A 143813-nucleotide genomic window follows, 5' to 3' on the forward strand; every position below is an offset into this window, starting at 1 on the left:
AAGATTTGTCAATGGTGGCTCCTTTTTGCTATGTAGCATTCGACTTAGAAGAGTTTAATCTGAGACGTGGTGATTTGGTTTTACCATTATGCCTTACTTCATTGTATAATGATGATGAGGTCCCTGTTTTCCAAGTGTTTGTTCCAAGTTGTTGTGATGGCACTGTAGTTCCATCTATCCCTCTGAGTGATATGGTTCCAATTGATCTATTGGCACTTCTTGAAGAGCGATTAACTGGTTTTTCTCTCGCGGTGTCTAAGGGTAATAAATATGTAAGCGTCAAATCAGGTCACGGATTGCAAATCGGTGACTATCTTGTGATTCATGGTCACAATTACAAAATCACAGATGTTCACCCTGATGATGGTTGTGCGGCCGGTGCAGAAAACTCACGAAACATGATTTATGCTGACAAGCCGTTCAAAAATAACGTCAATAATCAGGCTTTTCGGTACCGTAAGATGGTGTATGTTAATGGTAGGATTGAGTCAGTTGGTATGACAGCCTTGCATACATATCGTGGCATGTCTATCCGCTTCAATGAAAACAAAAATGTGAATCTACATGGTAATATGGAGGTAATTTTCAGTTGTGCGGTGTTCAATTCGTCAGGTTTCTTTACAAAAATCTAGCCATTGCAGAAGAAGACATGTAGTTTTTTGTTAAAGTTATTTTTTGTTTCAGTCTTTTAATAGCTGTTTACTTGTAGTTTTATTCATATTCAATGTATACAGTTTAGTATTTCTTCGTAGATTTGAAAACGGAATACCAACTATGGATACAAGTTTGAACGTGATAATATTGATAGTACTTGAACAAAATGTAAACAAACTGTAAGGTTTTAAATATAAGTTTAAAACCATAGCAAATGTTTATTTACATTCATTCAACATTTTTTCACGTGCAAACTATACATGCATTGTTGGTATATTTTAGAGATATAAACAATACAATATCTTCATATCTTAGTGGCTCAATTTACGCTGAAACCTCCAGCAGATTTTAGTTTCATTTCTGTCATAGCAGGCAGATGAGCTTCTCCTTATCACAGAAACTGATTACGTTGTATATTTTTACACTTATAAATTTGAATAGCTAGACAATCACATTATTCTGTTATTGTTAGGTTATTGATTTAGGAAGAATATCATATTAGTATAGTTTTAACATAGTTATTTTCTTTTGAAGAATTGTGAAGCAATAGTATTTTAACAATACAAGAGTTAAAATTTGGAGTGTATTTAATTTAGCGATTGTCCTTAAGCTAAGATATATGGTCAGGATGCCAGATACTTATTGAAAATCAAAGTGACAAAGGGGACTTTTTTATATGACGTAATAATTTCTTCAGGCAAAACAGTTAAGAAAAATCTTTCGCGCGCTTCGCACAAAAGTGGACACCGGCCTTAAGGATCTTAATTGTAATGTTTTTATATTTTGCAATCAACTGAATGTATCTTCAAGAAATTCTTGAAGATTGGTGCGTCCATTCAAAACACAGGTTCGACCTATAGCATCACACTGCACCATTAAGTTCCATTAAGGAAGTGGAACGATCGCAAAAAAATTAATTTCTTAAATCCTGTTTTCTCCTTGTATGCTTTTAGTGTGAAAATCTATCTTTATGAAAAAAGAAATAATTCAAATTACCTTATAGTAGTTGATTTGTAGTCCGTTCCTGTAATTAAGGAACTCTCAAGGAACCTCTATTCAAACAACAGTTTGGTCCCTGAGGAACATTTAGTTTCTTTCATTTCGTAACACTGAATAAATTGTACACAAGAGAACGCATTATTCTTTTGAATATCAAATTATGTACAAAGTGTTCTTTGTTCCCTCTTCAAGTGGGAACATTGCGTTAACAGATTTTTATCAATCAATATTTTCCCTCTCAAAGGAACTGACGGTTCTTTGAGTAAAAAAAGCTGATGCATCAAATTGGTCCCTATAGACATAATTTTAAGAGTAGCCAAATTGTTCACTGTTTTATGTAAGAATTGGTCCTTCCTTGAGAAAATCATAAGGTATTAAATTGTTCTTATATAAACGAAAATATGCGTCATTCCCATCCATGCGATATTTGTGACGTCTCAGGAGGAGTTTCAAAATAATCAAAAATACCAAGCTAAGCTCTTCAACTAAGCCTTTATATACACCTTTGAATCCAATACTGGAAATAGAAATTCTAACTAACAGAATAGATTGTTTCCTATTGGCTAAACCTTTTGGGCGCGCTTGTATTTCATTTGTCATTTTTGATATTTGATATTTTTGATGACTGTACTATATTGGCCTTTGTTTTTCATTGTTACGGTGAAATTTAGACCCCCTGCCAAAGCTTTTCATCGAATAAGAGTATAAAAACTGCAGATTCTTTCTATTCATTCAACATGCCTCGGCAAAGGAGGCTGCAAGTCAATTGGAAGGCTTTGCTTGGCGCCGCTCATGGAAAAAGAACATTGAAACTTCGTCCAAATGTAAGAAATCTTGACACTTGTCCAATAAAGTTGTGTTTACATACAGATTTTAAAGGTTGCCGTGGTTTGAGAAAACATATAAATACTAAGCATCCATGGTATTACTATTTTGACGAGCAACCTGTAGTTAAGCAAGAAAACATGGTTGACATACCTCCGATTCCGAAGAGAGCCTCGACTGCTGGTAAGCCCTCATTTTCATTAGATGAAGGAATTGGATATGATTTTTTAACATGGCTTGGAACATCATGTGGTGGCGGTAAAAGTAACAAAGAATCTAAACAGATTGGCAAACGAGCTATGAAATATTTTATGCATGCCATGGGTAATAATGAGAATGACGTAGATCTTTCAAACGATTTTGTTGATTGTTGTCTCTCATCTGCAGCAATTTTCATTTCATTTTTAAAAACAATAGAGGTTGATTGGAAGGTAGGCCCTTCAGGTGCTGTGAACTATGTAAAAGCAATCACGGATTTTATAGATTTTAGAAAGGCAAGTGGTGTTTCTGATAACACTTTATGCTGTTTCGCCGAAAGCGATGGGACGAAACATCTTCTTGCCCCAATTGCCTCCTTGACTACCATTCGGTCTGTGGCGAGAGGTTTTCCGACTGTGGTTGTGTACAAGAAGGAAAAGAATTAAAAACCCGGTAAGTCTAAGCGGTCGAGTTCACCATATTTCTCTACTATTTGATAAAAGTTTCCAGTAGTCATTGCTAGGAGCTTGAGATAAAGATTCTGTGTAAAAGAAAGACATAACACTAATGTTTTACTTTGATTTCCCTTCAGAGTAAGAACTGCCATAAAAGAAAAGGCGCTCCAAATAACGTGGAAAAATTTTTTACCAGACGTAAAGGTATACTGACAAAGTTTTTGAATTTTAGTTTGTATGCATTTTGGGCTATGTGTGGCTCTGATAATCTTAATCTTCTTTGATTTTAACCTATTAACTTTGCCAAATAGTGAGAGAGAGAAAGTAAACTGTTTATTACAGTGTATATTCTTTGCTCGAATTTTGTAACAAAAAAATCGATCACTCAATACATTTTTTAAGCCTTTTTAACATTCTGATCCGTAAGATATCAACCAAACAGTTGGCCGACCTGAAAATTAGCAAATCATCTTCATTTGTCAGTGTTTATCACTGACCATAATTTCAAGTTCATAGCACCACTTAATCATGAGATACGAAGGAGTCAATTAGATGCTTTGCATATTAAAAATGGGAAGATGCTCGAAATGTTAAATAACTTGTCCATCGAGGCAAGTAACAAAAGATTCTTTTACAGCAAAATAATTATATTCTTTCTGATCATTTTATTCAGATTTTGAAAGACTCTATTACCGTCGGCTGAAGTCTTTGCCAAATTGCCTGATCATTGTGTAAGTAAAGCATATTAAAGACCCCTCGAATGTTTTTATATACTGCATATTTCTTATTTATTGGAATTTGAGTATTTCTTGCTTGAAAAAACAGCTTTTTTTCAGTTAGACCATGACTTTTACATGAAACTCGGATTGACCGAACTAAAACATTGATGATACTTGATATTAATGTATGGTCATTTCTCTTTTTATCATTTTAGAAAAACATGGTCATTCGAAATTTACTACAATTAAAAAAGGATGATGAAAGAGTAAGGGAGCTCATCAAAGATGGTCAGGAAGAGCTTGTGTTACCCGAGGTAATATATGCTTGGTATTGATTGTGTTGGAGTGAAATACTCTTTTCTGCTTGATTGTAGAGGGAAGGTTTTCCATAACCCTCGATCTAAGGACGAACATCAACAATGTTTATTTATATTTTTGCTTCTTTTATTGAACTTTTATCAAAGTTAATTAAAAAAGGCAATTTAATTGACATTGGAGGCGTTATATTAGGCTTCACTCTGTATTTATTGAAAAGTTTTGTTTTTCAAAATGTTTTAGATGTCTTAAAACCTTTTTCCTCTAAAGGGATGATCAGATACAATCAAAGTCATAATAATAATTTTCAGTTTTAGCTGCAAACGATAACAATTCAACCTACTCTCTGGTTCAAAATAAAATCCTTGACGTAGGTAAATGATTTTACATTTAGAAATTAATCTTTCTTTTAGATAATACTGCTACTGGTCAAGAAGACTTTATTCAAAGCCTACAAGATAGACGTTTCGAAACTAATGCTTCAACGGGTCCTGTTCAAATACTTTTATTTTGCTCTAGTAATTTAACCGTATTTTTACTAAATTTACACTTCTAGAACAGCCTTATTCCTATCCACAGGTAGATTTTGTAGTATTCTTGATCCCCAGCTATTGTCCATCCGAGCGTATTATCACTTGCTTCTGTTTTATTTATATTTCTATTAAGAAAGATAAAAATATAATAAAGATACGTTTTCCCGTTAATTCTGTTTGAATGTAGTTTATTCTGATTAAATTTCACCTGGATTTTATTTAGCTAGCTAGTCTGAACCATTTTTGTCCAAGGGTCCTAATTAGCTTTTCTGTCAAAAATTCAATTTTAAATATTTGGCAGGGATTAAATTTTGGATGAATTAAAGTCTATTTCAAATTGGCTGTCAGTAAAAAATATTGCACAAAATTTATCACTGATTGACTCTGAAAAACACTAACAAACCACGAACAACAGCCGTTTTTACACTCAACTAGCTGAAGACTTTTTGTCACATTTTTTGATTGAATAAACATTGTTTAATTTGTTTTTCACCGCAATGATGTTCTTAGATTCAAGAATCACCCCTGTAAAAACGGTGATTATATCACAATTCTAACAGAACTTTTTGTTTTTCTTTTTCATTTTTCATTTTTCATCTTTTTCAAAAATTATTTTTATTGATCATATCCCACTCACGATTATCTTTTCAATGTGCATAGAATTGCTATCTAGCTCAAAGTATATCTAAAGTTACAAGACTTTCAAAGTTTACTGACAGCTAAATTTGAAATGATTTTTAATTTAATTGCCAGTCTGAATATACCGTATCATCAAAATTCATTCACATCTATCTTATTTTATTAATCGGTTTTAAAAAGCCATTATTGAAAGAAAGTTAGAGCTGCAAATTTGCCATGGGCTTAGTATGAAATTCTAAAATGTCAGGCCACGGAGGTCCTCTTCGACTTCAAGACAATAATAATAATCCTTATGCTGATTGTCTTTGATCAAAGACTTATAACCAAAACAAGACGTCTAAGCGCATAATTATGCAAAATTATCTCATTGTTCGAACAATAAAAATAAATTTCCTTTGATCCGTACGTTAGTTGCCGATAAGAAGCAAACATGGCTGCCAAAAAATATCGAAGGCTGACTGCGAGATTTGCTCATCTTGGTCTGAAATGAAGTAATTATGATATAATTATCATGAATTATGTAATCAAATTGGATTGGTTGAATTTGAAATAGTATAATTTACTCTAGGGGCTGAGTTAGGTCTCGTATGCACATCGGCGTATAGTCATTGTTTCTTTTGATCATGAAAGTATAGTCCTTGAAGAGTCAGAAAACGTGTGTGGCGTTATTTGGATCAGGCACAAATTTCCATAATGGCGGATTTTAGATTTTCAACCCTTTTTAGCCCTCTTGTTTGACTATAATATATCTATGTTTAACTTTAAACATAGACATATTATATGCCAATCGATCACAAATTTTATGCTGATTGAGAAAAATGTCAGAACCATGGTCTGAAAATTTCGTTATCTGGAGATATGAAGCACTTTCGATTTCGATTTTTTGAAATGACTACTTTCGGTTCCAAATTTGCGTGGCTGTAACATTTGATTGGCTTACTTGATTTACTTGAAATCTTCGGAGGGTCTTGCCTACCGTTCAAATAATAAAATTCAGGAAAATTTATTTTTCTACATGAATTTCGAAATCCATAACGGTGGATTCAAAACTTTCTACTTGCGGCTAAATCCTATAATGTCTCCCAATTCTGATTGGTCGAAAATTTAGATTATTGCGGACGCGCCTATTGCTTTCAGCAAAGTAGATATTATGGGCGGTTTGTTAACGCGCGATCGGAAAAAAGGCGGATTGACTTCACGCCTGCCTTGTACCTCTATAAAAATCTGTGCGCATGATGACTTGCTAGTTTCAACGCTATTACTCCCAAAAATACAGCCCTATGAAATGCTATAAAGTCTTTCTGATGAGAAAATCACAATCACGTTGCTCTTAAAAGGCTATAAAGTCTCCCTGGTGTCAAATCGAAATCGTAGAATGCTGTAAAGTCTCCCGGATGAGAAAATCACAATCACGTTGCTCTTAAAAGGCTATAAAGTGTCCCTGGTGTCAAATCGAAATCGTAGAATGCTGTAAAGTCTCCCTGATGAGAAAATCACAATCACGTTGCTCTTAAAATGCTATAAAGTCTCCCTGGTGTCAAATCGGAATCGTAGAATGCTATAAAGTCTCCCTGATGAGAAAATCGCAATCACGTTGCTCTTAAAATGCTACAGTATATGGCCCCCAAAACGGAGACGGCCCCCAAAACGGAGACGGCCCCCAAAACGGAGGTTTTCATTAAAATGAAGATTCTGACTTGTAGATTTATCAGAATTAGACGATTTTTGTTTATTTTGAAAGAATGATGGTTATACTTAAAAATGAGCATGTTTTTGCTGGTTTGAGACGGATTCAAAATAACATATTTGCGTCTAAAGGAAATATTTTAACACGAAAATTAGATAAAAATTACATATAACTCACTCTAGCTCCTTGGATATTGAAAATAAGTTATTAAAACGGGGTATAGGAAACTTTCTACACCTAATGCCGTTCAGAAAATGCAAATACATCTGTGACTTTAGAGGCTGGGTAAAAGATATAGCATCTTGAAGGTCAACCAGTATTTTGGAGCCCTAGAATCAGCATTGACAAAACCGAAAATTCTAAATATGAGAAAAAGCAAAAAATCTTGGAATTCTATTCCTATCACCTTGAGTCAATAGTTTATAACAAAAAATAACTCTAACAAGTTATCAAATGTTTAACATTTTGTACATTATTCTACATTTTTAGTCTACTCTGTTTCAGTCTCTTACATCATAGACTCGTTCAATCTCTTACATCTGTTAACCCACTTATTAAAGCTATCTAGCTAAGCTCTATTGGCTGACCTTCCAGCCTCGGCTGGTTTATTTTACAGTGAAATCTTTGTTTGCTGAATTGAATTGAGTGAAATTTTATGCTTAAAAAAAAATATGTAATCTTTCTCAGGTGAATAGATCCTATACAAAAAGGTTGCTATTTTATTGTTCAAATTTTTATTTTTCTTGTTATCAATAGTTATTTGGGATCAGATCTATGTTTATTTTGTCCATAATTATGACAAAAATCACAACAGAGAAAAATCGGGGCCACAACAAAAGAGACGAGTACGACAAAACATAAAGACCAAAGTGATGGTATGCATTGTGTGAAGCTTACAATTATTATTTTAAAATTATTGTCTGTGTAAACTATTTAATTGAATTATCTTGTAAAGACATATATATCATACTATGGAAGATATCACTAATTTATTCTAGTTAATGTACTGTAAGTAAACTATATATTTTGTTTCCAAGTATTTTTCTAAGTAAATTTCTTCACTCATAGAAAATATGTAAAGGAATTGAGAGAGGTGAAAGTGTGGAGGAAATCCTGAAGAAAGTTGCTGACTACGTCTCAACAATATTTAAAGTAATTTATTTTATTGTGTATGCTTTCAACAGAAAAGTTAAAGAGCCAAAAATAAAAATGATTTGAACCAGTTAAAACAATTGCTGCACAGTTCTTCATGCAATCTCCAGGCAATAGATTATTTTATTATCGCATAACTACCAAAAAGTAAAGTTCTTTTGCCAAAAATTGAAAACAAGTTCAAATATGCTAAATGTGACATGTTTTGTGAAAATTGAACAAATAGTTTTTCCTTTAAAATTATCTAGGTAGCTGTAGAGATAAAAAAGTTGTGATAATGAGGTAATTCTTTGTCTAAAACTTTTGTTATTTTAAAGAAGTATGACCTTTTGATTTATGTGAATAAAACTACTGACTTCAAAATAATTTCTCAAAATTGATTAAAGGCTTTTTAAAAGTGTTTTACTGAAATTTTGATAATTTTTCCAACTATTTAGTTATTTTTTTTTCTTCAAAATAAAGGTTGATAATTACATAAGTGGTGGTAAAGGAGAAGAAAATGATGATAACAAAACTGATGAAATTAACAATGATAATAATAAAACTAATGAAAATAATGATTACTGGTCTACTGAAAGTGATTTCAGCAAATGTGAAGATTATGAAAGTGAAGAACAGGAAAAGGTTTCAGTTTTGATTTTTAAAACAGATTTGATCAATGTATTGTTTTTAATAAAATTTTGTTTGTTTTACTTGATAGTAAGCTATGGTTCTAACCTCTTTGCCCCTTTATCTTAGGTACATCCCCAAGCGCTTTAAAAGATGGAAAGTAGTAGAGTCAGAGGTGGATATAAACAAAAGGCGCCTAGAGAATGCTAATACACAAATCAAACGACTTGAGAACCTTAATAAAACTCAATCAGACACAATTAGTGTCCTCAAAGAAAAGAATGCTTCTCTCTCCCTCCGCAATGCGGAATATACAAAATTGAAGATCATACAGCAGCTTGGAGAGAGACGTTCTACTTTAATGGTTGACGCTTCATTATTTAGCAAAACTTTTCACTGTGGGGATCAACTAATGCAAGAGCAAGACTCCACAATAATCGACCCAGAGAGTTTTAAAGTGGCAATGAAAGTATCTTTGGCTAGTGGTACTTTCTCTAATTCTGAGAAAGCTATCTTTCCTGATGGTGACTCAGTAGTGATTAAGTCTTCAAATGGCAGTATTGGCATGCAATCTCTTGCAGTTGCATCACATGAGCATCGAATTCTGACCTTTTTAGGAGTTCATCCAAACATTGTTCAAACTATTGGTCTAGTGCAGTTCAGCAATAACTTTGCACATATTTTAAACTTTGAAACTGGGGGGACAACACGAGATTGATAAGAAATATGCAATGTCCTTGGATAAATTAAAGCAGCCTTTACTTGGTATTTCAAGTGCCCTTCAACATCTGTTTTCAAGAGGTGTTCTTCACAATAATTTGGTTGCCAGTAACATTATTTTGACCGATCGCACTAAACCAATACTGATGGGATTCACGTTCGCGTGTCGTGAGAGTTGTGGTAAGGCAAAAGTTGAAGATGTTTTAAAGCTTTTCAATGATCAAAGTCACTTTGCCCCTGAACTCTTCAGAGGGTCATAGGTCAGCTATTCGTCTGATATTTATTCGTTTGGCATCCTCCTCCAGCGAATATTGAAGAGACCTTCATCGTTATCATTGGAAGATGTAGTCAATCATTGAAAATTCCTGATTTTATGGTTGTTAAAACTTAAAACATTAGTGGCAGACATGATGTATACAAAAACTTTCTTTCCTCTAGAAAACAGTTGTTGATTGCAAACAAACTCTCTTATGTAAAGTAATCAAATACAAGAATCAAATAAACTAGACCTGCCAACCTTTTCTTATAAGCATGAGTTGTTTGCTTTATTCTTTAAATATTGGAACCTTTTTATGCATACACTTTCCCTTTTTTTGCCCATCCAAAAAATACTTGTAAATTTGCTGCTAAGAAAAATCCCTATAGTAGGGGTCATAATAATGTTGATTAATGTTAAAAATTTCAAAAATTACGAAGCCCCGTCTCTCATTTAGACACAGAAGAGTGTAAACTTAACAAAACGAAAAATTACTTTCCTGGAATTGAAAAAGTTGGTGTTTTTATAGGATCTTCTTGGATGTGAAAAGATATGTTTGAAAGAACTTTTTATGGTATTCTTTCCACAAATAAAGGCAGAAAATAATATTCACTCGAGTTTGTTTGCAGCCAAGCTCTTTAATATCAGAAAAGCTTTATGGAAAAAACTGTTTGAAATTCTCAAAATATTGGCACCGGCCTAAAGATTGCAATTGAAGGTTAAGTCATTTATATTTATCAAGCCTGCTTGCTTTTTATTTTGAGCGCCCTGTTTCTGCGGGATAAAATTTAGACAAATGGACTATTTGCAAAATCGTCTTACTTTTTTTCCATTCATGTTGTCTTTAAATAATGGTAACTTCTTAAAATAGAAATTTAAGTAGATCCACATACTGATTGATCTCTTGGCATTTATCCTGAAACACTTTTGTTTTAAGTGAATTTTATCTACATACTAGCATAAACTTGATCTCTCCCAAGCAAGTTTGAAGATTTCTAGAATTATTGCCTTCTTTCGATTTTATTTGTTAAAGAGAAATATCAAAGACTCGCCATATTATGTATTTTATTTATTCAGTTGTTTAAAATATTGCAGTCGATATTCCTGAATATTCTTGTAATATTTTTTCACGGGGCATTTAACTAATCAAAGAATTATGTCATCATCTCTGAATACCAGACTGAAAAATTTAATTCTTACATAGATCTCCTCCCTTTTAAAGGTCTTATACAGTAATTACTTCAAGTTTTTGAAATTTATGGACAGGATGCTTTGTTAGCGAATGAGTCCAAGATATGAAATTTCAGTCTAGTCTCACATAAGTATTCCTATTGATTTTTTGATGATCTTAAATTTTTGGGTGAACGCTTTTACAAAATATTAAATGATGCTGTTGTTTCACATCAAATATGTTGCTATTCTTGTTGTTTTTTCTTATTATTTTAGTTTCTGTAAATAACATCGAAAAAATTCATTGAAATAACAACGTCATGTCTACCAAAGTAAAGATTGTCAAAACTGCTCAACAGATTGAAACATTGGAGAGCTTTTTTCAAAAAGGGATGACATCATACGGCAGGGACAATGTCAACGGGCTAAAGCTGTTGGATTAGGCTGTCAAGGAAACTGGCCTTACTGAAACAATAGTTAAGGTAAACACCCTGACTAAACTTTATCTTATATATAAAACTTTTCTACCCTGTTAGCTTCGTAGCGGTATAATATTGAAAGTAGTGAAGTGGCCTTCGTCTCGAAGTTTACCTTGAAAGTACAAATTTTTGCCCAATTTCCCATATAGGTCTCGAAATAGGTGAAATTGATTAACTATCAAAATTACGAGTAGTATGGATATGCTTGATAATTAATCTTTTTTGATCTTTGCAAATTGATAAAAATACTGACACTGCTACTGACAGTTTCGTGCGCAAACATTGATACGTTTAATACGCTCGATAAAACCTTTTCCGTCGTATACCAAAATTAATATTTGCTAAAATTAGCAACTTTAAGGTAATCTATTGGAAGATTTTATGTTCATGATTTTCTAAAAAAAAACAACAGGAAAATGAGAATTTGACAAAATAAAATGGGGCAGATTTGAGAAATCTTAAAAATCCTAATCACGAAAATTATTCTTCACGTGAAATTTACTGTATGAATGGATCAAGAATAAGAAGGCCCCCAGTAAAAAGAAAACCGAGAAGGTCAACGAGCGCAATCCAAGAGGATACGACCTATTCAAATCTAGATGGTTGACTGGTAAACTTAATTACAGATTTTATTTTACTTACCTGTTATTAAATATATACAATGATGATTTTTTTTTCATTTCTAGTTGTGTTTTAATTAAAACTATTACAATATTTATTCAATGACAAGCCAATAAATAGCTTTCTCTTATTCTAATATGATTTCAGATAACCCGAATAGCTCGCTACGAGAAGCTAATATTGCATGGAAAGAATTCGTAGATGAAGAAAAGCTTGAGTTCAATAAACGGGCGTCGGAAATCAAAGAGATCAATTTTCATGGCAAACCTGTTGAATGGCAAAAGAAGAAGATATCCCTTACTAGGAAGAAAATTTTAGACTTGGTAAACTTTTTAATATTCTATATTTCAATGTATGATGCATTCACGATTATTTTCACAAAATAGTAACCACCAAAACTATATACGACGTTTCTGCGATCTTTGACGCTAAATTTCTCGAGATACATTTTAGAAATCGACTAAATCCGTAATATCCGGTATATCTCTAATCTAATTTTTTGAGAGCTTTCGAATGGTATAACTGGTTAAATGTTTTGACAACTTTGATTTTTCGTCGAATTCTAAGGGTCAAGGGTTTTTGCCTAAGAAACAGGAAATTGTCCCCTATGACGTCACAAGGTTGAGTATAATTTTGGGACAGCTTCTAGTTTTGATCTACATACCTTTAGACTCTAGAAATTTGGATGTGTTACTAGAAATAGCCAATTCGATACGTTTTGTATGTATCATGCATGTTAAGTTTATTGTTAAGCTGTTAAAAGAGGCGTAGTTACGAATTTTCGTTCCGGGGGGGGGGGGATTGGAAAAATTTTGACCTTTTTTAGGGAAAATTTTCGGCGAAAGTTTTTCTCGTAACTTATGCGCCGTAGGCGTAAATTTTCGCTCTCAGCAAGCTCAAAGTTAACGAGAATAAGGTCACAAAAAATGGAAAAAACATAAAATTTCATGTCGCAGAGAGTTTTCTTTGCAATCTTTGCGCCGCAGGCCTTAAAAAGGTCAAAGGTAGCCGGAAAAAGGTCACAAAAACTACAAACCCCTTCACATTCTATTGGGAAAACTTTGACCTTTTTGGTCAATTTTTATTTGGGGGGCGACCCCCCCTGCCCCCCGGTGGCTACGCCACTCGATAATCTTTGAAATAAAAATATATGATAATTACTATGGATTTACTTGGTTGTGTTTTAGTGTAAAGAACAGGAGGGGTATGGCATGGAAACCTTGGTTATGGAAGTTGACACGGATAGAGCCAGAAAAGAGCCCAACTTTGTTCTTACATATGGTAGTGAAAGAGCTATTGACTTTTCCGACCAGCAATCCAATCTTGATTGGGAGTTTGCCTCGTTTATCAATGGTTAGTAGAGACAGTCGATGAATTATTAGTACAGTATTAAGTATATTGCACTATTTGATCGGATTTTTTTCTTTCTGATCGAGAAGTTTATGTTCCTCTTCGGGAAAACGAAATTCAACTAAATTTTGCGCGAAATTGTTCGATAATCGTCGAGATTTGAAACTTTCACAAGGTGTAATCGCATATAATTTCAAGACTTGCCACCGATATAAAAAAATTGTGTTCTCGTTTGATCTTCAACATCTTCCTAAATGGGAAAATTCCCCCTTCAGGCAAATTACCCAATCGGGGACAATCTTGCCGAGACTTCAATCCTGAAAGATTATAAAAACTTAATTATTGTCTATTTCAGGCTGCTCAGAAGATGAAAGAGCCCCTAAGTCAGAACGTAACGAAGTTGCCAATCTTTTGAACCAGATGTTTTGTAAGTTGTTTTCCTGATTTCTTAGCAAATTCTTTTTAAATATGGTAAAAATTAGCAAAGGGACGGATCATGAAAAGGTCCGGAAAAGATTTGGAGAACTAACAAGTACGTGAAGGAATGAATATTGATTATGGTCATATGGAGGCGGACTGGCTCTGTTAGGTGAGATTGGGTAAATTTTCGAACGTCACTTGATCTTTTGTTCGCTGTTTGATTCGTCAAACGTCAAAAAGTGTTGCAATGCATCGTCTTAACGTGTTTCATCTCAACTAACCAGACCATCCCACTTCCATATGAACAACCCTTAAGTAGCCTTTTCTTTATGTATTATATGCAAATGGCATGTAACTAACTCGTTTACTGTCGGTACTTAACCTCGCTTATAATGATTTAAATATCTTAAATGTATAAGTGTACGTAAACTGGGTTTACTTTTCAAAGGAACTTACTATTCATAGGGGCGATACCTTTGTATTGATTGATTTGTATCTTTTCAGTATCATTGAAAACCGGCCGAACAAGAGTGCCATACAAAAGGCTCAAAGACGGCACTATTGATGTTCATGGTCTTCCTGATGTTTTTGAGTTGAGAAAGCAAGCAAGTTGTACTAAAAGGGAGCTGGCAATTATCAAGGAGCATATCAACAACATCTCATTCACTAGTAAGAAAGTTTTTCATCATGTTTTTCTGAAAAGAATACTAACGTGAATGAGTCATATATTTTGATCGATGCTTTATGGACTATATTTATTAGTAAAACGTACTTTCCAAAGACCTAAAAAATCACAACTATATGTATGTCAGTTATAAAAGAGGGGTTAATAAGATGGTGTGCTATATCACCTATTTTACAACTGAATTGTTCGACAACTCACTTGTTCGACAAATTTGCAAAAATGTCGGACAAATGAGTCGTCGAACAATTGAGCGCCCAGATGATAGACAGACCAGTTGTTCGACATCAAGTTGTTCAACAATCACAGTATTGTCGGACAAGTCGATGTCGCACAGTTGATCATTAACATGTGCGACTTCCATTTGTTCGACAGTCAAACAAGTAGTTGTCGAACAGTTCAACGTTTACATGTTCGACATTCATTAATTCGACAATAGCGAGGTTAAGTACCGTTATAAGATAAAACATTCCAATATTCGGCCAAACATTCAAATGCAAAAATTTCGAAAATGCTGCCGTACTATGGTTGGTTTTTGGTTTCAATATTCATCAACAAAATTTTATTTATCAGAAAAAAAACTCATTCATCAGAAATCTTTTTCATTTATCAAAGAAAACAATTCATTAACATATATGAAGGTTAGGTTCATGCTATTAGGTAGCCTTGTCTACATGTGATATAACAAATTGATGACATTATTTTGCATATTACATAAAAGTATAACATGATGTTATAGCAGTATTACATAATAAGAATAAATATTTCCTTTACAAATGTTAAAATAATAATTGATGTCCTCAAAAGATTTCAAAGTGCTTTAATTCTCAGAAAACATCAAGCAACACAAGTCCCTAAAAATTTCAAAATTCCATTTATGTAATTGCCAGTATTTACAGGATTATTCATAAGATGACTGTAGGTTCAAAGCTACGGATCACGAAATATATCCAAGTTGAACCCGACTGAGAACAACAATGCAGTAATCAAATTGGCTGGAACTTTAATTTTCGTTAGGTGGACTTTAAATGGGTTTTAGTATTATACTAGCGGTCACCCGGCGTCGCACCGCCAAGTAGAGTGTTGTTGAACACATCAAAAGACCTGATTATATATCATTTATCATTTCAAGCGCTGATTTCCAGAAATATTATATAGCCAAAAAGGGCAAATATTTTAAAATGAAAGAAGGACAAACAGGAGAATATTTTACAGTAAGAAAACCAAAGAAAATTTTATACTTTTTCAAAATGAGTTGAATTATTTTGCATTATACTTTTATATATAAAATATTGTAAAAAGTGTAAAAATTCAAAGTAACTTTTGGAGTTTTTTGAAATAATGTACGTGCCAAAAAGTAAAAATCTTTCAAAACAGGGAAACAATTTCATAATTTCCGACAGAATGCAAAAAAAAAATTAAAAATCTCATTTTTATATACTGGGAAACGTTTCATAATCTGAAAGAATGTCGATAGGAAAAAATTCCCTTAACAGAAGCCATTTTATGATTTCCATAAGCATGCTGCAAAAGCAAAAAATGTCACATACTTGGAAACAATCATAATTTCCAAAAAAATGTCAGAAAATAAAATAAATTGTCATGCCAGGAGATCACTCGAGTTTTCTTCATTTTTTAAATGCATGTGAAAGAAAATGTCATGTTCACAATAAAAGTTTTCCACGTTTTGAATGCATGTGTAAGAAAATCTCGCTTCCACGTTTTAAATTTACATACCGCCAACTGCTTTAACTTGGGACGATTGGTCGAAACATGGGACTGTTTGATATCTGGCCTGTATTTTCACTTACTTGTTAAATCTCTTTGGCAACAAATTTGTTTTGATAACTTCACCAAGTTTATCAATCATACTTTCTTTCATAACATGTCACAATAACTTTCACTGATAGCGCTGATTGGAGAATTAGAGAACGCCCGCCACCTAACCGCCTATCGCCCAATCAAACGTCAAACGCTCCATCATTTTGCCACTAATTTGTTCATCTTCGATCTAGACACTCGCGTGTATTCCACTAGGGATTTTTTTCATATTTCAATTTAAAAGCCTACGCAGTGTGAAAGAGAAATCGTGTTTTCTTTTAATACGCCGTTCGTTAACTCAAATTAAATGACTTTGGAGGTTTGGTGAAATGGTGGCCAAATGTCCTGTTTTTCCAAGACCAATAGATTGTATCTCTCATTCCAGCTCATTCCATCCAAACCAACAGAATGTAAACGAAACATCAAATCCAGAAAGGAATACTAAGAAAAGTTCACTATCGACCATTCCTTGTGACAATCGTACAAAAATCATGATCAAATTCAACTCATTAAAGCATAAAAACCAAAGCAAAGAAAAGTAGCGAAAGAGCAAAAGTTGTTGTAATCTGTTGTAGTCTATTTTCTGCCATCTTTGTTTTGACAGTTAGAAACAAAGCAGTATGGTCCGATCAACAATACACTTCTGAAACGGCCGACAAGGAGAATAGAGTGCCGTACGGATATTTACCTCAGACGTTTCTCGAAAAAATGATGTCTTCCGCCTCGAAAAAAGAACATCCTACTGTTTTTACCGCCGGAGCTTGATTTAAAAAGAGACTCATGTACAAACTCACGAAATTAACCAAAACCGGCGTTAGACTTGGAGAAAGAGAAGGAGAAGAAAAATTACCGTTTTAACAAATATTTCCTATTTAGATAGGAAATATTTAAAAAGTATCTTGCCTGTTATCTTCATCCCCCATCATAGAAGCTCCCCAAGCGGTAACTCTGATCACGATATCAAGCGATTTTTGGTCTTCAATTTGGATCAGGCATCCCTTTGAAAAAAGTCCAAATCACGTCACGTATCACGATTTTTCTGACCTTGAACAAGTGAAAAGTGGACCCTGTCAGATATGATTGTCTGGTAAATTTGGGACCCTGTTGGTAGGAAAATCGATTTCCCATTTTCACCCTGAAAAGTGGCAAATATGACGAAATGTAGACAAAAGATTGAAAGTTTTTCTAATGTCAAAAAATAACCAAAAGACGACCCTATCATCAGGTACTAATGTTGACATTAGTAAATTTGGTACCCTGTCAGATATCTTCAGAGCCTAAAAAAGGGACCCCGTTCCCAATTTCGCCTGAGTGCCTCCACCGGGCTAGTACCCCCATCGGGTCATGGTGTGGGAACTTTGTAGTCTCGTTGTATAATAATACTTGTCTATAACATTCTATGTAATAACCACGTAACACTAGATTATAAGATAAATGTCGTTTATATGTGAATTTTAATACAGAATAGGCTGCTTAAAACATAGGCGATTTCTCTGATCAATGAAAAATATTTAATGAATAAAAAACTCTGATCAATGAAAAATTTTGCTTGATGAATGAAAAATAATTTTTAATGAATGAAAATTTTGTGACGATAAAATCTCCGCCAGATAAATACTGGAATATCCGCTATGACTGGCAAGAAATAAAAGTCATAACTCAAACCCACATCGACCTCAATTCGCTTTCTCGCAATCAAAACAAGATGTCGGAAGAAATGTAAGTTGTGGTTTTTATCTATTATCATCCCACTAATCACCTTGGATATTTTACAAAGTGCTGCATAATCCTTTCTTTCATTACTTGATTGAAGGATACCTGCATAGATTGTGTTTGCTCTTCCATCGCAGCGCGTTGGGGAAAAAACGGAACCAAGAAACCCTTGCAATCATTACGTGGTTGAGAGAGGGCAGTTTTGTTGTCTTTCAATCATTACTTGATTGGGGATTTCAATATGTTTTCTCGTATTTTTCGTAGAACTGCAACAAAATCTCACGAATCTACTGCTACTGAATCAACAAGTACTGGGGGTACTGAAGAGAATGCTGTTCATGTCGAGAATGTTACTACAAACCAACAAACTCTGACCTCTCCCACCCTTACTAGTACGGCTGCTTCTACAAATGTTCCTACTGGGACTGGGAAGAGATCTGCTTTGCCTTTGGATGGTCATCTGCAACCAGCCCCAAAATTAGCCAGATATGAACTTGACGAGAACGAAGATGGTAGAGTCTGGGAGTTGAGGGAAGCCCAGGCTGTTTATCTAAACAAATATCTCTCCAACCATGTCAATAATCGTCAGATTAAGGAAAAAATCTTAGACGAATCACCCACGCCAATAAACATAAAAAATGTTCCAATTTTGGACACACATATTAAGGAATTGTTACAAGAACATTCTAAATTAGACGTGCTTCATAGGGACAAAACACTCAAAGGCATACACGATGGTGTCCATGCGGTATTGGGTCCTATGTGCATCATTTGGGACATGGTTGAGTCAGAGCGCCAGGCGCTCTTGGACAATGATCAGGAGGACACCTTGGCAGAACCCGCAAGATTATTTGATCAGACTATAATTTTACTTGCTCTATGCTTCAATGATATTTCTTACCAGCGAAGACTGGGGGTACTGTCCAGCCTCATAACAAGTCAACCTACGGTCAAGGACATTCTGAAAACTCAATCAACTAAACTGGATAACCCAGGGAATCCAGAACTATTTGGGCCTTCCTTTGATGAGGAAAATTCATCGATTCGTTCGAAAGCTCGGACGGCTTATACCGCACTGAAGAAGCCTCAATCTGGTCTGCAGACTGTTCTTTGAGGAATTGAATCTGTTCCTCTGAGGGACCACTCACAGAAGTATGTCAGGTTTCATTGGCGAGGGAAGCTGTATCAATTTCTTTGCCTGTGCTTCGGACTAGCTCCTGCTCCCAGGTTTTCTCAAAACTTCTGAAGACTCCAATGACCTTACTCAGGAGACTGAACATTCGTTTAGTGATCTATTTGGGCCATATTTTGATAATGGGTCGATCAAAGGAAGAGATAGAGGTTGCCAGGGACTCATTGATTTTCGTGCTACAGTGTCTAGGTTTCACTATAAACATGAAGAAGTCTGTGCTGACACCAGCTTACTTAATGGAGTTTCTGGGGGTAGTGATAGACCAAAAAAGATGACGCTCTTCTTGCCAGAAAAGAAGAAATTAAACATAATTGCCATGTGTCAATCTATCATGGAGAAAAAGAAGGTTTCTCTAAGGACCCTTGCAAAGATTATAGGGAAACTGTCATCTTCAGCAGTAGCGGTTCTTCCTGCCCTGCTTCATCTCAGGATTCTTCAGCAGACCCAAATAAGGGCGTGGCTTGTCAACAACGATTTCGAGACAAAAGTGGAGGTATCAGAAGAGATGAAAGAGGAGCTCTCTTGGTGGGTGGAAAACCTACATCTGAGCAACGGGAAGAGATTGGACTCTCTATATCCGGATCTGGTGATAGCATCGGACGCCTCAAAGGAAGGTTGGGGTGCAGTCTGTCGTGGTCAGAGAACAGGGGGGCCTTGGTCTCCACTGGTGAGGGGCACTCATATCAACATACTAGAGCTCAAAGCAGCATTATTGGCCGCGAGGACCTTTCTAGGAATATTTCCCTCTACACAATTTCTTCATCTCCAGATGGACAATCTCACAGCTCTGTCATATGTTGCCAAGCAGGGAGGTACTCGGAATCAGGAGCTTTGTCTGTTGACCAGGGAGTTATGGAACCTTCTGTTGTCGAAAGGGATCACAGTTACAGTAGAGTATCTTCCAGGGGTTTTGAATGTTATAGCCGACTACGAGTCTCGCCATATCCAGGACTCAAGCGAGTGGATGCTCTGCCCAACAATGTTCAATCAAGTGTGTCAGGTTCTGGGGATACCAGAAGTAGATCCATTTACTTCCACAGTCTCTCATCAGGTTCCAAAGTATTTTGCTTGGAAGCTGGATCCGTTCAGCATAGGGAGGGACGCCTTTCAGACAAGATGGTCTCAGCTCAAAGGTTATGCCTCCCCCCTTTCTCTCTGATAGGAAGGGTTCTGAGGAAGGTAGAGGTAGATCAAGCGACACTGATTTTGGTAACTCCAGTGTGGCAGGGTCAACCATGGTTCCCCAAGCTCCTCCAACTATCAATAAGGAATCCAATACTTTTACCTTTTCAGAAGGATATGTTGAAAAATCCAAAGGACGAGAGTCATCCATTGCTGTTAAACAACAGTTTAAGATTAGCAGTCTGGTTAGTATCAGGGAAATTGGATTTGATTGTGAGCTATCAGAGGGGGCTTCCAACCTTATCAAATCCTCCCGTAGAAAGGGTACAAGGTCTCGTTATTAGTGCGCCTGGACTAAGTGGTCTGGCTTGATCCTGTTCGATGCCCTGTAGCCGAAATTTTAAACTTCTTGGCAGATCTTTTTGAACAAGGGTTACAGTATAATACGATTGCAGGTTACAGATCGGCGATTTCTGCTTACCATGACCCTATTGATGGGTCTAGAGTCTAGAGCAGTCATCCTAAAGTTACTACTTTAATGACCGGTGTGTTCAATGAAAGATGTCCGAAACCTAGATTTTGCTTTGTTTGGGATGTTGAGACTGTTCTTAGATACTTGAAGTCATTGGGTAATGATTTGTCAGATAAAATGCTTACTCTGAAAGTCACTATGCTCTTGGCCCTAACTTCGGTGTGCAGGGCACATGAAATCAAGTTTGTAGACAAAGATTATATGGTTACCACGAGTGAGAAGGTTGTGTTTCATTTTGGAGCAGTTACTAAGACCGCCAGACCGGGTAAAATGAAACCACCTGTTGAGTTTGTAGCCTTTCCTCAGGATCCTATTTTATGTGTCCTTACCAATCTAAAACTATACCTAGATAGATGCAAAGGCTGGGGAAGAGATCAAGGCCAATTATTGGTTAGTCATATTTCTCCCCATGATCCGGTGTCGAACGCTACAGTCTCGAGGTGGCTTCTGGAAATTCTTAGATTTTCAGGTATTGATGTTGAAAAATTCAAGGGGCACTCAACACGGTCAGCTTCTTCCTCAAAGGCTAAAAGTTTGGGTATTTCTACCAAGGAAATTCTGGAGCGAGGTCATTGGACTCGAGAGTCAACATTTAAAAGTTTTATTTCAGGCTACTGGGGAGAGTTCGGGCGATAGTTTTCAACGGAAACTTCTTAGCATCAGTCATAAAGGGCTTTGAAGAGAGGTCGGTGTGGGTTTGAGTTATGACTTTTATTTCTTGCCAGTCATAGCGGATATTCCAGTATTTATCTGGCGGAGATTTTATCGTCATAAAATTAAGGATTGTGCAAGGGCGCGAAGCGCTCGTAGTGCAATCCAGATTTTATAAGATAAAATCGAAGCCTAAAGATAAATACTGCCCACCCAATCCCTACCCGATTATAGCGACATTGATATTTATTTCCTTTTCTTCTATTTCTTCAGGTTATGGGAGTCGTGGTGGTTACAACAATTGATTTGTATCTATTTTGAGTTTTTTGAATCAAAAGAATATACGATATCAGTTCGAATTCGAAATCGAACTTATTCATGTTGTCTTTTACATTTTGTATTTCCTTAATGCTTGCTCGAAAGCTTTAACTTTAGTACCTTTTTCTTAGTTTGTGATGGGATCGAAGTCTTGTTGCCTTTTCTAAAAAAAAAAAAAATATTTGAAAAATTTCGACTAATTTATTTTTTCAAAAGATGCTTGGTTTGAGTTATTTCATTTATTTCTTGCGAGTCATAGTGGATATTCCAGTATTTATCTTTAGGCTTCGATTTTATCTTATGCGCCCTTGCACAATCCTCAATTCTTTTTGATGAACGAAAGTTTTGTTGATGAATATTGACACCAAAAACCAACCATACCGTACAGCCAAGATAAGCCAAGCTGGCTGATCAACTAAAATTCTGTCCCTGTGAAAAAAGCACCGAAAAATATTATTCTCATTTTTTATTACACAGTGCCATCCTGGTTCGTTTATCAACTTTGCATTTTCCGGGCCACTTTAACGTTTGAAACTTTGGCAAAGAATGGGAAAGTTTTGTCTAGCCTGAAGTTTCTCCTCTAGCCCCTATGGCGCTTTAAACTCATTGAGGCAGACATATTCCGAGCGAAAATATCGGATTTGCTCTAGAACGAGAAATTGAAATGTGTTCTAGAGCAAACCCGATATTTTTGCGCAGGGTACGTTTTTAATTCGTTTTGTCCTTCTTTCCGCAGTTTCGAAAAGTGTTTTTTCCTAACTTTTTTAACTTGATAAAAATAACGCGGTTATTTTCGAGCCACACTACGGTGATTCCCCACACGTATTGTTATGGATGATTCTGATGGACGCGTTGACGGGGATGTTAGATTTCTCTAATTTTACGGCACTGACCTCTTTGCGTCGCAGAATCGTTTATCGGCCCTGGCTTGCGAGGTTGAAACGCTCATTATTTGTCCAAATAACTTCAGTTTTGGTCAAATGAAGTAAACATTTCAACTTCTCAAATTTTGCTTATTATGAACAAATTCTTTACGAGCAAAGCGTGCGAAAAAAAATGCTAGATTTTTAAATTTATTTCACCAAAATTGATTCTTGCGCAATGGCTCATGATCTTTGATACCTTAATGTGGATGATTTCATACTCTTTGATAAGTTAGAAAGCTTAGTTACGTAGCATCTAACAATTGTTTAAACAAAGGATTATATCAAGTTATTCTCTATGGACACTATTCTTTTTTCGGTATCTAGGGATTACTCTATTTAGAACGATTCCCAAATTGATTCACTCACTATCGCGCCGCCAATTCGCCAAAATTATCCAATTCAAAAAATCTTCTGATAAACTCTCCCTCAGCAGTAAGGCAGGGTAAAGTTTTTATGAATTTTTTCAACCCAGAATTATTTACATTCTCTTAAGGAGGATAACACACAACGTTCACTGACCAAAAAGCAGCCTCATTAAAGCCCAAAGGTACTCATTTTTGCATTGTTTGCCGATTTTTGAAACTTTTTCCTGTGGCTATTTGAAATAAGAATGACATGGAAAACTTAAATTAGTAATGGTTTTTTTAGGAAGATCATGTGTATCTCTTCAATATATAATATTTAATTTTGATTTTACATCTTATTCAGCAATTTTTGAAACGAAACTTGCCATCAAAGAATGGTCAAACAAGTACGCCCACTGCACCAAAGAGTACATCAATAGATGATAGAAGGAATGTAAGTTTTCTATTAATAAATAAAGTGTGCATGTCTCTAACAATTACTCTTGTCTCCCAAATAGACGCCCCCGCTAATTGTTAAATGAAAAAAATCCATCCCTCCCGCTCTTATTAAGACCCCCCTGCTAATTAAATTCGAGTAATTTAATATACAGACATTCTTTCTTTTGGTAGTATTTTTGTTGATCAGAAGGTACTCTTTCAAATGAACCAAAACTTTTTTGATTTTGACATTTTTAATTGCCAATGGTGTCATTTCAAGACCTATTTTCTGATATACCTCTTCAATTATTGATTTTCAGACCTATGTTGTGAGACATAGTTCGTCCCCCTCCTTTCTTAAGGGGTTGACACCTTCCAAAAAAATGAAGAAGGGGCATCAGAAATTTTCATGAAAAAGGGGGGGGGGCTTAAATATATATTGTAGATTGTTTTCACGCACTGTTATGAAATTTGGTCTTCATGAAAGGAAATTTTTTGTTAGAAACAAACAGAAGGAAGAACACAAACATTTGAAGGCTATTTTTGTCCAAAATCCTTGGATAGGCATTTTTAAAGGTTGGGGGCGAAAGAAAAGTAGAATTTTTTTTTATTTTAACACCTTTCTATATCCTCTGTTTTCAATATACTTTTCAATAGGGCACTATGGTGTATTAAGAAGTCCTTGCCCAACAATTTAAAACGAATTAACTTCTGCAAGCCACTTTGGAAAAGGTATGGTTCGTAAAAGAAAAGTAGCCACCACTCAAGTGCCTTTCCATTGTCTTGATAAATTTTATTGCATTTTCGCCCCCTCCCCTTATTTGCTTTCACATCTGCGGCCTTAAACCCCCACCAGGTTCACACCTTCCCTTTTTTCACTCCCCCCCTCCTTATATGAAAAAAAATATTCTTCCCCCCTACTAGACAAAAGTTAATTCCATGGAATGGAGGACGATTGCATGCTTTTTTTCTGTTAACCTATAGCTCTACTGATGATGGTACTTCTTTTTTCGACAGAACCGTGAGGAACCTACATCAAACGCGACAAATGAACTACCTCCAGGAAATTATGTAAGGAGTTATATTATCTGAAAATTGTGTTTTTAAATCTAAGATCGTTGTACTGGAGTAGCTTTTACAGTAGATAAAGAATTCTAGTAATTTGCTGTTGAAACTATTCTGGAAAAAAAACCCAATTTTATCAGACTTAAAATTCTAGCTATCGTGTAGAACCAACCCACTTATAATAGAATCAGTGTAATCTTTTTTACCTGGCTCTTACAATAGCCATAATGAGTCCATGTAGTTTGAACTTTGTGTTCCACGACCTATTCTGACTTAAATTGCAGGTTTTGGAAAATGGGACGGACATCCGATACATGAAGCGACCTTACCAGCCAACTAAATATGCTATAACTTTAGCAAAGAAACTATGGACAAAGAGAGAGTTGCAGACAGGCATAGTTGAGCCCCTGAAGCCGAACAAGACTAAAAAAACGTTGAATCCAACAAGAGTGAAGCTAATCAAAAGTATGCCTCAATTTTTAAACTATTTCTTCATTCGTTTCTGGGATTTTGGTGCATAATCTGGTAGAGATCTTTAATTTTCTATTGATACATTATAGATAGTATCGTAAAAGCTTTGACGGATGATAAAAAAATTTTACTTCAGAAAGAATTTAATTTGTCATCGTGTTACTTTGCCTTATTCATGCATTTCTACAATATAAAGAATACGGACAAGGTATGGTCGAAATGCTGTGCTTCAATAAACCAAATGTGCACGGACCTGAAAAATAAAGACCCAGATGATGATGATAACGAAGACGATGACGATGACGATGACAATGGTGCAATGCGTCCGTGCTAGATAGCTATCCTCGTGAATACCATGAATAAGATATTGAAAGAATCTTACCTCGCCGACATGTGCTGTGGCTGATCAAAATTATCCTACATGTTTGAGTTTATGGTTTTATGAACGGGCATAGGAGTAAGCTTCCTTCAAGATCTTGAATCACTGTAAGGAACAAGAATCTTATTCAAAACTTACAAAATAATTTTATCAGATCGTTAAAGATCTTGAAAGATCGTACGTTCGTAGTAAGAAACTGAAAAAGAATAAGCAAAGTTTCTTGATAAGATCTTTTCAAGAACTTTTTAAGAATTTTTTACCAGGGATGCTCGACAGGGGGTGATGAAGTGTTGGGTGTTGATGCAGAGCGTATAATTGTTTCATTGGAGAAATTGGTCCATCTGCGTGGAGATGTTAGCCTGGGTATCCAGGCTGTAAACTATTTCACAGTCTAGTTTTTGATATTTTATGTTCTGGTTTACAGCCTGGTCTCCCTAGAGGAATTTGCATTCTCTTTCAGAGAATGCAGTCCGCTTGCTTGCGCTCACTTCGCTAAATCTGTAAGGGCCAATCTACACGGCGTTGAGCAATTCTAAAGCAAAAATAGGATAGTCCTCCAGCTGCTAGTTAAGATAGGGCTTTCTGATACATGAAAACATGAAAAAGAAGAAAACAGAGGCAAGTTCATTTTCCAAGAAAACATGGTTGGTCATGATAAGGCATGCAAACTTTTTTATTGACTTTGGTGTAATCTTTGGATGTTTTAAACGGTTTTAAATAGTTTTAGATCTTGTAAGACTGCTTTTTATTAATTTCTGTTTTGCTGCCCTGGGTTGGCTAGGAAACATGGGTTTTCACTTTCATTCTCTAGGGAGACCAAGCTCTATAATTTTAGAACTTTGTATGTTGAGGTAATTTTTGTTTTTTCTAAAATTTTGAGCTTGGATATCCAGGCTATGGAGATGTTTGACAAACACAGCTAGAGGATGGGGTTTGCAATGAGAAGGTCACTTTCCTTGAAAGAAAGAAATAAAGAAAGTAAAAAACAAAATGAATGCACAAGACACAAAAGGAAGTGATAAGCTGAAGACCAAAGTCTGAGATCAGGTGCGGTACCTTGAGTAAGCATCACCTGTCAGCTTAACAAGAAGAAAGACATTAAAACAAAGGCACAAAGTCTGACCATACAGTCAGTGGTTAGTTAAGTACAGCAGAAAAAGAAAGGTTGAAAAGTCGGCCTAGATCCCGGTTTGGCGTCCCGTGCCCGAGCGGCCGCCTCAAATCGATCGACCTAAACTGAAATCTAAACCATGTAATCATTCTACCTTCATGTCATTGTTGTATTTTAAAGTCTTTTCTCAATGAAACCTTGTTGCAGTGAAGTAAATTCTTATTTCCAATGGAAAGAATGACAGATGTTGGTGGCTTGAAAACTCAAAACTCACAATTCCTTCACTCCAAACATATACAAAAATGAAACTCAGAAATTTAATAATAATAAACGTGCAGAATGTGTAAAATTAAATATTAATCGGAAATCTCAGAAAATAAATCAAGAATCGCAGCTTTAATGATACATACAACGGATTATTATACACAAAATTCCAAATGATGTATGAAAGGCTCAAATAAAGACTGTTGGATAGATAGTGAGGGTGGATTCGGTGGATTTTTTATGATATATGTTAGCTTTTTTATCTTTTTACTGTATATAGATCTTATGAACATAGCGAAAAACTTGTTAATAATAATATAACTCATATTTCAACATTTAGAAGCTCGATTTTTTAAACTGTAGTCAAAAACTTCTCATAAGTGTGATTTTATGGTATGTTTCAGATAGTAATTGTCTCCTTTTAAAGCTTTTAAAAGCCTGTTAAAGATGACAAGAATACCAGGAAATTTGATGCTTCAAAGTTTTTGGAATACACCGTTTAACAGTGTCGACTGCGCACTCGTATGAACAGTTTTCCATTGTTTTGATTTTGACAACCACGGGAAACTTCACTCTCCCCCGTAAAAAATGATAGGTAAACATCCAGTTCTGATAAGAAAACCCAGCAGAAAAATGGTAGGTAAAGAACTCCTTTTAAGCATAAATTCTTTTCCTCTAGATGATTCTCTTTAAAGGAAAGAAAAAATGGCAATGTTTACATTTCTCTAACCTTCCACAGTACTAAAGTGAGCATTTTTACCTACTGCCTCTACGGTAGAGATGGCGAGACTGTTAAACGGTGTATTTAAAGAATGTAAGCGTTTCCAAATTTGGGAAATTTGATATTTTCAATATTCTCGAAAGTTCTAAAAAATATGACATTTGGAATTTAATAAAAATTCTGGAAATATGAAATTGCAAAACATGTGGAATTTCTAGTCATTTTTGGTCTTCTTTGGTATTTTCAATGTACTGGAAATTTCGCTATTCACCCAGTGAGTTATCTAAAGAATATATAGACTTTCTTTAACTCTGAGATCGGACGGTCTAAGTGGTCTTCTGTATAGAAACTCTCATAAAATCAACGGTCTTCTATATGGTTCAAGTCGTACCACTTCTATAGAAAGAAAGTTCTTGTGTGTTTCACTAAATTTCAATGTTTATTAAAGTTTCTCTCTGTGTCATACAGGGTGTCCGGAAAAAAAGTATCGAGGTCGAACATGATTCTGAGTAGAAGGTTGTTGCGTGTGTTTAACAAAATGTAAGAAACTACCGGGTGTCCCGAAAAAAGTATCGAGTCATACCACTGTTATAGAAAGAAAGTTCTTGTGTGTGTTTTACTAAGGGTGCTTTTTCACTGAGACTGTCTGGCGAAAATCGATTAGCTGAAACAAAGAAAATTGATAGGAAAACATTACTGACTCCCAAAACAGTTGTCAAGGCGTTTACGACCCTTTGAATTTGGAGTTAATTGCAGCATGGTTGACAAAATTTAATTGAAAGTAATTATAAGTCAGTCATTTTTATAAACAGTTCTCTAACAGTGGAGGCAGTTCTTTCATTTTATGCAAAAACCAAACCATTTCACTGCTGATAAAATGGATATTCAAAGAAGGCGACGTTTAGGAATCCTCCTTATGCAGAAGGCAAGGAAAAGAAGAAACTCGTTTGGTCGGCGATTCCATAAATTCATTTTGAATGAGCTATATCACGCACAAGTGATGAGAGGGGTCGCCATATCCCTTCACAATGGAAGTCGCATGTTGAGAAGTTACTAGATGACGAACTATACCAGCAGTTAGTGGAAGTACCTCAATTTTAAGCATGTTCAAAGTTCACAATAACGACTTTCTTTTTATTACGGAAAGCAAACGAGTGAAATATGTTGTTTCGTTCTTTGATAGTTAGGGTTAGGGTTAAATTAGTGTTAAATTGTCTGGAAAAGTTAGATAGTTAGGGTTTAGGGTTTGAAATATATCGTTCTTTGATAGTTAAGGTTAAGGTTTTTCGTTCTTCTTGTCGCCTTTTAATTGTTATTTGTCATTCTTTTTAGATTGTCTGGATAGTATTTATACCGTAACTACTAACATGGTAGATTTATGGATTTTTACATATCTACACATATGGTAGATTTACGGATTCTAATATCTACACATATGGTAGATTTACGGATTCTACATATCTACACATATGGTAGATTTACGGATTCTAATATCTACACATATGGTAGAAATAAGTGCGAGATTTGCCTGCATGAGAGGTAATGACATTGTGAAAGAGATTTTCCGCAAAGAATTTAGAATATATCCGGCAACATTTGATCTTGATGTAGACATCGTCAATAGGCCTTTGGAACGCCAAAACGCAAATCTAAGAGAACGTATTGCGATTCATAAAAGAGTTGCTGTTGCGCTTTGGCGGCTTGCAACAGGAAATCAATATCGTGTGGTGGCAAAAGTATTTGGTGTTGGCATAACGAGTGTATATCATATATTGATCGAATCTTGTGTTGTGTTGACTTTATTGGTTCCCCATTTCATAAAGTTTCCCTTCAGCACGGATGAATGTGCTGAAACTGTTACGAAATTTAGACACCACACAGATTGTAAACTACCACAAATCGTTGGGTGCATTGACTGCACTCATACTAGAATTACCAAATCTATCGGGGAGGGCAGTGTCGACTATGTCAACCTAAAGCATGTTTACTCTGGTAATACACAGGCTGTTGTTTGTGAAGGTACAAATTTATCGATGTTTGCACTGGCTTCCCAGGATGTATGCATGATGCACGACGAGTTCTACGCATAATACTTCGCTTTATCGGAGAGCACAAAACAGTGAAATATAGGTATCAAGGTCTCAAGGTCTCAAGAGGTATTGGTTTATTACATTCAACCAAGTTCTTAATTCCAAATTATCTCATTTATCAAAATTTCAGATAAAGCTATAAATCTCGTCCATAAATTAACTAAAGCCAATTTCCTGCACATTAACCAAATTTACCAGCTTGAATGTTGTAAATTAATTTTTAGCGAAAAACATAAACTTCTCCCACCTAATTTATCTAAATTCTTTGACCTTGCTAATCAAATGCATGAGCAGGGCACTCGCCAAGCTGCTCTTGATGGCATGCATATTCAACATCTTAATCGTTACTTTCCTATCAAAGCTCTCTCCTGCAGATTTTAGAACATACATTGCCTTGACACTTTTGACATCGAACAATCCAAATCAGTCTTCACTGATAATCTCAAAAAAACAACTCTTGGAGCCCATTGAGGGACCTTACATTTTTTAAATTCTCAGCTAGGTACTTATTCACGTTTTAATCTCTTTGTTGAATCATGTCTTTACATCTTTCTTACTCTCTTATTTGGAGTATTTGTGATGTTTGCTATCATTTTGACATAATTTGATTTTTTGTTTGTTTGTTTTCTTTTTTGTTTTTTGTTTTTTTCTTTTTTTCTATTATTTTATCATTTTCTGATATAAATTTTTTCCTTAGATTTTAACTCTTTTATTTCTGTTAACATTTACTGTTCCATATTTTGTATTTTCATTTTCTTGAAACCAATATTTTGATCTTTAATCATTTATTTTTCTTGCAAAGTGTACATAGCACGAGGGCCACTAATGGTTAAAAACTTATGTACATAGTTTCTTTCTTTATGTTATTCAATTTGAAATAAACCTAACCTAACCTAACCCATTACAAGAGCCGACATAGTTGTTATGTGGTAGTGTCGTAAAGAAGAACCAGTTCCAAATCCACAGCCAGGTTGGTGCATCATTTCTTTTACTGAGCTCATTTTTATTAAGTAAATTACTAGTTCAAGCGAGGGGTTAATCACTTTCAAAAAAAGTGTCCGAGATCGAAATAATTTTTGGAATTATTTTAGATTTTTCTTAGGTTACAGAATTTGGAGATTTTTTGGAAAAGTGTACGAGGTTTTTTCGAGTGATTTTACTCCGCTCGTTCAAGTGTGTCAATTTAATGATCTGTTTCCTGTGTTTCCCGGTTAACTTGAATTTTAACTCTCCAAATATTGTTTGATTTATTTTCTTATTCTCTAGATTTTGTTGACTTTGATTTCTTTGATCTTGTGGGAGTTCCCTTGATGTTTCTTGTATTATTATCTTATTTGATTGATTATCTTATTATTCATCCATACATGAGCTAATGAGACGAACCCTCTGTCACAAATACTTCTGGAAATTTCAGACATAGCAATTAAACCTTTGGGAAAATAAAATTCTTAAACAACTTCTCACAATAGGTGCTGAAAACACTTAGGTATGTTGACTCCCTGGAAAGTTTAAATAAATGATCCTCATGACCGTCTTTATTTTTGTATTTTTTCACTAATGCTGTATGATAATTTCTTCCTCTGGACTACAAAACTGAGGGTTATTTAAGGTTTTAAATCTACACAAGAAGACATATAATAAAAAATAGAACTTGGCTCAAAGATTCCTTCCACAGTTTTGATTTTGAGACTACCTATTTTTTTTGATGCCAAAGTATGATTTGAAATCTCAAATTTTCATGCCTCACATGTGCCTCTCGCTGCAATTCTATTGTTTTCAAACAGAAAGTAAAAATTATAAACACAAACCTAAATGTCTCTACTTTGAAAAACAAGTAGCCAGTTAAATTTGTAGGTTGAAGGACTACACGCTTTTTTATAAGAATACCGTCTATGAGAATACCAGGAAAAAAATTGCCCAATCTATATATTAATAGCGGTGGTTTGTGTGTCTGTGTGTCACCACTTTCGTTTTTCGCTTTGTTTGTGTTTTAGAATTATGACTTTTAGTCTCTTGCTCCACAAATTTGTTCTATTGGATTCGCGCCATTTGCAAACGATTTCACAAGCAATGTTTTGTTCTCGATAAGTTTGTTTTGATTGACAGATCGGATAAAGCCTGGTTTAGACTTTATTCAGCCTTTGTTTTGAAATTCAAGGCCCATCTACATTAGTAATATTAATTTCTGCCCAGCTTTGCCTGATCCTGTTTTTCACTTTTCTTTTGTTTGAAATGTTTTCGAATGTATTTAACGATCGTATTTATTAATGACATTCGAATTCTTGTCAAAACAAAACAAGTTTCTTTTATAGAAAAGAACATTTCAAATGTAAATCAAAACATAAATTTAAAAAGTTTGTCGAACAATAACAGCATTCAAAGGGCGATAACAAGTAAGAGAAGAAATTAGTCCATCTCTTTCTTCATATAAAGATATAAAAACATTTAAGTGGTTGATACTGCTCAAAACTGTGTACGTCATTTGACATATTTAAATTCGAAAAGTTATGACAAGGGTCTAAAAAAAGCAATTTAGAATTGACTTAATTTATCTTTTTAAATCTGATAAAAACAAAGTTGCACTATCCTTTGTGGCTTTCCCGTTTTTTCCTAAAGAATTGTCATTTCTACATTTCACTCCTCTTTACCATGACATCTTCTCAAATTGTCGAAAACTGGATGGCGTATTTAATGCGAGCGAAGCAAGAAAAAGATCTCCGTGGGAAGGTTAGAGTCAAACTTTGAAGATATCTTTTTATTCATTTGATCGTTTTTTTAAGCCAGCTTCAACATCCAAAGGACTTTTAGTGCGTTCAGCTACAGCTTAATCGGCGTGCGGGTACCGGCTAGTTCTTATAAATACCCTAAGAATACCTCAGGGTGAGTTTTAAAGATTTTGATAAAAATAATGTCATTTTCTATTTGGTAACAAAAATAGTGGCTTTTTTGTGTTATAAGGTAGAAATACAATTTTAGCTTCAAATGTGCGCTTAATCTGGTTAAATAACAAAGAGCTCAAAAAGGTATTTTTCATGTTTGTATAAAGGTCAAGTCTGAAAAAGTAAGAATACATTACGAATATTTCACCCTCAATTTCAGCAATTTCTTAAGAATACTTGACCCCCAGCCAAAGTACACTATCCTTTAAAAAAGCATGCATGAATGAAAGGGCTCTTTGGGATGAATCTCATTTTTAACCTGGTTATTACTTTATCAAAGATAACTTATGTTTTAGATTTACCAGGTGTCAAAATTGGCTACATACACGGAGTGAAGAACTTAACAGAAAGCAACACCCCTGACAAACGTAATTTCTTTACATGCATGCTTCAAACAGAAGACTCAATAGTTCACACAGTATGCCTCAGCCCAACAAAGAGAAAGCTATTTACAGAAGTTCAAAACTCTTGCGTACCAGTCAAAATCAACAAAACCACCAATGCATCAGGCTCAGGAGACATCTTTGTTCACTGTGACTCAAAGGTATCCTTCATGAAGTCTGTGCCATTTCCTTATAGAGGTGGTGATGTCAAAGGTGAAGAATTTGTATCGATCTCTGATCTCTCCCAGCTTGCACCCTTTAAATTTGTCAGTGTCAGAGGTCAAGCTTCAATTTTAGATGACCCAACTGAAACAACAATGAACCTCTGGCAAAGTAAGAATTAACGATTACCGACAGCACTGGTGCCTCTACTGTGTTTATGTATGGTGATTATGTTGGGGCTTTTAAATGTGGTAAAAGCTATGAAATTAAAAATCTACGACTTCGCAAAAATGCCAATCTAAAAGAGACCTTCAAAGAGATTGACAATTTACAAGATCTAGCTACTGTGATGAAAGATGGTGATGTCACTCTTCGAGATAAAATTATTGGTATTTCCAAAGGAAACGTTCAATTCTTTTGTATTTTGTGCAACAAAAAGGCAACACTTGTCATAATGATAGTACAGTTGAGTGTGTATCAAAATTGTGCCAACCGTCGTTTACATTGACTGTGCCATTTAAATCTTTCAATGACACTTACAAACTTTTCTTCAACAATGAAAAGCTTCAGAAACTATCAGAAACTTTTCTCAGACAATTTACCTGAAATCTTGGTTACATTCAACAAATTTTCCAGTTAAGAATGCTGTTATGCCGGAATGAAAATTCCAAATATCTGACTTTATTCTTTAGTCCACTGGACTTTTTTATTTATACGACAGTTAGTGCTTATTGTTTGCTATTTTTTACCCCTACCTTAGTCTTGTTTTCTTTTGTTTTGGTAATTTTAGTGTATATAATATCTAAAATATAATCTTGCATAGGTTGTAAGACATAAATGTATGGTTAAAGTTTCTGTTTTCAGTTAAAACTGTCAAAAATATAAAATTTTCTTTGACTGAGAGTGAATCGTGCATTCCTTTTTAAATAGTCTTTAGCTTAGGTTTTTGGCAAAGTAACCATTTCTAAACAATTTTAACTGGAATTACTCAATAATCACAAATACCTCAAAAGTCAATACACCGTTTAACAGTGTCGACTGCGCACATGTATGAACAATTTTCTATTGTTTTTATTTTGGCAACCACGGGGAAACTTCACTCTCCCCCGTAAAAAATGGTAGGTAAACATCCAGTTCTCATAAGAAAACCCAGCAGAGAAATGCTAGGTAAAGAACTCCTTTTAATCATAACTTCTTTTCCTCTAGATGAATTTTTGTGAAATTTTCAGGAGAGATACATAAAATTGCCATTAATAACATGTTCAATTGTTCATTCAAATGTTTCCTCTTTAAAGGAAAAATAAAATTGGCAATGTTTACATTCCTCTAACCTTCCACAGTACTTAAGTGAGCATTTTTACCTACCGCCTCTACGGTGGAGAAGGCGAGACTGTTAAACGGTGTATTCTTTTTTGTAGGCTTTTCTTGGCATCAGATTGCTGAGGTTAAGTATACCGGGATAATCACGACGACGGACGAAAATTGTAATAGGCTAGTGAAAATACGACATTTGATTGGTTGATACTCACTAGTCTCTTACATTTTTCACTGCATGAAAAATCTTCTTTCCGATTGTCCGATAGACGGTGAAAAGGATTTCTTTCTTCTTATTTACGTGCACCGTAAAGGATTTCTTAAGAATTTCGTAAGAACGAAAAGTATCCTTTAGAAGCTTTCCGAAAAGGTTATATTTCCATTCTTACCTGCAACCGAAAAGTACTGGAAAGAATACCTGTTTCTTTTTAATTTGCGAAAAGGATATCTTTTCGGTCTCAAAATTGCAGGGAAAGGATTGATTTTCTGATACACTTTAATGGAAAGACTATATTATTTTATAATTGTCCGAAAAGAACTGCTATCAGACGGTGAAAATTCACGGAAAAAAAAGATATTCTGCTAGTATATTTATATAAAAAGAAAAATTTAATCAAACCTTCCGAAAAGAAATACTATCAGAACAAGAAAGTGTACGAAAAGAACTAATTTTCGGATAAAATATTTGTTAAAGGAACAGGTTTTCATAGAAGCTCTTGTATAGGAAAGCTTTCTAAATTCGATATTGTATACAGGAAGGATAGATTTTTTGATCTTTTTTGATGGAATGACTAAACTATTTATTTGGTGGTCGAAAAGTACTTCTGTCAGTCGACGAAAATTCACGAAAATATTAAAAGGATTCAGCTTAATTTTCATAATAATAGAATGGGCAACTTTTCTTGAATTGAAGGCAACTTTGTAACCCGGAGTTGCTCAAATATTTTCCCATTTCCGAAGAGATATTCCAAGAATAAAAAAAGAGTAAAAATTTTACTCTATAAACTTAGGAAGTTGTTAGACAAAAAGAAAAAAGATTGACAAGATAATTTCAAATGTAACATGTCTCTTTTTATCAATAAAATATAAAGATTTTTAAATACAAAGGGTTTCTTCACTATTTACATATTTACAGGCTATTATTTTGAATGTTACTAAGTTTTAAAATATATAAAAGTTACTAAATGTTAGAACATATAAAAGTAAAGATTTATTCCTTTAAAATTCAGATCTAAAAAAGTTTATGCGAAATGTAATAAATGTTTGAAATTGATTTTAATGTACTGTGTTTAAAATTTTCACAGGGGATAAAATATGAGATAAATCATCAGTTTTGCTTTAAAAAATAGAAATGTTAGTCGCTTTGCTCGTTAAATGAAGAACCACAAAGATCAAGTAAACACGGTTAAGCTTAGGCTAGAGATATCCAAGAAATGTGGCCAAACAAAGTGAAAACAGCACCAATTTAGACAAAGTTCCGACAGAGGCTAAGACTTTTTTAGACATCAGATTTGTTTATAACTAGACTTATTTTTTTACGAAAGAGTAAAACGATGCTATAAATTTTTTTTAAACATTACATCTGAATGCAACTAAACTTTACTACTAGTTACATTCAAATGTGATATCTAAAGAAGTCATAGCATCCTTCTGCGCTTTGGTAAAAACGATTCTGTTTTCACTGGGTTCACCCACATTTCTTGGACAGGCACGGAACTGTGAACCCTTAGCCATGTTGCTGTGATCAACTTCGTCCAGTTTTTCAAAAAACTTTGTAATCTTTGCTGGTCGATTTAACTTTGGTCGAACCGTGAATGACTTTGTTCTTCCCTCTATCAATTCATCTTCAGATGAGACCAATTCAGCAGATATTAGTTTCTTCCAAGTTTCTTTAGAGTGTCTGTCCAAAGCTGCCTTTTCTACTGCCACTTTGCGCTTATTCGTTTTCTGATAAGAAAAGATAGGAGTATAATGATCATATTCTTGCAACAAGGAAATATCAAAACCATAATAAAAGAAGAATTCAAATTGAAAATCAATTGGTTTAAACTTAACGAACACAAACCGAGCGAAATGAGAAGATTTTGGATTACAAAAAATTGAGACTTTTTTATCAACGTGGATTGGAACAAAAACAAATACTGGAAACTCACATAATCTTTGCGCCCACGATGGCTCATCACCCTGTTGTAATTTTCAGCTCCTATCCTCTTTTTTTTCTTCTCTGTGTCCACTTTACCTTCAAAGCTGATGTGTATGGCACCTGATGATGACATAAAACAAACTCAACTGATTAGGAAATGTATCCAATACTACAAACACCCCAAAAGAAGCGATCAGTCGGTCGGAAAAATAATAAACGTTGGATTTTAAGGGCTAGAACAGAGCAAGACCCTAGATAAACTTATTGGATGTGCATAAAGAGAAAGTGTTTGTCTTACTTTTAATTTCCTCAACATTTGCCAGTGGGTTGAGTCCGCGTACAACATTGACCACTTCGTTAGATATAGCCAGGTTTTCGGCAGAAAATGGGCTAAAAATAAGAAAACTTATGCTGTAAATTATCCAGTTATCATTTACTTAGCGTAGTATTATAACTTTGTCAAGTAATGTTAAAGTTCAGCTTTATTAAACCATAGTATAAAAAAGCCGCGGCTGGAATATGTACCGCATTGTCTTCTCAATTAATTGCTGTTCTATGTCTGTCTCCGAGCTCTATAAGAACATCAAGTGCTCAGTTTATTGTTGGTAGATAGTTTTTGAAATCGTTCTCTTATTTTCCTTCACAAAATGTTTTTTTATTGCTAGATATCTTTGAATCTGTACCCAATAGAACACTTGAACTAATTTTTGACATATTTTAGGGGTATTTTGTTGAAATAATAGTTTTTCGCCAAAATTAAAATTATAAGAACTATATTCAAGATAACTACTTTCCTGTCAATTTGAATGATAAATTTTGAAGGTGCTGGCTTGAAATTTTCACAGTATTATCTTGATAAACTTTTTCATTGATTTCTAAAAAGATTTAACTGAAAAATTGTGAAGGCATTCGAAGGCACTTTATTAATTTTTGAGTTCTTTCAGCCCAGCCATTTTGTGCTTGTTTAAATTTCTTATTGTTGATCTTTCCTTTACGATGATTTTATAATGCAAGTGTATTATCAAGAGCATATCATTAATGTCTAAACGCACTGAGAAATAATTATTAACGACAAACCAATAAAATTTACCATTAAAGATGGTACATTACTGACTTCTTGATCGACAAAATATTCATCAAATACGACAGAGATAGAACAACAGAAATTCAGATGTTATCATTCCAGCCGCGGCTTTTTTATACTATGATTAAACTATATAAGCAGGCTCCCAAATAATGAAAAAAGAGGAGTATGAAAGACCAAGAATTATTGAAACTATGCCCAAACTATGTCATTGATTGAAATGATAAAACTGGGTAGAGTAAATTACCTTCTCTCATCACTATTCAGATTCCATTCGTCGAAATCTTCATCATAGTCGCACAGCTTTTTGTATTGCTTCCTTACAGCTCTCTGAAATGAAAACGAAAATTTGATTTTAATTGACCCAGTAAAACGTAAATCTAAAAGCTCAGTTGAGTGTTTGGTATACATCATTCATTTACATTTGGATCTCTAATTAAATACCTTTGATAAAGATCAGTCAAAGTGATTTTAACAGCCAAAATAATGGGATAATGTTGTGTCTGAAATCAGTATACAGTATAATATTAATATAATTCTAAGTTCCTTAATTATAAGGAACTAGAAAAGTAAATCAAATCACCTTTATTTCATTTGAAGCAGTCCATTTTTTCTTTCTTCTCTTTGTCCGACTGATTTCATCAATTTTACTTGTTAGTTCTGTATTTTTTTCGTCCAATTCTTTATTTCTGTCATCAAGAGACTGGCACTTGTTTTGTAGTGCAAGCACCATTTGATGGAGCTCTTGTAGTTGAGGTGTAATAGCTGGTGACAGAGAGAGAAAGAAATTTCAACATTCAATCAGTAGACCTTTTACCAGTTGTAATAACATGTTTTACCAGTCGATGACATACGCGGGAAAAGTTACACCATCGTTGTGCGCTTTCTCGGGACAATGCTTTGAGTGCTAATATGAACAAATCCTATTCAATATCGGCACACGCGCAAATGTTGGAGTGATAGTTGGATAAATCAAATTGCTCGGGAAAAATCAATTAATCACGCGACGTTAGCCTAAACGCTTATATAAACACCCCTGTGTCACAGACCCGGTGGACTCCCCACCCCGGTGGAAAAATAGGCCAAAAAATCGTCCCCGGTGGAAAAAATATCCTACAATTTCAACCCCACTGCGAAATTGCTCTATTATTTTATCACCATTGAAAACTGGATGTAAAAAATTGCACTCCAAAACCATCCCCACTGGAATTTTCGAGCTGGATACATGCGCCGCGGCTCGACATTTTAAGTGGTCGGGCCACATAATATAGTGTGTAAGGAGGCGCCACCTTTTGGCGCCGACGGGATAAAAAATTTTGCGAATTTCACTCCTCTAGATTGGCTAAAACAGCCCCTTTTCTTGAAGAAGATAAAGCTCATAAAGCGCTTGAAAATCATGCGCAAGGTAATGTTTTTATCTTGCAAGAAAGCAAAAAAATGGAAAAAAAGAAAATAGAAATACAAACAATTAGATTAGATTTAGGCGTGAACGTCGTAGTTCAATTTATTTCTCTAACTGACTTTTCAAAACATTTGAAAAAAAATCTTTACTCTGAAAAAAATGGTCGGGCCGGCCCTACCGCTTCCGCGGCGCCTGTGGAAACAATAGATTTTCTATCCCCATTAGCATTTTGATAGAAATTTTCATCCCCACTGACTGAAAAAGTTCTACCGGGGCACTGAGACAGGGGTGTATATAAAGATACAATACAATGTTGCAAGTTACTAAAGTTGAATTGAATGGAAAAAATTGCACTCCAAAACCATCCCCACTGGAATTTTTTAAGATTTATAATCAAATATTAAAAATTTTCTATCGTCATTGGGATTTCAATAGAAAGTTTCATCCCCATTGAGGGAAAAAAATTCCACCGGGGCACTGAGACAGGGGTGTATATAAAGATACAATACAATGTTGCAAGTTACTAAAGTTGAATTGAATGGAAAAAATTGCACTCCAAAACCATCCCCACTGGAATTTTTTAAGACCCCTGTCTCAGTGCCATAAAGAATTTCTTAGAATCTGCGTAAAAGTTGCATGAAAAATTTTTGTGATTTTATTCTTTGTTTAGACTCAATTTCCTATCAAGAGGTCCAAAATTTCTTGGAAAAGTTTGTAATCCTTTATGTAAAAATTGAATGACCCAATGCTCTCTGTTCCTTTCTTGTTCCTGGACCACTCTTCTCTACTGAGTCAAGCTTAATCACTCAAGAAGACACTGAAAACATTACAGTAGTCTAGAAAACCTTTTCACAGACCTGTAAATGTGTACAAAACATGGAAATTGAATACTTACTTATTCTCCGGTTCATGTGGACTTTTTGGTGCCAGTCGTTTGCCTTTTGACGATTTAGCAATACATTGAAGTGAATATTCCTCAAAATCTTCCATAGTTATTATTTATAAAAAAATATAATTTCTTCTGTCTTGTTCCTGTTGGTCCGTTATCTTCGGTGGTCAAAATTAAAATAAAAGCTCGTGGTTATTCCCGTTTGCCAGAAACTGTCCTAAACTTACGGTTGCGAGAAATATTTTAACAATTAAAAAACAATTGAAATTATTTTCGTATCTCGTAAGAAAGTACTTATCGCGAGTATTTTCTCTCTATTTGATTGATCAAAGAATTGTATGTTATTAACAAATTACTTATAAATTGATTATTTGACGTAATTGTCAAAAGAGAATTTCCTTTGTCATTTTTCGACAATTAGAGGGGAGCTTTGATGGTAATAGTGAGAAATCCCAAAGATACTCGACGGTTACTCCTTCTATACAAAATTTGATACTTTTATAGATACTTTTGAAAATGTGTTATAAGTAAATATATTTGTTTTCTGTATTGATAGCAGAACTGTGAAGTAAAATTCAAGAGCAAGCTTAAATATCTGATTTTTGAATATACCAAATTAGACCATAGATCATGAATCAGTAAGTATTTGCTACACTTTTTCTGTAATTTTTAGAAGCCGATTCGATCAAACTTTTTAAGTTTTGTCTAAAAAATAAAAACTTTTTGCAATGGTTTTCTATTAATACATCCCTTCTCATGGTTGGGACCATTGAGTTTCAACCCCGAAGGGCTAGAGGTCAATCTCTAACCTTTCTCAGGCAAGAAAAATTGAAGCCTTAAAATATGCGCCGTATTTTTTATGACGGATTGAATCTAGCAATTCCTTTATTTTCGAGTCATATATTTTTCGAAATTAAGCGGTAAATTTTAGTTTCAATCAGTCATTTGTGTAAAAACCAGGCGGGTCGCTCAAGGCCGCGCAACTTTGGTAGGATTTGTTGGCTTCAAATTCTACCAAAGAGATTGACTTCTAGCCCTTCGGGCTTATACTTCATTGGTTGGGACTCCACTGGGCCGTTCCAGTTATAGTCTGTTACCCCCTACTGTAGTGGACGACACGGAATTTCCGTAAAAAAAGCAACAAAAACATTACCGGAATTTCCGATACCTAATTTGAATTCTTTAGCAGAATTCCGACGCAGTTAGATATTGGTCAACAAAATTCTGATACCAACGACAACACTAATAAAACGTGATAAAACGCTGATTTCCGTTACTCTGTTTTACAATGACTGCAGATTTCCGTAACTTTTTGGTATGCGTCCACTAAATTTTCCGATACAATGCCCTAAAATAGTCCTTGAATTTCCGTAACAAGCGGATACAAAATGAGGAATTCCGACCTAAATACTACCAGGGAAAACAATGTCGTCCACTAGGGGGTAACGGATGATAACTGGAACCCCTGGAAAATTTGACCGAAAAATCATCCCAGTAGAAAATATTATTTCAATTTTAATCCCAGGCGAATTTAAACAAATATCGTGTATTTTTTTTTATCTGCACTAAATTTTCTGAATTGAAAACAGTGAAATTCAAATCCCAACAAAGAATATATCAACCCCCACCGAGTTTCAGTCCTTTATTTTCACCCCTTCTGGCTGAAAAAATTCTACCAGTTCTGTGAGAAGCCCGTGAGAAAGGGGTGTTTAATATCTTTATACACCCTTGTGTCACAGACCCGGTGGACCCCCGCCCTACTTGAAAAATCCTGTTAGAAAAAATACCCTAAATAAATTGTCGTCAATAGGTTTTTGAAACTGTCTATATTATTGCTTTTTAGAAAATGCAGTCGTTGTGGAGAAACGTTTGTAGAAAGCTATTATTTTCGTCACCTAAATAAATGTCAGCGATCAAAACGTGCCACTGAGGTTAACTTTGACGAATTTAAATATAACACGTCAAACATTTCATACAAATGTCCCAATTCAAATATTGAACAAACTCTGAATGATTCAACAAACCAAGAAAACGTAATCAACGAAGATGAACAAAATCAAAGAAACTTGGTATTTGAATGTATAGAAGAATTTGCTTCAGAAGAAGTTATTAATGAAATGATGAATGGGTTATACGACAATACCGAACCAGAATCACAACCAACTTCTCACCAAATGGCTTGGCTTGTTTACTTTCTCGCATTTTGGCAGTATACGTACTCTATCACTGATACCGCAATGAAATCCCTGATAACTTTTTTGCATGTTTTATTCAAAATCCTAATTCCATCTAGTGTGATTGGGATGTTTCCTCGATCGCTATACTTATTCCAGAAAGAAATTGGATTCCCAAAGAACAGTTTTAAGAAGTATGTGGTTTGTACACAGTGTCATAAACTGTATCATCTTGAAGACTGCTCTTTTAAATTACGAGGAGAAATGCATTCTAAAAAATGTGATAACATTTTGTATCCAGAACATCCTCAAAAAGCGAGAAGAAAAGAATGTGGCCAACTTTTAATGAAAACTATTGTTTCTCCAACAGGAAAGAAAACTTTATATCCATTTAAAATATACTGCTACAAATCTCTCAAGGAAAATTTGCAGAGTCTTCTTCGTGATCCTACTTTTGAAGATAAATGCGAGGCCTGGAGAAAATTGGAGAAGCATCCAGACGTTTTGAGTGATGTTTATGACGGGAGAGTTTGGAAACATTTCAGTGATGAAGAAAACGGTTATCCTTTCTTAAATGAAAAGAGAAACTATGGCTTATGTTAAATTGTGATTGGTTCCAGCCTTTCAAACACATTTCAAACTGTGGAAAAATGTTATACTTGTTGGGATTATACCAAACATGGATAACGAACCTCCAACAAACTCTTTCTTGAAGCCTCTTGTTGATGAATTGCAAGAAGCTTGGATTGGATATCAATTACTTTCAAATCAAAAGATGAAGACATTTCGGTTAGCTTTACTGATTATCGGATGTGACATCCCAGCAGCTAGAAAACTATGTGGTTTTTTAGGTTCGTATTTTTTTTAAAGTTGCATGTACCAGCAGGTATGTTTTAAAAAGTCTTTGACAGCTCCCAGTCACTTTACAGCTGCCTTCCTCAATGTTAAAACACACACCAAACCAACTTAAGCTTTTTAAAAATATCGTTGACAGTGTTGATACTACTTTTAAAAGGATTTCTTTAATCATAACCCATTTGACATACAACGTAGTTTTAACGTCCATCTAACGTGATATGAACGTTACATGGATGTTGAAACAACGTCGTGTGCCAGGTGGGAATAAATTTTTGAATTATTCATATGCAGATTTATTGCAAATGAAAAGTTATTTTAAAGCCCAAAAGTACCAATTTGGGGATGCTTGAGATAAATTAAACTTTTGTGGATTTTTACTGAAGTGTCTCAAAATGATTTTTTCTCTATTTCAGGTCATAGCGCCAAAAAAGGCTGTAACAAATGTGAAAAATCATTTCCTGGACAAGTTGGAGATCGACTTGGAGGAGTGGACGCCACGTACTGATGCTAGACATAGAGCACAGATGATTGAAATCTTGAAAGCTAAAACAAAAACTGACAAAGAGAATTTAGAGTCCGAATATGGCACACGATACTCTGTTTTGGCAAATTTAGAGTATGTAGACCTTATAACGATGACTGTTATAGGCCCGATGCATAATCTATTTTTGGGTAAGTTTCATATCGAATGCCCTTAGAAATAGATGTTTTGCATATTTTAGCTCTTTCTCCGTCTAATTATAGTAAGCTTTCGGATAATTACCCATTTTTTTTGTTTATAAGACTTGATTTTGGATTTTGTCATATCATGATACGACGAGTCTAAAAATGTTTTAATGATAGGTTTGCCAAATCATGAAGGGGACGGATACTTTCAAAAAGTGGTAACTCTTGGACTACTTGTTTTTGTGTTTACCTCTTTCAATGAAATCGGAAGGAAATAGGTACCTAATTTTTCAATAATAGCACAAATTTCTCTAAAAATCTCTACTGACATTGATTATTCATGTATTATTTATATTATTTATAAGATATCAATACTAGCAACTATAAATTGATAATCATTTTTTTTTGTTTACAATATATCATCAAACAATACAGAGTGACCAAAGAAAAAAATAAAACAGCAGATGTCGTAACAACTGTCCTACATATCTCACTTGAGTGAAATTTGCAATCAAAAGAGGAACTCAAACCAATAAATTGGGGATCAGATTTATCTACTTCCAATATCTAAGAAAAAATGGAAAACATAGTGGAGGCTTCGAAGAAAGTATTTCGGCGTTGCAGATTGAATTATCTCAATCTCATGTGGCATTTCCAAGCAATCAAGTAGAAGAGTGGATAAAGCAACTGGAGAACTCAAAATTACGGCTTTGTGTTAATCAGGTAACATTTCAAATTCTCTATCGACTTAGCTTTAAGTAGGATATTTTTCAACAGCTCAAATTGTTATAAAAAACTTTCTGTTACTTTTCACTTGCCTTTAATTTTGGTTACAATAGAAAGTGTCAAAAAAATAAAATAATATTAAAATGTATGGGTGAATTGCACCAAATCTGTACATATCCCGTCTGTAACCAATTTGGGGTTGTAGTAAAAAAAGTAGCATAGTTAGCTGTTAAAGTCTTTTTTATTTTGAACAACTCCATTTTTATAAAAAATTTGCATACAATTAAGGGCAAAATGTTTCTTGATTTTTTCACAGGGACGAAAATCGACCAAAATTTCACATTTTTTGAAAAATGTAAGAATTTCTGCATACTTTGTGTCAAAATTTACCATACTGAATGCCTTAGTTTTATCTCAATTCTTTATTCTTTCTAAAACTATATAATCCTAATTTTATTTTCATAATAATTTTACATTTTCGTTTGACTTTAACATTTCTAGTTTATGCTATGTTTTGTAAACAAAAAATTTCCCGTCCGTAAGTCATAGCTAGGCCATACAAACAAGAAACTGCCATTTCAATACTGCTACACTATTTCAGGGGTATCATAGAGAATACCTATTAGTTTTTTTATGTCCAATGTTTTGAATTCTCGAAGATATTTGTTTCTGAGCTTTGTTTTTGATTTTGTCCCGTCCGTAACCATGATGTTAACATAAATTACTGAAGCTTACTTCAGTTTGAAAGTTAACTATTTTGGGGAAAGATAAACCTTATTAGTGGTGCTTGAAATTTATCAATACATTTCAATTTGAATTTCATATGGGCTCTCAGCATCACCTTGAAGCTAATGTCCCGTCTGTAACCTAAATTTTGAAAAATTGGGGGAAACAGATAAGCCTGTTTGTAAATCTTTTATAACTGTTTAACATTATATTTAGCACTGAAAAAAAGATTATCAGTCCTTAGAATACACTGTAACAGCCAGTAACAGCCTATACTGAATTGACATTTTTTACATTAGAAAGATATTATAAATAATTATTTGGAATATCATTTGGATTACAGAGAAAGATCACTTCAATTTGCTGTCAGTTCACAGTTTTGGGTTCAATCTCGTTACAAGGTAAAAAAGTTTACATTATGCAGTGTTTGTTAACTTAGTATATAACAGAACTAAATGATAACCCTTGAAACTATTCAATAGAGAAAATTTTGTCAAGACTACTGATTTTGAGGTGTGGACTATAGTAAACTAGATTTCTTTTTGTTAAACAGCACTGTTGTTGAAGACAAAGAAGCAAGCAATAGTTGTGAGACCAAAAAAGGTAAAGAGTTTTATCAAAGAGCAGATAATAATATCTAAACTTTCAAGGTCTTATAAAATTTAAATTCTATATATTCTTACTGAAACTTCGTGGACTGCTCCACTACAAGTATTGCAAGCGAGAAACGTTCTGTTAATAAATTTTTATTGTTAAAAACTTTCTTTTTGAATCTCCTTTCTCGAGGTAACCACTGCATCTTTGTTTAGAATGGAAGCCTTGGATCAGAAAAAAACACGACAGAAAGAAAAGGCTGTGAAAAAGATTTCGTCAAAAGCTCTACAAAGATTCGAACCGTCATGACTCTTTCAAAAAGCAAGATGCAGAGCGAAAGAGAAAACACCGAGAATCAGCACGTCAAAATATGTCAAATGCTGAGAAAAGCGATGTGAGAGAAAAAGAACAATGCTGGACAAAAGGTTGTAGACAAATGAAATTTCAGTGAAAAATGATGAGAAATAGAGCAAAATGACTCTTCAATGTGTCTGAAAGGGGATGGAAGTTAAGAAAAACACTTTTGAAGTCGTTTCATTGCTTTTGAGGGAACCACAAGCAAAAAATCAGCGTTTTGATACTGGTGTAAGCCAGTTAATCAAGCCCTTGTGGTTTGCCCTTGCGGTTAGACTGCATTGGGTGACTTTCAAAGACTTTGGATGGGTTTGGAAAGCACCCAGAGCCTCTTGGGAACTTGTTTTTGATCGATATTGAAGTATTTTGCAAGTATTGCAGAAGTCTACAAACCTTTTGTCCAGCATTGAACGTTTGCGTAAGAAACTGTACCGACTGCAGAAAAAAGGAGAACGTGATGCAAAGAAGGACCCAAAGAAACCACAAGAAATGAAAGCAGAACCATTGCGGCTGTTAACCGAACACAGAGAAGATATGATCAAGAAATAGAACACCATAAAATAAAATTAATTGAACGCAAGTTTTCACGTTGGTCGTTTTCGATAGCAGGTGTGACTTTTCCTACAACTTCCTCGAAACTAACGGCAATAAGTTTTTTGACATTTTTGTTTTATCGACAAAACAATGTTCCAAACCATATGACAATTGTTTCTTCTCGACATTCGATAAGGCGGTATCAGAAAGGTTTATAACGGGTACATCGTAGCTCTTCCAAGTCTCGGATGATTTTTGTGACAGGTTCAAGAGTTTCTTGTTTTTGGTAAATAAAGATTCTTTCCGCCGCTTCCTCAAAGATAAATGGATTCTTTTTGTTAACAAGTTTGAGAGTATGGAACCACAAATTGATCTAAAAACGTTGACTTTGTCGCGTAAATCAACGCAAATCATTACTATGTTTCGATAAGTGTTCAAATAATAACTTATTCTCAGTTTCATGTTTCAATTTTGACGACATATCCATAAAAATAGCTTTCTTAATAAATCCAAGAACAAAACAAACAAATCATTGTAGATAAGTTGAGTGAGATATCGCCATGTTGTTTTTAGACCAGTAAAATCTATTTTAAAAAGATAAAAAGCTTTTCGGCTTACGCCATCATCAGTTATCAAAAAAAATTATTTTTATAAAAAAACACACTAATTTATGTGTTTCAGTTTTGTCAATTTTCATTGATTTCAAAAGATGAATGTACTGTTGGAACTCATCCTTATGCCAATGTTTACTATTTCGCAATTTTCTATAAATCTTTTGTACAACATGTCCGGAAATGTATTGAATCACATAAATATCTTTCTCGGTCAAAACAATTTTTGGAGCCTCAGATTCAGATTTCCTGTTCAATAAATGAGAGATGCATCTATTTGATAAATCATGCATCAGGAGATGAATTGCTCTTTTGTCAGTTAGAAGGCTTTGTATGTTAACTGACGCTTGGTGAAATCTTTCAAAAAATGAATCAAAATTACTTTCCTTCAATTTGAGGATATCTTCCTTCAAGGACAGAAATAGTTCATTAGACTGTTCGTCTGAGGCTTCAAAGCCCTGAAAATTTGCACGAAATGCCTCTGGATAGCACAAATCACTAGCGAGATGTTGACATACATTTTTTATGTATCTCTTAACTCTCTTAACCTCTGGCTATATGACTGTCTGTTTTTTCATAATAGGGAGGGCTGAGCTTTATCATACTTTAATTTAATACTTTGACATCACAGACAAACGACGAGGTTTTGTTTTGAATTTTTGTAAGCTGAAAATGGAAATGAAAACTTTTGATACGTGATACTTCACATTGGTTAAAAGATTTTCCCCAGTGTATATTAATTAAAAGCAATGAATGAAATCTTGTAGTACCTATAACTCGATACAAAGCAATGGTGCTCTATAGGGGGGGGGGGGGGTTCGAAATACCATTTTCCGTCAAAACTTTTGCGGAATACCGGAATCCCGAAAATTGAAAAATAATAACACCATCACACCGGCTTGTACAGGGCAAAAATGTACCTAAATACCGTCACAGTCTGATTTTAAAATACCTTCTTCCCGCCTCTCTTTTCGTCAAATCCCGTAATACCGTACTAAAAAGGGCCAATCCCGTCACACCTTAAAAGTACAACCCCCCTCTATAGCCACTGAAGGGACAGGACCAGGAGGATACGAGGGAACAAGTAGTGCAAAATATTGATCTCCTCTCTCATAGTCTTTCTTAAAAGCAAAAACGCATAAGACTTACATCAGATTCAAGAGAACTAACTTGTTTTAAAATTTCTTCATCGCAATAAAAAAATCCATCCTCAAGTAAGGACATAACATCTTCAATAGCTAAAGATTCATCAGACATGCTCGCTGATTCCGCCATATTGTTTTGACTTGACCCCGTCAAGAGGACTGGACCCTAATTTATCGAGCTCGACTTTCGAGAACAAAAGAAAAATCGGAGAATAATAGGGTGGTTCCCGTCTATGGTTTAACTCTTATGTCTATGCTTTGAGCCAATTATTGATTATGACAAAATGAAACTTGAACTAATCAAAATCACGCCATGGATACATGATATTGTCCTTAAAATTGGAGTCAACAAGCGTAGCCTCAAAAACAAGTTGAAAACAGAAGAGAGTGTTTATCCAGCATGTGTTAATGCTGTTGGAAGTTTACTTTATTCACGGAATAAATACATGAACAGGTGCCCACTTTGGAACGCTTTTGTGTTGAAGAGAGGAAAAGGTGACAAAATGAGCGTCACTCGGATGAACCATTTGAAAATGTCAGTTTCTTTTGATCATCTTCATCAAAAGCAAGTAGAAATGGGCAAGAACTATTTGGAACCAGTAAAAGAATGGATTGACATGTTGACTGGGGTCAAAAGTCCAATCACCAAGGAACTTGTCAAGTCTCCCATCGAATTGGCTAAGAGTGATGCTGCTACTACAGTTGAAATTACTGACGATCTTGAGTGCAGTTTCTTTGATGAGCATGGGTCCAACTCGGAGGTGCTTGAAAAATCATTTTGTGACTTCAACATTGACGATCTATCCACCAGAAACAAATTTTGAGACACCGATCATTAAATTAATTTGGGAGTTCAAATTTATTATAATTGGTGATAACCTCGACAAGATGATACGTCGTCGAACCATGCTCATTGCCAGACAAAACACAGATTTACACATGTTCAACATGATTGCCGCTCGAAACAGAGTCAATGCACAAATTTCAATATTGAATCTCCCTGCTAACCCTCCAAAGTCCCGATCAGAAATGAACATGCATGATTACCTACCCAGCAGTAATGATGAAAAATTACTGGTTGATGAATTAGAAATTTTGGTAGCAAGATCTAGCCATCACTGCTAGTTTGAATGTATGTTTCAAAATCCTGTGTTAAGTTTTTCATAAGTTCAGGCTTTTTATAAGCTTGGCTTGTTTCCGCTGTTGATTTCTTGATTCTTGGCCTCACAACTATTTCACCCAAATTTCTGAATAGATTGGCTATTTCATTTGGATCCAGATCAATTTCATTCGCATTGTTAAGCTTTTTCATGAAAGAACTAAAACTGTCTAAGAGAGATTTTGCTGGTGGAACTGATTTTTCATCTGATTTTTCCTTTGAGTCGTTTGATATTTTTCTTAAAATGTTTTTTTCTATATACGTACAACACTGTTTACAAATAAGGCTTGATCCAGGTGGCAAAAATTTGTGATTTTTCACAAAATCTTTAACACTATTCTTTATCTTTTTGGAGGTGATTAAATGGTAAAGAGAGTTTGAAGATCCTTCATCTACCCAAACATTGTGAGAGACACATTTATATTCACGTTTAAATTGTGAGGGTTTTGAAACAGTATCATCTTCATTATTAACAGTCTCATTGTTTAAATTCATATCTTCATCCCCATTATCTTCAAAAATGTCAATGTCTATTGACTGACTTTCTGGGTTAGCCATTTTGTCACTTTTTTCGTCAAATGACGTGCATGAGAAAAAAAGCTTAATCCAGTTTACATTCCAATTTACTCAATTCAATGATTCATGTAATTTAAAATTTATCTTTTCTTCTGTGTAATCAAAAGGTAAAAAACAAAAATAAATGAAAGATGGCGAAGAGACGAGACATATACAGTACAGGGTTCCCAGCAGTTCCCCAGAATAATTTTCCTTGACTTTTGGTGAAAAAAACTACATTTTTCCCTGACAAAAGTGCGAAAAAACTGTAATTTTTCATGATGAAGTAAAAAAAGAAACGCGCTCTTTCAAAAATAGTCTAGTGTTCTGATTTTAGTGGTCAACATTCAAGATCAAGGCATTGGAATAAAATTCCCTAACTTTGAGAGATTTTACAAAGATTCCCTGACTTCAGGTTTTCTCTGACTTTTTCTAAAAGCAGCCTCTTTTCCAGGTTTACCACAGGGTTTTTCTGACCGCTGGGTAAAACCGGTTAGTGTAAAACACAGGTCACAGGTCACAGTCACAGGTTACAGGTCATACAAATTACAGACCAGAAAACTGTATGTAACGACTTAAAGACTTAAACGACAAATCATCAAACCCAAATATTGACAACAAATGACACTTAAATTATGTAAATAATGATATTCTTCATGCATAATAGGACACTGAGGCTGCAAGTGGATATAGATTGACAGGTTTTGAAAACAATATATACTCCAAGAGAGCTGTTTTAGAGAGATGAAAATAGTGACGTCATTTTATAAAAAATACAATGTGGGGGATAAAAATATTGAAACATTTATAAAATATAATCCCATTGACGCTATTTTCATAAATTCTTGTTATCATATCTAAGGTGATGCAGGAGATAAAATGAGATATGACGTAGTGATTGTGAAATAACTATTTTCCTGTTAGGGGGCTGTTTAAAGCAAAGGTGAGATGTGAGATCGATATTCGAATATTTCTTTATTCTTTGTATATAACATACGTAACACGCGTATAACATTGAAAAGATAATTATTTTACATGTGTGATATAGATATAATATATAATACAATTATTACAGGTCCGTGTTATACACGGCATAAAATGCGAAAACACCTGGTAAGCACGTGGGTAAATTTTTAGCTTTGAAATAGTTCTAGATCAATAAAATACCTTTGGAATTATATTTTTGACATTAACAACTGTTTTTCTAACATTTTCTTTGTGTTTTGCAGTAATTGAAGCTGACCTGTCAACACTGACCTGTGACGTGTGACCTGTGTTTTACACTAACCGGGGTAAAACCATGTAAAACCTGACACGGAAAAAAATACCAATCTTATTAAGTTTTTATTCAAGTGAGGAAAAAAAGAGCTGTTTGCTAACTATAATTTTTAACTACATTTTGAGTCAAACACCAAAGTAAACAATTCCTATCAAAATTTTAAAACTTTCAAGAAGACTACCAAGAATACACAAATTATCAAATCTAATCTAAACTTTTGTTCTAAAAGTATAAGTTGAGATCTATCATTTTGATTCCACTAACACTTTCGCGTTTAGAACGCGTATAAAGCGCGGTTGCAAAGGCCACAGTGATCTTTCATTGTAACTTTTGTAAAATCGGGATTATTTTGTCTAGTTTCCTTTGTATCTCCTTAAGTAGTACTCATAAGGAGATTAAATTTGGTATATGAAGTCTCCTTATAGCAATGTAAAAGTAGGAAAAAAAGTGTTTTGATGCATCAAACTGTTCACTAGTTATTGGGCACTTTCGTTTTCGAGAGATCCCTCTATCCCGTCCTCATCCCGGTTGAGATCCCTCTAAATCGGAATCAAGATAATTCCGGATAGGGATTTTGACAGAATGTACTTTTATTTGCCCTCTAAAGGATAGAAGAAAAAGAAAACATTTTTTCTCCGTCAATTTCCTAAAACTTGGCTAAAACAAGGAATTTTGAATCCGATTAATCCGATGAAAGATCGCCGTGGGCCAAATTCCTTCAAATTTTGCCAGACGAGGGGAAAATGGGGGGGGGGGGGGGGGGAAAATACGAGCTGAGTCGATTTATCAATTGTAAAAGGGGTTACACACGATACGAAAGTCGCGTGTTCGCAAGCGAAAGGTTTTTTACACTACATACACCGTAGGATTGCTAAACTTCCTCATTCTCAGCGAAACTTTCCGATTGCTAGTGTACAACGGAAAAGGACCAAAACGCTACAAAAGTAGATTTAACACCGATTTTTACCAGAGACACCTAGAAAAAACAGGGAAAAGATCCCGGATATGGGGCAGGTATGTTTTCCTGGGAATGAGAAAGTTAGCCATTCTACGAAACAATTTTAAAAAGTAGTACCCAGCCGTTTGCGTGATGCGTGATCGGGAAATAATTCGAGGCATGATTTGGGCTATTTTCATGATACTTGCGTAATGACAAACCATTTTTGGTAATTTTCATGATCGTTACAAGAGCAAGGCAAATTTCTATCATTGCATTTTAATCATGTACAAACTCTGGTGAACAAAAAGAAAGTTGATAATCTATTTTCAAAACAAACTGCTTTTTTGAAGTTTTTTTTTTAACCCAAATTTCTTAAAATTTCGACCTAAAATAAGAACATCATGAGGATTTTTTGGTATAAAAAATAAGAACATCCGAGGCTCAACAAAAATTTTTGGAACAAAATAAGAGTAACTCAAGCATGTGGTTAACAATAAAATTGTAATCGAACAAAGGATTTCATTTTTTTGGGAAACTCATAGGTAGGCCTAGGATTGAGAAATCAAGCAATTAAAGGATCGAACAGTTAAAATTGGGTATTGAAATATGGCTTTTTTTTAAACACAAGCAGTCCTCCCTAGGGGAGGCCAAAGAGAACTGAGCAGAGACATGGCATATCAGTGATCATTTTCGAAAAAAAGTGCACACGTAAAATAGGAATGGACTACGAAAATAAAAGGTAAACACTGTGAAAAGACTAACATAAATGACAATTAAAACACAAACCTATAAAATGAATATACCTATAATCAAATTAATTTCCTGACAATGAACGTTTAAAAGCAATACAATGTAATAAACCAAAATGCAGGAAATAGCATAAAGTCAAACTAGAATATAATGTGAATATGGGATGAATATGTGTGATAAATAAATAAGCTCCCCCCTTGTTGATGGGGAGGGCTGACAGAGCAAATCATAAAAGCAGCAGTACAGTTAAATGAAGAACTGAAAAGAACTGGCCTGTTTTGCTATATGTATGGGAGTCTGGAAAAGAGGCTTTAAATGGAAAATCTGGGCCCAACAGGGCAGACACAAATCAAAACAAACTGATATATCAAAACTCTGATATACCTACATAATACCAGACACTAATTACTTAAATTTGCACCATCAAAACAAGAGCAGGACAAGAATAATTTGCGGTTTTAAACGAGATAAAAAATGAGAACAGCCAGGTCTCAACAACAAAAATACTGTTTCAAATAAAAAAGACTGCAAACTAAGAGTTATACCTATTTATATTCTATACCTTTATTTATCATATAATATATGGTATTTTAATTCACATAAGCTCAGAAAACTGTATTTACATAGTCAAACAGCATTGCAATATTCTGCAACGTTGTATTTTTTCACAATACTTGAAAAAGTTGGGTTGCTACATGTTTTTTATAAGCATTGCACTTTTGCAAGCATATCTAGGCTCAGATATGTGGAAAAATTAAGCATGTTTCATAAGAATTGGAGTGTTTATAAGAACTTTGAATGTTTAATGTTAGGATATAACCATAAACATTCCTCAAGCATTTTTTCAGCCTTATTTTAAGCTTTTGACCTAAGCATCTCAGCATCTCCGAGCCTGTTTTCGGATTTTTATACGCTTATAAAACATGTATACTATGCGACACTTCAAATTAAAGCTTTTGATCTTAAATTTTGATTCAAAAAAGTGATTTTAGGTGTACTTATTTGCTTGACGTGTCGATGTTTAGTTTAAGAAACACAGTAAGATAAAAATCAAGCGCTAAAAAGTTGCCATTATATCGTGCCACTATCTTTTGGAGTCATTACGTGAAGTTTCCGCTGCCAATAGATATTTTGCTAGATGCAATGTCATGTTCCGAAAATCCAGTGTGGGGCATCACAACCAAACTACAAATCATTGAATAAGGTTTATTTGAAGTAAACAAATCCTTTTTAATTCACATTATTGATTGTCCATCCAGCTGTCATTTATCGTCCCTAAAACATCAATAATAATCATATCCAGATATCATAACATACTTTATCATCAAGCATATGAATGTACGTAGTACACATATTCTGCTCGTATTAGGTGATTAATATATTGCACTTGAACATCAAGTTGTTTTTCCATCCACTTGATTAAGCTGGGTATGGCTGATGTAGCTGATCCATTCCAGAATAATCTTTAATTTAGGAAAATCGAATCTTTCAGTAGCAGTCTCAAAGTTCAAAACAGCGCTGCGAATAGTAGCTAGCCACAGTTTCAAAGTTTGAAGAATGAGATGAACAAAACTTAACCATCATAGTTCCTGCATATATCTATTCTGTTTTACTCTGTGTGTTTTTTGACAGCTGCAATGCAAGCAGTCACGTCTCAATAAATTCTGATATCAATAAAACCCCCATGACAGCATGATACATGGCTGGCCTGGAGGAGTTAGCCCATTTTGAATATTCTGCTTAACATTTGTCAGTTTGTTGGATGAAAAAACACCAGGATGGAAAACAGCAGTACTATTTATGTTGTTGATGTTGTTGATAATTTCAAAGCAAATTGAATCAATTCTAGTCAAAGCAGCAAGAAAAACCCAACAAATCAGTGAACCTTGCTTGAACAAAATGTTTCCAGCTTTTTGGTTTTGTTGACGAAAATGTTTTGTTTATTTTCTTGTTGTCAGGGGGAATCCCAATTTGCTGATTACTGACTTTCCCGCCTATTTCCCGATTTGCTATGGTTGGTTGCACTTACCATGTTAAAATACAAATTGGTAAATGTAAAGTTAAATTAGTGAGTTTGTCCGTAAAACGTTCGAATCGTTCGAAAAGTTGCAAAAAAGTGGAAGATTTGAAAAATGCAACACGCATAGTATCAATTTTCGGGTTAATTTGAGTTTCTTTTCGCACGCCAACCCGCCGTTGGAAAAAGGGGCGTAATTAAGTTTAAAACTTGCACAAAATGTTAGAATCGGCAGAAACAACACATCCTCACACTTATTTCTACCATATTTACATTTCATTTTTATATATTTTCAACTTTAAGTTCAATTTTTCAATAATTTTTCAAGACTTTTGTCAATTTTTCCAATCAATAATTTTTCTTCAAATTTTCAATCATATTGTGAGCCTCTTACGACTTTCGTAGGTCACATTTTGTCACATATTTCAATATCATTTCACTAATTTTTCTTCAAATTTTCAATCATATTGTGAGCATCTTACGACTTTCGTAGGTCACATTTTGTCACACATTCAATATCATTTCAATTTCAATTTCAGTTTGAACGTGTTTCAATACAACCGTTACGAACAATTTGCTTGTGTCAAATTTTCTGTGTGTGATCGCTACATTCAAACAGTACGCCTCGCAACCGCTTCGGAATTCAAACAGATGATGGAATCCGCCGAGCGTAGATTGAAACTCATCCAAGAGGATATTGAAGATTTCATAGACGAGAACCCCATCATTGACTTGGTCGACATTGACGAGATAAGCGATTCCCTTAACACCATCGGGACACTCAAGGCATCATTTAAGCAACTGCATGCCGACCTTCATACTGATGACGATCAAAGCTACCAGACCACCTTGCAAATCATCAAAGCATATACCAAAGACGGTCTAGCCAAGAAACGTACCATGAAAAGAGCTATCGCTCAAACCACCCAATCGGCACAAGTTAAATCTATCGAATTTGCTACCAAGAGTATTCAACAAAAACTCAAACTCGTTGAGAGCAAGACATCCTTTGTTCCATCTCAAGCAACAAATACTGAACTCAAAACTGCTCAAAAAGAAACAAGTGACCTCTCCAAATCACTCGAATGTATATCTAAAGATCTTCAACCACTCATTAAAGAATCCTTTGGAACCGCAAGTCAATCCGAAGTTTCTAATCTTCGTACACTCATCTCCCTTATAGACAAAGAAGTCTCATCTCGTGAACTTGAGAAACATTCAAAATTCGAGGACTCTATCCTCAAAATCAAGCTTCCAAAATTCAGTGGATTTGAATCAACCATGGACATCTACAAAAACGATGTCGATCCTGTAAATTCATTTGAAGTAATTTCGCCCAAAACTGGTATGAAACTGTCCAATTCTCAATCATTGCTCTCAATAGTTTTCTCAGACATTCTTATCAAATACTGGTGTTATCACATTTCTTGCTGCTCAAAGTTCTTTTCAATGCTGAGTCATGAAAGCATTTCAAGCACTTATGTGGTCAATGCTCGTCCTCATTTTACAATGGCATCATTCTTATTCAGAAGCTCAAGGAACATTTTGAACTATTCTATAAACTGCGATTCAAATTCCTATCTCATGGTTTTGCAATGTTATGGATTTTCATCTTCATCAAATTTGTCTCAAGAAACTTGAACTCGATTGTGGCGGGGAGTGTAACGTCATCAGACGTTATATTCATATTCCCATTGAAACGATTTTTTATATTCCCAACGGACTTGCATTTATAACAATCATATTTCTCTTATTATCAAGGGAGCGTCATTATATTTTACGATCTCAATTTTCATAGCATAAAAATACACCCTCAGAACTTTTCACACAGTAGCACTTCATTGGGAGTTGCCTAGTAAATAAAATTTTGTCAAAACTGTTGGTAAAAAATACTTCCTTTTTTTAGCAGAAAATGTTTTTAATATCTTAAAATTTTATCATTGAGTATATGTATTTATCGTCACTTCATACAATATCATTCAGTCACAATATTCCACGTTCACTCAAGTTAACAACGTAAATAAAATGTAAACAGTTCTTCTTACAGCAGCATATCCATACCTCTGTAAAAAATGCAGCTATGTCCATCCATCACGAAACAAACTGGTACATGAAAAATATGTTCAACTGTTCCCAAATCATAGCATGTAAGAGGACTTTCAAAAAGGGAGCAGAGATATGTAGCTTCAGAGTCGAACCATGCCAGAAGCACAAGAAGACAAAGTGGTTTGACCTTAATTTTCAACGATAGTCACAGGATTTTAAATTTAATCAATGTGTCCTACTGCTACTTCCTCTACATTATTTCATAAAATTCCAAATCAGTACAATATGATGCTCAGAACCAGAGTTTTTCGTTCATCGTAGAGTTACTTTTCACTTCATTTTATTTGGTTCGTGCAAAATCTCATGATACAGTGCTTTTATCGAGAAAATAATATCCGCGTTCCATGATTCTATCGAAGTATTCTGAAGTTATGTAGACTACAGTCTCCAGAGTTGATTTTTCAAGTCATTGGATGAACAAAAATGTCCCATATTTTGAAGTACGAACCATGAAAATCTTCTTTGAACAAGGCTTTCTTGTCTTGATGAGTTTCATTCACTTCTCAGATCCATATGCACACTTTCGAGAGAAAATAGAAATCTCTTTCTTCCCTTGAATGTTCAAAATTGACTACATTGTTATTTAACTGAAAGAAGCAAGAGAAGAGATAGTTCTGTATAAATTGGTTAGCAAAAGAATTCAACCTTGATATTAAATATCTTCTTGTATCTTCAGCATCATAGAAAAATAAACATTGAAACTTTGCACAAAGATAGTTGAATAAAAACACTTTATGATTTTGATAATATTAACATGTTATAGACACCTAAAAGTATATTTAATCAGTGGTAAAAATATAAACATTTCACTGATCAAATTATTTCGCTTCCATTTTGAAAGCTTCGAAGCTTCTGGTGCTAGTCTATCTCAACTTCATTTCTCTCGCAATTCCCGCACAAACTTTACCTGAATCGTTTTTAAGTTTGCTGGATAAAATGAAAGAAGTTTATTTGCTAGCGTCTTTTGTTCTAGTATTCGATTATCCCTTTAAAAGGTTTTCCTCGGAAAATCGGAAAAACGACTATTCAAATCGTCGTTTCGGCTGCCGAAATTATCGGCTCGGCTGCCGTATATTTTGGTGTTCCATAATGGGGTCCATAATGGGGTTCATAAGAGGGTCCATAAAGGTGTTCCATTTTGGGGATCCAAGAAGTGTCGTAACCCTAAATTTTGTGTTCTGTAAATTAAAACAAAATTTCAGGAATTCAGGAATATTGATAAAAGGAGAAAGAAGTTTTTTCAGAATATTTTCGATCAACTATTCAAGAAAGGTATGCCAAAAAATAAAATAGACAGGTTTTATTAAGATTTAAAATCAATTTTCTCTTTACAATGATGTCGAGGTGTCGACGGATCGACTCTAACTCCTTTTCAATCCAAGGGAATGTGTCCAAGTAGCCCAGGATATTAAAGCCGTTCCGAACCCTTCCAGACACCAAAAACCAAGCATCAATAGCCGGAACAGCCCCTCTCCTCGCCAAACCACCATGCCTTATAAAATTGTCATCGAATGTAGTATAATGCGCAAATGACAATTTTGTTCCTCTGTCAAACCACTTGACGATGAGTCGAGTCATCTCTGCCCAGTATTTTAGTGTATTCATGTCTACATATCTGAAGATGGGTTTATTATTCTTCTCGGCCTTATGAACAAAATGAGCACGGCTTGTTTTTATGAAGGTCGCCTCAAAATCGATCGATTGCTCACCGTCTAAATGTTGAAAATGTTATTTTTATATGTATATTATGTCATTATTAAGATAATTAATAAAAACAGGTTCTTCCCTTCCTGTTTTTAATTCCCTTTCTGATTCAGTTTTCTAAGCATACAAACCGATGTGCGAACCCTGGTTTCTTTTTTATAACTACATTGTTTATGTTGACAATATTTGACTCACCAGACGAAGAAAAATAGTCCAATTGTGCCAAGAGGTAGTTCATCGTCTCGTTGACATCTTTCATTAAACTTTCATGATCTAAAAATGCAATTTCAAATATTTTGTTGTTGTCATTTTTCATGTACCTAAAATCCGATTGTAACACCATGTATAAATTTACCTTTACGTTCTTTATCCGCTATTGATTCTGCTAATGGCTTTTGGCGTTTTGGTGGTTGTTCTAAATCAATGAAAAGAATGGCACACTTAGCATCAGAATTTTGGACACAACTAATTGAAATTCAAATATTTTTTCTTGTCCGTTTTTATGTACCTAAAATCTAATTGTAACACCATGTATATAATATAATTTACCCTTACGTTCTTTATCCGCTATTAATTCTGCTAATGGCTTTTGGCTTTTTGGTGGTTGTTCTAAATCAATAAAAAGAATGGCACACTTAGCATCAGAAATTTGTCTCGGTATCCATTTTAGATTGAGATGATTTTTTTATGTTCAGGCCATGTTAGCCACAAGTTGTGGTAGCTATAGATTATTCATAAGCCTCGAATCACATGTTGTGATTATGGTATTTGTGAGAGTAAATTGATATATGATATCATTATAATGATATAATATATAAATATATATATAAGTTAAGAATATTTTTGTTAATTGTGTATATTTACGATTTTTTTGGTATTTTTAATTTTTTAATCATTCCGAAACAGAGGGTAATTTAGCAAAAAGTTAAAGGGAATTTAAATAGTGGTATGTGAAAGAAAAACCTAATCCAAATGAAGATAGAAGAAAAGTAATAGTGGAGAAACAATGAATTGCAAAAAACTTTTTTGATAAACACACTTCCGTACAATCATTTACACAAGTTCATCAAAATACATACAAAATGGGGACAAATACAAAAGCAAACACATCAAATAAATTAAAAAAAAATACAAACACAAAACAAAACCCGAAGTCCCAGACTTGTGACTGGCATAGTGACTTTCCACGTGTTTAAGGGCCCACACTCAGTCGCCTTCGGAAAACATAATAGAAAAAGGAACTGACCAGCAGCTTCCAAACAAATAACAGACAACAAACAGACACTACAACAAAATACAGTACAAAAGGGCAGAAAGACACACTGTACCAACTATCCCACATACACTACAGGGGAAACAAATATTTGTAACAAACACAATCTTACATAAAAATAGAAAAAATCACAAAAACTGAAAAGAACAGAATCGTAACTTGGACGCGAACCCGGGTTCGGCGTGCCGCGACGGGAGGACTGCACACGGAAAAGAAAAGTAGGAAATGAATACCTCCGATGCTAATGCTAATTCTTTAGACAAAAAAAAAACACACACACAATACACAAGAAACAATTTCACAATTTGAAAATATGTAAAAGTTCTTCGACGTTTTCCCATACTTCATAAAACAGTCAGGAAACCTGGAAAAACATTTGACAACTTGCTTCTTCAAGAAAGCGTTTGAAGCACCCTGGTTTCGCATATACCGGGTGGGCAAAAAAAAACAAGTCCATATTTCATTCTTAATTGACGATAGATCGAAAAAAGATGTGCAATCACGATTTTGCACTTTTATTCTATAAGTATTTTCCCAATTTTTTGCCAAGTTTTAGCATCGAGTCTAAAAGTGAAAGGGAGATATTAAGATTTTACGATTAGTGGTATTATTTGACTTGTTCAAAATACCTAAAAATTGACGTCAAAATAAATTTTAGAAGTAACAGCATAACCTATTCATCTAATCTAACCAAGATATAGCGTATATTACAAAAGTTAAATAGATATCGTAGAAGAAGCACAATACAGGTTGTTTTACAATAAGCAGTTCAACCAAACAACGTTTTTATACAATTTCCTTCTTTATCATGAACAGCTTGCAACCGGGGGACAAATTGTTTGAATGCTCTACGGATCTCTTGAACTTCTCCTGCAACAAGTTTTTTTCATGATACAAACGTTTATCAGGGACATCAGCCTTTTTTCCTTGGCTATTTACTCTACTATTTTGTGAATTAATGGGTACATCAAGAGTAAAGTCTTTCTCGTCTTGGAACACACACTTCTCTACGCTTCTTTTGTGGGAAAACCGTTCAGCCAAAGCACCAGATCTTTCCGTTCGTCGTTTCTTTGTTCCTTCGGTAACTCTCGGGGTCTTGATTCTTTTATACTGCTTCCATCCATTTCGTTTCACTATTCTTCGCACTGACGATCTCTTTATTCCCGTTATCTTTTCAATCTCTCACGGTGATTTGTGTGTTCCAGGTGATTCTTCCGGCGAGCAAATCCGTTGCTCAACAATTTCTTCGTTTTCTGCGGTTGTTACAGTTATTGGGCGGCCGGAGCCGGGTTTTCTGTCCATGGTCCCGCTTTTTTTGAATCGATTAATGAGATTTTGCACAGAACCTTTATACCACTTCTTCATGGGATGCTCTTTACAAATCCTGTACTCTGACCAGCCTTTTTCGATATAATCATTCTTTATGACAGCTTTATCTTCGTTGGAAAAAACCATCTTTACGCAAGTAAAACTGCTTTTGACTGAAGGTCAAAGTTTCAGAAAGAAAAACGCCGGTTTACTTTTTTCGAGCACAATGGAACGACATCTATTGAAAAGAAGACCTTCCATTGCAATTCCCTCGCGTTCAACAAGACCGCTCGAGCTAGCAAAAAAAATTTCATGGTATTGTTTAGTTTCTCCCCTGTTCTGATAATATTTTCACTTGACGTCAATTTTTAAACAATTTAAAAATAGATAGGTCCCTGAAATATCTTCTAACTCTCTTTTGAATGCGTGAAACTTTCTCAAACTTTCACAGAATTAATATAATACCTTTATTTCTTTCTATCCAAAGATGCCAGCTAAAAAAACAAATAGCGCGTCAAACATCCTAATTTGAAATTTGGACTTGTTTTTTTTAGCCCACCCGGTATATTATATATATATATATATATATATATTATATATATACTATATCTGTAGTATATTTTGTAAATTACCTTCTGATTCATCCTCGCTACTCTTCTTCTACGTATCTTCTTTGTGAGCATTCTTTTCGAGATTCTCTCCAAACGTTTAGCTGAATGAAAGAAGAAAAAAACGTATTAAAGTCGAAATAAAAGGTCAAGTCTTTTTACAAACAAAAAGTCAGATGCGTTAAAAGCAAAATATGTACTAGAACTATCACTGTTTACTGTACATGTTTTCTTAATAATAAGTTGTAGAATAAATAACTTTCTTGGCTCACCTGCTTGGTTGTCAACGATATCAGGTTCTTCATGTTTTCTTGGCACCGTGATTGGACCACCTTGAAGCAGGATTTTGGCTTGATCACCAGCCATGATTTCGGAACTCAACTCGTCGATAAAGATGAATTGAGTGTCACTGTTGACCATAGACATGCCAAGGATCTTATCCTTTGACACAGAGGCAATAAATTCAGGATGGGTCAATCCTCTGACAATGTTGATGAACGAGGTTTTTCCTGAATTTTTTGGACCAACCAGTGCCAGCTTTGTTCTCTTTTGTGGTAGCTGAAAAACACCAACAGTTTTATCCACTTGGTCCAGTACTTCTTTAAATATACGCGGCGAAATTCGTCCTTTAACTGTTGGTTTGTAGGACATGACGTGAGAGATCAACTTGATGGCTTGTAATACAGTCCACCGCATATTTCGATTATATCGGGATCGAATACAATTTGACTGATTGCCTGAAAATAAAACACGCTTTAATGCAATTGAAATATTTCAGAAATAAAATATTTCATACATCATCATATTCATATTGTTTGGTGAGAGTCGTAAATTTGGAGTATTTTCCTGAAAAATTAAAATTTATTCCAAGAAAATCGAGTTCTTTGGATTTTAATGCAGACTAGTACGTTTTGATTTTTACCTTCTCTTCTGTTTATTGAAGCCAAAACAAAGCCAAGTTTGTTTGTTTGTTACCTAGCAAAGCTAGAAAAATCGACTATATCGAATCGGTATCGACGTGTATAGAAATAAAATGTCTTACATTACATCCAGGGTCGGACAGAATCCCTAGTAATGCCGCCTTGTGTTGCATGATCGCAAATGAATTTGTGGAATGACAATGACGGAATTAAGGTAAGTTTTTGCGCTACCTATTTTGTGATAGGCAAAATTTGCTGAAAGAAAAGCAGTGAAACGAGTATTAATATCTAGATAAAGAGTTAGGTGTATAGAAAAGCGTTGGAAAGGTCATTGATAAAAATTTCAAGGATGAAATTACCCTTTTCAAACTTCCGGTACACTCTTGCTCGGAAAGCTGCATGATCACCGGACTTCATCGCTTCTCTCAACGACTCCAATGCACGGCCAATTTGTGTTCCTGGCACCCAATTGTCGACGATTTCTTCCCAGGAGTTTGGTGCTCCACAAATGACGTCAAAATGGACACCAGCAGTCCGTAATCTTTCTGCCCGATTTCGTACTAACACAAAATACTTTTGGCAGTAAGTGATCATGTTAGCCGTCCGCTGGCCCAACTCAGTCGCAAGCGATGTGCCAAAATCTGTCTTGTGATCCTAAAAACAAATGCAAATGGTGAAAAAACGGTGTAAGAAAAAATAAGTCCTGAGACTAGCAACATAACAGGGTAGCCTTGCGTAGCCCTGTCATAGCCCTGTCGTAGTCTTGGCATTTTAGGTTGAAGGAGCTCATGTAGCCCTGTAGCCCTGGATTTTTCACATCTTCGACAATATTTAATGTTACGTCACAATTTAAGACTACTTTCGTTATCGTCCAAGTAGAAAATAAATCAAAACATATCTAAATATCCAGGGCTACAGGGCTACTCGACCTTTTCCAAGCTAAACGTCCAAGTCTACATCAGGGCTACACAGGGCTATCAAGTTCAATCTACTTTGAACGAGATTATCAATGTTTCAAAGTCTTTCAGTTGAAAATATCGACTACTTTTGTTATCGTCCCAGTAGAAAATAAATCAAAATATATCTAAATATCCAGGGATACAGGGCTACCCAACCTTTGACAAGCTAAATGCCCAGGGCTACATCAGGGCTACGTAGGGCTACCAATTTCAATCTATAATTTGAACGAGATTATCAATGTTTCAAAGTCTTTTAGTTGAAAATGTTTAGTACTTTTGTATTTTCGCTCCAGTAGAAAAAAAGTCTAAACATATCGAAATATTCAGGGCTACAGGGCTACCCAACCTTTTCCAAGCTAAAAATCCAAGACTACATCAGGGCTACATTAGGGCTTCACAGGGCTATCAAGTTCAGTGAAAAAAAAGCCAAACATCCTAAATTTCCAGGGCTACAGGGCTACCCAACCTTTTCCAAGCTAAAAGTCCAGGGCTACATCATGGCTACACAGGGCTACCAAGTTCAATCTAGTTTGAACGAGATTGTCAATGTTTCAAACTCTTTCAGTTGAAAATATCGAGTACTTTCGTTTTTACCCCAGTAGAAAAAAAGCCAAAAATCCTAAATTTCCAGGGCTAAAAGGATACCCAACCTTTTCCAAGCTAAAAGTCCAGGGCTACATTAGGGCTACACAGGGCTACCAAGTTCAAGGTCCTCCATTTTGTGCAGAACGTGATGTCATTTTCTCCATACACTTTTTGCCCTCGATTGTAACAACTCTAGATTGTTTCTTTTTATAATAGACTTTTGCTACTTGAGAACTATGTTTTTGATCCTCAGTAATGTAGTGCTTTTCCTCAAGTGACAATCGCTCACTGCTTTCAGTCTCTACAATCTGTCTATATCGGGGTGGATTGATGTATTTACCGATTGCTTCGTGGACAAGCATTGTCATGGATGTCGTTAAAGATTGAAATTGGGTTCCATTCGTCGACAATAGTAAATATTCGCATTTTGGATTGAGACGTGGCCGAATATGCACTAAATATAAATCGATCAAAGCCAAAACATCATCATCAATAATTAAGGTATCAAAAATGTAATTTGCAGCAGTTTTAAACCCGGTTTGATCAATAAAACCACCATTAGCACGAGTCTTGTTTATAATGGCGACGGTAAGAAATTGGAAAGTCATTGGTCTTGAGCACTTAACTCTCAAAAAAAGAAGTGTTGTGATGAAGTGAATAGAAAAAACTAAATCACCTTTTGCTAACATCCTTGAACCGTCATCTAAGGTGCACTTGTGTATCACTTGTTTGAATGATCGCATATGGTAAGGGATTACTACCTCCATTTCTTCGATGGATGGCCAACTGTCTCTCGCTATAAGTGTTTCTAAATCAAGATTTCTGTTGCACTCAAAGTTCTTTTTCTTGCTTAAATTTTCCTTTGCTCGGCGTAGGTAGACTTCTACGACGGTAAAACAACGTAATGTGATATCCGGAACACCGTGGGATTTTCGAAAATCCACAAAATCATTAATTGCTTTCACGTAATTCAATGATCCAGATGAGCTTAATTTCCGTTCTTCCTCTAAAAGTTTCAAAAAAGAAATGAATATAGAAGTGGAACTCAAGCAGCAATCGACGAATTCCTCAGTTAGATCGTTATCACTTTCGTTATTCCCGAGGGCGTGCATAAAAAACTTCATAGCTCTTTTGGCGATATGCCGGGCATCCTTTCGGTTTTTTCCTCCTCCACAAGAAGTACACAACCATAGCACAAAGCGAAGTCCGATTCCCTCTTCTAAGGAAAAAGCAGGTTTCCCAGCTGTAACTGCTTTCTTTTTCGCTATAGCTCTCTGCATCTCTTCACGTTTTACCACTGGTTGGTGATCAAAGTAGTAGTACCACGGATGTTTGTTCGATACATGTTTTCTCAAACCACGGCTACTTTTGAAGTCGGCGTGTAAACAAAGTCTTATAGGACAAGTAAACAAACCTTGGTTATTCGGACGAATGAGCAATGGTCTTTTCCCGTGAGTTGCGCCTTCTAGAGACTTCCAATTTACACAAAGTCTTCTAGAGCTGTCCATGCTACAGCTCCAAATCTGGAGTGAGTGTTGGATCAGATTTGGCCTTTTTATTCACCATTGCAGACATCATTTTACCAGGGGGTTGTTTTGCACAGTATTGTAAAATGATCTATTCAAGGTATCGTAATTGTTACCTCCTTTCAAAATGAAACCAATAGCAATGCAACTCCCAGTGCCCGCCATGATTGCATTGTCTAATAGGAACCCTAAACAATTATGTGACGTATTCCTGTTATATAAGAATACCTAAAATTAAGTAAAAGGCCAGTGCGGAACAAACTCCACAATAATTTAAATACATTTAGCGGTTACTATAGCAACGCCAAACTCATCTTTCGTAAACAGTCTGATACATTCATTCTATAGGAAACATTCAGATTATGACTCACTTTCTCTAGGGAAATACAATGCTACTTTAGCAACATCAAATCATTCTCTATAGATTATAAAATATATCCCTTTTATAAAATTGACTTTGAACATATTGTTTCATCTCTCAAGAGAACACTTTGTTTCTACATTTTAAAAGAGGAACAGTTCTCAGTAAAAGTATCCATTTCAGCCAATCAGTAAAAAAAATCACCGAATGTACTGTCTGATCTCTTCAGGGACCACTATGTTTTTGATAGAACAACAAATTAGTAACATATTATTCTAAGCAATTTGTTCTCTATAAAAATGAACAAAGGAACAGTTTGTTAGATATAAATTCGCAAAGGGAATAAAGCGTTCATGACAGAACAATTTCTAAATAAAACATTGAACAATTTATTCATTAAGGAATGTTGTGTTCATTAAAATTGAGTTCTATTCGTATTCCCAAAATAGTGCGAATGACCAGAAATTAACGGCTATAAAGTATTCAAAACCAATTTTTCACTGTGTACAGCCCTAAAGCTCTAAAAATCAAAATTCTCTTGAAGTACATGTTTTTTATAAGCATATAAAAATCCGAAAACTGACTCAGAGATGCTTAGGTCGAAAGCTTAATAAAGCTGAAAAATGCTTGAGGGATGCCTTTATCCTAATTCTTAATACTGCTTATATACTGCTATACTACTATAATACTGCCTATATCCATACTACAAAGTAGCTTATTCTTTTTTCATAGGCTCGAGGTAATGCTTAGCATATGCTTAATTTTTCCCAATATCTGAGCTTAGATATGCTTATAAGTGCAATGCTTATAAAAAAAACATGTACTAGTCTTTGAAATATCCTATCGTTTTAAGCTTGCTTTTGATTTGCTTCAAAGACTTTGTTCTCAATCGAATCTTAATGTCTTCAAAAAGTAATCCATACAACATTTCAATGTCATTTATGTTGTAAGTCGAATGCAAAACAAATGAAAGTTCAGCACAAACATAGACTGTCACTGTTTCGTCCAATGTCCAGAAACCTGTTCCCAACGAAGCATTGGAAGGGGTATCGTGGAATGAATCTTGGTTTTCGGTTCTTTTCTTTGAGTAAGTAGTGTATTGATTCGTTGTCCTGACCGAAGGGGTATTTCTTTTAGCCTTACCCACTTTTTCCATTAGGGTTGTTGCAGTTTTTGCAGCTACAATCAACGCAACTTTGACGTGACTTTAAGCAGGGACATTTTGATTTTCTGCCATCAGTGTTTTCACATCCTGTACTACATCGACAACCACTGGTGATTCGTTTTGCAGAAGTCGTTCGGGGTTCATTTATACAATTTGGATTGGTACAGTTCTTGCAATTGCATCCATTACAACTTTTGGATGCCTTGAAACAAGGGCATTTAGACCTCGGTTTCCCGTCTACATCAGCGCACCCTGTTTCACAACGACATACTTCCGAAGTTTTTTCTTTTTTCGGTTTGCTGTTTGTGCAGCCGCGGCAAAGACATTTCGATGTACAGTCCTTTCCTGTCGAAGCACACGGACATTTTTTCCATTTGCCCTCTTTGCTGCAACCCGTTTTACAATAACAAGGCACTAAATAAATAAAAAGTATAAAAGATTTTTTACACTGAGAGAGAACTTAGATGACATTTTACCAAAATAAGGTCTATCCAAGTTGCTTGTGCACTAATGTTATTTTTTCGATGTTTTTCACACATTTGTCGTAATTTAACAATTTATACATCTCTGGAAAGATAATTTTAACGAGCATAATTTTAGAGAGCAACATGTTTCAAAATATTCAAAAATGAAAATGAAAATTGAAGATGAAGAATTTTTCTTTTTGTCCAAATAATATATTTTCACAATGTAGAAACTTTCAGCAAAGCTGAACCCAAATCTGTACTCGGATTTTGCATATTTGTATTGCATCAAAAGTCATAGCACGTGATGTCATCATTTGGTGACAAAATTTCAGCAATCAAAATTATCATCAATCCTAAATTCATACACACTCTGAAAATTTCATCGAAAAAGAATCTACCGGGTGTTCCCTAAATAATTTACCCTATTTGATTTCATATTGCAGGCAGTAGAAAAGACATTATTCAAAAATTGCTTTTGAACATTCAGAGGAAAGCCTAACTTTGGTGTATTACTTTAAAATTTTACTTCATTGGTTCTAAAGTTATGTTCAAAATCCTAAAATGTCAATTTTAAAAAATGTCAAAAAGTGCGAAAAACGAGAGTATTAAATTGGTTGTGATGAATAGAGACACAGAACGATTTTATGCATCAATGTTGAAACTTTTGTGGGGGTTACAGCCTTCTGCATCTTGTTTATGCCCAAGGGGAAAACAGAAGTCAAAGAAAAACAATGGATATAAAGGAAACACAAAGAATGTTACAAGGAGCAAGACTTTGTACTTTAATTTTTTGGTGAAAGAAGTGCTCATAAATTGATACCCTTGTTTTAGTCTTTTTTGAATTTTTTTTTAAATTGACATTTTAGGTCTATGAACATAACTTTTGAACCAATGAAGTAAAATCAAAAAGTAATACACTAAATTTCAAGTTAGGCTTTCCTCTGAATGATTCCGAAACAATCTTTGACAAATCTTTCTGCTACTGCCTGCAATATCAAGTCAAAGAGGGTAACTTATTTGTGGCACACCCGGTATCAAAAACCCTATCAAAAGTTACGGAAAGATAAACTTTTAGGTACACGAAGGGTTAACAACTCTAATAATTATGAAAATCCCTCAAAATATTTATAGAAATCACGTATACCCATTAGTTAAATCTCTAGTCTAAACGTAACGTAACCTTACCATTTCTTTGTGTTTCTTTGGTTGCATTATCATTTTGAGGTTCTATAGGTCGCGTTTCCATGAAACAATTATCATCGATACAAATCAAAATAGGTGTATATAGTAGTTGTTCCTTCGGTATAATGGGGAACATCGATAAGCGAGCAACAGATTGTATAACCAAAAGTGGTACTCTTAAAACATTACAGCATACGTTGAGAATGCCGTATTGACTCAAGTTGTTATCTTCTAAACGTTGCATGTATCCTTCGCATACCATTCTAAAAATAAAAGCAAGTGGCACGAAAATGTATTTCAAAATAATTGTGTTCTGTCCTCACATAGAACTTCTATAAGGCAAGAAAAAGTGAAGACAGGAAGAGGACTGAGTCGAATCGTGTCAATTATAAGTGTACAAACTTTCGCGAGCAGAAACTTTTGTGATTTTTGCGAATTTTGGTCTTTTTCGTGAAGGTTGATGCTTTCAAAAATTCTAAATAGGCCAATTCACAAAAATTTATGCTCGCGAAAAATCGAAATGCTGAAAATATTACATAAGACATATCGAACTTGCTGTGGAGCTGACTTATAGAAATATAGTAATTGTGCGAAAATTTCAATTCATTTAAAAAGTTTTTTTACCGAGTTAAATAGCACCCTCTCGGGCAAATAGTAACAAGCCCTAAACGTTTTTTTTTTATTCCACGGGGTCAAAATATTCAATTATTCAAATCAAGGTACTTGAAGGGAAGAGTTTTTGTTTTATAATTTTGGGTGGAACTTAAAAATTAACCCTCTGAAAGTTGTCATTTTGGGGCAAAATTGGCCTATTTTAGTTTCGAAAATGCCTTCAAACTGAAACTAGAATTGTGAACCCTTTTAAAGGTAATTCAGACGACAGAGATGGAACGATGATGTAAAAACGTAAACTTACTTACCGAACGAAGAAATGATTTATCATTTCTAACCACACCAGTTAAACCGAGAGATTTGAAATGTCGTACCAATTCAGAATCATTTTCAAAATCTATCTTTGAGTATAGTTGTCGTATAAAAATTTCAATACAGCATTGACTGGGTTCATCTATTGGTTTGCAAGCTTCAAGACCAAATGCGCTCAAATTGAAATTCAGGAAATCAATATCAGCATTCGAGGTAATGTTGTTGGTCATCCCTTCCTTTCTTAATATTTCTTGAGGAGAGAATCCACGGAGCTTTGACATTTCTTGAATTTTTAACAGAGTTTTGGACAAATCTTTTATTTGCGAGAGGGCTTTATGTAGAGCCTTTCGTAAATTTTGACTGCAAATTTCTTTTGGCGATGGTTCTGGAGATGGATTATCGATGATCGAGGATCTGCCTCGAATTTGTTGAGCTGTGGAAGGTAAGTTTTGTTCTTCTCGACTTTGTTGAGATGTTGGGGTGATTCATCATGGATGGAAACACATTCTGGTGGAAAAACCGGCACAATCGAACTATTACATTTATGTGGTATACCTCAAATCTTCGCATTGTAATGGTAGAAAATCACAGTTAAAACAGACTTCATTAATTCTGGACCGATTACAGTTGCTCCTGAAACAGAACAGAAAATATATTAAAGTTTATTCCGAAATATGCAGCTGAGACAAAAAAGGCCTTCGATTGCTTAATAACTACATGGCGATTTTATGCCTTTTAAAAATATAATAATTAGTGAAGTTATCTCATACAAAAACAAGTTCATATATGTATGAAAATATATGAAAATAACAAAAGGTATACTAGATTAAACCTAAATTGAATGTTTCAGGCCCTAAAAATAAGTGAGTGAGTGGGGTGAGTGTAGTGAGTGGGGCGAGTTTAGTGAGAACATTGAGTGTAGTTAGAGCATGGAGATTAGCTAGAGTATCGAGTGAGTGTAGTGAGTGGGGTGAGTTTAGTGAGAACATTGAGTGTAGTTAGAGCATGGAGGTTAGCTAGAGTACCGAGTGAGTGTAGTGAGTATACTGAGTGAGTGGGGTGAGTGTAGTGAGTGGGGTGAGTTTAGTGAATGGGGTGAGTGTAGTGAGTGGGATGAGTTTAGTGAGAACATTGAGTGTAGTGAGAGCATGGAGATTAGCTAGAGTACTGAGTGAGTGTAGTGAGTATACTGAGTGAGTGGGGTGAGTGTAGAGAGTTTTGAGTGTGGGGTGAGTTTAGTGGAACATTGCGTGTAGTGAAGCCTGAGTATGAGTGTGTAGTGAGTATACTGAGTGAGTGGGGTGAGTGTAGAGAGTGTTGTGAGTGGAGTGAGTGGGGTGAGTTTAGTGAGAACATTGAGTGTAGTGAGAGCATGGAGATTAGCTAAACTGAGTGAGTGTAGTGATATACTGAGTGAGTGGGGTGAGTGTAGTGAGTGGGGTTAGTGGTGTGAGTTTAGTGAGAACATTGAGTGTAGTGAGAGCATGGAGATTAGCTAAACTGAGTGAGTATAGTGTAGTTATAGTAATGCGTGTATTGTAACATGGGTGTAATATGCACGGTAGCTCTGGACATGTTGGCCATACACGTAATTATCATGCACCAGCTCCTTTCCATGCAGTGCTGACGAATCCTAATAAGGACACGAAATGCATATGCTGATCTGCCACCCAAATCTCCTTGATGAATAATATCTAATAAAGGGTTACATGATATTCAAAACTAATTATAGTAGCCATTCCTCTTCCGCTGATCAGTCCAACTTTTCGCGATACTGTTTGCCTTCTAGAATTTGCTGACATGTTGTCTTTCGTTACCTGGTCCAACCGTTCAAACATGGCATCGCACATCGTTGATCTCCATCTTAAAGGTCGTACACTAAAACTACCGTCCGGTTCATCCTCTTCAGACGACATGAAGTCCATAATTAGGACTTTGAGGGCTGTAGCCTTATCAACATCTTTTAATGGTCCATCTTCTAATGCCTTCTTGCGTTTGTTCAATTTCTGAAAAGGAGAATAAATTGTTTAAAATGCACCGTCACTTTTGATGCCTTTCCCTGTCAGGCAGTTCTACTCTGGCCTTTCTAAATGTCCTGTAAGTACTGCACTAATGTTTGGAAAATGAACAGATAGATCATCTAGATAGATTTGAAAAAAACATCCAGTACAGAGGGTAACAATTTTTTCTAGAGCCAGGGGTGGGAATTTAAAGGAGTAAAAGGATTTAGCAAATCATCTGAATAATAAGGGGGCGACTTTTTCTAGGTAAAGATCCTTTTACTTGCTGCCAGATATGTGAATTAATCGTAAAAAGGAAAAACTTGCAATTTTTAAGTAAGAATCCAAAATTAAAGGCACTTAGAGGCAATTGTCAGTTCTAGCAACGAAATTTTGGACCAAGATGGGGAAAACTAAAGGGGAGAAGGGAAAATATTCATTGCAAGTATGGGGGCACACTGAAGGACACTATGAAAAGGTTAAAACTAATGATAATTCACCAAGTTCTGCTTATCTGTTTTTTTTTTTTAAGAGAATGCCCTTACACCCTAGGAACAAATTGGGGTTGTTTTTCACGGGGAGGGGGATATCTGAATATACTAGTGTATAAATTTTTCCAAACGCTGGAATCATTTTAGTCAAGCTTTATCAAACTACATGTTTTTTATAAGCAAGTGTATGCCCCTTGGTCAGGCTCGTGTATGCTTAAGTTCGCAGAGCATCCAGGCATAGCTTATGCTTATCATATAGTCCGGGAGCCAAACCTGAAAAATGGCATTTTGCTTAACCAAAGATTCTACAGGATAAACTATACATTTTTGGAATCCTCAACTATCCTAGTTTAAGAAATGGTCGGTCCTCAAAGCTAACTCCTGGTCAATTTTTTCATATTGGGCCCGAGCTTAGGGGGTACTTTTTACCCTTTGTAAGGATTTGTTAAGGAAAATATCTTTCCATGTATGATTTAATTTGCTATATCTCATGAATGAATTGACCAATTGCTTTGAAACTTTGCCAAAAGTTTCAAGATACATTGGTGATCATCATTGGCAAAAGATTTTTGCGAAAAATTATTTTTGGGGGTTTACCTGGGGCAAAATAGGGAAAATTTGGGTATTTTCACAGAATTTTGACTCTTTATAAGACCTACCAAAACAACTTTTAATGAGGCACAAACTTATTGTATTATGATAAAATTTGATGCCATACACCAGAAAAATTTCTTGTCAACTGTATTTAGTTTCACTTTTGACGCTTCAGGGAGTAAAAATGCCCATTTTATTGAATTTTTACATAATTTGAGCAATTTTCACTGCTTATCTCGCCTAAAATATCTTCGAAAATAGTTTTAACTTGATCTTTGTGTAATATACTATACTATAATATATGGAAAATTACAATTCTGACTTGAAACTATCACATTCAGAGTGCAATTGGACAAACCAGGGGGTAAAATTGTCCGTTTTAGTGAATTTTTATAATTTTTTTTTTGATTTTTGGGCCCATTTGACCCATAAAAAGTATTAGGGTGTACGAAATTTGATTTTTAACTACTGGAGACATTGATACTTTCTGATAGATAATAGAGGAAAGCAATCTGTGGTTTTCATTATCTGGCATCAGGGATACAGGTGTCAAATCAGGGAGTAAATATGCCAATTTCTAGTTCGCAGTTGCCTGAGTTTGGAGGTTTTTCTTCAGAAGTTTCCTCAAAATCCTAAATTGTTAGGATGGACAACAGCTCTAACAAACTTTAAATTACCATTACATCATTTCTTAGTCCTTTTAAAGACAACTACACAACATTTTGATGCTTTTAACTGAAGTTACAGCTGCATAGTTACAGTGATTTAGCGTAACTTTGTTAGCTGTCGCTGAAATTTCTTGCATTGCTTCTCAGGACCTCCCAAAAATGGTCCCTACTAGCAGTGTTTTAAGTACAATTATTATCTGGAGTCTGGTACTTGATAAATAATTACTAGAATGCGTAGAAATAAAAATGATATTTTGCCGGGATACGACCTGACTGACGAAGAAAGCTAAATCATATTCGATGAAAGTAGAACTTGATGTCCTGTATAAGGTCATGCTTTGAGGTAACTTCTCTTTTCTTCTATTTTATTTTCCTTTTAACAGTAGCTTTCCTCAAAATAACAAGTTCTACTCAAAAACCGGCAGTAGTGACCGTTTCAGGGAAGGGGAATCATTTTAGGAGAAATGAGTATCTATAAAGTTTTCTGCCAATCAAGAGGGACCTCTCCATTTAGCAAAATCACTTAACCACTCATAGTGTACACCATGAATATCCCCTTTTTTGCAAAGTGTAGTCACCCCCAAGAAAAACTATTAAAATATTTTCAGAACCTTCATGTCTAATTTGACATCCCAAGTTATCCTTTAATTATAATAATTTTCCAAATAATAAGTTTTATTACATCTAAGAAAAGTTTAAAAATTTCTCATGGATCAAAACACTAACCTCAACATAATCTCAGCAAAAACTGAAACACCATCACACCCCAATTGCTCGACCGACAATACCAATTATCTGATATTCCGATAGCGTATTGGCGGCCACCCACGCTAAAGCGTTAAAGGAGCGGACCAATATACCATCGGAGAGATTTAGTAGTGGCCCTTTGATGTGCCGACAACAGTCGGGTTCAATGGCTATATCTTCGCTTGCTCAAGAATGTTGTTCAAAAGAACATGAAAATTGGTGTTACTTAAATTTAGGTTTTGCCAATTTTGCGAAAAACCGCAAAAACCAAAAAATGCTGACGTCAGCAAAACTTGTCTTCTAAATAACTCCAGTTTGCCTAATGGTATGAACATGATATTTGGACCAAAGTTGCATATCAGTAATAAAAACAATTTTGCATAATGATTTTTTCAAATTTTGCTGACGTCAGCAAAAATCAGCAAAATACGAAAATTTGCAATAAAGTGTAGACATCAGCAAAATTTCAAAAAAAAATTTTTTCAAAATGATCCTTTTAATAATGTGCAGCTTTGGTCCAAATTTCATGTTCATACCATTAGGCAAACTGGAGTTATTTAGAAAACAACGTCAGTATTTTTTGGTTTTTGCGGTTTTTTGCAAAATTGGCAAAACTTAAATTTAAGTAACACCGATTTTCATGCTCTACATCGTAATGCGCTTCTTTAAAGGTATAATTTATTATGCTAGGAGGGGTGATGATGGGTCCGAAGAATTAACGAAAATTTGGACACGCATTAATTTACCCGAGTATTACAATCGGTGAAGATATAATTGTAACGTGGATAGCATAACAAGGAAAGCGAGAGTAGAATTTGGCAATCAATCACTTGTCCTGTTTAGTTCCTCTGGAAAGGAGATTTTAGATTCTGAGGGGACAAGAGGTACGATTTCGCATTTTTTATAAAGTAGATATTTCTAATAATTAAAAAACCTAGATTTACGTACATGCAAAAAAGGCTTTGGATATCAATCGACAATTGAAACTTTGTTTTTCTAGTCTGGAATAATTAACGAAATTTACGAGAAATATCAGCTGATTGGAAAAATATTTTTCTTGTACACGAAGGCCTTTTTTAATAAATTTGCTCTTACTAATGAGAGTCGAGAGAAGCACGAGGTACTTTTTTTTCAAAATGCACGTTTTTTTTATAAGGATACCTTAACTTAGCTCTGAGCCTGGAGTTAGCCTGGAGTTCCTTATTTTTCAAGAGAATTTCAGCCTCAAAGTTCCTTAATCGAGTTCCTTACTTCTGTATAAATATAATTTTTCTTTTTGACACATTGAATGTCGTTTTCAGCAACACTTTATCATCTTTTTGTTTAGGTTATTAGAAAAGTGTGAAAGTTCAAGTTTTACCCAACTGTTCCTTAACTTGATTTCTTATTCTGAACTTGGGACAATTCCTTATTTTTTGGACAATTTTCAGCCTCAACGTGTTCCTTATAAAAAAACGTGCATTAATATTTAAAATTTTTCTTTTCTGTGTTTTAGAATTATATTTTTGGAAAAAGCCGGCCCGAAAAGTCTTTGCAGCAACTGAAGAACAAAAAGAAGAAAGCTCAAGTCCTCCCCCCAAAAATTGGTTAGTTTGAGTTTTATACCGTTATAAGTGTCCTGATTCAATGATGTTAGATTAGATACTATAGTTCATTTATAATAAACTATACTCTTCCAGGAATTCCTATTTTCCTCGAAACAATTTGGTAAGAGTTCCAATGATTAAAAGGAACAAGATTTTGGACTATGGCTTTTCATGAAAAACATTCAGTTCATATCATTCTTATATTATATGTATAATATTCTGCTTTAAAGGTAGCTACTATAATAATAAAAGTGAAATAATGTTTTAAAAATATGGTTTTTCCTCTTAGACAACATCGAAAGCAATGTTCAAGCCATCCTTGACCTCATGAAGAAAAAAGAAGAAAATAATACAGCACTTTTCAAAGCACTGAAAGAGGCACTTGAGTGCCGCGTGTGTCGTGATCCGATAGTAACACCACCGTTACTTTACTCGAATTGCTGTAAACAATTGATAACATGTGTAAGAGTGCATTGGAAGATTTGGTGCCACTCCTTCATGCCCAAATTGTCGAAGTCCAGATCTATCCACATTCCCAAATCACACATTTGATGCAATCCTTCCGATCATGGCAGCCCTAATTGCAAACGAAAGCTGAGACAAATCAAGAACACGAATATCTTATGTTTTTAGAAAGTATTTTTATATTTTTTCGAAAAAAGTGAAAGTAAATTAACAAAATGTTTTTCGCACTTCTTCTTCAATTGTAACTTGTATTACAGACTCCCAGACATTACAACACTTACTGGACAATCGTAAACTAAATTTCATCCATCAACTATCACAAAACAAGGACACGTTAAAGTACACACTTCATCTCATCTCACTCTTAAACAAGGATCGCAGATACTCAATTCTAAAAAACTTTTATGATACGTGCATGGCATATGATAAAGTATTTGTTAACTGTCAAACAACACCATCAATATCCCCTGTAACTCACGAGACAAACTGGAACACTGAGAAACTTAACTTGATTCATGACTGTATACAGAACTGGCATCTACATGAAAAAAGGAAATCCTTGAAGCAGAAATAAAAAAGTTAATTATTTAAAGTAAAATATATACAAGATAATTTTTTGCTTAGAGACTAAACTTTAATACTTGAGCTATCCCCTTCATACTCACCTGATATACCATAATGTTTGGTGATAAAAGAGACGATAAAAATAAAAAGAAAAAAAAAGTTTTAAAATCAAATATTTAAAGCACTCCATAATTTTATAATATTAGATCAGTCCAAATTTGTGACCCCCCTACAACTTTGTAATGCCGGCATTCCAAGTTTATTCCGGCATAACAACGTTCTGGTTTTTTTACTGTAAAAGAAATAAAACTTCCTGAAAAGTTGCGTAGAATATCACTTACTAATGGCGGAATTAGACATAGTATGTCACCTTAGTTTTTTGGAAAAAGGTAGGTATGAAATTATCAGTACATTATGTTTGTATACCAGCCTTGTTTTTTTTTTAATTCTGCAAGGAGGAAAAATTAAACCATCTCTATGATAACCAGATTTTTATCTTTAGTCATGTTAAAAAGCTAATAAAAAATAGGTGATTTAAATGATCAGGGCCCACTTTGTTCAGCTAATTCTAGTTCATTTCGCAAAGAGCATTTGTTTCCTTGTTTGGTCTTTCGCTTGTGTTTCTCACGAATGTCCTTAGCATATGAGAAGGATTGAACGCGCATATACAATCCAACAGTTGCTCCAAAAGATCTTTGCCAACATCCTTCTCAATGGAAAAAAGAGAAGAGTCTACCAGCTTTTGCCAATATAACTTGATAACATCATTTTTCATTAAGGATTGGACCACGGGACGATAATCAATTCTGGTCACATGACCAACAGTTTTTTTCTAAAAAAATTAACTCGGCTTGTTTAAATAACCTAACACTATCCATAGAGCAATACCATAAGCCACCTTTATCTCTGGAGTGTACAAGCTTATACAATGATGTTGCATCTATTTTAAATGATTTCAATAGTTGAATAGCCTGTTGAAATTTACTTTTACTCCAGTTTTTACTTTTCTTTAGCTTCACCAGTAATGTATCGAAGCACATAACCTTCTTTCTCAGACAATTTAGTTTAACTGTTTTGCTATTTGAAGCAGCAGCATCAGATGTCATATGCATAATACATTTATTAGACAGCTCAATTATTAATAAAAAACTGGCACTTTTGTTGTTCATTAAGTTGAAGCTGACTGCAATCCGTCGAAATTTCTCATTATATTGCTAGGTTTGAATTTGAGAATCATTTCCTTCAACAGCTCAAAGAGTTCCTTTGACTTTCCCTTTGACAATTCAAAGTCTATAAAGACATCTTGAAAAGATGATGAAAAGCACGTATCTTCAGCAAGCTGAGATGCTGATTCTTTGATGAGTTTTTTAAGATCACATGGGCCTAGCCGATCTTTTGCCGTTTTATCGAACTCTTCTTGAATTTTCTGCTTTTCATTCAACACAAAATCAGGGTGTTTTGATGCCCTGTGACGTTTGATACCGCCTCTGGGCTTGCAGATTTTATTATATTTGTCAACATCACAAGTGAAAGACGATTGCTGGGAACTTTCTGCAAGCTGAAGAAGAAAACAAAGGGAAATTAAAATATAAAAAAACAAGCAAAAATAAAGATTCTGTATAAAAGTGGGGTTATAAATAAATAAAGAAATGTAGTTTTGAATTCATTTAAAAGCTTAAAAGCTCCATGAATTTTCTTTTGCTTGCCTGGTTTGTATTTTTAGATTTCATATTTGTGAAATAGCAAAACACAAGCGTGTGCGTTTGACCAAAATCTTTTGGGATGCTCGATTTCACATTTGGGAAATAGCAAAACACAGGGTTGGTGTAATTTAAGATGCACGATCTAACGATTTACGATTCACGATGCGCGATCCATGCATAAAGTATGCTTGTTATTCCTACTAATTATCATAAAACTTAAATTATGTAACATATTCCTAAACAATGCCATAATCTTTTCTCGCTTTTGTTTACCACAGTAAATTTATGAAACAAAAAAGAAATGAGTAAGTAATGGAACTACGAATAATTACGACCGTAAAATTATGAAAAAACTAACTTATATAATCTAATCATAATGTTGATAATGGAAGCTACCTTGTGAACATAATCTTACAATAGACAGATAGTGTAAGTAATCAATGCACAAGAAATATTTTTGCTCTCTCATAATCAAATATAAGAATTTCTTTCTTAAAGCAAATAAAAGAATATATTGGCAAACAATATGTTTTGCGGACCGTAATGTACGAAGCAAAAAACTGGTGCTCTATTATGAGAAAGAATTTTCTTTCGGTAAACAATTCCCCTATTGATTTAAGTTATGAGAAAGAGAGAGAGTACAGAAGGTGAGTGCACGTGGTTTTCACTTTTTTTTATCTAAATATAATTTGTATAATCTTACATAAATGATGTTTTCAAAAATAATTGAGTTTCAGCGAATGAAAGTTTGTAAATTGCCTAAATATTTAATCATAATTTGCATAATTACGCATGAAATAACATATTTTAAGCACGGATCGCGAATCCTGCATCGTAAATAGTTAGATCGTGCATCTTAAATTACACCAACCCCAAAACACACGCGTGTGCGTTCAACCAAAACCTTTTGGGATTCGATTTCACATTTGTGAAATAGCAAAACACACGCGTGTGTGGTTTATCTAATTTTTTTTGAATACTTGATTTCACGCATGTGATATCCAATTTCACAGTTCAAAAAATACTTTTGAAGTTTGCAAACCACACACGTGTGATTGGCGTGCGAAATAGCAATTTCACAATTTGTGATTATTGAATTTCACACGCGTGTGATTCGATGATTTTTTCCTGTGTTAGTACGGCTCACATTCTTTTCGGTGTGGAGGCATTAGAGGCTGGGATGACACGATGACACTTGACACGATTGCAGTGACGGGTGACTGGAAATCAGATGCTATGTATCTGTACCTCCTTATGCCTCTGTCGCAGCGTTTCCATATGCCTAAGCATTCCCAGAATTTATTTTGTTATAGGTGATGCGTATTGTGAATGAAATTCTCGTCCGAGAGTTACTTCAAATTTGAAATCATGAAAAAAAAATGAAATCATTGTGCTGTTGTTTTCATAATTATCAATTTTTATTCATTAAACAAAGAAAAAAAGAAGTCATTGTATTGCTATGACGTATAATCAAAAAAGAAAAAAGAAAAGACGTGATAAGTTGGGACAGAAATATTTTAGACGATATACGCATCCCCTAAATCAAATCATATCATAAGAGGGGACACGTGCAGCCTATTACATGCCCCTTGCACCCTCTCGCATTTTCTCTCTTCTTAGTCTTTCATCCTGTATATTTTTTTTTTCTTTTACGCTACACACTTGGATTTGGACGTTTCATTTTCGTAGTCTATTCCTATTTTACGTGTGCACTATTTTTCGAAGAACTGATATAATCACTGATATGCCATATCTCTGCTCAACCCCCTTTGGTTCCCCTAGGGAGGAGAGCTTGTGTTTAAGATGGAAGTAAACAAAAATGACTACCAATTGAGGCAACAAGAACTTGAATTGAGATCTAAAGAGCTAGATATGAATATGAAACTTCGGGAGGTCGTCAGTAGTCAGACAGTAAAAATGCCCGACCTTGGATTTGACGAATGCGTCAGTATTCTGACAACAATTTTGTCCAACAACAAGTAAAAAAACAACGACACATATAAAACGAAATATGAATCGTCGAAGAGGAGGCACATCTTTTATAAGCAACCACATGCTTATAAAAATCCAAAGTTTCGACTTACGGTTGGGCTCCTAAGCTGTTTGAAAACTTGCCCCTAGCTGTTTTTACGACCCTTCTTTGGTGGGGGGGGGGGCGGAATAATAGGTTGTGATTTACAACCCTTATAGCATAATTCTGAACATGCAAAAAGGGACCCTTAAAGGCGGTGCACTCTCTTTGCTATAAATTATCTTTACACAAATTTGATTGGTCCTTTATTTCTAACTATGTCAAAATGCCGCCAAAAGGAACTTTTAAATAAATATTATTGTGAATTTATTTTATACATTCAGACTATTTTACTGTCGGACTAGAAAGTGTCGGACTAGTGACATGCACCCGAAACTTCAACACCAACAAATGCAAGCACAGCAAAATCAGATGTTGTTGATACAGCAACAAAATATGCGATGTTTGAATACATGAAGAATCTATCTATATATTTAAGTAACATCAGGCCGGAATGACCATTCTCGCTACATATCTCGCTGGTAAAGCTTTTTTAAAAAGAGCACTGAAGAAGGGGGCTAGAATACCTCGATTGAAGAAGACATTGAAAAAGATCTATGGACGCAAGCAAGTTTTTCAATCATTGTCAGATTATGCAAAATTCTTGCAAAAATCATCAATATTTTATGAATTTCTCCTTTTTCGTTTTAATACAGTAAAAAATAAAATTGTGTAGTTCTTGAATGAACTTAGAAAGTTAAGTGGTTGGTGGTGCTCCACTTGAATGCCAGGTAGTGTGAATTAGCAACTCACAGTATTTTTGGTTTAAGCAGTTCATTCTGGTTGGTTTTTTTTTTCTTCTGTATTTTCGTGATTTTGTGGATTGTCTGTTTTAGTTCTGTTGTTGTACGTACTTTGTTTGGTGTCTTTTAACTTTCAAATCATTCTTCTTTTTCTCTCAACAAGTACGGTCGCCCAAAAGCGGGATTCCGCACCGGGTTCTAGGCCGACTTTTTGTACTTTCTTCGTTTTCCTCTTTTTGCTCTCTTTCATTTATTTCTCTAATTTAATTTAATTGAATAATATATTTACTACCAGGTTAGGTAGAGGGATCACCCCTAATAGAAACTTAATTCTAATAAAAAATGCAGGGGTCGACCTAAATGTTTAAAAAAATAAAAGAATAATCGCAAAATAGTAAATATTCAAGAAGCTAAAATAAGTAAAATACTATATGACAACGGTTCGTATGTACATTTAAAAACAGCTTCTTTTTTTTAGCAAGGTTAAAAATATTTATAAGTTTTTCCATTCCTTATCCAGTATTTTCATGTGATTTGTTAGGTAACGTATTTGCTTAGGTAGAAGTTTTGGGTCAGAGTTTTTACCTTTGCAAGATCCATGGAGGTATAGTCAACTCAGGTACCTTAAGGAAAGAAATTTTCGCGGAATTTAATTTCGCGAATTGGGGCGTAATTAATTCCGCGAAACACACCAAAATTGTTAAATCGCGAAATTGGATTTTTTTCTTCTGCTTTTATATTGTTGTTTTTGACCAGGTGTTACCAAAAAAGATGGACGCAATTGATTTTTAAGCATTATAACGTGTATTTTTTATCAAATATAAACAAATATAAACAACTCCGTGATGCTTAAAAGTTAATCTGAATTGGTAACTCCTTCTCTATCGCGAAATTAAATTCCGTGAAACTTTTGAACTCGGCTCATTCGCGAAATTAAATTCCGCGAAATTTGCCATTTTGAAACTCTGATTCGCGAAATTAAATTCCGCCAAAATTTCTTCTCGCGAAAATTTCTTCCCTTAAGATATTCGTTACGCACTTTTCAGAGAAAGGTTGATTTCGCGGCTAATTCTTGCGATTAAGGCTAGTTGAGCTCTTTTTAGATAGCTAAAGCATTTTCCAACCTTTTTCATTCATATAAGCTATCTTCGATAAGCCAAAATTCATTAAACAACATTTTTCAACTGCGTAATGATTAGGTGCCAAATCTGCAATTATTCCGCATTTTTCCCTATCGATTCCGCGCATGCGGAATGATTGCGGAAGCTGCGTAACGATTGAGAACCCTAATTACGCATCCCTAATCTAATTGTTACGCGGGGTTATTGATCAAAGGGAAAACAAATAAATCAACAAATAATTGAACACTGACATAATACTTTTCTTTTTTTCTTATTTCTTAGATGTACTTGGGAGCATTTCATTAAAAAAATCATTGAAAATACATTTGCGATTCAATATTGTTACGTTCAAGTAATGCTTGTGGACCCTTTGGTAATCGGGACAAATCCACTTATGATTGGCTTGTGGTATCATTTCCAGCGGACCACATATGATATTATCCACTGGAAAGATATCTTCGTCAGACTGGGGCTTCTTTAGGATGTTGTCAGATGTCCCGAGCTTCCTTTCGCAGCAATCCATTGCCAATGAGACAGTGATGCCTTCCTCGTCATGAACGAATCTCTTTTTCGCTTGTCCGATGTACAATGCATCCCTCTTGGCGACCTCACAAGCTTCTGATTGGTGCCGTTTTATATCCATTCACACTATCAACATCACATTCTGTATTATAAATATTTTTCGTGTTTTTGTCTTTTCTTGCATCAGATTTTATGATTCTGTTAATATTTTTGTCAAAAATTGTCATTAAGACATTAAAATAATAACTGAATAATTAATTAGTTCAATCCTTCTTAAACCACTCTCTTAGGGACCTTGCAAGCTTCTGTTTGGTGTCATTTTTTATCCATTCACACCATCCACATCACATTTTGCATGATAAATATTTTTTGTGCTTTTGTCTTGCTAGGCATCATATTTTATGATTTTGTCATTATTTTTGTAAGTAAGTGTCACTAGGTTGTTATTCTATTCAATTGTCATTTTATAATATCTAAATAACATGTATTACTTTTTTGTAATTTAATGCGTTATGTATTGATGTTATGTTATGTATATGTTATGATCTGCTCTTTGTTGACCTGTAACCTGTGACCTGTAACCTGTAACCTGCGGTTTACACAAACCGAAGCTTATCCCAGTCTAATGGTTCACCAGTTGCCTTCCATTCCACAAACTTTTTCAATAGTCTTGGGTCCAGTCGTCGTTCTGGATATTTGGAACGGTCTACAGGAAATATTCCTGAATCAAGGAGTTATAAACCATAGACTGTAGTGTCATATCATTTCGACACCCCTGTATCAGTCTTTTGACCAGTTAGCACAAATCTTAATATCTTAGCTCACGGGGGCTAAAGTTTATTCTTCAAAAAATAGCAATCCCCTAGTAATTGAAAAATACCTGTTTTCTGAATTCCTGAGATGGCATTTTCTTTTGTCATTCCACGGGGCCAAACTTTACACAATTCGTTGACAAATTCGCATTTAGTCAAGGGCTGTTTGATCCCCAAAACTGCAACCCGGTTATGTAGATTCTTGTCCCACGCACGTTTCAATGGACCGAAACATGAAACGTCAAGAGGTCGTAGGACATCAGTCACATGAGGCGGAAATTTGATGATTATGATATCCTCTTCAATCGCCTTTTTGATGACAGCAATGGATATATGAGTTGAGTGACCTTCTCGCAAAACAAGAAAAACCATTTAGTAAATGTTGATGTCTCCATCCAACCTAGTAAGAAAAAGAGTAGAAAGGTAAAGTAATTTAATATAATAATATTTAATAAAATTTTGAAACAATTTGAAATCCCTACTGAAAAGTAGCAATATACTAATTGTTACTTAATTGTTATTTGTTACCCTATGCTAATTACACTAGTCGGAAATCCTCATTTGGGCTGAGACAGTGGTGTATCTACTAAACTTGTTTGGCCTCTATTTCTTATGGACTGCCATCTACCTGATTACGACAAGATTGTCAAAATAGTAGTAGGTAAGTATTAAAAGAAACATACCATTTTCAGACTTCCCATACCATGTATTGGGTAAGGCCTCATCTCCATACCAAGAAGTCAAAATGTTCTTCCCTTTGAAAACAATCAAGGGATCGAGCACTGTACCATCAGCACAACTAACGCCCAAAACCGTGATGTTTTCTCGACCCGCGCCATAGCGCATTCTTAGCGCTTTTTCACCCTGATGAAGTTAAGAGAAAGGAATGTATAGAAAACACAAGTTACGATTTGGTACTTCTCTATATAATTATATGAAGATAAGCCCGTCCTCCATTGAGTGAATCATATGCTAAAGATATAAAAATAATGTTGTACACATTAAGATCAGTACTAACCTTGATAGTGACAACTTTTCCTTTGTTAGGATCGGTAGGGAATTCACTTTCATCGCAATTTCAAATTCTTGATGCGTCTATTTCTGGCCTCTCCTTTAAAACCTAGAATATAGAGGTGGTGTTTCTTAAATTTAAATGAACGATTCAAAGCTAGAAAATTTGCCTCTCTGAAATTAGTTATTTCATCAAAGTAGAGGGTAAAAAATCTATATCTAGTATTCACCTGCTCGGTTTTATCAAAAAAATCGTAAATGATGAAAGGGTTGGCTGTTGCGGATTTTCGTGGGGCGCTTATCATTTCTGCTTTCTTGTTAGAGAGCTTATTTCGTTCCATAAAATTTCCCATCCAGTGCATTCCCGGGCGGTTATCATTTGACTTAAATTCTGTCGGGAAGATCTTGTTCATAGTCAAATAGTCTTGCACAATATCCTGATTATAAAAGAAAGATAAAACATGAGGAAAACACGTAATTGATGAGCTCGATCCTACGAAAGTAAAGAATCTCAGAATTTACGTTTGACAAAAACTGACATAATTACCAGAATGTTGTCTTTTGTGGGGCAAAAGCCATGGTTGCAAACAACTCCTATGCACTTAGCCAATTCTTCCTCGGTCTCGTCACCCAAAGCATTCCTATGGTGTTAATAAGGAAAACTTGCATAAAAAATTAAGCTATATACGCACCCTAACAAAAATATCAACCTTTATAAAAAGAAATTCGTTAGAAACGCTGGGCAAAAGTATTGTCACTCAAAGTAATCTTCCAGTGCAATAACTAGATACCTTCTTCCACCTTTTCCAAGCTCCTCATTGTTGTTTTTCTTTTTGAGCCTAAACCTAAGGGTCGACTCATCCACCCCGTGTTTTCTTGCCACTCCACGGATACTAGCACCTGGAACATTCTGGTATTCATGGATGGCGTTTGCCATATCTTTCTCTACCCATTGATTTTTTGCTTTAACTTTTACTTTTTGAAAGTTTTTTTCTTTGCCATTATATACTTTTTTATTTTACTAAAAAATAGAAAACATTTATAATTCAGCTGAAAATACAATATAATAAAAAAGATAGAAATTTAGCTCGTAATCGTAGCACATGTTTACTTAAAGAAGGTCTTGAAAGGAAAGAAATCTTCATTGAAAAATCCCTCGTGAAAATTTGAGAGAAAGCATTGTTTAAAAGTAGCCAATCAGTGGATCGGAAAACTGTTAAGAAAACCAATTGGCTATTAAACTGTGTTGAAAAGATATTACTTGAAACATTGTATTGGTGACTTTAAGCTTGAATGGTAACTTGAAAAGTGCGTAATGATTGGGCTACCCTCGTAAATTTTACGCACCTAATTGATCCGCGGCTCTTGTTATTTATCACGGAACATTCAAGAAAAAACATTTGGTGGGATAAAACGTACTTGAATAGGCTGCTTCTTAGCAACAACCATTTGTCCGCTATCTTGTACCCAGATCTCCTCAGTTCAAAAGTTACTTCATCCTTCTAAAATGTCAAAATGGTATCGCCACAGCGCATTTTCTTTGAAGCGAATTTTGGCGAGCGGGAAGTCAAAACAGAAACAAATTACTGGTACAAAAGGTAGGGAAATGTTTTGGCTTTCATAATAATTTTACTTCAAGGTTAGAAACCAAGTATATCATGAAATATTGGCGATTCAAAAAGTGCGTAAGAATTAGGAGTGCGTAACGATTACCTGAGTTGACTATAATAAAGATAGATGGAGAGTCAATGCCTTTTGTTCTATTCTGATTTATCATCGGAAGCAAACAGCTGTTTGGTTGCTTTGGGAATAAGATGATTGATTTTGGGTACACTCGTGGGAATATTTAAGATGAATGAAAACACAATTTTAACAAGTATATTGAAATATAATAGCCTTGTCATGAAAAATTGAAAAAAACTTCACATAATAAGCACAATACTCCAAACGTCTAGGGGAAGCTGCCCATAAAGCCATTCATAGATTTAAAAAAGAATTACTTGTTACGATTAGGAACCTTGTATCGATCATTTTGTCAGAGTATGAAAACCGCTGCCCACTTAGACGTGAAGATTTTACGATAAGAAACTTTCAATGATAATGTGATGCAACTCTCAATGTTAACAGAATGCCAGCCCAAAAATGTGTCCTTATGAAATTAATATACTCTTTTAGTCTTACATCAGTTGAAACTGTTTCGAATCGCATTTTAACAAGGATTTTCGGCAAAATTAAGTTTTTCAAAATCAACCAAATAGTCTCTTTCTGTTCTTATAAAGTTATAAATTGATGTTTTTTGCTTCCAATGATGGTACGTCAAAGAAAAGCCGCTTTGAATAGATTTATAAAAGATTTCAACGATCATTTAGGTCATTACCGAGACGTTTTCTCTCCATCTATATCTTTATTACCTCCATGCAAGATCTAAATCAGATAGTTTTTCGTCAGTAAATTTCCTTTGAAGTTCATTCCATTGATTTGAAGAAATTCTAGTAAAAGAGCGTAAACCTAAATTTGTAGTGTTAAAAGTGGGGCGGAAAATAAGATCAATGAGCTGGTCTTTGTTTTCAATCTTGTGAGGAGTTTTTTCAAAAACAAGAGTTTGAAGGGATTCAGTGGGAAGGTTGTTGTTGAAATATTTGTAAGCACTTCTGGATAATAGTGTCAGGCCAACACTACTCCTTTTGTTTTGGGAACATGACAGGTGACAGGAAAAGCTTACTCTAGGTAACGCACCTGATCTCAGACTTTGGTATTCATCTTTTCATACTTTTTCCATTTTCTGTTGGTTTATATCTCTTTTCATTTTAAATATTGGGTTCCTATTCGCTAAACAGGGGTGGTGCGACACCCCTGCAAAACATGCACTCGCAGGGTATGCTCCAGAGTCTTTTTTGTTGCAGCATTGTTTAGCCTACCCGGTGTTGTTTTTCTGTTTCATTCTTTAGTGTCATTAGATCAAAGAGATAGAAAATAGAGGAGGTTGCACGTTTCTCTTTCTATTATACTATGTTAGTTATGATCATGAATAATTAATGAGGGAAGAAAAAAAGAGGGAAAGTTTTACGGAACCGACTAAATTGAAACAATCGGTGTTATTCAAAAAGATATAATCAATGCCGTAAAAAAGTGCTTGAAAACGAAAGTAGAACGGGCAGAGAGAAATATAAGAAAATGGCTGCTGTTTTCCTTGACAGCTGGAGTCTTTTGGAAATTTATTCTTAGGTATAATAGCTCTCTTAAAATATACTGTTCACTTTCTCACGTTCTAAAGAAAGTCTATATAGCTGCAAATAAGGTAAGGTAAGTATAGCATAGGGAGAAATCTAGTACCAGCTGTCAATTTTAGCTTTTTTTATCAGCTAAAAAATGTTTTTCAACAAAAATCATAATATATTTTAATCATATAAATATAAATATCTACTAACAAATGTATTGAGATCATATAATTTTAGAACAGACCTAATTCTCAGACTTTACCTAGCCTGATTAGATATCATATAGGCACATTTTTTGAGTTAATATGGTAATCATCTAAGTTACCTGAGCTGCAAGTATAAACGTTCATCATATTTAGTCGATGTGTTCTCTTGTTAATTTGATCATGTTTAAAGCCCTGGGATTTTAGAATTCTCGAACTCCCACAGTTGGACCACATGGTTCCACAGTTGGACCACATGGTTCCAACTGATCGAGTGTTTGTCCAGCTAAAAGGTAAGGAATTAGACCGTATAATTTCAATCATGTTTTTTTATTGAATTTCAACACCTGGTAGTGATAAATATTTCAAACAAATCATCATTAATATCATTTAAGGTATTTCCTCTGGAAATAATAGACAAACCATTGACTTACAGTTAGTCACACTAGCGTCCCGCCAAAATGCATATCAAAGATTAATGCTGCGAAAGCGCTATATCGTTTACTTGACTTTTAAGCAAAAAAATGCACCGCAAAACTTCTAAAGAGATTCATGAAAAAATAACCAGGCGCTTTTTAATGAAATTAACATTTTCAAAAATTTGAGCCAAGCAAACCTTGAAAACTAATTTGAAGATCAACTTCACAAGAAAAAGATCTACGGGGGAGGCGGAACCCACCTAGATCCGCGCACTGCCGGATAGGCTATTTCCCAGAAATTTTGCCGGACCTCAAACAATGACCCATTTACATGTTCGGAATTATTTTTACTTTAGCGTATAAACAAGGCCTTCAAAAATCGAAGCCCTGTCTCGGGAATTGAATGACAAAATTTGGTTAGTTGATATTTGGCTGCTGCACGTTTTATTTTGTTTCAAACGTTCAAGTTTTAATTAATTGTCTTGCGAACTTGATTCAGGTAACTCTCATCCTTGTTGTGCAAATACATCCTGTAGATGACTGATGTTGTCTTTTCTGAAAGCTAGATTTCCTAGTGTGACTAACTGACTTACAAAATTTTTGGTGCTTCAATTTCCATGAGAGTTTTCAAAATTGTTTTGTCCTCACAAATGAAATATATATATAGAGCTTATTTCTATCCAAAGCACATAGATTAATGCCGAAGAAATGGACTTTATCTTTCTTATTCTTTGAGTTTATAAAACAAACGGTTTGTAGAAGCTCCATCAGATACCAAACACCTGACTTTCAAACTCAAATATTCCAACACTTCAACAGCTCCCAGACAACAGGAAATAACTCATCACTTGAAGCAGATGGCAGTAGGGAAAAAACAAAAATTAAAGTAATCCAGTGTAGATACCTCGTACAATGAAAGCTAAAACATGCGAGGCTGATTGTCTTGCTTGTTGGCCCTCCCCATGACATTGCCTTCAGAACTTATTGATTTCCTCATTTAGTCATTTATTTCACCCAACTCATTAAAACCAATCAATATCAAATATAAAGTCTTCAGCATCAATAATTCGACAAAGCCACGGCCACTTTAATTTCTGAAATTTTCTCTCCATCTGTGAACCACTGGTATCAATATCTGATGTTGTTGTTGTTTTATGCCTAACTTTCTCTTTTTTCCTACTTTCAGCTTGGGTGCCTCTCTGGGTGCCTTTCAATGCTGATTCAAACTTCGTACAAACAACTCTACACTTTTCACAGATTTTCTCAGGATGAACATCAACAGCATCATTAGAAATATCAACTCCCAAAGCATTTGAAGCATCTTTAAAAGAAGCTGTCTCTTTAAGTTTTCTACAGTCTTACTTTTTATGATGAATCGGCTTATCATATCACACGTCTGCCGCATAATAATCTACACTACTTTACTAAGGCAGCTTTTTGTTTGCAATGAAAATCAAATTCTTCTTCCATCTCTTCCTTCAGTAATTAAAAAAACAAATCAACAAGCAAACTCTTTGAAATTAACCGCCCTGATCAAGTAAACAAAGTGAAAGACAACAAGAACTGGAAGAACTACCTAGTCGATGGTTGAGTACATGAAATTGAAAAATGGGCTGAACTCAAAGAGCCAGACCACAGTGAAAAGAGCCAGATCACACTAGAAACTTCAGATATACATACCTCAAGGCATCCTCTACCAAGGAAAATTGTTCCCTATTTGAAAAGAATTGTCCGTCTTTTCGATTTAAGTGATTTCCATCAGTAGGTGCTGTTAGCTACTAAACAAGACAAGCTATCTTTGTTCGATGATAATTTCACTGTATCCTTAGTCAAAACGTAAACAAATCATTTGATTGGTTGAAATAAATATATCCAAAAGCATTTGAGATGTTTTAAACAATGTAGTACTTGCTGTAGACGTTGTTTAGTCATAACTCGAATAGACATCAGAAAAATCACCGCTTCGACCCTCCTTGTTTGCTTCCTTCTCGATTGGCGCCATAACTAAGTTCGTGTCAAAGGCGATTTTTCTTTGTTGCAAAACAAAGGAAATTGAATAGAAATGAAGAGTCGCTTGGCTTTAAAGCAGTTGCGTGCAATTTCCTCTATTTTCTCTTTGATTAGATTTATTTTACAGACTTAAAGTCTGCGGTAAATATAAATAAGAGAACTATTTATGAAGTCGCGTTACAGGAAGCGTGAATTTGAGTCTGCATTTTATATCTTGTGCACAAGGCGTTTTGCAGCCCCTGCATCCCGCAAAATTTTGCAGAAAGACCTGGATGAGGTCAAAATGCAGGGTTTGCCCGGGATATCATGGCTGTTAGTGTCATAATGTTGAAAGTCAATCTACTATTTTTCATGTCTGCATGCTATCAATATTAATTTGATAATGATAAGTGCAGAAAAACTGCTTCCTTTCCCCCTCTTTCTCTACTTATCTGCCTATGACCTGTCATAATTTTTGGTAATCAACAAAACTCCTTGTTTTGTGTGGTGAGTGAGTGGCCAATCATGAAGTATTTATAAGATATTTGATCAATCGGGCTATACATAGTTATTGTTTGGCCAGTACGTTTTTTTTTTAAGAAACTAGTTTTACCAAGCAGCCTCAATGTTTCTTAAGAAATCGGCCTTTTGAGCCTTAAATGTTTCTTACATGTTTCTAAACTTTGTCAAGCTTAAAGAACGCATGTCGATAATACAATAGTCTAATAGACTAATGTACGGTACTTTCCTATCTTCTATATTGATTTTCTGACTTTTCTCAAGTGTTTCTAACTGTTATGTAAGTATTTTTCTGGAACTTTTCCTTGATTGAGCTCTTAAAAAAAAGAATCAAAAAATGTTATTTTCTTATTCTCAGCCTCAGCATGTTTCTTAGATGTTTCTTAGTTTTTAGGCATTCTGAGCCTCATGTTTCTTTAAAAAAAAAATCGTGTACACTCAATGTTGTCAGTTTACTCTGGCTAAGGTTAACAGGAGATGAATTTGTGGCAATTTACCAGGCAAAGGGACAACCAACCTATTGTGATTTTATTTTGAAATAAGAGAAAAAATTTCTCTATTTTGTTTTAGTTCTCTTCCAAATGGAAATTGTCTGTACAGTTCCATTTCTCTCCATCTTTTGGACAACAATTCTTTGATGGATACACTTTGATGTTTCGCACGTGTGCAGAACTTTTCCTGAATTGTAAGTATTATTCTCAGAACCAAAAAAAACATCCAAGAAGTTAGTACTGGGTGTCCCAGAAAAAAGTTCTGCTCTTTGAAGTGAATTTTCCCGAGTTCTATGAATTTTTAAAAGATCAATTCTTTTGCATTGGAATGCATTTATTAAATCATCGGAGAAAAAACTTTTAACAACATCCAATATACTGGTTGGATCCTCAAATCGAATGTTGACCCCTGTTTCTCTAGTGAAAATAAATTGGCGCCTGTCCTTCCGGCCATCAATTTTCCAATTTAAATCTTTTGCGGTCTAATCAAGTGTTGCTATTTTTACTTTCTTCTTCTTTCCAGTTCCTTTGGCAGCATTCTTTTCTATTTGTTCGTTGCAAGTAGCAGTTTTGTTGCCTCTTCCACAAAGACCAGTGGACTTTCCAACTCCGCGACTGGCTTTGCCTCTTCCACCACGAGCACGTCCACTGGTAGCACTGGGTGGTCCATCAGAAGGGAGGCTTGATCTACCTCTACCTCTTGTTAGATCTATTATCTATCAGAAAGTATCAATGTCTCCAGTAGTTAAAAATCAAATTTCGTACACCCTAATACTTTTTTATGGGTCAAATGGGTCCAAAAATCAATAAAAATTGATAAAAATCCACTAAAACGGACAATTTTACCCCCTGGTTTGTCCAGTTGCACTCTGAATGTGATAGTTTCAAGTCAGAATTGTAATTTTCCATATATTATAGTATAGTATATTACACAAAGATCAAGTTAAAACTATTTTCGAAGATATTTTAGGCGAGATAAGCAGTGAAAATTGCTCAAGTTATGTAAAAATTCAATAAAATGGGCATTTTTACCCCCTGAAGCGTCAAAAATGAAACTAAATACAGTTGACAAGAAATTTTTCTGGTGTATCGCATCAAATTTTATCATAACACAAAGTTTGTGCCTCATTAAAAGTTGTTTTGGTAGGTCCCAGTCTTATAAAGTGTCAAAATTCAGTGAAAATACCCAAATTTTCCCTATTTTGCCCCAGGTAAACCCCCAAAAATAATATTTTGCCAATTACTCTAGGGGCTGAGTTAGGTCTCGTATGCACATCTGCGTATAGTCATTTTTTCTTTTGATCATGAAAGTATAGTCCTTGAAGAGTCAGAAAACGTGTGTGGCGTTTTTTAACTTTAAACATAGACATGTTATATACCAATCGATCACAAATTTTATGCTGATTAAGAAAAATGTCAGAACCATGGTCTGAAAATTTCGTTATCTGGAGATATGAAGCACTTTCGATTTTGATTTTTTGAAATGACTACTTTTGGTTGCAAATTTGCGTGGCTGTAACATTTGATTGGCTTACTTGATTTACTTGAAATTTTCGGAGGGTCTTGCCTACCGTTCAAATAATAAAATTCAGGAAAATTTATTTTTCTACATGAATTTCGAAATCCATAATGGCGGATTCAAAACTTTCTTTCGTCACATGGGTTCTTATGCTCTGCTAGCCTAAGAAAAATATTTTTTGAGCGTAAAACCCTGCATACTATATACCAATCGATCAGAAATTTTATGATGATTAAGACAAAGGTCAGAACTATGGTCTGAAAATTTTGCTATCTCGAGCTATGAAGTACCTTCGTTTTAAAAACTTAGAAAACGTAAGTACTTCGTATCTCTTGATAACGAAATTTTGGAAAAATTTTGGAAAAATATAACAGCTATTCTCTTCTAAGAAAGTTAAAATGCTCCTAGAAAATGAACCTTTTAAGAAAAATGTGAACCTCCCTGGAAGGTTGTTGTCCGACAAACTTTTTGATTTTTATGTTTTGATTTACATTTGAAATATTCTTTTCTATAAAAGGAATTTGTTTTGAAAAGAATTCGAATGTCATTAATTAATACGATCGTTAATTACATTCGAAAAGAATTTAAACAAAAGAAAAGAGAAAAACAAAAAAACGGGCATGCCTCGGCAGAAATTGAAATTACTAAATGTAGACGGGCCTTAAATTTCAAAACAAAGGCTGAATAGAGTCTTAACAAGGCTCTATCCGATCTGTCACTCCAAACAAACTTATCGAGAACAAAACATTGATTGCGAAATCGAAAGTGACACACAGACAGAAAACAGACATACCGACTAGGGCTATTAATATAAATATTACTTTATTATGCGCTCGCCATGCACTCAATAACTTAACTCGCCCCGCCCCTCTCATTGATCTCGCAATCTTAATACTCTAACTACACTCAATTCTCTCATTACACTCAGCACTCACTACAATCACCCCTCTCAATGCTCTCACTACAGTCGGTACTATCTTCATTCCACTTATTGCTCTCGCAATTCTCAATACTCTCACTACCATTTAGATTTTATCATTTAAACCCATCATCCGCCAAATTAAATTTCCTCTGAAAAGATTTTTTGGACCATAAACCAAATTAACATTCTCGCCAAAATTTCTTCTTTTGGGGTACTCAAAACACTCCAGTGAGCAGGATGGTGCTAGGGAATGATCTCATCCGTTAAACGGAAAATCATAGGGCCCACTTTCATTTTAGATAAAGCTTCAAAGATTTTGCTTGATTATATCACGGAACTTCCATCAAGTGAATAATATTATATATGTAGTTTTGCACCAAAGTTTCTTAAAAGTTTTACTTTCAATGTATTAGCCATGTCTTATCTGGTTGCCTTGTTATTCTTAGCTTTGAGGGGGATTTTTAACCGCAAATTTTGCGTTGAAATACATAAAAGAAGTAAAAAAGAATGGCAGAATAAGCTTTCATTCAAAAACGTGCACTGCATGAAATATGTTTCTAACGGAAAACGAAATTCCGGTTATTTATAGTTTTCGGCAAAACGAATTGGGATATCTCAGATATCGTTTTTCCAAAACCGATAATTTCAACTTTTTGGAAACCGGTTCTCCGAAAATATTACTTTTTCGGATCATGCGTTTAGTTGATCTTTTCGGAAAAACGAAAAAGAACGTAAAGTTTGTAAAATCGTACTTTCGATTTAAGAAATGTGAAATATCCAAAAGTACGTTAATGTTATCTTTTCGGAAAAACGAAAAAGAACGTAAAGTTTGTAAAAACGTACTTTCGATTTAAGAAATGTGAAATATCCAAAAGTACGTTAATGTTATCTTTTTGGAAAAACGAAAAAGAACGTAAAGTTTGTAAAAACGTACTTTCGATTTGAGAAATGTGAAATATCCAAAAGTACGTTAATGTTATTATTTTGGAAAAACGAAAAAGAACGTAAAGTTTGTAAAAACGTTCTTCCAATTTTCAGAAATGTTAAATATCTAATAACATGCTGCGTTAATATGGTGCGTTTTTGGAAAAAAACAGAAATGTATGTAATGTTTGTAAATAAATTTAAGAATTCTTTAATGACACCTATTAATGATTACTGAAAAGTTTCACTATTTTTTTTCAGAAGGAACTAATATTATTTAAAATCTTTTCGAACTACTAAGTAAATTTCAAAATTAAAACTATATGACACCCCTATTTCACAGATCCACAACCGTATGAAAAAACCATCCCGACAAAAAATTAGCATAGAATTTCGTTTCCATATTCAAAAAAGGAACATCTATATTTAAAAATGAACTGGATTAGTTTAAGACTAAATCATAACGATATTTGGATACTCTATATCTGATCTCTTACTGTTTTCATCCCCACTAACAAAAAATTTCCACCGAGTCGCTGATCTGATACAGAGGTGTCGTTTAATGTAACATATGACACCCCTGTCTCAGTGCCCCGGTGGAACTTTTTCCCTCAGTGGGGATGAAAATTTCTATCAAAATGCCAATGGGGATAGAAAATCTATTGTTTCCAGTTCGAAAATTCCAGTGGGAATGGTTTTGGAGTGCAATTTTTTACATTCAGTTTTCAATGGGGATAAAATCATAGAGTAATTTCGCAGTGGGGTTGAAATTGTAAGATATTTTTTCCACTGGGGACGATTTTTTGGCCTATTTTTCCAACGGGGTGGGGATCCACCGGGTCTGTGACACAGGGGTGTCATATGCAAAATGTAAAGAAATATAATTCATAATACCCAAAAATAATAATACTCCTGCTCCATCTTTTGACAGTAGAAAGTGAATAGAATAACAAAATATCTAGAGGCTATCTAATTCGTACGAGCTATAGGTTTAAGAAGGTTATGGACATATCCAAGGTGATATGTAAGCAAAAGCAATTGATTAACATTACATTTATATCAAAGACACACTCCTAAAGTGTTTTATACCAGTTGTTAGAGGAGTTTAAATAAATTTATAAACGCAAGCAATATGCTCTTGGAACGACTGCCATTAATTTTTGGCAGTTCTTTTCGAATTTAAAATGTACAAATTTAGCAAATGTTCGCTGCACTGGCATAAATGAAGACGCCCCTTTAGGCTTTGTGAGCACATTGTCCCAAACTTCCACTGGTTTGCCAAAGATATCACGTTTATCACTTTCAAGAAACCAACTAATTTTAGCGAATACGTGGGGATAGTGCTCGTCACCAAAGAAAACATTATGCTTGATGAAGTAAACTATTTGACCAGGAACTGGTTTAAGATACATTTCACCAGGAGCTTGAATTGATCCATCTGAAGATGCCCAAAACGCAGAGACGTAGCTAGATTTATGGCTTCTGGATTTTACTGATCCGAGCAAATTTTCGCCATAGACCAATTCTGTGGTTTTCCAACTTGTTTGAGGAACCAAAAGGTTATGGTAATCGGTAGGATATAGACTGGAGTATGTCATTTTTAGCATACGAAACTCTTCTTCATTAAGAGTGTAGGGTTGAAGTTTTCTCGAGAACCGGAAGTAATCAAGTTCCATCCAACACTTTTGATTTTGAAAATCAAAATTACGAGATCTGTGCATCATATGTGGAATGTAGTCAGACGACAACTGATCATTGAGGGTTCCACGATTCGTGTTGCGATTCATCAAGTCACAAGACAAACGCTTTAACTCGTGAAAGTCATTGTCGACTTGATTTTGGTCATGGAAGTTCATTACCTGATGAAGAAAAATAATTAACTTGCTGGTAAAATTGTAAATGTATTGAAAACATTAACATTAAGACATTTTTGACATAAGCTTTGTAAAGTATAATAATCTTGTGAGTGACCCATGGCCTAAGAATTGACACACAAGTATTTACGCTACTATTCATCAGGGAATTTTTCAAGCACAAAACTCCATTCAAAGTTGTGTTCTTAAAACTCGATTTTGTGAGGTTAAATAGTTCAGAAAAGCATTTACGAACATCCAGGAAATCCATAAGAATATCTAGCCTCGAATGAATCTTGGGTGTTCTAATAAAAAAATCGTATAATTTACCTGATGGTCTCTAAGAAAGCGCTTCATTATCTGACATTCGATGTTTTTCTTGTTGTTTGGCAAATCACCCAACAGACCGTTATACCTTTCAAATGAAAACAGCCAAAACGAATAAACTGGACCAAACTCTTGCAAACATTCTTTTAAGTGTCCGTGAAGGTGGATGTTTGGCGTCACTCGATCAGATGTGTACAACCGCTGGAATCTTCTACAAAACCTTAGAAGGAACGTGTCTGCCAGTTCAATATCTTCGAGTGTTATTACTCTTGCACAAAGATAGGTGCATGCAATTACGAACAATCTCCAGCATTCTAAATCAGCTTCAGGGATTATACCTTTTAGTGCATATATGGAGTAGATAAGTGTCCAATTCTTCAATTCATCGGCTGTAAATCCATCAAAACCACTTTCCAATTTTGTTGGAAGTTTTCCGACGTCTGATGACACAACAGCTGAATCTACACGTGATTGAAGAACTGGGAACGTATGATGATCCAGGTAACCATTTTCTTTCCAAATCTTGATCATGAGTTTAGAAGTTCCTAGATAAAAAATCGTAAGTCTTAAGAAATTAGTGCATCGACATTACCTTTACTCATGAGTGGCAAAGGTATGGTTTCGACGATTGGCCCTAATGAATGATATCCAGATTTTTGCACTGGTAACAAATAACTACTGTCGTATACAGTGAACAGTGAAAATAAAGAAGTAAACATTTATAAAAATACCCAATATTAACTTTCTGACTTAATATGAATCAGAAATATTAGTTAAACTTTTTTCTATCGAAATTCGAGCTTCCAAAGCATCATTATATTGCCTTCCGATTTACTGAGAATAACAAAATTTTAAATCGAGCAAATACATACCTAAGAATAAGTTATGCATCGGATCAACTACTGACATCTTGATTAGGTCCACATAAGGGAGTTCAGTGAGGACTGAGTATCTTGTACCATACAAGGATTCGAGTCTTTGTTTTTCACCTATCGTTTCTGCTCTCTTGATTTCCTCCATCTGCCTCCGATGTCCTTCATTTGTTCTACTTCTCCATAAATCTCTATCAAAACCACCACAATTTCGACCGGGAAATTCTTTTTCACATTTTGAGCATCCTTTGACTGCAGCATGACCTAAAATAGTCAAGTTGTATACAAATACTTATGAGTCTAAAGCGTACATACACCCCTAAATCAGTGACCTAGTCAGATCCACCCCTATAAAAAAAATCCTCTTGAATACTAAAATAGCCTAAACTTAAGCCCAGTGAAAATGCAACTTTCCCTAAGCGATGGTGATCTCAACCCCAGTGAGAAATTGAAATAAAAGCTGTGTCCACCCCGGTGTAATATTATAGAACCCAGGCTACCCCGGTGAAAAAGCACATTTGCACTTGGCAAGAAACAGGTAAAAGAAGTGTACTATAACAAGAGAATCCCAAATAAACTAGTGTCACAAAAATGCTTTAGTACGCCATTTAGATTTTAGATTTAGAACGCCATGGATAATCCCTTAAAACATAATCCAAAATTCACATAAATGAAAAAAGAGGCTCAAATTTCAACACCAGTGGATATTTTTCCTCCTCCCACGACCCCAGCTGGCACACAACGTTGTTTCAACGTTTATCTAATATTCATAACGTCCATACAACGTTAGATGAACGTCGAAACAGAACTGAGACAGGGTGTGTACATGTACGTTTTTCATTTTTTCAATTGGCCCCTTACTATTTTCAGGACGCTCAACGGCCTTACTTTCAAATTATTTATAATTTGGCAAGGAGAGTTTGTAATATAATCATATGTTTATAAACTAAGGAAGGGGAGTTGGAATAAGAATGTACTGATGGTAGGCTGAAAAATATCGAAAAGTTAAAAAGTGTCCCTCACCCTTCTATTAGGATAGAATAATGAGGTGTTTTTAGCTTACCTAAAAATCCACAAAGCTTGCGACATGCAGGAATATCACATCCAATACATAAAAGTGCCAATCCAAAAGTTTTAAAAGCATTGCCAAGTTTTAGGATGAAACCATCAGTCCAAGCCTCCTTTAATTCACAAACCAAAGGCTCCAAAAACGAATTTATATTAGCTGGTTCTTTTGCCATCGATGGGATAAGGCCGACTAGAATAATGTTTTTTGGTTTAAAACGTTCACTTCTTGGCAAATTCATTATCACGAGATATATAGCTCCTATACTGTACTTAACGTGTTTGTAGGGGTTGAACCAGTCAACATTCAGCATAAGCCCATAGTTTCCTTTCTTGGTGAAAAAGTCATGTTCATCAGGGTCAGAAAATCGTTTCCACATTTCACCGTCATAAACATCAGCCATTGCATTCTCCTTAGTAGTTCTTTCTCTCCACTTCTCACATTCTTCTTCAAATCCTTTTCTTTCTAAGAGACTCTTTATACTTTTCTTTATCGGTCTGTAGCAATAAGTTTTAAACGGAATGAATTTAGTTTCTCCCGATGGAGATGATACCTTTGATAGTAGAAGCTGACCACATTGCTTCCTATGTTGTCTCTGAAGATGGTTAGGGAATGCAACATGTTTACATTTCTTTGAAACTTTTTCTCCTTGGACCATTTTAATGCAGTCTTTGTAATTGTAAAGTTTGTAGCATTTTGTACAAACAACGTATTTGACAAAGTCGTCTTCTGAATTACGACTTATCAGTTTTTGAAACTTATACAAACTCGAAGGAAAGTCTTCAACTAAATAACTAAGACCTGGTACACATGAGACAAGAGTGGTGATCAAAGCAAACAAAAAGTTAATCAAACTTTTTAACGCACAGTCAGTAATTCCGAAAGTGTACTGCCAAATTGCCAAAAACCGACACACATATTTGGTAAAAAGAGTGGCTTCGTTTTGGTCAGCATCGATTTCAATATCGGCTATTTCGTTCTCGAAATCTCTAACCATTTCAATAAATGCTTCACGATCATGAACAAGCTCTTCCTCGGCTTCAGCTTCAATTGATTCCTCAATCTCATTCTCGTTCTCGTTTTGATCGTGATTGCTTGTTGAATTATCAACGGGTTGCTCATCAACATACTCCATTTGAGCTTCACAATCGTTAACTTCTGTTCTGATATCATTCTCTACAAAATCATTGCTACATTTGATGGAATGTCTGTTGTGCACGGAAATAAACTGACACAGTTTGGAACTTCGATTGAAGTGAATACGATTGTTCAAACTGAAAATTAAAAATAATGACAAAACTAAGTGACGAAATATGACAAAAAAATGACAAGAAAATTGAACAGAAATTGACTAGAAATCTTGAGGAAATTGATCAAATTGACCTTAAAAGTATCATGAAAATCGCACAAGAAATCTCTTGAAATATACCAAAATTAATGAAACCTAACTTAAGCTTAAAGAAATTGATTTAAAAATATCAAAAATAATCTAATTCCAGACACCTGAGCCAAATAGGCTGATGGACAGAAAAACACAGAGAGGCAAAGGCAGAAAGCAGAAAACAACATACCAGGTAGCCAGTATGTGAAAACTGTGAAAAACTGTGCACAAAAGTTGAGAATTGAATTTTGATTTGGAAAGTTAAGACCAAAACTGTCTAAGTCTGAAACTCCATATTTTGATGTAACCACACACAACGCTTCTCATAGCTTGATTGATGATTCATGAAAATCGAGAGAGAAAAACGCGTACTTGAATAAAATTGAAAATACTAGATAATTGCCTAAGTGTGAATAAACTAATTATATGACAAAAATGATACAAAAGAACTTAAATGAATGCGTAGAATTAATTGTCAAGAGACTGAACAGAAAAGTGACGTAAGACCAAGAAACAAAGGACTGAATAAAATGACACAAAAGACGCTGAATGAGTTAAATTTTTGACCATTTATATATTAAAACCATCATGCATTACATTCCCCACCATGGGCCAAAAATTTAATCATGTGATCAACCAAAATAATAACTTTGCATGGCTCAATGCCAATAATGACTTTTATCATAGCTCATTGCCAATCAAATAATAACTTTCACATTAACTCATAACCAACCAAGATAACATTCACTCATTTCGTGGAGCTCATTGAACAAATCAGGATCATCGACTGAATGGATTAAAACGAGGTTACGAACAGATCTAACTGTTTCACGTTTGACGCTTTCGTTTTCGTTTTGATAAGATACTGTAACCTTACGAACATTGCCATCATCGCCGACAACAACATCTTTGATCATACCGTACGTGTATCTTTTCGTTAGTGCAGATTCGACTTTGGTGAATAATACGACGTCGCCGATTTGCAAGTTGCGTTCATGGCGAAACCACTTTGTTTGTTTCATAAGCTTGGGAACGTGACATTCGAGCCAGTTTTCGAACCATGCATCGTAGACTTTGGAGTTGGTTTCGAGTAGCCTTATTGGATTGCATGTTTTGACGAAGTCTCCTGAAGGACTACGATCGTTGTTACGACCAAGTATCAGCCGATTCGGTGTGAGAAGATCCATGGTTTCAGTTTCAGTGATGTTTCCAACGAGTAGTGGTAAATCGTTGATTGAGTTTGCAATGATTGATCCGAGTGTTTCCCATTGCAGTATCGATAGCCTTTCGTTGTGGGCGATCTTTTCGATTGACAGGTTGACTTCTCGAATCTTACGTTCGACTTTACCATTGACGTTGTGAGCTCCTACTGGACAAGTTTCGAATTCTACTTTTCGATCCTTGAAAAGTGTTGATTGGATGTTGGTGAAGCTCATTCGAATATCTTGATTGCTTTTGACCAGTTGACTGCCTTCGTCGCAGTATAGCTTTATGGGAAATCCATATCTTGATGAGAATCTTGTAAACGATTGGATGAAGGAGGGTGACAAATAATCATCCATCGTGTTGATGTGGACAGCTGATGTGGAACAGCAGCAGTAGATGACGAGCCAGATCTTTATGGTTGCTCTCTTGTTGGTTGGTGAGATTGATTTGTATGGACCACTGAGATCCACTTGGGTTTGATAAAACGCTGGTGCGATGGTGAGTGAACTGCTTGGAATAGGACCCATGATGGCTTCAACGGTACGTTTTTCAAGATAGCGACATCGTTCGCATGATCTCTTGATGGTTTTAACGAGAGTTCGTCCTTCGATGATGAACACCTTCTTGAGTAGTCGACGAAGGGTTGCTTCGATGCCATCATGTTTCAACCAGTGTGCTTCGATGACGAGACTGTAAGCGACAGGTGAGTGACGATCAATAACTGGTACACAAAACGTGGACTGAGATAAGTCAAGCATTGCATCTGTGAACTTGCCTGCAATTGTGACACCATTGTTTGGAAGGATTCGTCCCTTGTACGTTAGAATGTTGTCTTTCAAAGTGGAGATTGGTTCGTACTTCTTTGGGCTGACGAATTTGATGACTTCTTGAGTTGCTAGTTCAAGAAAATAACGTTCACCAAGTTGGACTTCGACTTCCTTGAGCTGGGGAACGTCAGATGCGGTGATTGGATGGTTGAGAACGATTAACAATCCGTTTGAACGAAGCTTTGATCTCAAATTGTTGAAGTAACGGTACACGTAGCCCATGATACGGACGACGGTGCTGAAGGATTTGACATTGGGATCGATGAGATACGACGAGAATTTGTAGCGTTCTCCAACTTTTTCTGGAATGATGGGTGCTACATGGTGAACGTAGACTTCCTTATTGACTTCTGATACCTGTTGATCGGTCAGACGAAGTTCTTGAGCGGTCATCACTGGGAAGTCCTTTGATTGTTGATGCATCCAGTTGTGACCATTGATCCAGGTAGATTCTTTGTTGACGTCTTCGACTGTTGCACCTTTGCGAGTACCGATATCAGCTATCATCTCATCGGTTGGAACGTACTTCCACTGATCTCTGGTGGTGAAACGAAGACTTTCGATGACACGATTTCGTACCCACTGCTTCAAGGGCTTCTGATCATTGTCCAGCCAGTACAAAACGATTTGACTGTCCGTGAATTTCATCGAAGATTGGTGCCATTTGCTGAGTGATCTCTTCACGATTTCTCCGGTGTGGGTATTGATGAGAGCAGCATAGAGTTCTCCTCTTGGTTGTGACATCCCTTTTGGTACTGCTCTGGTTCGTGAGAAGATGAGTTGACATGAGTATTCACCGTTGGTTCTGAGAAAACGAGCGTAGATAGCGACACAAACCATAGACGAACTTGCATCTCCGAAGTCAAGCGTTTCCATGGTTAGGTTGACAGCATCTACAGGTACCACTGCACGATTGAATCTGAGATTGCCAGCTTCTTGGATGAGTTGAAAGTTTGATTCCCACAATGGTCTGAGTGTTTCTGGTATAACATCGTCCCAATCCAGTTTGCGTTGGACTAGGTCTTGAAGGTCGATCTTCATGGATGCGACTAGAGGTGAAACTTTGCCGGTTAGATCGAACATCTCGGCCACTTTTGAAGCACAATGACGACGTGTTAATTTGGAAGGAATGACGTTGACTTGATTCGATGGTTTTTTTCCACGAGACTTCTTCGCGAAGTTCAGGTCACCAATGTTGAGCGAAACCATATCTGATTTGACGTACCACTTGAATCCAGCGATGTGAATCATCTCTCCGTCTTCACTCATGGTGGGTGGAGGATCTTCTCCTGAGAATACGAATCCCTTGAGATTGAATCCACCTCGACTGATGACACGTTCGAGTTGGTCTGCACGAATATAGGCTGTTTGTCTGTCTTGTTCACCGGTGAGGCAATCATCGACGTAAATATCACGTTTGACGATCTCTTCGATTTCGGGGTACTCATCCTTTGACATTTCAGCTACTCTTCGAAGTCCGTATTCAGCTTGGTTTCCTGAAGACTTAACCCCGTATATCAGGGTCTTGACGACTTTTTCTTCAGGGATTTTGGATGGGTCAAGGTTGGCTTCCCAAACGTAGCGTTGATAGCACCAATGAGATTCGTCCAATTTGATGGTGTTTATACATCTTCTTGATATCTGTGTGCATAGCGATAGGGTGAATGAAGAATCGGATCAAGACTTCCTGAAGCCTGTTGAGGGTATTCCTCCCTTTAGCGAGAAGATCGTTTAAACTATATCCCGACGATGTTGTTGATGATGCATCAAAGACAATACGACAAGGGGTGCTAATTGAATTGCCCTTCCACACTGCTCTCCATGGGATGTAGTGGTGACATTGATGGTCGCTGAGCATCTGTTGAGTTGACTCTGGTAGATTGCTGACATAGTCGACGTAACCAAGACTCTGAAGCTTAGATTCTGACGTAAGGATATCTTCCTTGTCGCTATGGTTGGACGGTTTGTTGAGTTTACGAAGTTGTTGACCAAATACTTTCATGGCGATGTCTTTGTTGTTTGCTAATCTGGTTGATGGATCAGTAATGAAAGGTAGGATAGCTGAGGTTGTTCGAGTCTCTGGATCGATAGTGACCGACGAGTTGATAAGTGATTGTTCGATCTCTTCCTTGATACTGATTGCTTCTGTCGATTCGTCGTATTTACATTGGTTGCAATTGCGGCAATTTGGACAGCGATATGTGATTTCACTGCCTGCTCCTTCGACTTCCTCAAATACTCGCATTGATGTGGATAGATGGGTGTTGAATCCAAGCAAAGGAACGTCTGATGGTGGAGTTCGAAGTAGTTGATACGTTGATGTGAAGTTGCAGGATGCATGAAAGGGACTGAATGATGGGTGTGGTCCACCGATGACACCTGATCCTCCACTTGCACTTGTGAAGGATGATTCGAAGATCGACAATCCTGATGGCATTTGATGGATGATTTTTGGAAAGTACCTCAAGTATTTGATACCGATCATCATGTGAACGTCGCCACCAATTGATGATGGAAGCTTTGGTAGACATTTTGAATCACCACACTTGGAGTATGACTTGATGATGTCTTTTTCTGCTTCGACGAGCGAAAACGTTGGGAATGTTGACGTGATCTGTTGGATGCAAGGACCAGTTAATGAGGCTATCTCCCCATTGCTGAGTGGAATGTTGACAACGTAACGTCCAAATGACGATTTTGTGACACTGTTCCCAACACCACCAAGGATGACTGGTGCTGAAGAGTCTTTGATGGCACTGGGTCCGAGAAGTTTGATTGCGTTTTGACTGACCACGAAATCACTGCAGCCACTGTCGTAAAAGATAAGTAATTTGTGTTGATTGATGAGAACTTCTTGCAGCATGTCGATACCCCTGTCTCCATGTTGATCGTTTGTTTTGAAGGATGCTGTGTGGAATGACACGCTTATATTTCTTGTAAGCTTGGAAGACTTGGACTTCGGAAGAACCGTTCTTTGAATTTTTCCAGCAGCTCGATATGGCTGGTTCCTCTTTATGCTCCTCGCAGACCAAGACGTGCTTTCGAACAGGATACTTTCGATGTGAAGCGTTGGGACATACGAAATCATGCTGACATTTTCCATCTTTATGCTTTCCAGATGCGGATGCTGCACCTGGAAAGAGACATTGAAAACAGTATCCCTTGTCTTTGAGAAGGGAGAGTCGACTTGCAGGTGTGAGTTCTGCAAATTTCTGACAAGTGTAGTATTGAACCAGCTTTGTTCTACCTGGGCCTGATGAGGCAACATGATCGTTTTCACCAGCTGGGGTTTCACAAAGGGCACACACAGGATTCGAGGTATCAGAGGACATATAAGAATTCGAAAAATGTCCATACCTCTTATCCCTGGTTTGTTTGGATGGATCCTTTGGTTTGTTATCGTTTGATTTTGACTCATCTCGAAGGAGAAGTTTCTGCTCGTTGATTCTTCGCTCTTTGGTCAGGAATGATATCATAGTTGTCCAGGTTTCCTTGGGGTTGAGGTTGTGGTCACACGAAAGCAGCCACCGAGGGCAAATGATGGAAAAGCCGTTCCGGAGACCCCCCTCAGCTGGAAATGGCCTAGGCGTTCCGGGAAAATTTCAAAAAGTCTGCTCCTGGAAATGCATAGCCGTTCCCTGGAAAAATTTTGAAAGTTCTGTAACAATTCTCCAGCTGGAAATTCACACGTGTTCCAGGCTGATTTTACGGAACTTTTTCACAGCTGGTAGAATTTTGGAGCTGTTCCTTTAACCAACTAGCTGGAAATCTGGAGCCATTCCCGGGACGATTTCTAGCTTCTTTTTCTTTTTTTCTGAGCCGTTCCTTGAGTTAGCCAGCTGGAAATTTGGAGGCGTTCTGGTAGATTTTTTCAGAGCTTTTTAAAACCAGCTCGGATCAAGATGTTTCCTGGAAAAGCACCCTACTGTAGAGGAACGGCTCATTTTGATGTTTTGATTCAGCAGATTTATTAAAAATTGACCCGTTCCACTCCAGTAGGGTACTTTTCCAGAAACCGCACCAGGAACGATTTGTATGTTCCGAGCTGTCTCAAAGGGATACTCCAATACTGCAGCTAGCAAAATAATACCCGTTTACTTTGTTCCGACAAAATATTAAAAAACTCAATCGCGAGTTCACCGTTTACAAAGCGAGAAAAAAAGATCGGTTACTAGTCTCTAAACTCGATCTTGGAGAGTAATGGCGAAACGAAAATGTTTTTTGAAATTTCTCACTGATTCTCGTATTGTAAAGAGATCTATTTATCGTTCAACAGTATTGATAGTAACTGAATTAGTTGTTGACATCATTCAACTATGCATGTATAAAGTTTGTAGGTGTATTTTTCAGTGATGATGGAGATACAGCTAGATATAATTTTTAAGGGTGAAATTTAAAGTGTCTAGCAAATGGTTACCAACTGCCAATATACATTACAAAATGCAATAACATCTCTGTATTTTGAAATTTTAGAAGTATAGAATCATGCCTCTTATAAATTTGGATGCAAAAAAAAAAAGAGCTTGGATATACACAGAAAACACACAGTGCATTTGCACATTTTCTGGTGACAACACATCTGACTGCTGGTGAGAGTGAAAGTGAACCAGAAACTGATTCCTCAAACAGCCAAGAAAGTGGAACAGATGAAGAAATGATTGTTGCTGATGTTATTGAAAGTGATGACGAGCAACAGACTGTTGATGTCTGAACATGATGATGGCGATGCTCTTCAGCAAGATACAGAGTGAGTGATTCTTATAAATCCCTACATTGCGGTAGTTATTTTTACTGTAATTGCGGTGTAAAAATCGCTTTTAAATTTTTCACATACCCAGGCGGTGTCAATTGAACTGTTCGATTATCTACTGTTCGATTATCTGACTAATCAAACTTAATTGAACCCTATCGAAAGATAGCTGTTCTATTACCGATCCCAACCAAACACCTATTGATCCAAGAAAACTATTGTAAAGTTTGATGACTGTTCGATAGACCTTTTCGCCTTTCCATCCGCCATATTGAAAATCATGGTGGCCGAATTGCTAAAGTTTGATGACTGTTCGATAGACCTTTTCGCCTTTCCATCCGCCATATTGAAAATCATGGTGGCCGAATTGCTGGTGGTGAAATTCCCTTAGAAAGTATGCAAAACATATGCAAAAAAGAAGTATTAATATAGAACTTACATGCACAATTGGCATTATATTAAAGTGTAATCTTGTTGAAGAAAGATTAAATTTGCTTCTCTTGAAATCTAAAAATAATTATATTCACTCATCTCTTAGAACAAGCACTTCAAAAAACCATAACATTAGACATAAACTCAAGCTAAAAAATCACCAGCAAAGTATGGAACGCCGTAGCTGCCTTATGTGATAAAATATTCGATTATGCGATAAAATATTCGATAAACTCTTTCGATGCGATAAATTATTCGATAAATCATTCGATTATGCGATAATTCATTCGATAAACTCTTTCGATGCGATAAATTATTCGATAAATCATTCGATGCGATAAAATATGCGATAAAAATTTCGATTATGCGATAAATTATTCGATTAATTATTCGATGCGATAAAATATTTGATGCGATAAATTATTCGATAAAAAATTCGATACGATAAATCATTCGATGCGATAAATTATTCGATAAAAAGTTCGATTATGCGATAATTCATTCGATAAAAAATTCGATACGATAAATCATTCGATGAAAAATTCGATGCGATAAACCATTCGATAAATTATTCGATGAATTATCCAATCGGCCCTTACCCGATATTTATACTTTTGGTGGTAACGGCGCATCTTTCAAAACGCAAAACGCAACCCCACGTGTGTGTGTGTGTGTGTGTGGGGGGGGGGTATGAAAACGTCGACCATTTTGCTGGCAGTTGGTGTTCAACTTTTAAGTAATTAAGTAAGTAATTAATGGACTAAATTACACTACGTCAGTGACTTTAGTGTGTGTTCTTTTAATTTTTAGGGGAAAGTCAAAGGTATCTCTTGCTTTATCAATTACATTTCAGTTGACAGTAAAGGCCAAAAAGGGATAGAAAGGGGTAATCTGATGGGATTTTGGTTCAGCAAAATCGAACTCTAGGAGGATTTTTTCCTTTGGTATTCTAACTATTTTCTAAATTTGAAATCTCTAAATATGGGACAAGCTGGAATTTTAACAAGCTCTTCTTTGATTTGGTTGGTCGTTAAACATGTAATAAAACAAATTTGTTATTTTTTCTAGAACGCGTCATCTCTATTATACACTTTTTTTAAATGACCATAAATTACCCCGGAGGGGGGAGACTTTTACTTAGGCAAAAACGGGTGACGGGTATGTGCGGACCTTATGATGGGTCGGTTTTTTTCAGAGTCTCTCTAAGACTAAGGGTTACCAAAACAACAAAAAGTCAAAAACAGTATCTCTAAGAGTCGGTTTTTTCATAAAATCGAGTCCAAGAATGGTAAAAAAGTAAAAAAGTAAGAAAATTATTCAAAACTTCGACCAATTTTTTCAAAACTGGAGTTTTTTCTTGAAAATCGAAGAAAATTTTGTAAAAAAGTCTCTCTAAGGCGTAAGGGTTGCTTTTTAAGCAATTTAGTTTTTCTAAGGGTCAGCTTTTTAACAAAGATTAGTCTCTCTCTTAAGGGTCGGTTTTCGGAGGCCCGGTCCGCACATACCCGAGATTCTCATAGTACCCCCCCCCCCTGGGTGAAGTATATTATAAAAACTCCAGCTCGTCCCCTAAAATTAGCATAGGCTCTTACCCCCAGGGGGGGGGGGTTGGAGAGCTTTCAAAAATGTTCGTAAGAGAGGTCCTTTTCTGATCCTAATTTCCTAAAGGGGGTTGCATAGGTTTTAACAGCTCAGGCATCCAGACAAAAATTTAAGGAATTGTTTTTATCCCCCGTCAACGCGTCTATCAGGATCAATAGCGTAAGGGGGTCAAATAAGCTCTGGGGTCGAGGATGGAAAAAAGTTTCATAAACTTTGAGGACATCGCAATTTGACCTCGAACTAAACTAAACGGAACATAATTTACATAAAACTAAAATCTGTTTAATAATTGCCCTCAGAATTGATGATTGCCTTGCTCTTTTGTGCTTAATTGTCTAAAATCACTTACTATGAATTTTCTCCCAGAGTACCAACCCCCCTGCTTATTCCACCCATCCCTATAATTAAGCTCAAAAGACTATTGGATTTATTTGCGATAATTCTAAACTCAGTAAGTAAGATAGATCAATAAATCTGTTAGTTTTATTTTTTTCCGGACACACTGTTTTTTTTGCCATAATCTGCCCTAATCAGCAGCACCCCCGGAAAATCTACATCGATGATTTCACCCTTCCGGAGCGCCGTTTCCACCAAAAGTATAAATATCGGGTAAGGGCCGATCGGATAATTCATCGAATAATTTATCGAATGGTTTATCGCATCGAATTTTTTATCGAATGATTTATCGCATCGAACTTTTTATCGAATAATTTATCGCATCAAATTTTTTATCGAATGAATTATCGCATAATCGAATTTTTTATCGAATGAGTTATCGCATCGAATGATTTATCGTATCGAATTTTTTATCGAATAATTTATCGCATCGAATATTTTATCGCATCGAATAATTTATCGAATGATTTATCGCATCGAATTTTTTATCAAATATTTTATCGCATAATCGAAATTTTTATCGCATATTTATCGCATCGAATGATTTATCGAATAATTTATCGCATCGAAAGAGTTTATCGAATAAATTATCGCATAATCGAATGATTTATCGAATAATTTATCGCATCGAAAGAGTTTATCGAATATTTTATCACACAATCGAATATTTTATCACATAAGGCAGCTACGGCGTTCCATAGCAAAGGTACAAAAATAATCCTTATTCGGCCGACGGTAAATTATTCTCCTGGGAATAGAACCGTCAACTCAAATGATCAAATCAAAACATTGTGACGTCATAATTACTGCTTTCAGTTTGCGTGTTTTGAAGGTTTGATGTGTGTTCTCCGTCTTCGTGAAATCTTTTAACCTCATGAAAACAAAATATGCCTTGTCTCTGAGAACAAATTTCGAAAAGGCTTTTGTTGTTCTGTAAATATTTCTTTTTGGATTAAGAAATACCATCTTTTATTGTTCTAATGATTATAATATTTATTTCTAATATGCTTTGTTGTCTTTTTAATCATTGTGTAAACTTGCATATGTTTTGCATACTTTCCAACTAAATCCAACCATGGCTTTTTCGTTCCTGTATTTTTGCATACAATTCAAGATGGCGGATGGAAAGGCGAAAAGGTCTATTATACGATGATCGCAGTTCGATTAATTCGATTGAAGTGCGATTTGTTCGATTAAATCGATTTATACCTTATCGCCCAATTTTTTATTTATATTCCGAGAGCGTATTGGTGGAAATGATAAAAAGAACCCGATTTCCTTTTGAATCTAATGTGACCACCATACTGGCCATCACGGCGTGCAGCCTCTTAGCGCCTATAGCGTGTGTTTTTGATAAATAAGGCGAAACCAGGCCAAGTGCGTGCGCAAATTATTTTTATCGCATGACTTGAAGCGTAATAAAGTTTTAAAATTTTAATGATGGACGTTGTAAAATTTTAATGATGGATACAAGAAGGAGAAATATGTTTCATATGTTGTGTAAAATTTATATAATTTGGCTTCTTTTTTGATTGAAAGGATTGCAATGTTTACTGAACTTCTAGTTTGATGGATTAACTTGTTTGATAAGAATGATTCCAAGAATTTCATTCCAGGTTTGTTTTGATTATTTTACAGATCCGGTGTCGACTCGAACTAAATCGAACTTATGAAGAAATTTTCGTAAAGTTTGATAGCTGTTCAATTGGGTTCGGTAATCGAACAGCTATTGTTCGATTTTGTTCAATGATTCAATTACAACAATAATAATTACGATTAAAATCGGTTCGATAGGGTTCTGTTGACACAGCCTGGACATCCAGCAAATTGCAATATTATGGCCACAATGACCAAGACTTGTTTTCGCATTGTCTGACCAACTTCTTAATTTTCTGAGTATTTTGAGTCGGGAAGTCACAGTATAATAAAGAGCCATTAATTTTAAATTTCCAATATATTTAAATTCTACCCGACCCATATTTTGAAATCTTTTTTTTTTGACGACCATCCAACTCATTTTGTTTTACCAAAAAATGATGCGAACAGAAGTTATTTGTGATTGTGGCCTATATACCTTAAGTGGATAACTTTTCGCGTGGATCAATTTTTGTGGTTTTCGCGAATTTTGGCAATTTTTGCAAACATTTTGAAGCCCTTTGATTTGCGAAGATTAGTCCATGCGAAATTATTTAGAACTTTACAATCACAAAAATAAAAGTTTGCGAAATCTAGATAACATGTTACAATCAATACATATTACTAGTTTAATTCTTTATTTCAATTATAAACTCTAGTAACCTCCTAAAAGTACTTTCTTTGAAATGTTTTGAAAGATTTTGAGTGACTTTGTCTGCCTTTGTTCGATTAAAAAAAAAATCTCTTTTCTAGTTACAATTTATAAAGTCGCGAAATTCAATCCACCTGAAAAATTTTAAAACCCTTGGTTAGAAAAATTTAATCTACGTCAAAATTTTAAGACCCTTGGTCCGCGCGAAATCTTTAAATTCTTGTCTCGCGAAAATTAGTACACGCGAAAATTTATCCACTTCAGGTACAAGAAACAGCAAGAAACAGAATTCAAGATTCAAGGAGAAAATAGGCAATTTTTGTATAATAAATAATTGATTTATCATATCTTTAGCTAAAATGCACAGACAAAATATTTTTTCCGTATACTGTATCAAATTCTTTTGATACCCGTTTAAGCCTTGTAGTATACGGCAATTGAGGAGATTCCCTGACTGATATCACATACATTTTAGTCCCTTATTGGTATATATTTTCGCGTGTTACAAATTTTCGCGGGTACTTAATTTCGCGAGTTTTTTGGTCAATTTTCGCGAAATTTAATACTGTTTAAATTTCTCAAAATTACAAAATCGCGAAATTAAATACACGCGAAAAAATTTTTCTTAGTATTTTGTTAGTATTTTTACATCAAAAACGTGGTGTTTCAAGCAAAATCAGTCTTTTTCTTGCTTTATATTCCCACTTTCTGAAAATAGTTTAGTGAATCGCGAAATTTAATACACGCGAAAATTTTCCAGTAGTCAGCAATCGCGAAATTTAATACACGCGAAACACGTTTTTACGAAAAAATTTCGCGATTCGCGAAAATTTGTAACACGCGAAAATATATACCAATAAGGTAATTGTGTGAAATGCAGAATTGCAGGTGTTTTGAACCTTGCCAGTAAGCTGCGTCTACAGTAAGCTACTGTAGGAGTACTCTCTATTCTTGAAATAAAAAACAAGTACCAGCTAGATCTATATCGATTCTTTTTTTAAATTGAAGCAAATTATAGGTCCTGCTTTTATATATCATCACAACTCATTGTTGGTGCATTTTTATGTAAACAAAACTTGAGTTCATATTTTTGTCTGATTGTATGTTTGATGGCTTTTTGAAAGGAACTTGTGTTCAAGAGTAGCTTTTTTAAAAGCTATTTCAAATTTTTGCTTTCAGATCACTCAATGTAACCCTCAATGTAAATATAATTCGGATATAATCAAAGAATGAATGACTAATTTTTCATAGGAATGTTTCATTATCAAATGTACTCTACAACAATGGGGAAAGCATTGAGCACAGTCATCTGTGAGTATAACCTTTTTAAACTGAAATTCTATTACTATACATATAATGGAACTGCTGTAAACAACGTCACTTGTCAGAGCTAAATGAATTTAATTTTTTTTCTAGCTATTTTCATTGAAAAAGTAGGAATTCTGGCCCAAATACTTTTAAAAGGCTTTTTCGTGAAGGTAAATGCCTCTTTATTAAGAATTCTTAACAAATTGCAAAAGTTTATGCTTGTATTCTCAAATTCAAATTTTTTTAAATCAAAATTTAAAATGTCCCTAGTACCTTAAGTGGATAAATTTTGGCGGGGATTAAATTTGGCGAATTTGGCGAATTTTGCCAAAATTCGCCAAATTAAATCCTCGCCAAAATTTCCAAATTCGGCAATTCGCCAAATTAAATCCCCGCCAAATTTAACAAAAAGAGAATTATGTGAAAGATCACAACGTTTTAGAATATTTTTGATTAATTTTCACTCATTTCAGTGTGACAACATTTTCAATTCGCCAAATTAAATTCCCGCCAAATTTTACGAAATTGATCTATCGCCAAATTAAATCCCCACCACAAATCATATTTTGGCAAATCGCCAAATTAAATCCACGCCAAAATTTATCCACTTAAGGTAGTAAAATCAATTATTGCCTTAATTTTAAGACTGACATTTTTAAACATTTTTTAGAACTGCTGATAGTGAAAGAACATTGACTGAGAGTGAAAGAACATTGACAGCATTAAACTTGTCAACACATGATGAAGGAAAAATGAGTGGGTTTTTACAGAAATGGCAATGAACGTGTCAAGGAAATTTATTCAGACAGACAGAGGGAATCAGCATTAAGTGATGAAGAAAAATCTGCACTAAATGTAGCATCCTTGATGGTGGACAAATAAGTGACTGATAATGAATATGACAAGGATATTGATACATACACAGATACTGAAACAGAATTGGAAAGTTCAAGTGATGAAGAAGAATCTGATACGGATCAAATTGAATATATTGGGTATGTTTTGCTTACTTTTTACTTGATTATGATATCCAATCTGTTTTTCCACTGGTTCTCAACTTCAATTGAGCTAGAATCTGAGAATGTACGTCTGTTAGTCAGTCAGTATGTTACCTCAATAAAACTTTTGGACATACTGGAGACTTCAAAAATGGTCAGATTTGGCTTAAATTTTGCTCACTTGTTCCTTGTGTGAATATCTGGGGATGTTTTTGAAAATTTACAATTATGTAAGCAACAACACAATGGCCTTACTTTTTTCTTTCTTTGATTGGATATGTGACAAAATTATGTAAATTCGTTTAACCTTCTCCGGCAGATTTCTTTTTTATCATTGTTGCAGAAATCTTTGAAAATCGGTAACTTTTTAACTGCAATTATGTATGAGACCATTTGATTTGATTTGTTCTGAACTAACCATGAACCTCTGTCAGCAGAGGTGCTAAAAACTTGGAGCATGTGGCGGCAGGTCTGATAGTATTATCTTTTTTCTGGACCTGGTTAGCTCAGTTGAAGTGTGCCAATGATTATAACATGGTTATCTTTCAATTAGCAAAATGATTTCCTTTCTGATTTGATTTGATACACATGTTATGGATATAGCATGTGGCTCCCTAGATTTTGTAGAGGAGGAGATTATCTCCTATAAACAACTTAACTTAAATTATTATGTTTTAACAGCTAAAAAAAGACATGGGTACAAGCTTTTTGCTTATAGCTATATAGGTAAATACTTTTGAAACATAAGCAGCCATGTGTACTACAGGTGACAGGGAGAGATTCATCTTCAAAATTTGGCTTTGCTTCAAAGTTTTACTAGCCATAGGAATATTCTTGCTAAACATAAGATGATTATGTTTATATATTTCCTACTGTCTGGATTTCTGTCTCATTTGAATGGTTTAACTCTTTAAATAATACACAAAAAAATAAGAAAATAACATAAGAAATTGATCAAAGTTTATTAAAATGTTTGACTTCATTTGTTGTTTCTATTTATTATCAAAACTTTCCTTTAATTCTGGGACAGATACCTAAACTTCCAATTAAATTTTCATTTGTCAGATATTTTTATGATCAGGCAGACATAGGCAAGAAAATTGAGATACAAAAACTAATATTTTGTAGTTATGAGTGCATAGTGCTTCGTGACTTGCTTTATTGTACACTCAATGATCGATATATTTCATATCTAAAAAATTTGGGTTGGGAGACAAGATACATGGTGACGACGCGCCCCTCGAACTAGCTTATTTTTTCTATTTATTTTTTCAATATTTTTTCCATTTTTATAAGAAATTAGGGATTCCAGAGTTGTTTGCGACTTGCCTGTATCTTGTGATTTTTTCAAAAACAAAATTGTCTCTCGGGATTGATATGGAGCGACGCGCTCCTTCTTCCAAGGCGTTTGCGAACTACAATACTTTCCCTTTGAGATGATTCATGCTAAATGGCATTAATAAGCAAAACGATCATAAAAAAAACCATGACAAAACATCACAGTGTGTTCATAACCAATACAGTTAGTCAGCATTTAATGAAATATTATTTTGTTAGATCTGGTCAGCTTAGTGGAGTCAGTCTTGGTTTACTTGTGATTTGGAAAATCTAATTTCATATCCTAAAAAATTTGGGTTGGGAGACAAGATACATGGTGACGACGCGCCCCTCGAACTAGCTTATTTTTTCCTCATTTTTTTCCAAATTTTCTTAACAATTTATGTATTTTTAAATTATTAGTCAGGAATATTTTTTCCATTTTTATTAGAAATTAGGGATTCCAGAGTTGTTTGCGACTTGCCTGTATCTTGTGAGTTTTTCAAAAACAAAATTGTCTCTTGGGATTGATATGCAGCGACGCGCTCCTTCTTCCAAGGCGTTTGCGAACTACAATACTTTCCCTTTGAGATGATTTATGCTAAGGCATAAATAAGAAAAAAAGATTGTAACCAAATCAATACCAAGCTAAAGTTTATTTATATACCAAAGACATGAAGTTAGATAACTTTAGATGAAAAATAATTTGAGAATGTTTGTCTTTGTTTTTCTATTCATCTGTCTGTCTGTCTGTCTGTAACTTCAAAGATGTTTGGATTTTTTGGGTGAAACCCGGGGTAGTTTTTGTTTTAACCAATAGGTTTATAGTTTCTCAGGCTTTGTCATTTCAAAATTCCAGAATCATTCCAAAATTGCACTCCTGAAAAGTACTTTAGGCATGTGATGAGAAGGGCTATGAATAACTTTAGTATCAAAATCCAAATTTATGGCCTGTGTTTGATCGCACTCCTCAAGAATTTTAGGTGTGTGTGAATCGTTAATTCAAACAACTGCGACCCAAGTTTTTCTTTATACATAGTCATACCATAGATACAACAGAACATAAATTTATCTTTAAAAAGCTCTAAACACTAAAATAAAATCCTCCAAAAGCCAAAAAATCTTCCTTTTTTTTGAAGAAAAAAAATTTCTTCTTTAAAATGGCAATAAAATTTGTTGGGTCGGCTGGTTTTAAGGTAGGGTCGGTAGGGTGACGGCAAACCAACAATTCCCAGTCTCATTCAAGGTTTTAGGGGACTGAACAAAACAATTTAAGGAAGTTTCTATGGGTGTTTTTGAGGAGATGTAAATCTGAACCTTTTCAGTCTTGAACCAAAAAATTATAATTCAAACCTTCAGACAGACAGGAAAGATGATTCAAGTTCTTGTTGTTTTTGTTTTGATTTTTTTGTTTACTCACGAGGTCCTGGATATGCTCTCAATCTACACGTTCTATTATTAGTTTTAACAAATTACCACATAAGATAACTGCTTTTGCAGCATTCGTTGTAATACCAAATTTAAGCTGGACTGAAATTAATAAATGAGTTTTAAAAAGAAATCATTTGCTAAAAGAAAACTATTCAAATAATTGATAACCAAATATGAGGCACTATTCCTATCACTGTTATCCGACTTGTCAGATTGTCATACTTTGAAATTGAATTTCCTCTATTTAGCTTATTTAATTTCTTACTTAGACAATCAGAGGAGCCATTCTTTCAATATGTGAGAGGACCTGGAATATTATTTGAAAATTCTTCTTGCACTTATGGTAAATGAGAAAGTGAAAAGTATGACTTATTTTAACTGCTTCTGCTTACTAGTTTGTTGTTTAATTTGATTGTCTTGCCTACTTTTAATTGTGATTTGTTACATTCTAGTAAACACTGCGATCTCGTTTCGGAAGTTCAAAAAACTTTTTTCGTGAATTATTTTCACTTTTCCTAATTGAGTGAAAGCGTTCCGTGAATTTGCTCAAGTAAGTCAGAGTTCTTTTATAATTGTGTCTAATTGCAGAACACTTATTTCCTGAAATAACTTATACTTCCCTTTTAATTGCGTTACTTTAGCAACCTAATTGTTCATTCAACAAAAAGAGAAAAAACTGGAATGTGCAAATGACAGAACATTTTTCTACCAAATTTGAATCTGTCTTTTTAAGATTGATCTTCATCGAAATAAAACTCAAAATTTGGGCCTTAGCGAGCTAAAATCGCAACAAAAGAAATAAGATTAAGAAAGAAAAAAGGTTGCTTTCTTGTAAGAGCGAAATCTATTATCGAAAAATGTGAAAATTGAAGGTGATTTTTGTGATTAAAAAATAATCCCCCGACTACATACACGACTCCCCCGACTACATACACGACAAAAAATCCTTATTCTAACGGTCAAGTTGTCGTTCAATTTTCTCGAATTTAGGTCGATATTAAAGGTAAATCTATTTTTAAAACATCAATGCTGAAAGTAAATAAAAATCTTTTGTTTTAAAGTCAAAATATGGAAAAGAAGCTACGCGATTGAGAAACTAACAAAAATCAGTGTAATTATACTTCCATCAATTAAGCTAATTTTGTAGAGAGCGAGATCGCCGTGAAATTTGTGTTCCTTTGAATGAACTACTATAGCATTTTTATCTACGTTTTGTTGTTACAATATTTTCAAATTGAAGGAAAAGATTGAATCAAATATTTGTAATCTGATTAATTTTTTTTTCACTCTAGTGATCAAGTGATTTATTTTGATGGATAATCAGCATTCAAAAGATGTCCAACTTGGAGAAATGGTAAAATTATTGTTTCTTGGGTTTTAATGGAATATTACATTCTGCTGGGGGTCTCAAAAGGGGGTGGTAAATGTTTCATTTCAGGGAGATTCTGAAAAGGAGAAAGAAGGAGAGTATGGGAAAAAAGTACTGACAAAGCTCATACTATTTGCAGCAAATTTATTACTTAGCAGTTGAAAAATCGTGCATTATTGGTTAACTTACAAAGGGCTGAATCACTTTCTAAAAATTATGCATATTTTTGGCAAAATTTAAGAATAATGGGCTAAACGTCTCAAAGGGAGGGGCAAAAGATGTTTCCATTTTTTGGTTTGGAAGGTAATTTTTTGGTTTACAGACATTGGAAAGGAACCTTTAGACCGGATGATGGAAAAAAAATTAAAATTAAATTGTTTTTTTTTTCAAACTTGAATTAATAGTTGAGAAAATAAAAGAAATGTGTTTTGAGATACCAGAAAACAACGAAAGTTTTGTAGTTGTTAACTTGTGTTAAGGCCATTAAGGAAAGCAGTATTGGAGAGCTTTTGTTATTTCCTTTCTATCGCATCATACCATATCATCTGATACGATCAGTTCCATTGATATCCTGTGTGGCCTTCTTGGTAGAAAATTAAAACCATCCATCATGACGCCTGCTTTTAACCATGCAGATCACGGCTTATGATTGAAGCAAATCCCTTTCCATTTTAGCTGTTAACTGGATGCTGGACATATGCTGCCATACGTTGAAGTTCTTGAACGAAATTTGAAATGATAACAACGTGATAATACTTTGAAAAGACTGCCATCGGAGAAAGAGTAGCGTGCTATTTCGATTGATCGACGGAGAACAAATTATGGTAAACGATCGAAAGAGACAATCCAACTTGTAATGGTTATAGATTACATGATTTTTTTTAGAAGCATACAAAAATCCGAAAACAGGCTCAGAGATGCTTAGGTAGAAAGCTTGATAAGGCTGAAAAATGCTTGAGGGGATGCTTAAATCTAAAGCATAAATTTAGGAAATGCTGAAAATCCGTGAAATTCCAGCCAAAAAAGCCAAAATCAGGAAAAAAATATTTTTTGTAGGTTCAAGCAATGCTTGCCATATGCTTAATTGTTCCCCATATCTGAGATATGCTTATAATTGCAATGCTTATAAAAAAACAGGTATTCTGCTTTCACTGAAACTTTAACTTGGGTATAAAAGACTGATTGACAATTCAACGCAGACTATTTCATGAAGGAAGTAATGCATAATATACTCTCGACGCCTAGATATTTTTCAATTTATTGTACTCTTATTAGATCAATATAATTGTATGATTATTTTGTAAAAATACATGGAAAAGATAAACCTTAATTAGTCTATCTCGTCACCTTGGTTTGGGAGGTGACGAATATATCTGAGCCAAAACCGAAAATAGACCCTTAGAGAGGTAAAATTTACTTTTTTTGGGAACCCTTGGAAAGACTTTTCCCTAAATTTGGTCGATTTTCACCAAGTTTTGTTCGAAATTTCTAGGAATTTTGACCCTTTCTGAGAGAAAACTCTCGATTTTTGTGATTTTGGAACCTTTTCCTCAGAGACTAACTTATAAATCTACACCCCATTCGAGAGACTTTTGAGGTGTGAAAAAGATATCTTTATGGCTCGTACATACCCGTCTCCTGTTTTGACCAAGTGCACCCGTTGGGCTTCTTTACTATGCTATCAAAATGTTCGAATAGTGCCTTCAAAATTCCCGATAGCCAGAACATTCGGATTTGGAGAATTTAAATAGACTTCTAAACGTTCTAAAGTAGTGTTTTCTCCGCAGAAGGGCCTTTTGCGAACTTTCTACTTGATTTTCGACCTTTGAATAAGTATACGTCTGTGATAGATTCTCATGGCGTTATACTCTGCAACTATCGTCACTTGAAGGACTGCCAAATGCCTGAGCTAAGAGTGCTATATGCTCACCTCTCTTCAGCTGGAAATACAGTGCCGTTCCCATTAAATACTGTAATCATTCTAGGCAATTTCGGGACAGCTATTTTTACATTTTTATTTCCAGCTGGAAATAGAGAGCCGTTCCCATAAAATATCTATATTGCTCTGACATTTTTCCTTTTTTATCTCCAGCTGGAAATAGAGAGCCGTTCCCATAACGTATCTATATTGCTCTGACGTTTGCTACATTTATTTTCCTTTTTCATCTCCAGCTGGAAATAAAGAGCCGTTCCTATAAAGTTGTATATCTCCTCCTGGCAAATGTGAACGGCTATTTTAAGGAAAAGGTCGACACTTTTTTTGAGAGAGCTGTTCCCGTGCAATTTGTTCCACTTTCCTGGCATATTTTTCTTTTCCAGCTGGAAATTCGGAGCCGTTCTGGACAACCCGATTATGTTCATTTTATAGAAATTTTCTCCTGGCTGGCAAAAAGGAACGGCTTTTTCGTGTTTTACCTCGGTGGCTGCTTCTGGTCACAGACACTTGATAGGAATCTTGTTGTCCTACCGTCACCGAGGAGGTTTTGAATGTGGTTAAGTGAGTCGCCATAATACAGGTGTTCTTCTATGTGATGCTTTTCGGCCAAGACTGCCATCTCCTGCATCATGCTTATTAGGTGACTAATGCCAGAGACAACTTTTTCCGGGTTTTTCTTTGAGATTTCAAGTGATTTGAGTTGAGTGATCTTTTTCTTGAGCATCATCCTGGTGTCACCAAATGCTTCTTCGAGACGTTTCCAAATTTCGTCGATTGACTCAAGGTTTTTGACCATGGTATATGCTGGATCAGCAAGGTAATTGTTGACTAACAGATCTGGTAGATAGCTCTTGGGAGTTGATGATAAATGAACTTTGTTTCGTTTGATGGCATCTCTTTTCGCCAATTCAGGAGTTCGATTGATGCTGAATCAGCAGGGATCCTTTTGAAATTTAGTTCCAGTTCATCGATGGCTCCTTTGGCCCACTGCATATTGAATTCCAGTGTTTGTTCTTTGTGCGCGATGAACTCGTCGACTCGTTTCTTTTCCTTGGTGACAGTGATCTTGGAGTTGTATTCCTTCGAGTCCTGTATGTACTTGGTGATTTGATCCAAGCCTGTCTTTATTGTAAGTTGGAGATCGTCCGATAAGGCTTGTCCGGATGACACGATTCTGCGTGATTTGGTACTCTGGTTGTATGCTTTCGAACTTATGTTCGTTGATGAGATCTGGTATCTCGTCACACATTACTTCGATGGCAATGCGTTCTTCATTTACTGTGGTGTTGTGTAGTTGATGATGAGGAGGATCCATTTCGTCCTCGGATGAACTCAGCTCCTTGTAGTTGACACGTTTTGTCTGACGGAGCAACATGCATTGATTGATTCAAATGAACAGGCGAGTGAGTCAGCTCTGTTTGAATGTTGTGCACGGAAATAAACTGACACAGTTTGGAACTTCGATTGAAGTGAATACGATTGTTCAAACTGAAAATTAAAAATAATGACAAAACTAAGTGACGAAATATGACAAAAAAATGACAAGAAAATTGAACAGAAATTGACTAGAAATCTTGAGGAAATTGATCAAATTGACCTTAAAAGTATCATGAAAATCGCACAAGAAATCTCTTGAAATATACCAAAATTAATGAACCTAACTTAAGCTTAAAGAAATTGATTTAAAAATATCAAAAATAATCTAATTCCAGACACCTGAGCCAATAGGCTGATGGACAGAAAAACACAGAGAGGCAAAGGCAGAAAGCAGAAAACAACATACCAGGTAGCCAGTATGTGAAAACTGTGAAAAACTGTGCACAAAAGTTGAGAATTGAATTTTGATTTGGAAAGTTAAGACCAAAACTGTCTAAGTCTGAAACTCCATATTTTGATGTAACCACACACAACGCTTCTCATAGCTTGATTGATGATTCATGAAAATCGAGAGAGAAAAACGCGTACTTGAATAAAATTGAAAATACTAGATAATTGCCTAAGTGTGAATAAACTAATTATATGACAAAAATGATACAAAAGAACTTAAATGAATGCGTAGAATTAATTGTCAAGAGACTGAACAGAAAAGTGACGTAAGACCAAGAAACAAAGGACTGAATAAAATGACACAAAAGACGCTGAATGAGTTAAATTTTTGACCATTTATATATTAAAACCATCATGCATTACAATGTCGTTCAAAATATTTCGTTGTGAATGTTTGTTTGCATACTTGACACAAAATATCGTCGTCCATAACGTATCTATAAAGAAGATTTAAAAAAAGTCCCGTTCATCTCTATTAGCGAGGTTAAGCAAGTGTTTATTTACACCGTTTAATGCGATATTGTAGGCCTGTACATAAGATTTCACTTACATGGCTTGCTTTGGCAAGTTATGTAGAGGCCTACGGTATCGCACTTTACGGTTAAAACAAACCCGTGCTTAACCTCGCTATTATTACGTTGTGATATCGTGATACCCTTGTGGTTCCCTTAAGTATGCTGGTCAAATTTATACTTGCTCTCATGTTTTGCATTTTACTAATAAATTCAAATATAAATAAATTTTCGCGGGGTGGGATTAAATTTCCCGGATTTCGCAGATTTTGCCTCTATCTGCGAAAATCTGAAAAGGGCCGTCCGCGAAAATAAATCCCTGCAACAATTTTGAAAAATGCCCAATCAGTGAATTTTGGATTTTTTTCGGACAAAACGGCTCACAAACGTTATTTACTTAGCAAATAAAAATTCAAAATCCAGTCATCCGCGAAATATACATACAAAAATACCTCATCCGTGAAAATCAGTCCACGCGAAATGTTCAAATTTCGCGGATGGCCTCACTTGTGAAATCTAACCCCTGCGAAATTTTATCCCTTTAAAAAGTAATACTTTTATTAATTACCTTTTCTTCCGGATTAAAATTTCAAAGTTTTTAGGGCCCCCACAGAATGCTGGTCGATGTTCTTGATGATTACTTTAATCGTAAAAATTTTAGAGACTAATTTTAGCGTGATATTTAAAAAACAAGTTTTGCTGAAGTCAGCATTTTTTTGTTTTTTGTGGTTTTTCGCAAAATTGGCAAAACCTAAATTTAAGTAACACCAATTTTCATGTTCTACATCGTAATGCGCTTCTTTAAAGGTATAATTTATTATGCTAGGAGGGGTGATATGGGTCCGAAGAATTAACGAAAATTTGGACACGCATTAATTTACCCGAGTGTTTTAGCGAGATTTATTTTAGCAAAAATAGGAAAAACTCGCTAAAACGCTAGAATTAGTCTCGCTAAAATTTCTACGATTAAAGTAATCATCAAGAACATCGACCAGCATTCTGTGGGGGCCCTAAAAACTTTGAAATTTTAATCCGGAAGTATCAAGCGTGGTGTAAGACACCCATTCCTCTAGCGCCTAGGGCAGGGCTGGACGAACCAAAGAGGCTTGGGTCTAATAAGGCTAAAAGAGGGCGGTGGTTACTCTCGGTTACCTAATAGCCGGGGGGGGGTTGGAATAAGCGGGGGAGGGGAGGGGGTTGGAAAAATCTCAAAACTTAATAAGCGGGGGGGGGGGGGGTTGGAATAAAAATTTCCTGGGTGGAAAATTTTTGAAAAGGAGCTAATACAGCTGTATTAGGACAAAAAAGGGAACTTTCAAAAACATCTTCCCAAAAATTAATAAGCGGGGGGGTTGGAATAAGAATGTCCTGGGTGGAAAATTTTCGAAAAATTAAGTAGCGGGAGGGACGGCTATTGTATTAAGTACCCGAGAGGAAACGGTAATAGGTTTCATTACGTCACTTTTTCTAGCGGAAACACCCAAATTGGAGGGCGAATTCCGAATTTTTTCCAAAATCGATAAAAGGGCAAACTTCGGATTTTTCGGCTATCATCGGAGAGAAGGAAAATTGACATAATACCAACTTACGAATACTATAAATTAAAAAAAAAAATCTTACTTACCAATGAGAAGCCGTTGGACAGAATACGACGACGGGACAGACCAATCTCCTCGACGACTTTTTTCATTTGTCTCATTTGTTTACGTTTGCTATGGAAAAGACTTGATTGTCCAAATAGAACCGGGAAATCGAGAACGGTAAATATTCAGACGGGGGTTCAAGATTTATCTATCATAATTATTATGAACTAATGATAAATATAAATGCGGTTTTTAAATTATTGATTTGGACCATTATTCTTATATTAATAATAAGAGTCCAAAAATTAGATGTAATATTAAATTATCATTTCGATAGCATTATAATATTAAGCGTATCAACCCCTATCTGCTTTTTGCAGCAAAATATGGAAAGAAGGAATTTGATTGGATGATTTCCAAAACACAAAAATATCTTTTTTTTGGCGGTCTTTTGCCAGAGTTTTCAGTAGGTTTTTTTTATGGTCATGGTCATGGATGGTAAATGTCTTTTGGTGTTTATAGTTTACCTACGAGGAATACATTTTGTAAGAGTTGAAGTACGAGCATTAGATCATTTTGTTTGTCAGAGAATTTGTTCTTCTATGTAGATATTATGTTCTTGTCAAAATTACAGAAAGTCTTGGACTTTTCCTTGACTCCACAAGTTTGTTGTGGAGACTATGATTGTGTGTGGTGGTGGGTTGGTATCGAAATCTCTATTTTGAATAGAAAAAACAGAAAACTATTTTCGCACTGTATTAAAGTCGAACTTATCCTACAGGTTTTTAAACTTAAAAGGTAAACAAACCCATTTTTGCTTTCTACACTACCTATATAGCTTAGGGAAGAGTGTTTTTTTGTATTTTTCTGAACTTCATCGAAAAGACCAGACATAATTAATCAATCCGTTTGATTACCAAACTAATCTAACTCAATCGAACGACAAAAGTTTTTTCAAAAGTTGCCAAAATTGAGTATAAATTTGTTTGTGACAAGTTTGACAACACGTATTAAGTTCTAAATATTAAGAAATATTAGACAAATTCACAAAGCTCTGTTCCCTAGTTAGTTTTTAATCATCCAGCATTCTACTAAAATGATTCCTACTCACAGTTTTTCAAAGTTTTTTGTATGTGTTTAGAGTACTTGGTTGTTAACTGATTTTGCGGCTTTGCATGTAACAATTAAACGTGCCTCAGATCACAGGTTAGATGAAGATGATTCTTGCTGCGTAGCAAACCTATGGCCAGACTGCTAGAGTATATTTTTCTAACCATAAAATGATGTGAATACAATAGTTATTAGTGATCTATTGGCCCCATTGAAAATTGCTTTTTATCATGTGGATTTATTTAATTTTAGCATAAAACATATATACATAGCAACATGTCAACAAAGAAATCAATATCTTTTAAAGAATTCCAAAGATCTTCAATGAATGCAATTTCAAGAAATAAAGTCCACCCAAAAAGCCCGTATGACCCTGTCACGTTACAAACTTACGAATCCCCGATAGCAAAGCAAGCAACATCCTCACCTTCCACTCCCAATCGCAATCCAGCCAAAAGAAGAAAGAAGGTTTTTGACAAAAAGTCTTTCCTTGCATCAGACTCTGATAATGACGATGTTGATGAAGTTTTTAATGATGAAGAAAGAAGAACAGGAATAATGGAAAGAAGTATCAACAATAGCAATATCAGAAATACAACAGACGATAGAATAAGGAATTCTTCAATGTCCCCGTTTGCACAGTCAACGCCAACAAATTCCACTCAAAATTCAACCAAAAATGGTATGTTTTTATTATAAGAGACTCGACACCGTGGAAAGGTTTTATATTGCACTAGTATGCCATAGTTTTCACACTTTTAAACTCACATTTATTTCCTGGTTTTACGATTCTTGAGAAAATTAGACAGAATTTTCAAAAACCTTTAAATATTATTTTCTCCCTTCTAAAACTAGAAGACTGGGAGGAATTGTAATACCAATTTAGTATTTTGGATGAAATGATTTTTTTTCAGAGATTGAGAACTTAAAAGCTGTCATCTCAGAGATGGAAAAGAAAATTGATAGACTTGAAACAAGATCAAAGGCCAAAGGAAAGAGCAAGCTTGTAGCATCTAATAAAACAAAGGTTAGATAGTTGCAAGTAATAATTACATATCATTAAACAAAGGGATGCTTTTAGTAATAAGGAGCCGTCCATATAGTACGTACGCAAAGATTTCCCAAAAATTTGATACCCCCATCCCCCTTGTACGCAAAGAACAATAGAAATGATGTCATTTAAACATTAGATGTACGCTTTTGCTAAACTCCCCTCTCCCCCCATCACTGTGTACGTACTATATGGATGGCCCCTAAGTATGAAATTGTATTTTCTCTGAAAGAGTTGACAAGTATTAGAAAAATAAATGACAGTAAAAAATGTAGTAACTTGTCTCTTGAGTGGAAAAAATTTAAAGTTAATTTTTTTTTCTTAGTTGTTTTAGTTAGTCTTTCCTTGACTGTTCACATTCCTATTGAAATTTTGCATGTAGAGTAATATGTTTAAAGATAACTTCCTGATTTTCCCTGAGTTGAATGTTGTGGAAGTCCTACCTCAATAATTCAAGTTCCACCTTAACCTATTTCCCCCACCTGAAAACCCCAAAAAAGCACGGTTCACCCTGGTTGTTTTTGGTTCAGAAACCCAAACCCCCCTGCACATTATGATTTGTGCTACTGATGTTATAACCTGTACTTTGAAATAATTTGTTTGTTTTTTTGTATTTTTAGAGACTTGTACGTAAATGTTTTAAAGACTCAATGGATGAAGGTGATTTTGAGGAATGGAATCTGGATGATCGTAAAGGGTAAGAATATAAAATGCACTACCGTAAATCCATTTAATTTTTCAGGCTCTAAGGAGGGCGCTTATTCAAGCGGGGCGCTTATTTTTTTATTTCAGAAATTTGTATATCAACAAATTCGGAATCAATCTGCTTAAACTTAACTTTTTCAAAAAAGGTTGATTTTTCAAAAAAGGATGAATAAAAGAAAAATTTGAAAAATCCAATTGACAATTTCTATCATTTTATTCTTAATCGCTTTCTTTCTTTTTAAGACACAAGTATCTACTCAATATCTTATTCAATCAATAACAATATTCGAATAAGCACCCCTCCCTTGAGGGGGGCGCTTATTCGAGCGGGGCGCTTATAAAATTATTTTAACTAAAAGGGGGCGCTTATTCAAGGATTTACGGTAATTAATTCACTATGATTTGATGATGAACAGTCCCAATGCAAATCCATCATTAAAAAGGATAATAAACCTGTCAAGGCAATTTTTGTTGTAAATCTCAACAGGAAAAGATTATTTTTAAGTACAATTTGCCCATCAAACCTTCACTGTTTTTAATTCCATGTCTGTTTATTTTAGAGCTTTTTCTAATCATAACAAGCTGTTGTCACAGCACATTGTGGATAGTGTCAAAGGCCTTCATCCAGATTTGGAAAATGATGAAATCGAAAGTATGTTTTTACTAATCAAGTTTATTAATAGTACTCAGTAGCATCATATTTTAATCAGAAAAAATATAGCAAGAGAAATTTTAACTCTGATTATCGACTCATAAAAATTTTGATTTTGCGTGGATTTATTTTTGCGAATTGCTTTTTCAAAAAATTTAGGGTGGATTAATTTTAGCAATTTGTCGATTTGACATGTTTTACCAAATAAATTCTAGTAAAAACGGTACTAAACACATAAAATTTCTCCTGTCCTAACTCTGCTTTTCGGCCACCACCATCACCACTTTAATAATTCAAAAAATGTAGGCTGCTATATTTAAAAAAAAACTGCTTCTCCCCCCAATAGGAAATTGATGTTTTCTTAGTCTTCTGACCTATAGCCTTAAAATGCACCTGAAATTACATGTGGTCAATATGTAATTAATATTCATTTTAGACACCAACAAAGTGAATGCTACAAATGTGAAATTATTCTATTTAAAACTTAACAAAACTTTATTCTATTAGATGCTGTGCGAATCAATTTCCGCTCCAAAAAGGACACCAAGAGGAAAACTGAGAGGAACCCAAATTATTTAGCAGATTGTGCCAGTACCTCAAGAAAAGAAACGGTATGGATATTATTTATCAGATAAGGATTCTTTCTGATTTGTCGAACTTGTAGACTAATTTATTGTGCTTATAGCAAATGTTCATATCCCAAATACGTGAGGAGATCTAATTTTGGTGGGAATTAAATTTAGAGATTGTTGAATGTTTTTTAAACTTAGAATGGTTATAAATTCAATAAAATATCAAAACTTCTCCCAAGAATATGCCTTTAAAATATTTTGTAGAATTTAATTTTGTGATTGATGGCGTAGTAATCTCATGGGTTAAATTTGCCTGGAAATGCTTTTAGAAAAATGACAAAATATCTCCTCTATATTTTTATCGTATTATGCTTAGTATTTTCTCTTGTGTATCATTCAAAAACTTAATCAAGCAAAACAAAATTTTTCACTAGTTTCATGACTTTAATAGGGATGATAAACCAAAAGGGCATTTTAAGGCGGGCCTCATGGGTTTTTCGAAAATTTGGGGGGGTAGCAAAAAAGGTGTCACCTCTCTTTTGCAGGGGGCTGATACCCTTGAGAGCACTATGCCTTACACATGGCATGTTAAGGTTTTTTTATTTAGCAATTCAATGATGTCTTCCTTCCTTTTTTTTAGAAACTTAATAGACGCTTGATGACCCTCAAGAAATTTGACGTGGATCAGCCAACGAAAACGGCCATCCAAACAGTCTTGTGTCCAGCAATGATGTCATCTGAAGACGAAGACATACAAGATGGTGAAAAATCCTTCATAGTGAGAAGGCCTTCATGGAGGGCGGAAGGGGTGGCTGGTGTTTTTGAAAAACTGGATCAGTTACACAAAGACAGTCAGTCAAAACATTCACGGTACAGATCCTTAAAACGTTGTGATGGTCCTCCCTCTGACCGCCAGGAGCCTGTGTGGTCAGATAAAATTAAGAAAGCGATAGATTATTTTAACTAATTTTTAATTAATTAAAACAGTCTATTGTTTTCTTGATTTTATCTTAATTTCAGGTTTTCTGAACGGTTAGGGAATATTTACAGTTTTTGTCAAGGAAAAACATTAATTTTTCAGAACTCTCTACATCACTCCTTTTTGAAGTACTTTTACCTGGAATGTTTTGACTGGCTGTTCTTGTGTCAAATACCATAATTTTACCGTATGCTTATAAAAAAATGAGTGTACCTGATTCGTGAAAGTTCCTTTCCTTTGTCAATATTTTTTTGAGTAATGTTACTACACGTTTTTTTAATTTAAAACATAACGCTTATAAGCATAACAAGACTATGACTTTGACTCGAATACAATGGATTTATTGTTATAGAACAAAGGCAATTTTAGCGTACATGTTTTTTTTATAAGCAAGTGTATGCCCCTTGGTCAGGCTCGTGTATGCTTAAGCTCTCAAAGCGTCCAGGCATAACTTATGCTTATGATTCACCTCAGCAAAGTTTTTAATGAAATTTCAGAAGTTTTGTAAAAATTTGTTCAGATTTTGGGAGCAGTGGAATGTAAGAAACCGTGGAAAGTCTTTTTTTTACTTGACCTCTGCCAAACCTTTTTAAACAGATAAAAATGACAACTGGAAAAATATTTCAGGCTGACGTATATGCTTATGTTACGTTTAGGAATTTTGCAAATCTGAGCCTTTATATGCTTATAAGCGTTATGCTTATAAGCGTTATGCTTATAAAAAAACATGTATGTCAAACCTCGGCTTAAATCACCTTTTGCTTAAAAAGAAAAAACGTGCAATTCATAATTTGACATATCTGTTATTTGTAAACGATAATTATTTAGTATTATTTTATTTATAAAGTTCACATTCACGCATTTATGTGTAATTATTTTCAACAAAATGTAAATTCATAAATTATTTGATAACATTTATTCATAAATAGAAAACTTTTGCAAAAGAAACATGCATTTTGAATTAATTTTATCCCGCATTTTAATACTACATTGTCATTCTAGAAATAATTACCCTAAGGGAAGAAAAAGTTTTTTCAAGTTAAATTTGATAGATAAATCTCACCGATGACATTGTTTGGAGTATCAACTACAGCAAATTAATCCCGAATCCGATGTATATATCTGAGTTATTTGAACGACACTGAAAATGAAATCTATTCTGAAAATCCGATATCCGATAATCCAAATTTATTCCTTTCCTAATACCGTAAATGCCATAATCCCCGAAACCGATATCCGATATAGGAAATTTGTAAATAGCCAGATATCCGATATTCCGCGTTTACTTCTTTCCAAATACCGTAAATGTCATATAATCGTTGAAACCGATACCCGGCGTAGGGAATTTGTAAATTTCCACTACCGAAATTGCAAGATAAGCTATAAATTTAACAACCGATATTTGAATAATCGCAGACTCCGATAACCGATACTTGAATAAACGGGATTCCGAAAATGTATATTTTCGCATATTTTCGCAACATGCGATAACAGCCCTTCCCGGAATCAGAAATGTTACATTTACGAAAACCGAAAAGAAAGCGTAAATATGACCTTCACGCTTTTTTTTATCGTATAACGGACATCCGATAGAAACATATTTTATGCAGTGGTGTAACATATAACAACAGGTAACTGAGGAAATTTGTCAATTTTAATTGAAGTAATAGGCAATGGAATACTTCTGGCAGTCGGCACATTTCTATCGTTATGTATTTTGTATTTTTATTTTTATTGAACATGTGTTTAAAAACAATTAGGGTAAAAATAAAATTACAATGGCAAAAGCTAATAAACACCTAATGACCTCATGAACCATACTTTAATGGGATAAATTTTCGTGAATTTAGGTGCCAACTACGAAAATAAGCCAACTTTTGATATGTTAATACATATCTCCTCACTCTATTCCAAAATAGTTGACTCTTATTCGACTAGAAAAAAAGTTAAAAAAGGCTAAAATCAGGCTATTTAGAGCAAAATAAGGGGCGTTCTTTATGACAGCTGAAAACATTCTTAAAAATTGATAAACCTATCAAAGTTTGAGGGGTTGGAAAATCTTCGAAAAATTTACAAGCGGGGGGCTTTGGAACCTAAGAGTACTGACTGAAATTCTGACATAAAGCCGTTCGCTAAATACATAACTACGCACAACAACAGTTAAGCCTCAAGAAAAATGAAATTAACCCTTCGAAGAAAGGAAAAAAAAGACTCATTATAAATCTCGAACCATAAATTTATGGAATAAAGATAGCTTAAACATACTGGCGGCCAAGTACTGTAATTTAGAGATACTTAGTGTACTACGTCTGGGTGCAAGTATCAAAAGTTTTATCCACAGATTTATTCAAAACAACTTTTCACTGTGTACAGTCTTGAAGTTCTCTTGAAGTACTAGTCTTTGAAATATCCCAGTGTTTTAAGTTAACTTCAAAGACTTTGTTTTTATAACGAAAGATCTTCGCAAATCTTAGTGTCTTCAAACAGTAATCCATACAACATTTCCATTTCTTGTAAATTGTAAGTGGAATGCATAATAAATAAAAGTTCAGCACAAACATGACTGTCACAGTTTTGTTCAATGTCCATACTCCTTTTCCCAACGAAGCATTGGAAGGGATATCGATTAATACATCTTGAAGATAGTCTTCGGTTCTTTTCATGCATGCTAACAACATGCCATAATTATGGATTTCCCGAGATCGCTTTATTTTGGGAAACTCCCCGAGTACTTCAGCTGCTCGATCTCTATGCGTTAAATCACTCCAAAATTTATGCGCAATAGGATCAGCAGTAAATCTTCTGCCAACTTGAGAAATGACACCAAGTCATCACGGAGCTTCCATGAATCATGCAAGTCCTTGAACTGTCGGTTCGCATGGAATGGGATAATCGATATCCCCTCCATAAGTCCAAAATAATAAATCATTAATGTAAGACTATCGTGTCTTAACGGTCCGGTAGCTAAGGGATTTTACTTGAAAGTTTTAAGGACATGTTTTTTTTGACTGGATCAAAATTTCAAATTAAAAAATCCCAAATTTTACAAAAACCTTAAAAACTTCGATGCAAATGTCATTCGGGACTAGAAAATTCACAGAATTGAAGTTGATCGTGATAGAAACAGTCCTGCAAGGTCAAATTTATGAATTAGGAGTGCAATATGATTATTTTGGTCATTTTGACTTTATGCTCATTTTTTACTCATTTTCTTGTAATTTCTAAAAATTCTGATTTGAAGCCGATATTTGACATTTCTGAAGTCAAAATACCTTTTCAGGAGTAAAATAGGACAAAAAATGAGTGAGATATGAGTAATTTGGTCTAGCACCTTAGAAATAAAAAAATTACAGCTTACACTACAAAATTAACGTTTGATTTATAAAATATTTTGATCTGGACCAATGTTGAGAACAAGTTTGCGAGTGTTCAAAGATCAAAATGGTCTTCAATTATTGAATAGTCAAAAGAAAAAGATAACACCGATTATGGAAATTAAATTAAATTCAAATTCAAATAATTAGGAGCATATATTACAAATTTATAATGATAAAAGATGAAATGAACAGTTGCTCTAGCTTAAACGTGTAGGTAGATTTAAATAAGTCATTTAGTTTTAAATGCTTGAAAACTAGGATGCTTTGGAGATAAATTTAAAATAAATGTCCTTGAGATGGAAAGACTTTCAAATGTTAATATCGGCAGGGTCACAAATGACATCTCCGGAAATTATAATGAACTTTTTAAGCGAGATGATTTTGGAACGAGCCAGTTTTAGGTAATTTCCTTTGAAGTAGAACTCGCCAGGACTGATTGAGTGTCCGTAACGGTCTCTCATTTCTTCTTGAGCCACTCCCTTTTCGTTGGATTTGATTGAATAAAAAGGCTCACAAGAGTAATAACATCAACAAAAGAGGGAACTGACACAAAATCAAAGATATGTTGACTTTGGTCCTGTTCTTCGTCAAGGTGACAGTCGTCGTAATCTTCCATATATTTATTTTCTTGAGTTTCAACAAGCTGGCTATCGTCTTGGTCACCTTCTTCCCTTGTGCATTCATCGAAATTAAAGTCAAGACAGTTCTCGCAATCACACAGAAATTCCTTCATGTATATGGAGAGTTCTTTAGGCTTGTATTCAAAAAGATGCATAGCCATACAACCCTTCACGTCTCTTCCCATCCTCCTCTTATCCACTTTCTTCTGGCTAACCACTGTATAGCTCATTCTGGTGTCCCTCCTCAAATCTAAGTACTCCGCCATTTCTTTGCTATTTGAGAACCAAACATTCAGACCAACAATGTCCCTTCATATGTTATAAAACTTAGTTAGTCGTTCCTCTCTCCTCGCTTTGACATCCGCGGAGTACAGACGTGTCAAAATTTTTGGCGCTTAAAACACAACACACCTAGTTTCTCGAGCCAAATTTTGTTTTAAATATGTCTATCACAACAAGAAAGCAAAAGAATGACATTGCTGATATTATTGCTGAGATTCCTGATGATTATCCCACCCAACTGCAGACTCAAGAGCCACCACCAAAGGAAGGAGATACATCAGTTGTTGATGGGGAAGTATATTATTCTACCTCTAAGTCTTTTTTTGATTTGGATCCCACACGAGAGATAACTTTGGAAATGATTTATTATGAGATGAGAATTATCAAACATGACATTGCTGAAAAGATCAAAGATACTAAGGATGAGATCATCATTAAACTTCAAAACGAAAACCTAGCTATGAAAGCAGAAATTGACACTTTGAGGCAAGATTTAGATTCAAAGTCCTTGATTATTGATGATCTCAAATCTGAATTGAAAAATATCTCAAGTGACTTCTGTAAAAATGACGACATGATACAACTTGAAAGGGAATCTGCTGAGCTTCAACAATATACAAGACGAAATAACATTGAAATAGCTGGTATCCCTGATTACGTTAAACAACAGGATCTAGAGGCAAAAGTTATTGAAGTTGCTAAAGCTGTTGACATTACAATCTCTTCACAGGATATTGAAGCCTGTCATCGACTCACTCAAAACAAAAATCAAAACGGACCAAAACGTACTATTGTCAGATTTGTAAACAGAAAATTTGCAGAAAAATTCATCAAAAAAGGAAAGGAATTCAAAAAGAGAGAAGTTTTGTCAAAAGTGAATCTTTCTAACACGTTGTATATTAACAATAACCTTTGCAGTTATTATCGATATCTTTGGGGAAAAGTGAAATCATTCTATAATAAGAATGCAATTGAGTCGTTTTGGGTCTTTAATGGGACAATTAACGTGCGTTTTGCTGACAATAACAATGAAGTAATGAAAGTAACACATCTGAATGACTTGATTGAATCTTTTCCTGATTATAAAGACATTTTTTAAAAAGTAGATAATTCCCTGATTTTTGTTACGCATTTCTTTCTATTGTGATAGAGTATTCTCTTATTGATATTATATGACACTAGTTTTGGCTCGGGAAACATATCCCTTTGAACTTTGAGACACAAGATTAACAATTCTTCAAGCATGCAAAGTGCGAAGTGCACTGTTTGCCTAAAAAAAATCTCTAGAACCACTCAAATTTTTCATTTTTGTCCAAAATGTGAGGGAAATAAATCCTATTTTAAACATCTCAACTCAAAATCTAATCATTTTTCTAACTTTGATTCTCAAGAAGACGATATAACTTATGACGATCATGTATCTCACTTTAATTGCAAATATTATAGTACTCAAGAATTTTCTTCTCTGCCTCTTAAGAAAAAATCTTTTTCTGCTTTCCATCTAAATATCTGTTCTTTGGAAAAACACCATGACAATCTTACAACTTTACTTACTGATCTTAATCATAATTTCAGTATTCTCGGTATCACTGAGACAAGGCTCCATTCTAAAATTGAAGATACCGAACTTTCCATCAGCGGCTTCAATACTTTTGATACTCCAGCAGTCTCCACTGCTGGGGGTACTGCCCTTTTTATTTCTAAATCTCTTAAAGGCAAACCTCGTGAGGATCTTCAAATTTTTATTAATTCTAACAGCGGCAATCTTGAATCCACCTTTGCTGAGATTGTTTTGAAGAATCGAAAAAACTTCATCGTTGGTTGTATCTACAAACTTCCTCTTCTCGATGTTGATCTTTTTAATAAAAATTTTTTATCTCCTTTGTTGAAGAAAGCCTGCCAAGAAAATAAAAATCTTATCTTATTAGGTGATTTCAACATCGATCTTTTAACTTGTGACACTGACCTTTCTCACTCTGCGTTTCTCGACAATCTCGGTGCCTACCAAATCCTACCAACAATCACCTTGCCAACAAGAATTACTGACACTTCGAGCACTCTCATTGATAATATCTTTACCTCTCCTGTCAACTGTACTTCAGTCTCTGGAAATCTTACTGTTGCTATTTCCGATCATCTTCCTCAGTTTTTGGTTCTAAACACAGACTGCGGTCCCGAATTTAAGCCTGAACTTCCATTTCGTCGAGAATGGTCTAACTTTGATGAAGCCAGCTTCAAGGAAGAATTTGACAGTTTTGATTGGGAAAATCTTCTAGAAATCGACAAGGGGAATGTAGACTCATCTTTTAACACTTTTCAAACCCATTTCTCTTCATTGTATGATAAGCATGTCCCTTTGAAACAACTTACTAGGCGTCAAGCTGATCTCCTGCTGAAACCCTGGGTTACGAGTGGCATTCGTACCTCAATGAAAATCAGGGATAATCTCAAAAATGACTATCTGAGCGTTCCTGATTCTGCAAAGGATCTCAAATCTTTCCTTCGAGGTAGGTATAAATTTTATCGTAATCGAATAGTTTCACTCATTCGTGCAAGTAAAAAACTTCATTATTCTCGCTATTTTCAACAAAACTCTAATAACCTTCGTAAACTTTGGCAAGGTGTCCGGGAAGTCATATCTTCTTCGAATTCTAGGTCTAGTATTTCTCTCAACATCAATGACTCTCTTTCTTCATGCCCTCAAGAAGTCTCAGAAGGCTTCAATGATTTCTTCTCAACGATTGCTGGTAAGATACGATCAAAAAACCCTTTCACACGTCATCACTTTTCTGAATGGCTATCAAATGAACGTCGAAATCCTAATATCTTTCTCATCTCGCCAGTCTCCAAACTCGAACTCTCTAAAGTTTTAATGTCCTTGAGTGAGAACAAAGCTTCTGGTCCCAATAGCATCCCTTATCGTATTATTTCTTCTAACCTAAATAGTCTGTCTTCGATCTTCACTGACATCATCAATCTTTCTTTTTTTACTGGTGTTTTTCCAAAACAACTCAAAGAAGCGAAAGTCATTCCGATCTTCAAAAACAAAGGATCTCCTTTTGATGCTGAAAATTACAGACCCATTTCACTTCTTTCAAACATCGACAAAATTTTTCAAAAACTTATGCACAAACGACTGATAAATTTTCTTGATCAGACAAATTCCATATATTCTTTACAATTCGGTTTTCGCTCTGGACATTCTACTGAGACAGCCCTTCTTTACACAGTAAAGACCAAATCTCAAGTGCCTTGGATGAAGGTGATTTCGGTTGTTCCATCTTTATTGATCTGCAAAAAGCTTTTGACACTGTCGACCATTCCATCTTACTAGCTAAACTAGATTTCTATGGCATTCGGGGAAAATCTCTTGACTGGTTTCGTTCTTTTCTAACTGACAGATCACAGTTTGTTTCAGTTTCAGGTAAAAATTCTACATCTAGACGCATGCAACATGGTGTCCCCCAGGGTTCTGTTCTTGGCCCCCTTCTTTTCCTTCTTTATGTGAACGATCTTCATACTGCTCTTCGATATTCTCTTGTCAATCTGTTTGCTGATGATACTATGCTCTTTCTGAGAGATGAATCTTTAAAACCTATAGCTAAACGAGCAAATATCGACCTTAAGCTTCTCATGAACTGGCTGAAGGCGAACAAGATCTCGTTAAACGTTGGTAAGACTGAACTTATGATCTTTCGTCCGATTCGAAAGAAGATCAACTATGACTTAAAAATCAAAGTCAATGGACGCAAACTCATACCAAGCAAAGTTGTCAAGTATTTGGGTGTATATCTGGATGAACATTTGAACTGGAAACACCATATAAACTTTGTTTGTAATAAATTAAAGAGAGCTAATGGAGCTCTCAGTAAACTTAGGCATTATGTCGACAAGAAAACATTAACATCATTATATTATTCGATTTCTCAATGTCATCTTTCTTACGCAGCCCGAATATGGGGTCAACGGCAGACAATCTATGCTCGCAGGGTCCACATTCTTCAAAAACGAGCTCTTCGGATTATGACTTTCTCTGACTTTCGTGCACATTCATCTCCTTTATTTTTAGAATTCAAGATTCTTCGCTTTTTCGATTTTGTCAAATATCTAAATATTATCTTTCTTTTCAAGCACTTAAAAAACAAACTTCCCACTCCTTTATTGCAAAGTCTCGAGTATAAGCGATTAAATGATACTGATCGTCGTGAAGTTATCCGTCCGGACTTTTAAAAATACCCGAAGTAAAAACAGTGACTTATGGCAATTACTCAGTTTTATACCAATCAATTCTTGCTTGGAATGAAATTCAAGATTTCTTAACATTTGATGAAAACTCCACACTTGCATTGGATCGTCTTAAGGACTTTCTTAAGTTATACTTTTTGTCTTCGTATACTTAGCTCTCGTTACAGTTTGTCTTCTTAGTTATTTGGTTATTTGAGTTGGTTATTTTATTTTTAAACTTTGTTTTTTTGAAGCATTTTTACGAAAAATTTCTTGTCAATTTCTACTTAAAATAAGACCTTTAAAATTATTCAATCTTGTAACTATATCGTGCGGCCACCTCCTTAGTTTAGCTTTTTTGTCTATGAGTGTGGTCGCTCGTCTCGCTTATTAGGACAAATAAATCATTTACTTACTTACTTACTTACTTACTTACTACTTACTTACTTCTTAGAATAGACTTTACTCCAAACGCAGACATGGCATCAATAAGGCCTTTCCCATGACCTGCTGCACCGTAAAGCTGTATAATACGCACGTTATATTTATCAGCTAGTGCTTGATACGATTCAAAAGCCCACAAATTTTTATATTGGGTAGGGGCGTTATCACTTTTTATGATAACTGTTTCATCCTTGTTGGACCAGCGGCAAAAGATATTTTAAGGACTTCATACCCAAAAGAAGGGTCATAGGTAGTATCATCGCTGAGATGGTACACAAATTTGTTCTCTCCAGGCTCAACTATTGCACAGTGCAAAGCATATTGTTTTTTCATGAAAAGTGCGCCTCTTGTACCTCAGATTTGGTTTTGAGGGCAATGTTTTCGGCAAAGTCCAGTTCAATGTATTTCCCTTCGTGTCTCTCTTTGATCTTTGGTATGACTGTGTTAATATTCTCAACATGATGTCGATGTCTCAAATATGCTGAACCCATACAGATCAGTTGGTTGACTATCTCCATTGCACTGTCCTTCTTGTTCAGACGTGTAGTTCTGTCATAACCTTTCTCAATCCCGTTTTTTACATAGGTTTCTGTTCTCTTACCAAAGATGTAGTCCGATGTCTTCTTCGAAGAGTTGAATTCAGGGTGAAGTTTTGCTAGATCCTCAACTAATAACGTTGATTTAACTTTAAGAAAATTGGTAACTGAATTTAGAGGTATTAAATCTTCCCTCTTACGAAAATTGTTAATCCCCTTTAGCAAAAAAATATTTCGATAGCATTTTGACATTTCATATGTTCATCTGTTCATCATTCCATCTGTTTCTGCGGTAGCGTACGGTCATGCTCTGACTTTCAAAATTTTGGAGTTTCAAACTTAAAGAAGTTTTTACTTTAGTGACGTTTCTTTGAATGGAGGATTGATTATTTTACCATTTTTGGAGCTTGCTGATATTATATAGAGTTTATCTGGAGTCGAAATTGAAATTTTCAAGTGTTTGTTGGATTACCTTTACATCTGGCAAGGAGAAATATTACAAGGATGAAAGATATGAGCAAGTACTGAGGGACTAATAGTACGCGTTTGTTCATGATTTCAATTTTGAAGACGAGATAAACTTATAAAAACTTATTATATATTTGCATCACTCAAAGTTGGGAAATATTTTTTCTCACTCAAGAAGCACTTTTTCTCTTATACATTGAATTGGAAAAAGTCGAACGTTTTACTTTTTCGAGATGAATCGCTTCGTCATTTTAATGATCTTAATTGCTCTTAATGCATTCGTTCACACTTCGATAATCGATTACGTCGTTACAAAAAAGAATGAATCTTTTTGTAAACACAACCCATCGAAAATCAAAAGAATGAAATCGCCTGTTAGTTATTACACAAACTCTGATGCAACTTTCAACATCGTATTATCTGGTGATATTGAAATCAATCCCGGTCCTGCACCTAAATGCACTAAGTGTGATAAAGGAGTTGGAACTAACAGGAAGCGCCTTCAATGCGTCAAATGTCTCTGCCTTACCCATGCATCATGCTTAACGCTCTCCAAATACGAACAAAAACATATGACATCTCGCATCGTTGTACAATGGACATGCAGCGATTGTACTTTGACTGTCCTACCCTTCTTTGGTTTGAGAGATTTGAATTTCCATGAAAGTTTTTCAAATGAGGAACTTGTTATTGAAAACACTCATCTAAAATTATTGAATGAGAACCGTAATTTGACTTCGATCGCACACATAAACGCTCAGTCGCTTCTTTCTACATTCACCGAATTCTCCACCATGTTAACCCTTCATCAGTTTGACATCATTACCGTCAATGAAACATGGCTGCAAGATAACAAACAACAGCTAGAATACGTTGAAATCGCCGGTTACACTCCTATCTTCAGACACCGAGGAAGTCGAGGAGGCGGTGTCGGTATCTACGCCAAAGATCACCTCCATTACCAACCTCTTAAGGACTTAACCAAAAATTCGACGCTAGAAATTCTCGCTGCTGAATTCCGTGGCCGAAATAAAAATACACCGTATCTTCTTGTTACCGTATACCAACCAAATTTCAAAGAAAAGGAGAAGTTACAATGGCTAGATCAATTTGAAACCACGATCGCTGAAATTTGTACCAAGGTGAGCGGAATTATTATTCTGACAGGGGATATGAACTTCGATCTCATTGGTCAAGAAAAGGAGTCGACCAAGCGTTACAAAGAACTTCTGTCATCATACAATCTATTTCAACATGTACGAAACCAACGAGACCCAAAACACAAACCCTCATCGACCATGTGATCACCAACATACCAAGTAAAGTCAGCTTCACCGACGTATTATCTACAGATGAAATAAGTGATCACGACACCCCCTACATTCTACTTAATATCAAGAAAGAACGTTTTGAACCTCGTTACAAATTCATTCGTGACGTCAGGAATCTTGACATGAACTCCTACGTCAATGAGATTTCTAATCTACCATTCAGTATCGTATATGCTTTTGATGACCCTGAAGACCAAATTGATATCCTTAATAATCTGATCCTCAGCTGCATCGAAACCCATGCCCCGTTAAAACGCATGAAATTAACACGTCCAATCGCACCATGGATGCGTGATCCAGCAATCGAAACTTGTCGAGCTAAACTTGAACTTATTCGTCAGCAAGCTCGAATAGATCCACGACTCAAAGCTTTATACAAAGAGAGGCTTACTGAGTATAAAAAGACACTGAAACAAACCAAAAATAACTTCTTCAAGAAATCTTTATCGTCTAAAGATCCTAAAGCTGTATGGAACACCATCCATCGAGTACTGAATAACCAAAAATCAAGAATCAACCACCATCCCTCCGAGATGAATGAATATTATAGCAAACTTGCTTCAGAACTCACTGGTAAACCTAATGTAGAAGCAACGTTACCGCCCAACCTTGAGGCATTGAATGACCAAACCTCGTTCAAAATCCAACATACCACGTATGATCAAGTAAACCAAATTCTAAAGAATATAAAGAATGACTGCTCTTGTGACTCTGATAACATATCTATCAAGTTTGTTAAACCAATATCAGAGTTCGTCACATCACCACTCGTTCACATTATTAATAACTGTATCGACAAAAAAATCTTTCCTCGCCAATGGAAAGTGGCTCGAGTATGTCCAATTCCAAAGATTGATTCACCTATAAAGATCAAAGATTACCGTCCTATATCCGTACGTCCTGTACTTTCTAAAGTATTCGAGAGAGTTATCTTAGTCCAACTTTGCAAATTCATCGAAGACAAAGCACTTTACCACCAAACACAGTCTGGATTTCGTAAAGGTCACTCCACCACAACCTTACTCGTAAAACTGAGGGATGATATCAAGAAAGCGATGGCGAAAAGTGAAGTTACCATATCCATCCTAATAGACTACTCAAAAGCCTTCGATACTATTGATCACACCAATTTGCTTCTGAAATTACGAGACATGAATTTTTCCATTGATTCTCTGCAGTTATTATCGAGCTATTTAAAAGACAGAAAGCAATATGTCCTAGTTGAAGATAAAACTTCATGAATTAAATCTATGTTTTTCGGAGTTCCAGTAGCATTCAGTATGCCGACGACACCACCCTCTATCGGCACTGCAAAGTTAGAGACTTATTGCAGACTATCAAGGAAATGGAGAAAGATGTCGAAAATCTTCGATCCTGGTCGAAGGATAGTAATCTACTTTTTAACAGTGATAAACTGCAACTTATCATCTTCCATTCAAATCGTATAAGGAATTACCCAAAGAATCAAAGTCTACTCTTTCGATGCTCTGGGAAATCCATCCAACACAAAGTCAATGTCAAACTACTTGGAGTTCAACTCGACGAAAATCTTACTTGGTCGACACACATAAACGGTATCATTAAATCATCTCAAGGCACCCTACGCTCTCTTCGAAAATTCAGTCGTTTCACACCCTTTAGTGTAGTACGTAAAACACTTGCTGAAACATTGATACTATCAAAACTGAATTACAGTAATGTTGTCTTTGCACAGATTCCGAAATACCAACTTGATCGGCTACAAAAAATTCAGAACATAGCAGCTGGTTACGTTCTATAGCGATATGCTACCCTACACGATGTGATTGAATTAAAATGGTTACCTGTGAAAGAGTATTTTGAGCTCAACACATCAAAAATTGTTCACAAATCCCGTCGTGATGCTAACCACCCCCATTATCTGAAAGTTGAGTTTTGTGATCAAAGTAAGGGTCTTCGATCCACAGATAAAGAATCTTTGGTCAAAGTTGTAAATGATGGCACTTTCCAATGTCAGGCACGATGTTATGATGATTTGCCGGAAACTATTAAATCTTTAGAAACTCTAGATGAATTTAATTCAGAGGCAAAGAAATTTTATTTTGACAAATCATTAGCTCGCTCTTTGTCTCTATGATCATATTTTTTAGCTTAGAATTCTGTCCTTTTTCTAGGTTCAATTTTTTTCTACCAATTTCTGTCACTATTACAACACTTCGACCTTTGATCCCCAATTCCATTCTTACATTACTATCCTTTTCTTTTGCTATTTTAAGTTAATAATTTATCTTAATTTATCATTATTTCATTTTTGTTAGATCTTAGATTAACTAAATATTTTTTTTTTTTTTTTTTTTTATCACAAAAATTTTTGCTGCTTTAGGCAGATATACACATTTAGACCTTTTCAACCACTTTACACTCTTTGCCATTTTACTCAATATACTCATTACTCAACTACGGTAGTTTCACTACTCTCAAGCCTTCATTCTAGCCTCGTTTAGCCTCTGGGTCGTTATAATCCTTTTTAAACTTATATATTTAATAAAAATTTATAACTATTTATTCTATTTATTCTTTTGTATTTTCATTTTCATTTTTAAGTTCAGGCGGAAGAGCAATTTGTACAAATTGAAGCTAAATAAATGTGAAATAAAAAAAAAAAAAAAAACAGCAATATTCTTTTTCGCGTTTGGTTGGAGGGCCTATGTAAAATGGACGGTATTTGTAAAATGTAGAAAATGAGCATTTGACGTTTGAGTGTCTAG

At 35.1% G+C, this 143813-nt stretch overlaps 3 protein-coding genes and 2 long non-coding RNA genes across 9 annotated transcripts; 3 read left to right on the forward strand and 2 right to left on the reverse strand.

Moving 5' to 3' along the window:
* Positions 1-35983: 35983 nt before the first annotated feature.
* Positions 35984-40058, reverse strand: LOC136817257 (uncharacterized). The gene is made up of 7 exons (XM_067073589.1): positions 39964-40058; positions 39247-39260; positions 38250-38431; positions 37914-37996; positions 36881-36972; positions 36593-36702; positions 35984-36386 (listed from the first exon to the last, which is right to left on the reverse strand). Exons 1-7 carry the CDS (start codon positions 40056-40058, stop codon positions 36045-36047), a joined length of 918 nt encoding a protein of 305 aa, XP_066929690.1. The 3' UTR covers positions 35984-36044.
* A 449-nt stretch (positions 40059-40507) lies between these two features.
* LOC136817216 (uncharacterized) lies at positions 40508-42767 on the forward strand. The gene is made up of 2 exons (XM_067073555.1): positions 40508-40595; positions 41801-42767. Exons 1-2 carry the CDS (start codon positions 40588-40590, stop codon positions 42732-42734), a joined length of 942 nt encoding a protein of 313 aa, XP_066929656.1. The 5' UTR covers positions 40508-40587; the 3' UTR covers positions 42735-42767.
* Positions 42768-58792: 16025 nt separating this feature from the next.
* LOC136817197 (uncharacterized) lies at positions 58793-59272 on the reverse strand. Its single transcript, XR_010848044.1, has 3 exons — positions 59211-59272; positions 59051-59128; positions 58793-58863 (listed from the first exon to the last, which is right to left on the reverse strand). It is a non-coding gene; the product is annotated as an uncharacterized lncRNA (long non-coding RNA).
* Positions 59273-107295: 48023 nt separating this feature from the next.
* On the forward strand, positions 107296-121265 carry LOC136817351 (uncharacterized). Of its 5 annotated transcripts, none has more exons than XR_010848069.1 (6): positions 107296-107714; positions 113686-113745; positions 114413-114737; positions 118781-118842; positions 119533-119681; positions 121226-121265. It is a non-coding gene; the product is annotated as an uncharacterized lncRNA (long non-coding RNA). The 5 variants fall into 5 exon arrangements; XR_010848068.1 differs by lacking the exon at positions 121226-121265 and adding an exon at positions 121177-121193; XR_010848067.1 differs by lacking the exon at positions 121226-121265 and adding an exon at positions 121030-121170.
* A 4816-nt stretch (positions 121266-126081) lies between these two features.
* LOC136817350 (uncharacterized) lies at positions 126082-130700 on the forward strand. The gene is made up of 6 exons (XM_067073692.1): positions 126082-126507; positions 126740-126852; positions 127497-127573; positions 128142-128233; positions 128741-128844; positions 129446-130700. The coding sequence occupies exons 1-6, from the start codon at positions 126102-126104 to the stop codon at positions 129770-129772; spliced, it is 1119 nt and encodes a 372-aa protein (XP_066929793.1). The 5' UTR covers positions 126082-126101; the 3' UTR covers positions 129773-130700.
* Positions 130701-143813: the final 13113 nt, after the last annotated feature.

The sequence above is a fragment of the Clytia hemisphaerica genome, unplaced genomic scaffold (genome assembly GCF_902728285.1).
Source record: "Clytia hemisphaerica strain Z4C2 unplaced genomic scaffold, Clytia hemisphaerica genome assembly, whole genome shotgun sequence".
Classification (NCBI taxonomy): domain Eukaryota; kingdom Metazoa; phylum Cnidaria; class Hydrozoa; order Leptothecata; family Clytiidae; genus Clytia; species Clytia hemisphaerica.

Excerpts from the sequence above, each read along its gene's own strand:
- LOC136817257 (XM_067073589.1), bottom strand. The coding sequence starts at position 40,058 with ATGGAAGATTTTGAGGAATATTCACTTCAATGTATTGCTAAATCGTCA. Across the intron at positions 37,997-38,249 it reads CTGCTTCAAATGAAATAAAG|AGAGCTGTAAGGAAGCAATA; the intron begins GTGATTTGATTT and ends TTTTCATTTCAG. Across the intron at positions 36,703-36,880 it reads AAATGTTGAGGAAATTAAAA|GTGCCATACACATCAGCTTT; the intron begins GTAAGACAAACA and ends TGTCATCATCAG.
- LOC136817350 (XM_067073692.1), top strand. The coding sequence starts at position 126,102 with ATGTCAACAAAGAAATCAATATCTTTTAAAGAATTCCAAAGATCTTCA. Across the intron at positions 126,508-126,739 it reads TCAAAATTCAACCAAAAATG|AGATTGAGAACTTAAAAGCT; the intron begins GTATGTTTTTAT and ends ATTTTTTTTCAG. Across the intron at positions 126,853-127,496 it reads TAGCATCTAATAAAACAAAG|AGACTTGTACGTAAATGTTT; the intron begins GTTAGATAGTTG and ends TTGTATTTTTAG.